This window comes from Scomber japonicus, chromosome 14, assembly GCF_027409825.1.
Source record: "Scomber japonicus isolate fScoJap1 chromosome 14, fScoJap1.pri, whole genome shotgun sequence".
Taxonomy (NCBI): domain Eukaryota; kingdom Metazoa; phylum Chordata; class Actinopteri; order Scombriformes; family Scombridae; genus Scomber; species Scomber japonicus.
The window spans coordinates 9740862-9885040 of NC_070591.1; the positions used below are offsets into that span (position 1 = coordinate 9740862).

Sequence of the window (144179 nt, forward strand, 5' to 3'; positions counted from 1 at the left end):
TATGAAGAGCTTTTTTTAATGGCTTAAATCACAAAATCTAAAAAGCCTCCTTAACCATGAGCTAATGTTATATGATTAAGATTTACTCTGGGATATCTGGCTTTCTGACATATGGTCTACTTAAAAATAATTTTCCTTGCAATAAATTTAAAATGGATTTGAAAGGCTGTGTATTTCTTTTATATTAAAATAAAAAAGCTAAGTTTAGTCAGACTCATGCTGCTAACACCTGTGCTAACAACTTTATTTAAAGAACAAGGATTTTGGTGCTTTCTTGTTTTGTAGTTGTAAGTGCACCCGAAGACCACATATACTCTATATGATGCATTTTATATGTAACTTCTGACTTGACTGTGGTATTTGTATTTCAGCCAGAGTAGTGAAGTCATCATCACCTGCCATGTCTTTGCCACACTTGGCTGGTTTTTGGCATCTGTATCGTGGGCTATAATAATCCAGGCCAGTGTAAAGCCGACTTTGACAGCGTCAGACTCAGCTGGGTCTTTTCTGACTGTACTTAAAGCCAAATAGGAATGGGCATGAAAAAATAGTAACCCAACCCTTCAAAGAAAGCTTAACTTTTGTAAAAGTTGGCAGAGAGGACATTTTCTCTGCTAATGTATTTATTTAGTTTTAATTTGGTTTTAGGTTCCACCCATAATTCAATCAATTCAATTCTGTTCATTGTCATCAAACAGAGCAGAGCAACACACAACACAATTAGCCCTGATAGTTTCAGTGGAGCTTTGTCTGTGTGTATGTGATGTATAATATCATGGCAGGGTTAGGCATCCATGATCATCATCAAGAAAGTACCACATATTAAATTTGATCGAGTAAAGCTGCTTTAATATTTTAATTAATGATGAAATGACAAATCCAGAGAGAATTATCACCCCTCACTGTAGTTTTCCTCAGCTCTGGTGATTTTTTTTCCACTTTCAGCATCTTTCAAACTTGGTTTTAAGAACCACAGCTTTACAGTTTTGGCTCACTCCTTTGACTTGGTTTGCCACAGCGTGCAATTGAAAAACCTCTGATAAACCCATTATACACTACCTGCCCAGCACCAAATGACCAGCTGCTGAACACAGTGCAGCATTTAGCAGCAGAATAATCAGACATTTTTTTTCAGTAGTTGGTGAAGACCAAACAAGAGAAGAAGAAAGGAGACTGAGTATTGAATGCTCTGAGTCCGTCAGACACAAATAAGAAGCTGTTAACGTGGGTCAGTGCTATTTACACCCTTTTTGTTGCCCTGAGTAGCCCAAAAAACTGATTTGAAAAGCACAGTAAGTACAAAATAAGATATGCTACATACTGAAGCACAAGTTATTACTACTACTTTTGAGTTTGACACACTTTTTGGGATGCATTTTTGGCTGTGTGTGTTTTGCTGATAAATTGATGCTAACTACAAAGATGCAAGGTTGTGTAAAAAGAGGCAGCAAAGCTAAACAGTGATAGGAAACGGTGGATAGGAGCTGTTAAAAACAAGGTAGATTTCATTTGTAGACTGTCAGTGTTCATCATTGACTTTACACCTTGGCTTCATCTTTGCTGATAGCCTCTGGTTCAAGTGAGTTATTGCTTAAAAGGTAGACAGCGGATAAGAATAACAATGTTTTGTGTGAGTATTAGAGGAGGTAGCAACTAAAAATAAACTATGATGGATGGCCAAAACTTGTAAAATGTAGCTTTTATAGTAGAAATTGTGGAATGCCAAGATGGTTGGTGATGTGTTTAAACCACTGAAACTACTTGAATAATTATAAAGTCACTTTAGACTGCTACACTTTAGCCACTGTAACCACAAGCTGATAATCATCATAAGTATTGGGATTTTACATGTTGGCAGATTTTCTTTGACAGACTAACTGCTGGTTTTTCTGACCATGATACGGCTCCTATTACTCTGTAAAAACAGCAGAGGGAGAATAACTGCTGATCAACATTTACTGTTACAGAAGACCTTATATTTCTGTGGTTGTACTTATCATACTGGTACTTTTAATTTGGCCAGCAATACTTCACAGGGCTCAATAGCAAAGTTTGATTTTAAATCTCTTGTAAATGTTTTACCACAAGAGGGGGCTAGGATAGTTGCAGTTGTCTATGATTTACTGTAACTTTCACACAGTTAAAAAAAACAATCTCCAGAGACATCCTGAACTTATTTTCTTTTCAGCCTGACTCAGTTTGGTGTGCAGTTTATTTTTCAATTTTGAAGTGTTTAATCAGTGCAGTTATTGTACTTTACTTTAGTGGTCTCATAGGAACTCTGATGTGAGTCAGATAAAAGTTTTCTTCTCCGCCCGAAGCTCCTCTCTAAACTGAGGCACTCGCCCACTTCAGAGAGCTGTTTTGATAGAGACATTCAGCCTGCTTTCAGTGGGAGTCATGTCACATTTGTGCTAACTTAGTCTCAGTATGGTCAGAAAGGAAGAGAAAAAATGGAGGATAGAGGGAGAGAGAGAGAGAGAGAGAGAGAGAGATGGCCAGAACACAAGAAAATGAAAGAGCTGTTCCTTATTCATCTGATTCTAATTTGGATGTAAATTGCAGGCTGATGTCACAGCGGAGCGGCATGTTGCTGGGTAATCACAGAGGAATCCAGGAGAATGAAGCCAGAAAAAAAAAAATACTGCAGGACAGGTGCACAACAGAGCCACTCAACAGAGCTGTCGTTTTATCTGCGCTGTCGAACTCGCACATGATGGAACATTGATGGCGGTGTATAGAGCCACACTCATACACCCTGTCATACAGCACAAGCCTTAAGTTCAATCTGAAGCTCGGGCACTGAGGCCAGAGCGGCTGTTACTGCCAACAGCTAACTCTCTTTTCTTTCTTCTCCTCGCTTTGCTTCTCTCTTGCACACACTCCCATACAAATGCACCCTCATTCTCATTCTACCCTTTCACTTGTTTCCTTTTCTCCTTGTACCTTCATTTTTTTTGTCTTTTACAATCCCTCTGCACTGCCACCCCTCCACCCACATAGGCCCACTTCTGGGCAGCGTGCCACAGTCCCGGCCTCGGCCATCACATCTGCTGATGATAAGTTTAATTTCATTCAATTGGTGTTCATTAATGAATAATGATCCGCAGACCGTTTATTTGCAGTGCCAAGGCAAAAATTTGACGTACAGTAATTATTTACCTCCTGTAAATCAATGCAATGTTGCTTTCCTGCTGACATACACACACACTAACTAACACACACACTCCTCCTCGGCCCTGTCCCTGACTGATGATGTCAGAGGTGGTTTGTGGGTTTTCGGGCTGGAGGCAGCGTATGGCTAAGTGACTGCGAGAGCCCTCAGTAATCCCTCTGTTCAGGATGGGGCCCGCTGGGGCCCAATGAAAGATGTAATAGGATCCCTCTGTATGCCTGCTTCCCCCTGCATGGTTAGAGATTAACACTAGTGTCATATTCGGCTCTGTCTACCAGAGCTGGACCTCTCTGTCACACTTTCTAACAAGTCTGAATGTTTCACACGCTCAAGACTAAATATCCACACAGATTAGTGCCATATTTACTTATGATTCATGATTAAAATTTCGGTGGACAAGACTTCTTTTCACACAGGAGCATGTTTTATGCAGTTGTCATATTCTGAATATGTATTTTGATTAACGTACAGGCTTGGGGCTTAAACTGTATTTGATGTACTGATTGATACAAGCAGGCAGCCAAAAACAGTCATAACCAAATCTTCCCTCCTGTGTCTTACTTATTTTCCAGGTCTGTCTTCCCTGCCAGAGAGCAAAGGGCCCACAGCATCATTTCCTTAAGGCTGATGATGTCTGTGGAAAAACAGAACAACAGGAGAAGAGAAGGAGCTAGTTGAAGGCAGCTGATGCTGTGTCAAACCCTGGAGAGAAATGACTTTCCCCAACGTCACATCACAAGGCTGAACACACAGGATGGATTAGCGTAACGTTCAAAGTGTCAGTCAGCCAGCGTTTGTGTGAAAGCTTGCAGTTCCATATTTTAGATGCCACTTGTTTTAGTGAATAAAGCACACACACACACATACACACACAGAGGCAGGCATGAAGAGAAATAAAAAATAAGGAGATTCAAGGCTGCCAACAGAGTCTGCCAGCAGCTCTGGAGCCACTAAAACAGCCAGCTTTGACCAGTTTCAGTGGCAGCAGTGACAGAGAACGAGCTGTGGCTTCTGAGTAGAAATGAAGTCTGCTGCAGTTTGGCAAACCCCTGGACCTTTACAATATGTGTTTGTGAATGTGTGCTTTCTTGCATGTGTGTGTGTGTGTAGAGTAGCCAGTGCTGGAGAGGCTTCAGAGAAAAGAGAAAGTGTGTGTGTCAGTGCATGGCCACAGTAGTCTGGCAAATCAAACTTGCCTACGTGCACATTGCAGCTCGGTGGTGGGAAAACTCCTCTAACACGTGTGCATGAACATACACATACAGGCACACACACACACATACAGGCACACACACACACACACACAGTCAGGAGTCAGCTGTCTACCCCTGCTTCTCAGCTCATTAAACCAAATCCCAGGGACTGGACTGAAGAATTTAAATGAGAATAACCCCCCCTCCTCTTTTGAAGTTCTGCCCCTTTCAGCTCACCGTAACTGTAGTTGCACTTCATGCCTCTAACAGGTACAACACACACACTTTGACATCCCCTTCGTGCCCCCTCATTTAGTCCCGTGTGTGGCCTCCACTCCACCTTTGGGCATTACACCGGCAGCTTGAGCCGACACTGGCGACACTGACGGCCCCTCGCGCCTGGGCTCTGACCTTGGGGAGGGGGAACGAAGTTTAAAACCCTGAAATTGTATACGTGTAAATCCGACAAAAATCCCCCACCCGCCCCAAAAAACTCCCACCCTGCCCACGTTTGTCTCTGTGTCTTGTAGCTCCAGGTCCCCACGGAAACTGGATAACAGCAGTGTTTAGAGGAGCTCGGGATTCATTTGGGATAACAGGGCTTGCCTGACGGACCGCGGCCTCTCAACAGTAACCAGAGAGAGAGAGAGAGAGAAAGAGAGAGAGAGAGCGCGGGGTGAAAGAGATTAGAGACTTTCAATGAGGACTTGAGGTAACTGTTTTGCAAAAGAGGCCGATCGTCTTATTTACCTCACTGCCTCTGCTGGGTAAAATCTGCTTGTGTGGAATTGATATCTTAACCTTCAGGTAACAGAAACCTGGTCACACCCCTTTTTTCTAAGTTTCATGAGAGTGGATGGAATATTCAGTACCTTAACTCTTTTCACTTATTTCACTTCACAGTTATACTGCTTTGTAAAGGAAATGAACCAAAAGTCTTTATCTTTGGATTTTTGTCAATGAAATGACTTCCCTGAAGTTTTCATTGCACTTCCTCATAGTTTCACAGCTGTAAAAGTAATCGAAGAAGACACAAGTGAGCAGTAGTCTCCAGCAGAAATGTAAAAATCATCTCTGTTAATGTGATTTTTGCATTTCTATGTCTTTCTATCTTACCTTGATGTAAATCACTATAGCCTTTTTCCTTAGTTTATGCAGAATTCTTTAACTTTTCTGATGCACATGGAAATACTGTAAAAATTCTCTGGATAAAGTTTGAGAAGAGTTTCATAAGAAGCCATAAGCAGCGAGTAAAGAATCTGCGTCTCTATTTGAATTTTTTCACTCTCGTCTTTGTTCAGCATGAACTTCATAAGACATCCCTTCCCCCCCTTCCTCACACGTGACCTCCGACCCAACCTTGATTCCCCCTTTTTCACTGTTTGCCAAAATTTTTTTGGAAGAGGCCATCCCTGGCTGTTTCTCTATGAAACTATCCTACCCCCCAAACCACCCCCCCCCCTCCACTCCTCCCCACCAGCCAGGCATCATCCAGCGGCCCTCGCTCTCTGTATCAGCTTTTTGTCAGGGATTTGCCTCCTCAATCCCACAAATCAACAGAGGATAGATGCCTATTGTGCCTAATCAAAGCACTTCCTCCTGGGGTAATCCCTCAATTTGAGCAGGAAGAAAAGCCCAGTGAAGGGGGGAATGTTCTGGATCAATCCTATGAAGGGCCCATATTATACACTCTCATTTAGATTTCACCAAAGAGACACAGCCAGCCAGCGTTCTTAACCCCCCAATCCTCCCCTCCAACCACCTCCAACTGCTCTCCTTTTCTGTTTGTGTTTATCTTTATTTTACTCCCTTTTCTCTCTTCATTAATCTGTTTTTCCTTTGGTGTTATTGTCAGCGAGTGTCCTGGCGTGCCGGCTTGTTAGCACGTGGCAGCTCTTTCAGCGCTCCTTGTTTACCGGAGCGATGTTGAAGATGATTGACTTGTTGCTGGCGAAAGCTTGTTCGTACAGTCGATGTAGGCTGACAGGAGCATCAACCTAGATGTTTCAGTTAGCCCGTACACAAAGGTGTAGCCTGTTTTCGTCTAAGAGGTGGAGATGTAAATACATTTGTCAGGTTAGCTTCACTGAGAACTTAGCGTATGTCATTTTGGTCATTCATGCTCAGATAAGTAGGAGATATTGTTGGGTTGCTTTCATTTTTGCTGCATGTTTACTCCCTTTTTCATCCTATGACAGAGAGATTGGAGATTATATAAAGGTTTTTTCCCCCCATATATTTATGAACTCAATTTAGAAAGTGATCTAAAATCCTTCTATCAATATTTAAAAACCTTAGATGATCCATCTCTCAAAAGCCCTGTTTTGTCAGCAGCAATCTCAAGATGACTCAAATGTTGAGATTGGCAGTTAACCCAGTCAGTAAGATCTGGCACCACCATTTGAAGCCCAGAAAGTAGGAAGCGTGCTGTAATATTTGCTGCAAGACGAGAAGGATGAGACATGCATGAAAAATGTTCACCAATGATTCTTTGATTTGTATTTGTAAAAGCTATACCTTAAAGTTTTTAGTCCTGGTCTTTGCTTCAGAAAACTAGCAGGACGGTCATTTTGGAAGTACACTGGAGCGTGCCTGTGAATTTTTCATTTTTAAATAAGCTGAAAGAGGCACAACACTCTCTTAAGTGGGAAATTCATTCAAAAATCCACAGTTTTTTTTCTACTGGAATAAAGTCTTTCATACTGTACCGTGTCGCTGGTTTGCAATGCTGCCAACACCTCTATAATAAGCACATAAAAATACAGCTATTTTTGCTCTCGGAGTAGGCGCTGGCTCCTTGTCCTGTTCTCAGCCTTTCTTAATAAGTTGCTATGTCTAGACACTAACAGATGTTTCTGTTGTGTCTGTTAGATCTTTAAGTAGTTGTTGTGTTTAGTCTTAATGGCAGCTGCTGTTGGTTCCTTCGCTGCTTTGGCCATGTCTGTCTCCAAAGAAAAGATCTTTGTATTCAGTCAGACTATCCAGGATAAATAAAGACACAGAAAAGTTACATCTATCTTTAATACTTAACTGTTCAACATTTATAACTTCTCTCCATTTCCTCGTCTTTGATGTTGAGGTGCTGTCACCATAGAATATCTCTTTTCTCCACCAATTCATTGATGCTGTGTAACCCTAACTGGGGTTTTTCTACATGGGCGTTGCATCAATAGATGTCATTGAGCAAAGCTGACAGAACATGACCTTTACCGGAGTTCTGAGGTTACTGTTCTCAAGCAGAGGAAGTCAAAATAGATGAGTGGATTAAGTGAGAGCCAGAGTCCCTGGAGACTCATTAGAATAGGACAGGAATAAAGGGAGAGAGAGAGAAAAGGACCGATCCCAGCTGGACTGACTTCCCCTCACATCTGACCTCATCACTAGGAAAGATCTCATAGACATCCATCTGGTCAGGTTCCCTCTGCAAAAGGCTTGAAGAAGCTGTCCTGAAGATGCATCAAAATAATCACTGTTAATTCAAGTGTAAAAACGGCACTGTGGCGTCTTGATTTTACACTTGATTCAGATTAGTTTTGAACAGTTGCACCATCTCTACGAGGGCATAACCAGTTCAGTTAGTGAAAGTTTTTAGCAAATGAGGTCATCATAGAGCCAAAGGTGACATCTTTAAATTGCTTTATTTTGTCCAACCAGTAGTCCCCCAAACATAAGCATAATTCATTTACACTTTTCTTCACAAAGAAGGGCCACACATCCTCATATTTGAGAAGCCAGGCATTTTTTCTTTATACACAACTTAAACAATCAATTGGTCACGATTAATATTATTAAACGGTAAATGATTATTAGCAGCTGACCAGCTCTAGTATTGGGGGTTTTGCACCAAAGCACATTGGCAGTGACTATTACCTGAAGCTCCCCATGAAGCAGCAGTATACCACATTATGTTACTCACTAATATAATGTATGTTAACAATGTGCCATAAATAAAATACAACATTTATTGATTTTTTGTTACAAACTAGACTAATAATGCATAAATATCAGGCATCTTTTTGTATATAATGTGCTATATGAAGTATAATATTTGTACACAGTTTTCAGTATCAGATTAGGTATAAGTGGGTTTAAAATGATAGTGATGAGTCTGCTAGGAGGGAAAAGTCAGTGTTTTCTTATTGAATAAGGAGTAATAGAGGAAAGTGCTGGAGTATTAGTTTTGAATTATATTCCTTATATTCCTATCATGTTTAGTGACATTTAGTCTGTTTTCTGTATGTTCACAGTATAAGGACAACACTTCTCACGGACTGAAAGCACATGTATGAGTCTGAAGTCATACTATGTCCATCCTCAGCATGCAGCATTGGTCCGGTGCAAGATGGCAGCCATGTGTGGCCCAGATTGTGATGATGTGATGGATGATGTGAGTAATTCTCATTAACTGGGAAATGGCACATTAACATTTATTACTTTAGAAAGAGGTATGATTACCTGCTTTTGCATTGGTTGAGCGCAGCCCCAGTGTGCAGGCACTTTAATTCCCAGATTACGCTATCCCCATATATATATATGCCTTGTGAAACAGAACACACGGCCGCTTTATTTTCCTGCTTGCTGGCACTTCCAGTAAATGCTGTAAATTTTTAGTCCAACTCCTCTTCTCAGTGCAACTTCCTCCATTTAGATGTGTGTTTTTTTTCCTATACCGGCAGCAGAATAAGTGCTGAGCCACCGTCTGCTTCCCTCTGTCTATGTCTAAACACTGTGCTTTCCTTCAGTGAGTATGGCTCTCTCTGCTCTCTGGGGCCCACAAGTGTCCCAATCCCTTCCTCTGGCCGCGGTTTCTAACCTAGATCAAATGTTAGGCTTTAAAAAGCTAAAGTTTGATGTGGATGAGCAACTGCCTAAGAAACACTTTAATCCGCAATGCTGTAATGTATTTAATTTCACACCCTCTGATGGTGTTGCCCCTTCTTAGGATTACCCAAGGGAAGAAGGAGGTGGGGGTGGGGGCACAAGGGCATGGCAGGAGAGGGAGGGGGGGCAGTCACTGAAGCCCTTCATAGGAAAGAACAAGACTTAAGAAAGACAGAGGGAGGGAGTGAGAGAGAGAGAGAGAGAGAGAGAGAGGTTCAGGCTGTACAAGGAAAGGTAAGGAATGAGAGTGGAAGCGATCATGGGATACAGAAAAGATGCAAGAAAGAGCCAACACAACGATATGCAGACGGAGAAAAAAGAGAATCAGGAAGAAAAGACGGAGAAGTGATAGAGAGAAGGGTGGGGGGGGGGGGGGGGGGTGAAAAAAAAGCATTTCTAAAACCGGGGGAAATCTCGCCACGGAGCTGGCTTCACAGAGAAAAAGAAGAATGCCACTTTACAATTTGGAATGCTTGTATTCAAATAGGAGGTCGGAGCTTTGGAGCCCGAAGAATGCAGCTATATCTGCATTGTCACACCCCCCCCCCACCCCCCCCTGCTTGGATAAGGGGAAAAGACACCCTAGCAAATCCCATTGTAGAGCTTGGGAGCTTCATAAAAGTTAAGGAGCGATGGATATAGTCTTGGCCCCCTTATGAGATGAGGATCTATCTGGCCTGGCTTCGGAAGCCCTAGACGCATACGCAGGGATATTGGAGGCAATAATTCCCCAGGACGGGAGCACACACAGGCTCCTTTATATCGCCCCCTAATATCCAATTTACGGGCTCAGGCCCTCCGCCAGAGCAGCCCCCGAGAACTTAGAATGCACAAACGCCAGCGTGAGATGGAATTAGGGCCAAGTTCTCTTTTCTTCTGTTTGCCAAAAGTTTGAGGCTTACAGAAATATGAAACTGTTTTTCTCCCCCCCCCCCTCCACCACCCCAACCCTCCTCCTTCCCTTTCCTCTCCTCTCCTCTCCTCTCCTTTCCTCTCCTCTTCTCTCCTTTCCTCTCCTCTCCTCCCCTCTCCTTTCCTCTCCTCCCCTCTCCTCCCCCTTCTGTCCGTTAACCCAATTCATCCATTAAATAGACAAGGAACTGAAAGCAATAAATAATTTGGGCCTGGGATGGAAAATGACTGGATATTGTGTGGTTTTGGTTAATATACAGCGAGGTCTCCAACACAGTGAGTAGGAAATGTTGTAAACAAGCATCACTGATTGGAAATAATACGCAATCGTTAAATATGTTTGGTTTCCTTTGAAATTTATCAGGCTGGGGTATTGTCGCCATGCCAAAGTCTGTAAATAAGGGCGGGTTTGATTATTTAAGGGAAAAATACAGAGGGGGTGAGGGGAGTCCATCATGCTTAGATGAGTGGGGATTTATTTAGGTTTTGGGTGAAAAAGTAAAAGTTAGAAAGTGTATACATGCTTAAGAGGCGTGATATTCCCCCTCTGCTGATCTCCTTATCCTCTCCTTAGCCTCCCTAAGCGGTACACACACACACACACACACTCACACACACACACACACACACACACACACACACACACACAAACACACACGCACAGACAGTGACTTTCCCTCCGCTATTGCTGGATGAATCTCCCATGAACCTTGCCAGCCTTGCCTGTGGATGTATTTACTCATAACAAGGGCTTAGGCCAATAAGAATATATGGTGATTTATACTGTGACCAGCAGGGGATTGTGTTGTGTTGCCCTGATGGTTTAAGTATTTTACACTTTGATAAACTCTCTGACACCTTCATGGATAAAATCCCCCATTTGTACCAGCCCCATCTCCGCCTGCTCACAACTCCACACAAAGCAACAACAAAACCAAACTGGGATTGGACATCGATGTTAACAGGGAGACACGGGGAAGTTCACAAACCGCTTACACAGATAAATATATAGAAAAATAATAATGCATTGGTTCAATCATGCCCCTAAACAATAAACAACAAAACTACTGTATGGCAGAGCAGCATAATGTGCTAGTAAAGTGTATGAATTGAAACTATTTTTAAATAATAGTTGGTCAACAGTAAAGAGCAAATATATGCAAATTCCAGCATCTTATAAGCATTTGCTGCTTTTCTCTGTTTTTATAGAGTTGTAAGTTGAATGCTATAATAGGTATAATATATTGGTTGTTTGACATAACAGTTAATTTGAAAAAATCATATTAGGCTCCGAAACTTTGATGGAGAAATTAAATTTTATTGAATGACATTTCAAAAGCAAAACAAGTAGTTAAGTTAGTTAATTGAAAAATAATTTACAGATTAAACACATTCATTTAGAAAAATAATTATCTAATAACTATTTATAAGTTAAACTGTGTGAGTAAAAAGTTTTATGGTAACTTTTTTTCTTTCAAATGCTGTCATTCATTTTGTAAGACAAATACTTAAACAAGCTGTTAATAATTCATTCTGTAACAAAATCTTTATATTTGATCACTGAGTTGAAAATAAGAAGTAACCTCAGACCACCTCTCAGTGCATTCATTCATCTCCATTGAAATCTGTCTCTGTCTTAATTTACCAGGTCACTCTGTCTAAAGTCTCCAAATGGCATCACCTTTGAGAGCCCAGTGCTGATATTATCCATCTACCTTCCCCGAAAGGTCAAGCAGAGTGTGCCCAAGTCATAAAAATCCCCCATCTCATTATTTGTGCATTTCTCTGGTCGGTGGCAGGGGTGCAGTGCGGTGGAAATGGAATGATATATCGGGGCTGGTCAATAGTCGATCTATAATGACTGTGTTGTTGGCTTTCACTTTAGAATAATTTATATCCTTGCTGATCAATAACTAATCTTGGGCATAGTCAGTGCTGAAATAAAGAGGAGAATGATGATGGCAGGGGGAGAGGCTCTCCTGGAATGTGTGAGAAACTGATGCCCCCCACCTCCCATTACACACACACACACACACACACACAGCAGCACGTACACACATCTTCTGTTTGCCCGGGTATTAAGTAAATCATCACTAAGCCTAAAAAGTTTAGACTGGATGGAAGTGTACTTTTTGAAGGGGAAATGATTGATTTTGTGTAATTGTATAATAGTTTGGATTTAATTAGTTTAATAAAAATGGGCACCCCATTATATTTGTGTGTGTGAATGTTAAAACATCTGCGCACACGTGCAAGTGCATGAGCATTTCTGCATGTTTACAAGCTTTAAGCTAATGTGTGTGTGTGTGTGTGTATGTGTGTGTGTGTGTGTGTATGTGTGCGTGCGTGTGTGTTGTTGGCCTGTGGAGCTGAGGGGGCTGAACCCTCTGCCCTCAGATTAGCCCCTGGTTGATAGGATTAGGCTCTAATGACTGGGACTTGGAAGACAAAGGGAGTTTCTGCAAAGAGGCTTAGATATGGAAGAATTAGCAGCAACCTTCCATTGCTCTTTCTTTCTCTCTTTTTTGCCTTTCTACTGCCTCGTTCACTCCTTCTCTCCCTCTCCTCCCTTCTTTATGACCTTTCCTCTCATTGTCTCTTGCATACACTTTGTCTCTGGATCTCTTGTAACCCTCTAATGCTTTCCTCCAAATCTCTCCCTCTGGTCATCTGACATATTTGTGCACTTATGCACCTGTCAAAGTGATGCTCAACATTTGTACGTACATGAATATACGTTCAAAAAAAATGTTGAATCAGGATATTCTGGTTGTAAAGGCAGACTTTGGCATCATATTTGAAGTTTAAAAATAATTTGATCCAGTAGGACATTGCTGTGCCTGGTAGCAGTCTAATTAATTTTTACTGGCCTTTTTTTTACTATACAAACCAGTTTTGTTGCTTTACACTGAGTCTGCATCTAAATGAATTTCTCTTTATTTGCTTTTACAGTAATGCCTGATTTAATGAGATGACAGAAGAGGTGATGTCCTTATAATATGTAGTTCTATAGCTTGACTCTCTAAAGGTTCCTCTGTACATAATGAGTAGTCAATTGCAAAACATTGTATATTTGAAAATATGTATATTTTTAAAAGGGTAGTCTGTTAGGAGATAGAGTTCTTCACATTTGCTTCAGAAAACTGCCACAAATTTGAGCGCTCACTGGGAGAATCAAACATCTTGAAACTCTTTGATATGATTCACAGTCATCAAATCACTGCCGACGCCATACAATACAGCGGTGAAGTGCCAATAGGTCAGGATTTTTCGATAGCCGGCCTTATTAGCCTCTATGCTAAATGGTCTGATGCGCCAAGGCCCTGCTCAGGTTCTAATTGCCTCGGTCTCAGATGCTCTTCTGGAGGGAGCGCCAGCCGAGACGCAACACAACAACGGCAAAAGAGAGGGATTTAGGAGATTTTCTGCCAGCTTACGTAAGAAGAGAGGAGAGCAGCTCCTTTTGGTTGGAGTTGAGAGGCTGCATGTGTTTATATGTGAGCAAAGATAAAACCATTGGTGGATGAAACCATTAGAAGAGTATTGCTCAATAAGCCCTGGTATTTTAATTTGGAGCAGAGCATGTGTGTGTTGTGTTTGGGGAGTCTTTGTGTATATGCTGTGTGTGAGTTGCAGTGCAAAGCCGTGTTAGTGATGTCTGTGAGGAGGAAAAACAGTGAGGGGAGAACAACGGAGGAGTCCAAAATAAAGGAGGGTGGGGTGGATGTCGAGATTTGTTTGGGAAGTCATGTATGGTGGTGTGAGTCCGAAGGCCGAGTGTTGGTTTACTGAGCCCCAGCTGGGCTCTAATCCGGCTGACTTTCATAAACCTGACTGGGCAGAGCAGGCAAAAGCACTGGCATTAGCACGAAGGAAGCACTGTGAAGTTGTCCTCAAGCCAATCTTCTGTCGGTCTTAATCCAGTCATTGAGCTGTTTATTTAGTTTCTTGCCAAAGTGCTGTTTTCTAATTTTGAAAAGAAGTCATTTCCTTTAGTTTGTCATGTCAATTTTACAAAATATACAGGAGACTGTCTGTATAAGTACACTTTTATCAGCCAAAGTGTGAGTCACCTACTATCATTTATAAACAACTCGAGGATCTTTCACTGTGTGCTCTTTGTAGTGGACTTTTCTGTCTCATTTTGTAAAAGTGTCTCAAATATTCCTGTAAAAGTAAAAAAAAACCCACACAATACTGAATTTGACTAATTCGTGGACTAATTTGGTCTTATGCATTAATTCTTCACTTTGGTTCTCGGTGAACAGTTCAAAGCCTGGATGTGGAGTTGGGATCTGTGACCCAGCCTCAGTGCACATGTCTGAGGCTGCCGCATGCACAAATCCTCAAAGCCAAATCAACTGCATTTACAGTGTAATAACGGTGACATCATGCAGTTTTCCTAACTATCCCCGGAGTTATGTTGAGTCCAATTTGCCCTAAAATGCTTACATACATGCACACAAGCGCACGCACACACACAAAAGTCACGTATGTGAACATGCACACACATTTCTCCCCTGCGTTGTACAGACGCAGCCTGTTGGCTTTTATCTTGCACTGGGCACTAGATGAGGACCATATGCAGCCACGGTGCAATTATAGTGTGGTGAATTGGTAGAACAACAAGAGGGCGTTTTAACGGAGCAGTAAATGCAGGTAAGGGCCTTTATTAAGCCAGATCAGGTTGCACTGATGTTGTCAGCCGGAGACTGGCTCTCAGACAGGCCAGGAGTATGTCTGCAGGTCCGTGGAGTGTGTTTGCATGCAGGGATATTTAATGTGTATTTCATCATGGACATACAGTTTAGCCATCAGAGTATCAGAGGGAACATTTACTTGTGAAACTTTGAGGAGCTTTAAGGTTCATGCGGTCTGACAATGTGACTTTCCTCAAAAGCATGTGTCACGCATGCACACAATTTACCTGTCTGAATGTCTGATGGAAATTACATGTGATCCATAATGGTTTTGGGCATGTGACCCCACTGCACTCTATTTCAGTGCCCGATAGGTGAAAGGTCAATCTCTAAAATGTTTATGCAATGTTGAGTCCCTCAGGAGACTTGATTGATCCACACTGCTCCTAAATCACCTGTAGATTTATATTTCCACGTTTAGGAACAATGAACTGTTACAGGCAAGCATTGAAAATATTTGGAAATAATTCTAGTGCTTACTTTAACTAGATTTGCATCATAGATGGACAGTAGTACTATTAATGTCTTAACCACAATACTCCATTACAGGTAAAAATCATGCATTCAAAAATATAAGTATTATCAGCGAAATATACTTCAAGAATCAGAAGTAAAATTATTATAGTATTATAATTCATAATCAACCCTTTCCAAGTCTTTTTTTATATTATACCCTTTGATTGCTGATTTTGATCCATAAACATAGAAGCAGCATTTTCATATTTTGAAATGTGAAATTTGAGCTACTTAATAAAGTTAAAAGTATAGAAATGCATCATATTCTTTTTTTAATCATATAAAATTGGACCCAGCAAATTAGTTGAAGTATAAAGTAGCATAAAATGGAAGTACCTGAAAATTGTACTTAAGTAGTGTACTTGAATAACACTGCAGATTGGTGGACATCACTACATGAAGTGAATCTGACTTATTTCTCATTTTTATTTCACTTGGTGTATGTGAGTAAAAGTACGAGTTGTCCTGACGCAGAAAACCCACTCACCTGATATTTCTACCAGTTTAAAGGATTATTTGTCATTACTGTTCTGTAGCTTCTGGTTTATACACTAATTCTTGCAAATTCAATTAGTCAGGGTTCTATGCTATGCGATTATGGCACTCTAGATGTACGTTATGTTCATTTGTAGGTTATTTTCCAGGATTTGGTGACAATAACAGGAACCAGGAATATAAACTCCTGCTGCAGTGGAAGTTCTGGTGGTTTGGTGGTGAGGAGCAAATTCAGGCAAAATGTAATCACTGCAAACATGTCAAGTCAGACTGATTAACTCTGTCATAGTTCCTAGTTGGAAACAGTGATTTTCCCTATTCGGAAAGCACAAGTGGTCAGCCGCAGCTGCTCTAGTTCTGTCTTTGTTGAATTTCTGAAAAATTTAGACTCTCTTTTCCAGTTCGGTTATGTTTATTCAAAAAATAGCAAATCTAAAATGAACTGATGTTATATAACTTTTCCTGACTTAAAACATCATATCACTGAAAGCTTTCATGGACAGAAAAAATATTTGGATTTGAATTCTTTTTTAGTTTTAATATTTTTTTAGAAAGTGATTTTTTTAAAGAGTGTATGATATGTTTTTTTAGCACATATTGTCACCTTGAATCTTAAAATTAATAAAATACTTATTTTTTTACATGTAGTACATACACTAAGTATCTGAGATGAGGAGATTCACTGATGAATAATAATAATAAACAAAAAAATAATTCATATGATAAAGATTGAAGGTACAGATCTGCAATCGAAGGTATCTTAATAACAATGTAATGACTTTTTATCTCCCACCAGAGCCCCACAGAGAGTATATTGCTCTTTGGAATAGAAATCTTCAAATTTACAGGTTCTGTCTGCATGTGGAAATTCAAGGACAAAGCAAAAAAAAAAGTGAGAGGAGAGAATAATTAATTGAACCAGGTGTGGTATAATGTGTGATAAACAAAGGAGGCAAGAAAGAGCGACAGAACAAAGGGTATAAAGATAGAAGTGTCAAACATTAACACGCGCCAAGTCGTCTGTTGTTGTCTTTTGATGGTTATGACACTTGCAATGCTGGATAATTAACAAAAGCTAAGTGGAATAAATTTCAACAAATCACGCTACCTTGATTCTTTGACAGTTTGTATGTGGGCTTAGAAGAACTTTTCACAGAAAACACGTTTGTGTGTCTTATTGTTTGAAAAGCCTTGGTGGATTTTTTTTTTGTTACACAGGAGCAGAATAATTGCTTCCATTTATTGCAGCAAAGTCACAGTTAGTGCAGAGCTAGAGCCAATCTGCTGTATTTCACCGCATCTCTGACATTTGTTGTTATGACAGGAATTTATGCTTTGAAAGCTTCTTTATTAGGATCCTGCAGCGACGTACAGTATACGAGGAATCTTAGACGAGATGATGTGACCACTGACCTCTTCATGAACTTCAGTAGAGATAACTTTGTTTAGGAGAGATGGCAGTAGGTTCACTAGCAACCACTGCAGTCAATCAGTATGTTTGGTAATCTGATTCACTGCTGCCAGGATGGATGGGCGCCCCGCTGCTGAACTGGTGTGCAAGTATCTGACCTGGTGTGTGTATATAATGCCAAATATTTGCTCTCAATCTCATTGCAACATCTTAGTAACTGATTTTTGAAGTTATTTTGAAGCCCACATCACAACTATCGCCAAACCTTGCTTTTTATTTTAAGCATATTGTCAAAGTGTTTCTCTCCAAAGAAAAAGAAAGCAAAGAGATGTTTAAGAGATCTGCAGATTATTCAGACTGCAGCGGTACATAATGCTGAACAGCACACATTGTAAAGTCATGTCACTGGTCATGTGTTTGACTCAGAATAGATTTTAAGAATCTGTTGTTGGTTTTCAAATCAGTAGCAGACTCGTGCCTGAATACACATCAAACGTTAGGTCTCGGACTTCTAATTATTCCCAGTTAAACCATCAGCTTCTCTGGTCCTCACTGCTGCACCAGTATATGAATATTATAATATGAAATGACACAAACATCTTTTTAGCTTAGCATTTACATACAGACTTAAAAAAATAAAAATTAGATGGTTCATTTGGTCTTTTTATTCTGAAAATCACTTATTTTAATTTTGTTTCTATACATTATGCACTACTTTTTATGTCTTATGTCTACTCAATTTTATCATTTATATTTATATTTATATTTATAGTATTTATTTTATATATGTTTTATCATTTATAAGCATTTATATTATGATCTTTTACAGATTGATTTAATAACTACACAAGAGGAATAAGAGGAATCAAAAAATTCCCATAAAAGTTGAATCTGAAACTGTTCACATTTGACTTTTATTATAAATCAATTCATTTATTAGTAATTCCTTTTTCACAACAGCAGCTGAAAACCTTTTAACTTTTATCACGTTGATCTACATACGAGTGCTACACAGTGGTTATGTGGTGTGTGAGCGTGTGCTGCAACTATACTTTTAACTGGTGAGCGACCATGTGTTTACTGCAGGCTGGGAGGTACAGATCAGCCACAAGCCAAACGCTGCTGGTGGTAAAGTTTTATATATTCTACCAGCTGCTTGGGCAAGAAGGCGGCCATCATCTTGGGGGGAAATAGTTTCACTCCAGCTAGAAAAGCTTGAGGAATATGTAAGTTATTGGAGGTTTTTTTTCCTCTGAAATTGAATATCTATAATTTGAATTAAAGACAAAACAACATGTATGAGTTGCTTTAAATCCTTGGATGTCTACATAAGAGTCTCTCATCTGTATTATTAATTTAGGTTTTTTTTTGTTTTTTGATATTTCTTCTAAAATCTGCAAATTACATGCAACCTGACAAAATCATCAAATCCAACCCTTGTCTTGACACTGACTTTGAAAACAGTGGCATACTGTATGTGAGGATGCAACAGCTGTGTTATTGAAATATTGATGTATGAACTTCAATAACCATCTCCTACACACAGACTGCATGTTACATTTTGGATTAAAGCTCTTCATATGGTTTCCTTATAGCTGGCGCTGGCTGTTTTCTCTACTGGGGTTTGCTGGTTTATTACCACTAGGCTATGCTGTGCTCCCAGACCACTCTCCACTCCAGCCTACTCACACCCATCCAGGAAAAGATGAGTCTTCACACCTCTTCTGCAGCCTTCCCTCACTCCTCCCTTCCTATCGCTGTGTTTTTTTTCCCCCTCCTGCTTTTATAACTCGACTCCAACACCCAGCTTTTTCCACTCGTTCTCTCCTCATCGTCATCCTTCATCTCTCTCTGCTTTGCTGCTCTCCCCTTTTCTCACTTTCTCTCCCTCCCTCCCTCCTATCCCTCCCTCTCTTTCTCTCTCCCTCTAAGGTGCTGATCAATTCACAGTCTCCATGGGAGGTGTGAGAACCCCCCCCCTCTCTCTCCTGCCCCAGCCCTCCCCTCCTCTCCCCATCCTCACCCATCCACCCAGTGCCACCACCACCACCACCCCCCCCCTCCACCCTGAACGATAAGACTGGCCGACTGACACGTGACACCCCTTACCTCCCTCACCCGAATCCTTCACCCCTGGATTTCTGGGGATAGACAAGAGTTATGATGATGATGATGATGATGACGATGATGATGATACTCTTCTCCTTCCCTCCTTCTGTCCTCCTCTTTTCCCTCTGTCCTCTCTTCCTCTCTCAGCAGAAGTGTCTGCGACGCCATTAGCACACCTGAAATAATAGCAGCGGTGACAAATGCTGCTGGAAGGGGAGGGCGAGAGACATTTAGACAGAGAGAGAGAGAGGGAGGGGAGGGAGGGAGGTGTGTGTGATGGAGTGATGAGCTCTCTATCTGTCTGTGGGATTAATTCAGACTCAGCAGCCTTTTAGAGTAAAAGTGGAGCTGCTGACCCGGTGGCCGGTGGCACAATGTGAAAATTGACTTGCAGCATTCAGCACGGCTATTATTACAGGCCTCTGCTGTGGTGTGTGTGTGTGTGTGTGTGTGTGTGTGTGTGTGTGTGTGCTTGAATCTATATGTTTATAGGTCCACGTGTGTGTGTATGTCTGTGTGTTGACTATGTGTGCATCTAATTTCACACAGTTCTCACCATATAGGAAAGCAGATGTTAATCATGTATGTATCTATAGGTGTGATGCAGTGATGTCAGTGTGACTGTCACATCAATGCAGCGTTCGTGTCTGTTCAGGGTCAGTTGTTTGCAGTTCTTCATCATGAGTCCACATGTTCACATAAATGCAACACCTACGTATCAAGTTTTCAGCGAGAAAGCAGAAACATTGTTAATTTTTCTTTAATTATTTATTATTTTAAACTGCAGAAGAGCTAAATCAAGCTTCATATGTCCTTTTTTTGGTTTAATATACAGATGCAAGTTATAGTTTTACACATAGTAACGTGAGAATGTGGTGTTCTTTAAATGATTGCTGAGTGTCAAACTTTTCCTGAAGGCGTCTAAGTGTTGGGTTCATGCATTTATTCGTAATTTCTTTATGATTGCAGATGTTGATCATCACGTGGAGCTCGACAAAAACCTCAAAAGGTAATTTCTAAAATGTTACTTGAGTCAATTTCACACTAAATACAGCAAGTAGAAATGGGCAGATTTAGTTGTGCTTAATGTAAAATCAACAGTTTTCAAACCAGTTTCAAATAGAAAAAAACACATAAATTGATATTTGCAATAAAAGGCAACACACCAAAAGACAAGTAGCTCCATTATATATTTTATTAGCATGTAAAATGATTTATATGAGCAAAGATCATGAGAAACAAAACAATTTCTTTATCAATTAAAATAGTATATTCTTCACTCCATGAAGTGCAGAATATTAAAAATTATTGACAGTGCTACAGAAGTACACAAAAAGTTTAACAGTGGATTTATATAGCACAAGTTTCACTCTTTTATTTCTAATTATCTACACAGGTCTCCTCCTCTGCCTCTCTGCATTACATGTAATTTCCAACAGCTCCGGTAGAAGGCGCACATGATTAAGCATTAATGTGTGTGAGAGGCAAGAGAGGAGCTCACATTAACATTTGGGCCAAACTGCAGGATCCAGCACAAGTAAAAACTCTAAAGGAGAAAAGATACTGTTGAAATGAAAAATTTCATGTTTTAAAATAAGTATTGTGATTATAAGAGCTTTGCCATGAAACCAAAATTGTGATTTTACACCATAAAACACAACCCAAAGTATTAACCAGGATGGTTTCGGAGCCATAATTATAGGCTACTTACCCCCGAGATATTAGTGTAGGAAGTGAATCAATATATTCATTTATTTAAATAAATCCACTTGCAGTAATTTGAGACAAACTTTAAATGAAAAAAGTATTTAAGCACTACATTTTGATAAATTAATAAGCACTTAATGATGGAGACTCATGTTTGCTCTTCTTCTGTGGCACTCCATTGCTACCTCTCACTAACTTTTAAAACAAATCTTCAAAGGAGGAGAAATATTTTACTTGTACAGTTTTCAAGCGCCTTTTTTTTCTGTCTGAATAATTCCAAACCCGGAGTTCACAGCGACTAACATGCAACCTAATGAATCGGGCTGGATATTCTGACAGGCGATAATATACTAGTAGTTTCATGTAATTAGATAAACTGTGAAAACTTTGCAGCAGGTCTGTCTGTGTGCTGCAGCAGTGACACAAAGCAGAGACTCGGTGGCCTTTTTTTGCAGATCCCAACACGTTTGGGCTCAGAGCTGCGGGGCTGCAAAAAGTTTGACCTCAGTTTGACTCCTCAGGCTGCCAGTTGCTCCTTGTTTCTTCAAACAGCTACAGACAAGCAGTAAGAGATACAGACGACCACAAAGAGCTCGGCCACTGATTCACATCTCTGACCTGGAGCTGTTTCTTTTTTAGTTTTTTTTTTTATGTTTTCACTCAAACTGCACATATTAAAATTCATATTCCAATTTGCATTATTTATTACAGCATGTCTGCGAACTAAAAATAACCCTGTATGGACTTGAAGTAATAATATGTAACACAGCAAGGGAATAAAAACAAAAAGCCCTCTACAATGAAATTCAACACAATGCGAGTGTTTTTTAAAACTATAACATTATAAGGCTGGAACTTCTTTTGTCTCCACACAGCACAAGTCACGGCGCACAGGCCCCGTCCAATAACGCTTTCATTAGTTTCGGCCGTCAAACATGCTGTCAATTTACATTCAGTCGTTTGAAAGTAATACCTGCTGATTTTATTGAAACGACTCAGAGCATTACCGTCATCGCAAAGCGGATTAAACAGAAATGACGGTATTTGCCCCCCCTTGCTCTCTTTCAGGATGCCAAAATGCGCTGACCCTCACGAAAGAGCAACTGCAGGAGAGAAAGTGGAGCTCCAGTTTGCTTTTATAGACGCTAATTGAAGTAACATAATTGCTTTATAATGCCATTGTAGTTATTTTTACAGTGGTCAGGCGCTGATGTGATCTCCTTTCATGTTAATTTACCCTTACTTCTTCTCAATGACCCACTACAATTTAGTATACCTTGTGGTGTAGGGAGCTGTTATCCTCTTTGAGTAACACTAAACCCACAAATTTAACCGAAAGTGGATTTACACAACAACTGCCTTTAATTAAAGACTTCTCTTCAACAGAATATCTCAGTGGCAATGATAATCTTTTTAAAATATTAGGCATTAAAAAAATAAAAAGGAAAACAATGAGAGCCTTTACTCACCCAACAAATTAATGAATTAAGAAACCCCCACGAGCACAAGTCAGCACACTTTCTTGTTTGATCCGGTATCTCTGTGCGTAAAAGTCCGTGCGTCCTGCGCGGCTTCGGGGCTTCTCTGCTTGTCCGCGAACTGGAGCCTCGTCGGCCGGACTGCAGGAGGCTTTGATCGTCATTTCATGCCTGCAAATTTGTCCCATCGGATCCCATCGCTCGGGTATTACCGCAGGAATCACCGCCGAATGTGTGAAGCCGCATTATTATGTTATGACACCGTTTCTGGCACCGGGGGCAGATGATCGATGACTGGACTCACAGCACAGGGGAGAAGGAAAAAAAAAAAAAAACTTCAAACAGGCTGTCACCGACCAGCAACACCTTATGAGCATAATCAGGAGATAATGTGGCTCTTTTACAAACTCGTCCTTCATGTGTGATGAGGGTGAGAAATACATAAAAACTCAGGTAAAGCTCTAGTCGATGCTTCCTATGTGAGAAAGAACGACACAAATAAAGAAAAATCAGTAAGAATTTTAGGAAATCCTTTGCGTATACGTCTTCTTTTAAAACTAATCATGTCCAGTAACTTATTACATTTTGACTTTATGTGCCATGAAATGTCTCATAAATCTTTTATGAAAATTTTCAGTTGGATAAACTTCTTTCTTAATTAAAAAACTTTGATAAAGTAAGTTAAAGAAGAATAATCCCCCCCCCCTCTTTTACATCTTGGTGAGGAATGAAATATAACGAGACCAGGTGTTAAATTCAAACTATTTAGTTAATTTACACCCACACTTTACTCAGTGATATCATTACTTTCCTAGAAATGACTCTTCAATTTAAGCTTCTTCTCCTTCAATTTAGGGTTCATCAATATTTGCTCAAACTTTTACAGCATTTCAAACCGTGAAACTCATGAACGGTTCATTACAGAGAGGGAAAAGTTTCATTAATAATCACTCTACACAGTGTAAGAGAAGACATGCTGGTACTATCTTCACTAAAGAGAAGGTGTGTTTGGTTTTCCAAAGTTTAGTCAAAGTGGAAGTGCATTTAAAACTGAGTAATTCAGAGATGTGTAAATTGGTGGTGAGAGAGAGATAGAGAGAGAGAGAGGGGGAGAGAGAGATAGGGAGAGAGAGGCAGGGAGAGATTTCTTGGTCAAATTTTCAATGTTTTGGTGGATTTACTGCCCACAGAAGATGACAGAAACGCAAAGTGTGTGTTTTTCTATTCCCGGACGGTGTTTTGTGTTGCGCCTCCTCGCAAATGTGGCCTAAAACCGATCAATCAGCTCCGGATCGATCATGTGGGGAGCCAATAGGGGGCTCCCATCCCTGAGCCTCTCTGCCATTGGACAGCCCGGGCTGACTGGAGCGACCCATTCAGCGCAGCTGTGGGGGAGAGGGACGGACGACATATGAACTGTTATTTAGACATAAAAAAAGATGCTTTGAAAAGCTGCTGTAACGTGTTCGTGGCTTATTTGCGTAATTCAGCTTTCAGACCACAACACAAGTGGAAATATAAGGAGTAATTACAACATTTATACACCAAAAACAAGCAATGCTCAATAATGAATATAAACAATGCTGCAAATTAACTTGGAGGAGGAAAAAAAAAGTTGGGTTTATTATTCTATTTATCAGCAGCAGACACTTTCTATGCATTTTACTGACTGAGCATTTCCATTCCTAAAGCTTACTTAAACTAATGCAAACATGGCATTAGAATAGATTAGATTAAAGAGTAATTGTATAGACGTTGACAGTGAGCCACAAGAGGCCCCAAATCCTACAAGATTGGACCATTTAGCTACAATTTACAGTGTGGATATCAAACAAGGCATGATGTTACAGTCTAACAGAAGCCTAGCTGATTATAAAACTAGTATAGTTACCTCATTGTACACCTCTAACTTGTGTTTTTTGACAATAAAAGTTAAATAAGTCACTATAAAGTAATATCCAGTCCAAATTGAATCTACATTTCAGACCATGTAGGCTCTTGATAACATACCTTACAACACCAGAGCTGAGGGCTGGTTGAATAAGTCTTAAAACTGTTTACAGGCAGAGAAGTGTATCCCGAAAAATCACGAAATTCAGAGTTTCAGTGTTTACAAATCAGTCCAGACTGCCGAATAAAGTCATTTTATGAGGATGAGACATGGAGCTGGAGTCATAGGTGGATATTCTGTTTATCCCTGTGTTGTTCCAGCTCGCAGTGCGGCTGGCTGGGCTCGCAGGGTCCTCCCACCCCCCCTCCTCTCCGCACGACTTGCTGCAGCCCGGTGCGTTGTGTAAGACGCGACCTGTTATGGCCACCACTACTTCCGGGTTTCAGCAGTCTGGTCCAGATCCTCCGCTCCTCCTCAGCTCAACACACACATCCATTGTACACAAACGGGCAGGCGGCTCACGCATACACACGCACTCACACACATACAGACACATACACACACACACACACATACACACACATATACACACACACACATATATATACGCACACACGCACAGCATCGATCGTGGCTCCTTTAAGAAAGCCTAAGCCAGAATTATCACCCCACCTCCTCTTGATCTCCACTAGACGCTTTTGCATAAGAAAATCAAGCCGGGAGCCGAGAGTGATCAAAGAAAACGAGAGGAGAGCTGCTTCATTTTTTAACTGTGATTGTGACCATTAACATTTAGGTGGTGCCGATCCCGTGGAGACGCGCGTCAGACCATCATTCATCCGGTACTTTTGACAAGCCCTCGCGTTTTGACTGACAGGCGGAGTGGCAAAAAGCCATGAGAGTCGCCAGTTTTGTTTGAGGGGCTATTTTATTTTCATCCTGGTTTTGGACAAGGACCCTGGTGCCGCTGCCCCGAGGATAGCCGAGGACCTATTCGCCGCGCCTGGGCTAAACTTGCGCAGAAAGCGGGGGCTGGCTTCACCGTTCCGTGGAAAAAAGAGGCATACGGGATTTTTGGCTGAATCGTCTTCCCATTTATTTGGATTTTCTTTCTTCATTTCGTCTCCACCCTGGCCTCAGAGGGGATTTATCTAAACTGAAAGGACGACCAGGGAGAGAGGAGGGTTATGGCGCAACGGGTACGTAGGGCAATCCCCCCTAAAAAGTTTCTCTAAGTCTACTGTGCTTGAATGCAATCCTGCACTGTAACGTGGCTTAATGACACACATACCCGCACGGACTCACACTCGCGGCGAAAGTTTCTATCGTCTTCCTGACACATGGAGACACAATTTCATGTTTGGCGTCTTTTGGCACGGTATTACGCACGGCCGCACTCGTTTGCTCCACAAACCGGCCCACTGAGGGACATTGGAAGCGTGATCATATCTCACATCGGCTATGTTTTTTAGATTAGTTATGACAGGGCAGTTACTGGAAGCGAAATGGGGGGAGGGCAGAGAGGCAAAACAAATCTCCACATTTCTCCCTCTTGACTGTTTCGTGAAGATTTCATATTGAGTGGAGGATTTGTGAAGAAACAGAAAAATCGCCAGTTCTGCTTCATCGCCCGCAAAATGTGCTAAAACCTGCGATATTAGCATAAAGCCAGTGAGGCAGTTTTTAGTAATGAGGTGATGACAAACGCTTTGATTCATACACTCCAGGACTGCTCCATAACAGCGGCTGGCATTTTCGCACGGATAGTAAACAGTGTTAAAAGCAGAGATGTTACGGAGCCACTGGACACATTTAGCTGCTTAGTTTGGCAGTGGAGCTGCACCACGCTGGGGTTTGCACCTCTTTGCCTTTAGGGTCGAAATGCTCGGCTTTAAGTGATAATGCTTTTTTACTCTTAACCCCCCCGACACTTGTTTGTCACTACCAGAGAGCAAGCCTCTATAATTCAAGCCTCTTGTTCATCAGTTAAAGAAGCAAACCTCAAATAAAGATTTTATTGGGGCTTTTTTCTGCAGAGCTGAATCCACATTTCTGCGTTTTAACAAAGCAGCAGTTTGTTTAATAAGTCTCAAACTAAAGTGTGAAGACGAGACTACATTATTTAACTCACAACTGACACGTGAAAAAAGTTTGAAAACCCAGCTCAGGTTTAACATCGTATAAAAAAACAACACACACATACACACACACACTCTCTCTCTCTCTCACACACACACACACATACACACAACACGCGTTGACTTGCATTTGTTGCGTGCACTAATGACAGTCTGCTTGATGGGTGATAACTTGCTGCACAATTATGAGCCTTTAAAAGAGAAAACACTGCAATTAACAAGTTAAAGACATTTGTTGTACACGGTGAAAACACAGGACACCAGGCTGATTCTGTTAAAAGCTTAATACTCCTTGCTTCATAATAACTCAGTAACAATAACCGAGCCTTGCTGCTGTAGTCTAACTTTTTAGTATTTTTGAATATAAAGTTCATAATTATTTCCCCTCTGATTTAATGCTGGGCTGTAAGGCTCTGTGAAGAAGTTGAGAACAAAACTAGTGTTCACTTGTGAATAATAAAGGCTGCAGCTTTCTGACTGTAAACAATATCCTGCTGAACAGGTCTCACAGATTTCACTCTTTAAATCCTGTTTACTTTAAAACCAGAAGAAATATTAAACCAGAGTGAAGGGAATTATTTCTCTTTTCTGCATGTTTTTCAAGTGAGTGTTTTTTTTTGTAAGTAAGCAGCAGCTCAATGCCCTGCAGAAACACTGAATCAAGAGAAATGTTGAAACATGTCGACTTGTTTAAAAAAAAGCAAGTGTACTGAAACTATTTCGTCCTCTTTTACTCGACCTTTTCTTTTCAAAAATAAAAATAAAAGCAAGGCTTTAGCTCTCACTTCTCCTGCTTTAAATAACTTCCTAAGATGTTCCACTTATTTTAAAAGCAAAGTTATAGCCAGAGTTTGAAATATTCTTGTGCATGTATATTAACGGTGGACCTGTGTGTCTGTTGTGTGCAGTACGAAGACTTGCCCCACTACGGGATGGACGGGGTGGGTATCCCGACCACCATGTACGGAGACCCGCACGGCGCCCGGTCCATGCAGGCGGTGCACCTCAACCACGGGCCCCAGCTGCACTCCCACCAGTACCCGCACACCGCCCACACCAACACCATGCCTCCCAGTATGGGCTCCTCCGTTAACGACGCTCTCAAGAGAGATAAAGACGCTATATACGGGTATGTCCGAGCCTCCGATCCGTGGGGAAAGTAACTCTGTGGCGGGCAGGCTTGCGTCCTGCCCCGGAGTGGTCGGCCGGGGTGGGTTAGTGGGTGCAAAGTCAGCCCCGTAACAGTAGAAACACCGACTCCATGTCCCGGATAACCGTGCGTCACGGTGAAGCGTTCCAGCTAAACACTGGAGCCCAAACTGCTGCGGAGGCGCTGGGACAGAGAGTGACTACATGTTTTTTTCTGTTCTTCTTTTAATTTTTTCATCATTTTGGGTTTCATTCTTTTTACAGACAGTCTTGTTTACCACGTGTTTGTACAGAGTAAACAGCTGAATGTATTTTAGAGCAGTCAAACGTCACTTACTGTAGCTTTTTCCCCCTACTCATGCTGAAAAATATATTTTCATTCTTAAGGATAATTATGAAACAAAGTCCACCCTAATTAGCACATTTAATATATATATTTTAAGACTTTAACTTATTTAATATCCTGCTAGGTTTCATCTTTTATTATGGGCTAAATAATTACCCTCTCCCTGTTCAAGAAAACCATTTTAATTAATTGTGCGCAATGTTCCAGGCTTCAGCAAATTAAACATATATAATGTTCAAAGGAAAGCCCATGTATGCATGTCATTTATTAATTTACAGGAGTTAATTAAAAAATCTAAACGTAATGTTTTCACGGTGGCTAAACATGACAGTAAGAGTTTCGCCATTTTACGCCAAACTGGCACAACTTTGGGAGACTTATTGTCCTCAGGCTGCACATATTTACTCTGATGACTTAAACATGAAATAATCATCATATGTGCGAGCATTTAGGCGCCGACCGCGTCAGATATATATTTTTTAATTTTGCCAAGCTCACAAACCCAGAACCAACCGGAGAACTGTGCAAGAAATTGTTTGACTGACTCCAAAGCTTTTATGCTATTAGGCGCGCCTAGATTTAATCACAGAAGTCTGCCCGCTGTTTGCAGCCTTTCTCCGAGCCTCTGCATAATATAATAGCAAGGGCTGCAGCAGCAGCAGTCCCCATGAGCGAGTTGCTGAAGAGTAGCATGGCTGGCTAAATCTAGCCTGGAGTAGTCTTGACCCCGGCGCTGTTCTCTCTGGTGACATTTGCTATTGTGTGTGTTCCCAGGCACCCCCTGTTCCCCTTGCTTGCACTGATTTTTGAGAAATGTGAATTAGCGACTTGCACCCCCAGAGAGCCCGGGGTGGCGGGAGGAGACGTCTGTTCATCGGAATCTTTCAATGAAGACATAGCAGTGTTTGCAAAACAGGTCAGGAAAGTTTGACTTTTTCTATCTGCATGCTCGGGCTGGTTGAGCTCTCACCTGCATGCACAAAGTGTGGAGCTCTTACTTTTGTGGGTTGAGTGAACTCTGCATGAGAGAAAATAAAAAATGGCATTCACAAATACAGCAAGTTATTTAAAGATATTTTAATTTCATATAGTTTGCTGTGCGACAAGTGGAAATTAATCCTGTATTATTTCATTACGTGCATTGTATATATTATTCATAACTTTATTTTATATTAATATATTTTATGACAATGTTCTTGCTTTTAGATTCGGGCAGAAAAACCTTTATTTTCATCGAATCCAGAATTGGATAATCTGGTAAGATACTTTATATTTTTTATGTGACAAATTAGAGTCTCTATTTTCTCTTTTGAATATACCAGCTGTTGTTTAATGTGTGTTCGCGGCTTGTACATCTGGGTCAGAGGGCCATGTGGTGCTGAAAAGTTAAAGCACGATTGGAGGTGATGTTCCTCTTTTTGGGCTGTTTGATATCACCATGGCCCCCGGTTGTATCTGCAGATGAAGGGCCGCTATTAGACAGCTGTCACAAACCTTTGAACTCCGCCTGGAAAGTTATTCTCTTCATGCTTTCCACTATGTACAGTTTGCTACTTTGAATGTGATATCAGAGTAACATTTTCCTCACGACTAGTTGGTGGCTAATAGATCTCTGACTCTGAGGCTTATTGCAGCGGCAGTCTGCACTCTATGCCTGTTCTCCATATTGCAATAACGTCCAAGTTTAATATCAGTTCCACATAAAATCCATTCATATGAATATTTTCCCCGTCTACAGTTACTTGTATTGAGAAAAACGTGCCTGTTTAATATCAAGAGATGTGAGCAGCTCATTTTTTATTGTTATTTTAATTTTTCAGATGATTCAAGCCATTCAAGTTTTACGATTTCATCTTCTGGAGCTGGAGAAGGTAATATTCTCTCACCATTTCTGTCCAGTGTGCCACTTCAGACCTATGGGCTGTATTTGCATAAATGTATTTTTGCTAGTCGGTTATAATTAGCGTCAAAATCAATCATGGGGCCATTTCTCTTCCGCGTTTAATCACGACGCAAGCTGTTACAACTGGAACGGATATCTCTGTGCCCAAATCTCCCCGCATGTTTTAATGAAGTTTAATGCTGGCAGAAATTGAACGCAAGGTGAAAACATAAAGGCGAACTTTGCGGGTTTCAGAAATGATTCTTTGTGGAGGGCAAAAGGCCCCAGGCAGCCATCTGTGGATAGAGGGAGTAGTGGGTGTAAAACTCTGATTTGTCTCCGTATCAGATGGGCTGCAGTAGCCAAACACAGTCAACTTTAACATCATGGTACCAACTTTAAAAAAATATAATCAAAGCTGTTAAAGTTTTAGTTGTTGAACTTATTTCTGTGCATGCACTGCTTTTTCTAGCAGTTCTTGCAGACTGTGACGCAAGTTGTAAGTAAAGATAGCTGTGCATTGAGCAGCTATTAAAAAAAATAAGTTAATTAACTCTAAGGTAGATTGCAGCTCTATATATTTCTCTGCACATCCAACATTTCTGTTTCCCAGGCGACTGGATGCCATATTGCCAGTGATAATGTAATAAGTAGACGAAATTAAACAGTTTACCTTAAATGTCAGTCAAGCGGGTCACCCTCCTCTAATGGCCACTACCCGGGGCACCGATGATGAATTTAACACGGGTGTTGAGTGCGTTGTAGCCCCTGAGCCCTCGTGTCACTGTCAATTTTCGACGATATCTCTATTTTGAGAGGAGAAAAAATAAAGTTACCATCAGAGTGCGGATGGAGCGCACTGTGCCATGCTGCACCCACGTCATGGCACCAGAACTGGGCACACCTTAGCTGGAAGGAGAGATCTTTATTGCACTTTTTGTATAATTTCACATTAACGATGAGGCAAACATTAAAGAACTTTTTTTTATTGTAAAGGCCAAAATAAATAAATAAATACAATTTAACAGTAGACATGTGATGAGTATTTAAGCCCTTTCAATAATTGATCACAGTGCCAAAATGAAATAGTGTCAGTGATCAGTCATCGTTTTATGTCAGCCCTTTTAAATATTAATTTATTTCAGACGCAACAACTGTGGCGTAATTTGTGCCAAATTGCGTAAAAAGTCCTCGGGACTTTTTTTGCATCTCAAAGGCAATCGTGTGTGTTTGTATGCGTTGGGGCGGTGTTGTGGTTGCACATGTCACTCTTGTGTGGTGATTTCCCTTTTTGGGCAAGTGTGTGACGCCTCTGCCTCCTCTCTCTGTAGGTACACGAGCTGTGTGATAATTTCTGTCACCGGTACATCAGCTGCTTGAAAGGCAAGATGCCCATCGACTTGGTCATAGACGACAGAGAGGGCGGGTCCAAATCAGACAGCGAGGAAATCACAAGATCTTCTGTGGCCCTTGATCAGGTACCTCTCTCTCTCTCTGTCTCTGTCTCTCTCTCTGTCACTCTCTCTCTCTCTCTCTCTCTCTCTCTCTCTCTCTCTCTCTCTCTCTCTCTCTCTCTCTCTCTCTCTCTCTCTCACTCACACCCTCCCTGTGTGTGTGTGTGTGTGTGTGTGTGTGTGTGTGTTCTCCCTGCTGGCTATTCAGCTATTCTGGGTCACTACTCCGCTGCGCTGTTATTTGCATATGATTAAGGCCGTTTTACATTCCATCCATCGGAATGAAAAATTTTCTGAATAATGTTGCTATTATTGGCCCATTAAGACTTGAACCCGGAACCGACCTGAGGAGATTAGCTCGAAAAAGCATCGCCATAAACTTGACCTGTTTCATGTCGATTTTAATTTAGAGCCTCTCTCCATTTTTTCCTCTCCTCTCTGTCTCTTTTTGAATCAAAAACGAAACGTTATCAGCTCCTCTCTGTTGTCTGTAGCCCAGGAGAGGGCTGCAGACTGTGGTTTAGGTGCCTTGGTTTCTCCACTGTGGAGTTCACGGTTCATTACGCGTCTTGTCAGTATTTTTCCTTAGACATGAGTGCACATTGCTTATCGAGACCCCTCCTCTCCTCCTCCTTTATTTCACTCAGAGTGCAGAGATTCAGCACCAATAAGAAGGGTTATTTTTTGAAAGCTATAGAGGCAGCGGGTATTAAAGGTAGATTAGGGAGTGTTTCCTTTTGTGCAGATATCACAGATAACCACAGCCTTCATTATGTGCTCCACTGACTGTTGGCACTCCGGGGACATTGTAGTGCGCGCACAGGCATGACCCTAATGGTCCATACACTGCCGTTAAATAATGATAACAGCAACGATGATTAGAATTATGCAAATCTGGATTTTCGGCCATTAATAGCACGATTCATTTGTGCAGGAGACAGGGTTGCAGGCTATGAGACCATGTTTCAAAAAGTTAAACTGTCGCACAGAGTTTTGTGGAATGGCTTGGAGGAGTAGCGGCTATAACCTATGGATAACGGCGAGGGCGGTGGGGGGGAATCAAGTGTCCAAATTAAAGGGATTAGTTGGATAGTCGGACATAAAAAGTAATGAAGCGATTAGGCTAAATAATTTAAATCCGCGGACTTCCATATGGTTGAGTGGCTGGTCTGAGTGGAGGGCTCTAGAGAGAGAGGGAGAGAGAGAGAGAGAGAGGGAGGGAGGGAGAGAGACGGCCACTGGCTTTTATGTTCTGGGCTGAATGGCAGGGCTGGGGCCCGACTGGGAAGACCCCCACCCCGCCGCGCATGCACTCCTCCATCCCCGGCCCTTATGTCTGATTATGGAAATGAGAAAGATCACCCGGAAGATAATACTTCATTTAATCCAGAAGCAGAATTAAATAACACAGACGCCACTTGTGCATTTAAGTGTCTCTTTGAACGGCTTGTTGTATTCTCCCGGGGATTCAGTTGTCAAAAGTTTTTTTTTCTTTTTTTTTTTTTAATAGATAGGTCAGTACATGGAATGACGCCTTATGGTATATGGAAATAGAGTGCGTTAAAACCCTTGGGTTTCTAGGTATATGAAGAAAATTATGTTGTGCTCCGGGGCACTGATGCAGATCTTTAATTGACTGTAAGATGAAGACATGGCCTATTTTAATCTAATGATGGTCTCTACATATAGCCAATTCAGGGCAAAACCACATAAGCTTATGTTTACGCTGACAGAATAATATAAATGACCTAAAGGCATAGCTTGCATTAAAACGCAAGGAAAACTTTTTGACAGATGTGTAATATTGAAGGATGGGCTGATGTTCCAGTAGGATAGCATGGAGACTGTCCACAGCAGCAGGCTGTGTGTAAATGGGCATATCCAAACAGGCAGAGGCAGAGGGTGCATGCCTCTCACTGCTGAATACTTATATTGTCAATCTAATGGCACTGCTCTTCATGACTTACTTGCGGCTGAATATATATTTTTTGAATTTTGTGGGCTATTTTTGTGAAACATCTTATCTGCAGTTGTTAGGCGGTGACATCCTTAACGAATTTGCGTTGTGTGTGCATTATCTCTTTCCATATGTATTTTTAATATATGCCCTCGGGCATAAAGTTGAAGTGGACTGGAAAAAAATGCTGAGAATTTGCACAAAAGAACAATGTTAACAAGATGGAGAAAGAAGGCTCATTTATTCATAAACCAATTTATTCCAGTGAGGCGACTGTAGCAGAGGAGAAAATAAAATGTCAGAGAAAAAAAAATACTTTGAATTTATTAAACTCAACAATCCAACAGCACTGACTTCTTGGCTGAATTATGCACCATTGCGTCATCACAGTAATATTCTGAATATTCTTTACATGTCTTTACATTGTTTCGTTAGGCGAGGCATTTTGTTGTCAGGCGAGTTTGGAGGGACGCTGAGCGCCCCTTTCAAAAGAAAGCAGAGCATAGCTGAGAGGTGAAAAAGTCAGAGAGGCTCTGCGCTGGCTTGTGAATGCAGCCCAGCCAGTTTGGGCTCAGCCTTCTGTGTTTGTGTGTGTATGTGTGTCTCTGTGAAGGTGTGTGTGAATGTGCACAAGCTGTGTGCATACAAGTGTATGCATATGTGTGTGTCTGTATGTGTTTGTGTGTACGCTGCTGTGTGCATGTGTGTGTTCAGACTGGCCTGATAAATGCAGCACCCCCCTCAGGTGCTATGTGAGTGGAGTGACTGGTTAGCACCAGTTGGACTTTCTTAACCCTTTCCCTGCCATTCCCTGGAGAGCTTCCCACCACGTTTTCTTCACTTGAGCAACACATTTTCAGTTTCCTTATACATCCTGCTTTCAGCTCAGCTGAATACACATAAAAGACAAAATACAATTATTTTATGCTGTGCTATTTTTGCACAGGCCTTTTATGTGGAAAGACTTGTGTCCATGCTTCATATGGCGGTGACTGTCTCAGTCCTCTTGTTGTTATGTCGCCTATTTGCCTTGCACACATGTTCACCCAGTCAAAAGAAGTGGGGAGGTATTTCCACGCTGCTGTACGTCATTTACACAGTTGCCTTTAATTGCACAGAGAGCATGGGGAGGGGCGCAGCAATTTGCTAATGAACTCCAAGGGCCCGGGCTCTCCTCTGTAGAGCAGAACACTACTAATAGTGCCGAGGACTCACTCCAAGTCTCAAGAGCTCCTCTACTTGATTGAGCCATGCAGGCTGAAGTGGGGCTGGAAATGATTGAAACTTCCCTTAAAAAAATATTCTCCGCCTGACTTTTTGTGGATGTGAGAGGGTCTTAAACGATTATGAATACTCAGCAGTTGATCTGTTGAGTTAATTTAGTGGAGAGGTGTTTTTACATCAGAGGGGCTTTGTGAAACTGACATTTTCAGAGTGTGATCTTTTCTTTTGCTGTTGAAATCATGTTAAAAGAATGTGAAATAGTCTACAATCTGAAATAACATCTATACGTTAGGGATCTGTTGCTGTTTTGCTTATGTCCCGCACAATCTTTCTTAAACAAACCCTGCTTGTGTGTGCTTAGTGTTGTGGTCACTGTGTAAGAATTTACTCTTGATAGTGCTATCGCGGTATCTTTTCCCAACAATTGGCACTGTTATGCCATACAAGTGCTGGTTTCCAGGTCAGTGAGACCCAGCAGTGTTAGTTTAGGTAACTCTGGCGGTCAAAGAGTGACCCCTGGCCCTCCCTCCTAACTCAATGGAAACCCTGAGCGCCGGGGTCAGCCACTATTTTCCTAATCAGTACACCGCTATCGCTAATCTATCCGCTTCTCGTTGAAGTATGGATCGAGTTACACTCGACTTACCAGGCGCACACACACACTCTCTCTCTTTTTTCATTCCCTCTCTCTCCTACAGTGGCACGCTGCTGTTCTTAATACAAACTTTTGAATCATCGTGGTGATTGTTGGTAATAGCGGCTTTTGTAGTTGAATAGAGGAGAGGTTTGACCCCCACTCACCCCCTCCCTTCTCTACACCTCCTCCTCCCTCCCTACCCCTGAACTCCCCTTTTTTTCCCTTTGGGGAGTGAATGCAAGGCGGCTGTTAAGGATTCAACAAGTGATACAAAGAGGCGACCACGTGACTTGTGTGTTTCTTAGCCTCTTCATTATTGTGGTGGAATAGCAAGTAGGGGTGATTCTGATTAAGCAAATCAAGGCCAGAGTAACTTCAAACAATAGGAACGCCAGGAGCTCCTTATAGCTTCATATATATTCCGACATCCAATTTGTTGTTTTTTACTAAGCTCTGAATTTTTGGTTGATTTTACTAGCTGTTTGTAAGTCATGCATTATTGCTGGAAACCAGTCCTTAGTGGAGCTGTACTCTGTCACGGATACTCTGTTGTGATAGCCACAAGATCCCAATTGCAAATAAAGTTCTTGGCTTGTGTCTCGTGTTACTTATGATGGGTGGCCATGTCTGTCCCCGAGGCCTGCTGTGGTTTCTTTGGCTAAGTAAACAATAACCTGGCTTAACACATGTGTACTTAGCTAATGGAAAGTTCCTCTCCCCCTTAACCCCCCGCGAGCCTCTGACAATGGCCACCGTCACAAACAGCCCGTCTCCAAGGGATCCACCGAGAACATCCCAGCGCAGCGGCTGCAAGTCAAGCTAGGCTAAGCTAATGAAGGAACTGCAGCAAACCATGTCATTAAGAAATTACGCCCTGCCTTTTCATTGACAACTGAAAAAAAAGGAAATATGCTTTGTTTGGGGTTAGATGGCGTGGAGGGGAGAGCACTTGAGTTAATGTTTTTGTTTGGATTTCAACTCACAGAGAGTAAACAAGCAGTCTGTAGCGAGAGCTGAAGTGAAGGAGGCCTCAGACAAAAAGAAAATCAGTTTGTCAGTTTCCACGAGTGTCATCTAAATGGACTTTGAAAGCTCTGGTAATTATCTCAAACATGTAATTATCTTTGGTTGTCTCTACGAGGTTAACCCACCGGTTTTAAAGAGCCGATTGAAGAGTACCTGACGGCTATTCAATGTAGCATACTTTACTTACTCAAGAGACCAAATCCAGTTTTCTCCTTCACCCCCTTCAGCAATTATAAGGTTGTTTCTTCTTTCTTTGTCTATTGTGAAGAGTTAGGGAGGAAGGGGAGTGCAGAACAGAATGAAAGGGGGGGGGGGGGTCTTTTGCTCCCTCACTCTTTTTTTTTGCACCACGCATACCATTATCAACCCTTCTTTTCATTTTGGAAGCACTAATATTGCAGCGAGGGGAGGAGAGGGGTGGAGAGAGCAGAAAAAGCAGAGGTAGTTGGGCAAGCACTTGCATGGCCGGTTATCAGAGAGGCAGATCCTGCTTTATCTAGTCACAGTGGAAAGCAAAGTAAACAAGAGTTTACAATAGCTGGCCTTTCAGCCCCTTTCACTAACAGCTTCCCCACCAGCATTCAGCTGAGTGGGAGAATGTGTCCGGAGTTATTGCAGGCCATCTCGCTGCTGCAACACATGGCATTCTCGCAGATTTCGACTTGAGGAAGCAGCGCTGTTGCAAAGGTCAAAAATGGTGTTAAAGAAAACAACCGCAGAGAACAGATGCACCAAAGCATTCTGGGGGATGGAGTAGCCTAACTGTCATCTTTGATTCAGATGTACCACCACTGAAGAGTGTATGTGTGGGGGGTTATTATGTCTGTGCCGTTAAGTATGCACATATGATTATTCCTGCACACTGGCTGGCACAGAGTGAAAAGTAAATATCCATATCATCACAAAAAGATATTTCAGAGTGGAGGAAAGAAGGGAGGGATGGGAGGGGGGGCAAAGCACAACAACCTTAACCATTTTCTTTATTATTGCAAATGAATTGGCAAGGCAACATTTCTTGCATGAGCGCTTGTATGATATGGGGCCTGGCACAGCGAGAAAGGGAAGCCCCCTTGCATCTTAGACGCGGCACAATGAGAATGCATTGGATTGGAATGCCTCACCGATCATAGCGGAATCAGAATTTCCAGCAAGGAAAATCTTTTCATGGCGAATTAGGGTGGTTGAGGGAAGAAAAATGGTAATGAAAAAAAAGAAAGAAGAAAAAAAAAAAGGTATGCATAGCTCACAAACAGGGTTCCCTTGGCTTGGCGCGGCAGATTTAAGAACTTTAGCTAAAGCTAGGCAGAATAGAATGTGGAAAATTGAATTTACTAAACAATTAAGCATTGAATTAATCTACATCCTGCACAGGAGAGAGCGAGAGAGACAGAGACAGAGAGAGAGAGAGACACCATGGCGGCTCATTAAGGGGACGTAGAATAAATCAAGTGTGTAGCTATGTGTGCAGAGGGACAGTTCTCTTTTTCTCTCCGTTTCCTCGAGCTTTCTGTTTATGCATCTATTCATCATGAGAATTAAAATGTCCCATATATTGAAGGTGGGCCTCTTTATTGTGTGCTGTTGTCTTGTTGGCACAGGGTGTGTGTGTGTTCTTTTTTTGTCACTGTGTGTCTTGTGGTCAAGATGTGTGCTTTTGTTAAATATGGACTATGAATATGGCGGTTCTGTGATGTGTTTGCATAAAAGGTAGATGAAAACTATTTGTGTGTGTGCAAGCTAACCGTCTTGAAAAACTGCTATAGTGTATTTGTGCATGGGTGTGTGTGCACATGCCGTATGACCTGTGTGTACTGGTGTGTGTGTGTGTGTGTGTGTGGGTTGTGTGATCTCAGCCGTGTGTGTATTAATTGCGTGTTAGATCAGTGCCGGGCCTGTTCCGTCCAAGGGCGGCCTGTGATTATAAATAAACTCCCCGTCCCTGCGGAGATGCCACCAGGCCCTGTCTCAGCCCCGCCCCCTTTCCCATGGGGCCTCAGCGGCCACCTCCCAGCAGGCAAAGCACTCTTTTGTTCAATTACAGCTAATGCATTAGTTTGCCATTTCCCCTTCCACTTTCTAATTATATTTTCAAGTGGAATTTGTTCCAGAATTATAACAAAAAGAAAATGAAAAAAGAAAAAACATATCCTTTTTGCAAGCAGAGGCTCTGGGGTTTTTTAATACTTGCCGTTCGGGGTCCCCGGGGTACTGAGCTATTCTTTTTCACATAGCTCTGTATAAACAAGTTCTGCTCATTTTTTAAAAACTGCACTTTTGGAGGAGCTGGCAAAAGCCAGCGTTAACTGTTTGCGTGCCGAGCATGTGGTCTGGATTACCTCACTTCTGATGTTCTCTGGAGTTACTCGGTCATGCACGGGTGTTTCATTTTTCACTGTTCCACGGTCAGCAAAAAAGAATTTGTAAGAGGTGGAAAAAAAGATCCTCTTGGTATCTTATCCCATTTAAAATCAACATTTATCTACCCAATCACCATCCCAGTCATGCCTTTGTGCAGTGACTTTCCTCTTTATTGCAAAGCCTCAAAGCCTAATTTGGAAAACAACGATTATATCGTCCATGTAAGCACTGGATTATAATTTCATAGCCCAGGAACATCAAACGAGCTCTAATAGACCCCAAATGTGTTGAATTTGCTGACTTGTATATTCTTTTCTGTTATTTTATTCCATCTACATTTTGTTTAAAACAAACCCTGTGTCATGAATTAATGCTTACTTTTTTTTCATAATGCTAAACTCAACTCCAAATCCTCCTCGGAAAGGCAGCGCTGCTAGTATCCCAATTGAAACCAGTTGTTCCCCAGTGTGTTTCTCTCCTTTCCCTCCTCTCTTCCTCCATGTGGGTTTCTATCACTCATTTCGTCACGTAGCCCTAAAAGCGTGATGCAAACACCACATTGCCCCTTGATATCTGCTTCATTTGATTTGACAGAGCAAAGATAGGCTCACGCGGGCGGCAGAGTAGGCTTGAGCAAGTGTTTGTGTGTGTGTGCGTGTGTGTGCGTGCGTGTGTGTGTGTCTTTTTTTTGTTGTTTTTTTGGTTTGCGTGTTTGTTTGTGATAGCTAGCTGCATGTGATAAGACATTAGATTCCATTTCCTTCTATTTGAAGTCTCTTTTCTCTCCTGTCCTCAGCGCTAATGTTGCTTTTCAGAGGCACAGAGAGATAAGAGGTAACATCTGGTTTAGTTTCAATAGCACGCAGCAGCTTTGTATGGGGCAGAGTGTGATGTGGGTGTGTGTTTGTTGAACAGTTTATGCATTGTGTATGCGTGCATAAACGTAAGCACCAAAAATATAGGTGTGTTAATATGTTTATATCTGTATGTTTGCATTTGACATCTGCTTATGTGTGTTTCTGAACACAATTTGTGTGTGTGTGTTTGTATGTGTGTGTCTCCTCTTTATTCTCCTGTCTCGACCATACGCTCCCTGCCATGCGGTGTACAGCTGACACTCATCTGGCCTCGGACTGTCCTTTACCCTTGTACAAACGCGCACACACACACATACACACATGCGCGCACACTTACTCACACCCTACTATATATAAATCCAGGTCTCACATCTCTCTTGTCTGGTCAGCTGCTTGTGTTTGAAGACATTTACCAGGAAGAAGTAAATAGTCTTTGCTGAGATGCTATGAAATGTTCTTGGACTTTTGGAGAAAATAATGGACTTCCACTCTGTGGTAATGCTGAAACTTTTTTCATTTGTCTAACGTCAGTTTTATTTCAGTTGGTCATTCATTACTCTTGTTTCATTTTTACTTGAGAAAAAACTCTGTGGGAAAACTTTTTACTTCATTTGGTTATGTCTCTGACTTCATTCTGTTATGAAATTTAAATCTACATTAGTGGGATTGCCTATCTATATTTTGTTTCAATTTTGGAAAAAACAGAGGATTTATACTTGAGCAGCAATACTTTGAGTTATTTACCTCTCTCTCCGTCTCTCTGGTCTGGTCTGTGTGGATGACATCACTCCCTGGCGCTTGCTGCGGCCTATCTTAAGTTGTAGCTGTTTTGTATTTTCATCTGCTAGTGGTTTGAGCCAAATGGAGGCAGCCGTGGATTGCATGCCTCAGAAAGCTGGGAACTAATACAACATGTTCGTTTGCTATTCGTCTGGGCCTTTCTCTTCATCGAGTCTCCTATAATCCTCATTCCATAAGATTGTTGCTGTGGCTCACAAACACTGTGTGACAGGGCTGAGAGATGCCAAATGACGAATTTAGTTGTGAGTTTGTGTGTGTGTGTGTGTGTGTGTGTATGTGTGTGTATGTATGCTTCGTTACACATAATGTACAATAAAAATCAACACAACTAAAGATGAAAGAAAACTAAAGTTGTCATTACATGAACTGACTGACCTGTCTGTCCTCTCTATTGCTATGACAGACGTCCTGGAACAGAGATCATGACGACACGGCATCCACACGCTCTGGAGGCACACCGGGACCGTCCAGCGGCGGACACACATCACACAGTGGCGACAACAGCAGTGAACAGGGTAAGTTTGTTTGTCCGCATCTTTTTTTCCTATTCATCAGGTGGAGGCGAAGGGGAGGACGGGGACAAGGTTAACATGTAGACCCAGGCGCTGAGGGTATTACATCAGACATATCAAGTACATGATAGAAAACTTTATTATGGAGGTTTGACAGGCATGTTTACACTGTGTGCAGAAGGAATGAGCTATTACAACAGCTTGCAGTTACTGTGTATAACCAACAGAGAGGTCAGAGGTCACGGTCAGTTAAAAAGGAGTGCGTCTGTACCTGGTAGGGACTCACTGTCTTGCTCAGGGTCACATTGGCAGAGTGGACATGGTGTGGTAGATGGCTCGTACCCAGGTCCTGTCATCAGAGGCCAGTTTCTGACATCCTGTGCCACCCTTTGACTTGTGTTTGTTTTAAATTACAGTCCATCAGCGTGCAGTTAGCTTTGCATCCAAGCATATTATGCTTGTGTGCATTTTCTCGTATTCATTTATTGATTTTGATCATATCAATATTTAGTTTGCAGGACTCCCTGCCAAGTAAGTCTCAAGATGGACTTTTCCGAGCATTCAGGAATATTCTGGAGTTTTTTTTCATTAGAAAACCTTGTCACAAGATGGTGATGGCAATTTTCATGTTTTAAGTATTGTTTGGAATCTTGCATGCTCCTCTTTGAGAAAATCCAGGCCCATAAAACCAGTTCAGATCCTTAGTGGATTAAAATACATAACAGCTAGGCTAAAAACAAGGCTGTTATTTGCAGAACATGAAAAGCCGACAGGTTGGAGAAGTTTTTCTGACATTAATGATTAGTTACATCTCTTATCAAGAAATGTCTTTGAAGCTTGCAACTCTAATTACAGGTTGACAGTATATGCAGTTGAACTTAAATTTCCTGGATATAAACCGTCACTAAATGTGCAAGATGTAACATGTGCACAGAATTTAGCGATAGTTTTTCATTTATATTGTGTTGAGCTTAAATTTTAAAGAGTCAAATTCATAGTCTATAACCCCTCATTGACCAGACAACACTGCTGATGCTAGACTTGCATGTACTCAAAGAATAGCTTTGTGTGTGTGTGTGTGTGTGTGTGTGGGAGCAGTGGGAGAATAGGTTGGTGGTGGGGGGGCGGCGGCGTTGCAAACAAACTGTAGGCAAAAAAGCAACTTCATATATTATTGAAGGCGATGTCAAGGCGAGCAGTTTGCAGGGTTGCCAGTGCCAGGAGGCAGAGCCTGGGTGGGAGCAGAGAGCGCCGCCATGCCTTCCACTCCAACGAACAGCCATTTATATAGTCAACACACACACTCTGTCTCTCTCTTTGTCTCTTTGTCTGTCTCACACACTGTCTCATCCTCTCTTTTTCTCTGTCTTTCACACACAAACACACACACTTACAAACTCTCTCTCTCTCTCACTCTCACATTGTGTTTGTCTTTCTTTCTCACTTAGTAATGCTCTCTCTAGCAAAGAGGCAGTGAGGAGCTGAGGGACTAAGAGGTGAGACATTAGTTTAGGGTAAAATAAAAGATAGACAGACGATATGGAAGAGGAATCCAGACTGATAAAAATAGAGTCAAATTACAGGGAAACAGGGGAAGACAAAGCAACATTGTGTGTGTTTGTGTGTGTACGCCTCTACCTTTGATGACTAATGGTCTTGGGCAGCCAGGCACGACCTGATTGGTCACTCTAATGAGCGTGCTCTGTGCCGAGTTTGGGCTCCTGCTTCTGTGACCTTTGCCCTCTATTGACCAAACTGACACTTCATTTTTCACATATTTCCAATTATAGGCCCACTCCTTATGTTGGCCCGCCTCCTCTCTCTCTCCCCCTCTCCTCCTTCTCTCTCTCTCCCTCTCCCTCTCTCTCTCTCTCTCTCTCTCTGCTATCATCTCTATCTCTCTATCTCCTTATATCTCACCCTTTCCCCTCCCGGGTTATGAAGGTTTCTGTTTGTTGTGGAAGTTCATTAGAGGGTAAAATGTGGGCTAGTGTGTGTTTTTGTGTGTATGAATGTGTACATTCTGCATGTGTCAGTTTTAAAGAATAAGGAGCTTTGATTTGTGTTACAGGAGAGTTTAGAGCGTGCATGTATGTGTCTGCAACTCATGAACCAGGTTTGCTAAATTAGGTAAATGTATTTATTATTTATTATCTATAAATGCATCAGGATTTACTGCACTTTTATTAATTCCCTGTTGCTATAGTTTCAAACTTTAATGAACTATTTTCAACAACGAATAAGCTTATATTTCTACTTATTCTATGGCCAAAGATAAAAGTGCTGTCTGTTATAGCAACATATTAATTAATGCCTGTGATTTTGGGGTGAGATTTTCTAATTAAGTGTCCACATACATTTGGCCATGTAGTGTATTAGTCTTAATGTAGGCTTTTGAATCAGGTAGCATTGAATGTTTTTTTCATGAATTTTGCAGATGCTTGTGTGTGTGTGTGTGATTGCTTTGTTTATGTGGTGTTGATGCAGGCGCACACATACACGCACATACACACACATACACACACATCAGGACGCAGTGACAACAGCAAATACCGGGGGACATCTTGGACTGGTTTCAGGTTTATATGGGTTAAGAGCTATCACTGCCACGTCATATCGGCTCTGGCAAATTGTGTGTCAGTCACTTGGTAATCCCAGTAAGCTGGTTATTTATCTGTTTGGCACTTTGCTCGCTCTCTCCCCGACAGCTTCACCCCACTGTCTCTCCTCCCTCTCTCTCTCGCTCTTTCATCTTTGCATCCTCCCTGTCTTCTCCTGTTTTCCCTTGTCTCCCACCTACTCTTGCATCTCTCTCTTTCATTTTGCTCTCAGTCGGTTTCTCTCTCCTTATGTATCCGTATGCTTTTCTCTCTCCTCCCCCCCTTTTTTCCCTTCCATACCTCCCACTCACTCTAAAACACTACCTTTGTTTATCCTCCTTTTCCCTTTCTCTCACCTCTCTTTGTTCCTTTTACTCTCTCCATCTTCCCCATCTTTCTCTCACTGTTCTTCCTCCTTCTTTTACCCTCTTTATGTCTTCATGTCATCTTTGTCTCTCTGCTACACTTACACTCTTTGCCACTTTATCTTTTTTTTTGTCTTCTCTCATCTTTTTTTTCTCAAATTTGACTTCTCTCCTTATTTCTCTCTATCTTCACTCCTCCTCTTTTTCCTTCCCCTCACTCTCTTTTCTTGTTTCCTCTCTAGCGATTTCTTCATGTTTCCTCTTGTATTTTCCCCCCACCACTTTCTCTCTTCTACCTTTCACAGATTGCTTTCTCACTGACCTTTCCCTCCCTGTCTCTCTCTTCCACTTTCCTCATTTTCCTCCCCTCTGCCCGTAGAGCTGCCCAGCTAATATCTATCTTTCTCGCCTTTACTCATTCTCCCTCTCATCCATCCTCTACCGCCTTTACTCCTTCTCCTCAGTCTATCAATCCACCCTCTTACTCTCTTTCTACACCTCCTCTTGCACTCAATCTTTCCTCTAATTCCTCCCTGCTTGCCTCACCATCATCCTGCTCCATGTTTGCCCCTCGTCTTCCCTCCCATCCTCCCCCTCCAGCAGAGCGAAACAGCTCAGAGGAAGGATGCTGGATGGTCGAGGGCCTTTAACTAGTGAACTCCAGTCTCCTCGCTCTCAGCCTTTTTTCTGAGGCTATTCCTGAGACAAACACATGCTCCGCTCTGCCCTCTTCTCGGAACGGTTCACTACCCACTGGTATAAAAATCCTCATGTCTACCCGGAAACATAGCACTCACACTCTCAAATCCAAGAGCTGCAGGAATTGCAAGGAGCTCTCCGCGTTACATAAGATCAGATGTATCCATGTAACTTTTAAAAATCAGATATGTAATGATAAACCTTAGACCTTTTATTCATCAGCAGATGTTTTGCAGTGCTTTGTTAGAGTCACAGTGACAATGTGAGCAATTTTAAAAAATGCTTTTTTAATTTTGCATGTGGTGACAATGCTCATGCTGAGTTCTTAGTTATGGGTGTTTATGCTTTGACCACAATGCCAATGGTATTTTTTAGCACTGAATTCCATTGGCAGTCAAAAAAAAAAATGGAGGGAGGATCACATTTGCTTCACACATGTCATTAAAATCGGTCCTGGGTGTCTCCTCTCTCCCTAAAGAGCAGACAAAGAAGAAAGCCTCTTATTTTTCTCCTCCCTTTCTCTGGGAGATCTTTGTAAACATCCAGCAAGCTTCGACAGGGAGAGTCGGAGAGCGGCCCTGTAGTTAATTAGTCCCACTCTATTAGCCCAGCTGTTTGCTAGCTAGTTCCTGCCAACAGGCCCCTTTGTTTAATACCCAGAAGCCCTCTGGAGAAACCTCATTGTAGCTGTTGTGCCTTGGATCATGCTTTTCTGTGAAGAGTAATGCTTGAAGGGCAGAGGGAAAGCTAACAGATCATATATGCCTACGATGGAAGGGTGTCCCTCGCGGACATGACCGGGCCGTCTCTTTTTCTCCCAGTATAAAGTACTCCTCTTTGCCTGTGTGAATTTGTAAGGACACCCCTTGGCTTCTCCGAGGGCCTGGCGTGCGAGGGAAACAGAATAACATTCAGGCAGTGAATCGGGCAGCTGCGTGTGAGTCGAGCAGAGGAGCGCAGCAGAGTGTTTGCTCTGTTTTTGAAAGCTACAGGGTTTCCCTCTCCGCTTGTCAGAAACATCCAGGGAGTGAGGCGATGACTGGCGATATTAGATATGTATCACCAATTACCCAGACCGTTTGTAAAGAGTACAGTGCGCTGCGCCAAGGCAAATAGCTCCCTGTAAGGCTACGTGTTATTGTCTGCATACATTTCTAGTGTCTGAGTAGCGGCTGGAGACTTCTGGTTGTTTGGTTGGATATCTAGCTCTAAGGCTTTTTATTTTTTTGGCTGGTGTAGCTGCAAGAATGCTTGACACTAAATTTGTGCTGATTTTTGCTGTTTGGTGGACGTACAATAACTGTGCATGTGTTTAAATCTAATATGTTAATTTCTCTTGTTGTCCTGAACTAACTCCTGCATTCCGCGGGATGATTAGAGTGGATCCTACTTTTGATGCGTTTGAATGAAAAGAACACCCGTGACAAACGGAAGAAAACAAATAAGCTCCAGAAGTCACTGTAAAGTATCACTTAAATGCAAAGATCTGTGGTAACTTAATGGCTGAAAAGGAAACCTTTGCTCCAACAGTTGTCAGTTTGAATTGCAGCTGGGATCATCTTGGTGGAGGATGTGGCACTTGGCTTCCCTCATCTTCAGGATGTGGCTCTAAAAGACATTTGGATAGTCAGCTTTCCTGGTTTTTATATGTACTTTAATATCATGTCTTGACACAGCATCATCCCATCCCATTTATTCTGAGTCACTGTATAAAACCTCCATCGGCTGTGAATTCCCATCGATCAGGCTGGAATATTCCTGATGTTGTGATCCATCCGTCCACCCTCTGACTTCTGTGCCCTCCAACAAGGTCAGGCCACAGAGGAGCTGTTGCTTTCTGGCTCCTCATTGGCCTGTCTCCAGGGCTGAGGCGGGCAAATCGGGACATGGACAGGGGTGCCAGGCAATCAGAAACCAGATTTGGCTTGTCCAATCACTTGGCTTCACGTGGCCCCCTCAAAGTCACCGATTAATTGGTCCGATTGTCCAGTAGACTGGAAGAGAGAACTGTGTGTGTCTCTCTGTATGTATCCCCCTCCCTGACCAGCTTTTCTCTCCCGGTAGCCTGTAGCTGCTCTTGGAAATTTAGCTGTGGAGGAGAATTAGATTAGATTTAATTAGCAGGTACCGAAAAGACATAAGAAAGAACATTGGTTGCATTGGCACATATACAATGGCAACTTTGAGAGTATGAATATGACAGCTTGCAGTTTAATTTCTTCACATGAGCATGTAACCAGACCCTAATATAAAGATTCAATAAAGACATTTTCAAAAGCATTAATTTATTTTATCTATTATAGAAGGACACAAAGATAGGACTTCAGAGAATCAGTACTTAGTTTTGGGTGCAGGTTGTCTAGACATTGTCTAGGCATTATTGAGGAAGATCCTCAGTCCGGTAATTGTCTTATTGGTGTCCAGCTTTCCTGGTAATCCCTTTAAACGTGAGACTCTGTGGTATAGATAAAAGGCGTGCGGCTCTCTTGATTAGTCTGCAGTCTGTATTACTGGAGGTGTGTATGTGTGTGTTTGTGTGTGTGTGTGTGTGTGTGTGTGTGTGTGTGTGTGTGTGTGTAAGTACAGTAGCTGGCAGATACAAACACAATTCTCTCCTTGATTTCCTCAGAGTGTGAACACGGGAAGAAAAAGAGAGAGAGTGGAAGCAGACAAAGTGAAAGAAAATGAGAAAGAAACAGAGCAAAATGAGCAGTAAAGGAGAGAATCTCAGAGTAAATGCTGTGAAAGCATTTTAGAGCTGTGTGTGTGTGTGGAGACGAGAACGAGAGAGAGAGAGCAGCTATCCCCGATGAGTGTGTTAAGTGCTGCTGAGTGTTGTTTGGGAGTCTATTTAGGTGTATGCACCAGGGTTAGCAGCAATATCTTCTCTGCCAGTTCAGAGGTGAAAGAGTAGCAGCCAGGCCAACTTAAACTTACTCTACGTCCCCTTGAGGGTTACAGTAAACTGTGTGCAAGCATGTATCCATGTGTTAAAGAAACTGTTTAATATCTGCAGGGTCACAGGATCATAAACCTACTGTAACTCTCTGTTCACATGCTGTTTATGAAAATCAATATCTAAAGACATAAAGGGTAATTACATCTCAAAACACCTTGAGAAAACACCCCACAACTACTCAGTGTTGCCGGTAGCAATGTTTATTCAGCCTTAACTGGATTTACTGCATCTCAAACATTATTATCTGTGGTTACCTGGGAAAAGACATGTTTGGCCTGTCAGTGTCCAATCACGACCTCCCTCTCCCAGATTCACTGAGATCTTTACGACCCTGCTCTATCACGGTGGGCGACGCGTCAACTAACTTGTAGTGACTCGCCTCTCAGAAAACGATAGCCCTCGATTACTTTTTATTGCCTCCTAGGCAATAACCAAACTCAGAGTGGCCTGAGTTTGCCCCTCTCAAAAAAGAGGAAATTGTATCAGGTTCTCACAGTGGGGGATCAGTTTGCTTTTAGGATTAAGGTTGGTGTCACCCAGCCGCTGGGGTCATGTGGAAGAAAAGAATCAAAAATATAAGTAAACAAAATGACTTCCTTCCCTCTTCAACCAACTCCTCTCCTCTCCTCTCCTCTCCTCTCCTCTCCTCTCCTCTCCTCTCCTCTCCTCTCCTCTCCTCTCCTCTCCTCTCCTCTCCTCTCCTCTCCTCTCCTCTCCTCTCCTGTCCTCTCCTGTCCTATCCTCTGCCTCCTTTCACGTGTGAAACCATCTTCTGCTTTGTCAATCAGGTTCACTAACTTGCGTTTTATTGGCTTGAGTGAATGTCTTTTCTGTGGGAAGGTAATAGTCATAAAACGGTTTGATAAGGTGTCAGAGGCTATTTGACTGTTTGACTTTGGGATTTATATACTCTGTGTGTTACTGAGAATGTTTACACATCATCATGTGAGCCTCATATTTGCACATGTCCATTTTCTCTCATACCCCTCTGTCTCTTTTCTCTCTGTATGGCTTCTAATCTTACTACGTGCTTGTTTTTCATTTTCTCTGATAATATGCAGAGGAATCGCTTGCACATTTTGAAGGTTTCTCCATCTTTCTCTGTTACTTTATATCACCCCTGCATTCATTCTGTCTGTCTCTCTCCATCTGTTGGTTACATGTGGGCATGTTTGCATGACCAAAGAAATGCAAAGTCTAGCCCAGACCATTACAATATGCCTTGTGTGCACAATTTACATGAAATACATATTCATTCATGACATGCATGCACATGAAATAGCTTCTCTCTCCCTCTTTTCCCTTATCTCTCATATGCTTTTACTCACCCTTCCTGCTTGCTTAGGATGTGTTCTGTTCAGTCAGTCTTTGAAATGAAAACATTGGTATCATTTATGTTACTTATTCCTCACCAAGTTGCCTTTTATCTTCCTTATTTTACTCATAAATTCACTTGGATCAGACCATGTTGTTGACTGCTGCTCCAAGAAAGGGTACAACAGCCATTCATTTTTTTAAAAAATGGTTCTACTTCATTTGCTCCAGTGAGGGAACACAAGCGGGAGGGAAATGTATCTTTAGCTCCCATGTTATAATTGTGGCACGCTAATGATGTAGACACATTCTCGCTGTTTGTTTACAGGAAGCAGTCTTCTTTAATTTGCGACTGGCGCGAATGCCAAATGCCTATATCTAATTACTGGTGTTTGCTAAAAGATACTATTTACACACACTTTTTGCCTTGTAGAGGTCTCTTGTGTTTCGTGGTGGGGAGATTATGACAAGAAAGTTAAATGTGTAAACGTGGATTTTTTTTTCCCCCCCGGATTTTTATCTGGAACTTTTTTTTTCCTGTGTGTCTGCAGGAAAAGAAAATTAGGAACAGGGTAGTTATTTTTCATGTGTGATTTGTACTTTTTCACATAAAGATGTTTTTATTCAGTCCCGTCAAGGTCCTTTTTGAAAAGTGTCAACCAAGGACTGAATTCAGGTTTATTTCGGTATGAAGCACCATAATTTGCATCGTCCTCGTGTAATCATCTCCCAAAAGAAGATGCCACTTTTGTCAAATTACTGGATATCTCCTGCTGGAATGCAATTTTTTAGCTGTGATTCGTAAATGTAAACAAGTAACAAGTTTAAATGTGGTAATGCACTTGTCATGCAAATGAATGGGATACAAAGTTTAAGCACTTGTGAAATTATTGATGTATGTGTGTGGAAGGACTTGCCAATGCAAAACTTGTCACAGTACAGACGTACACACATGCAAGCTCTCACAGACAGAAGATCGTTCCTTGAAGAGGAACTGAGCTCAGGATGCAGAAGACCCCTGATCAGATAGATGTTAACTTTTTAGGGAAGAACCTGATGCAGACTGGGCCAGTGGATGGCAGTAGTGTAGGGACAGATTAGCTTTTTCCACCTGTTTATGCATTTCACTTTTCAAATTTGACCTTAAACCACTTTATATAGAGTTATCAATTTTATATGAATATGAAAGAGACATAGTTTGGGCATTATATATGGTGGAAGAATGAGAGAGAGAGAGGGAGGGAGAGGGAGAGAGAGAGAAGGAATGGTGGAGGGAGGGGGAGCGCAAACAGAGTATTAGCACTTTGTTCAGTGGAGAAGCATTGTTTGGCCCCTTGGCACACACAAGAACACACACACAAACAAGCAACTCACTTAAACACACACACATGCACAGAGCACCAACGTTTATTTAAGCTTTTGATAAAGAGATTAGCCCCATCATCCTACGTTCTTAAGCTAGCCGAGGGGGTCCGTGTTCAGGAAATCCTGGCTTTCCTGACATACGGCCTTAAAGGGGAACCTGGCTCTAGCAATGCTTATGTGATATTGATACAGTTCCTAATGGTCAGATTAACAAGATTTGCTGTGAAAATGAAGGGCAGTTTTGCCAGAACGTGTTATTTCTACATGTGTTTGAAAGAAGGATATGAAAATGAGACGGGGAGAGTAGAAAAGTTAGCGAGACAGAGAAAAAGATGGAAACAGAAGGTGGAGGAGGCAGAGTAGTTGTGCCAGCTGGGCTGTTTTTTTTTTCTTTATTATTAGCCCTATCACAGTAGTTGGAGTCCAGCTTAAAGCTACAAACAGCAAAGTGCTAATTTTAGCCTCCAAAGAGGATAAGGATAAATAGCTTGCTGCCAGTTTGCCATATGGTCCCCTGCCGATTATATTGTGTCAGGAATATTTTCACCCAACCCCCACCTCAGCACACAAAACATATACATACAATCACACATTCATATCAGTTGTTGCAGCATTTATGAAGCTGGAAGAATGGCTTTATCTCAACATGTAGATATGACTGAAGAGTTCATTTTCGAAAGGTCTTAGAAGAAATACGATTTTCATGATTAAACATATTTAAGACAAATTCTGTACCCTCTAAATTTGCTTTACTAGCCTTAAAAGAGTCAATGAATTTGTTTTTTTTTGTTTGCTGTTAATCTCTTTTTGTGAGAATAGAAAGATATGTCATACTGAAACTATAATTTTCAGACAGGAAATTGTAGTTGTGGCGGTGGCAGCCTCAACCAGCGGTCTTTTTTATCCAGTATCGCTTCCAGCTGCAAGGTAACATTTGGCCTCTTCTGTAATCTCCTGCAACTTGGTTTATATTCTCACTTGTAAATGTGAGCCCCGTAGAAGAATAAAAATGAGACTCCCTCTCCATCAACACACATGCATATGTTCACATGTAAATGAAACACACGCTCACACACACAACACACACACACACGCACAAACGCACAGACACACACACTCACACTCACAGCCACTCTCCATTATTCTCTCACTCTCTCTCCCTCAAATTGAAATAATTCAATTTATGGACACAGTTCCAGACCTCCCTGGCTAAGACCATTATGCATGGAGCCCCCCCTTTTCTAACAAAAGAACGGGAGAATTTACCAGCCGGCTCTCCAAACGACACTCACACAAAGCCAATTTCATGCCAGGAAAACACCAGCAGAAGCGCCATTTCTGGTCAGAACCTGTATCCCTGTGGATTTTTTTAATCATTGAATATGGGTCGATGCCACTTTAATTTTTGTTAGGGCTCCCTTTTGCTTTTAACATTCAAACCTGGCTTCTACATATGTGCACTCATTTAAGTACAAATAACATTAGATCTTTTCTATTAGTAAGTGTAGTTTTTTTTCTTGTATGATGTAGTCATAGATTAGATTTGATCCCTACAATAATCAATGTGTCTATTTCCAACCGTTTTTGCTGTGAAGGTGAGCATAAACACATACCTGTTCAAATATTCTGTTTCAGTCTAGGCAGTAATTTCACTTAAAAGCATGAAGATGTGAAATACCATGTTTGAGGTGACTGGGTATGTTGTTAGTCTGGGTAACCTGGGATGCGGAAGGTTGGAGGGTTGATTTTATGTGTGTCAACTGGGCCAGAGCTTGACCCAGGGCTGACCCAGACCAAACATGCTGCCCCCTGAGGCCCCCTCCCCTTGGTCCTTTTGACATGGATACCTGCTTTAGGGATTTGAGTGAGAGATAAAGACCTCAAGCTTTTTTAAGAGTTTAGAGAGAGAGGGAGTGAGAGAGAGAGGAAAGAGGAGCTAGATAACAAATACCTGTAGGTAAACACAAGAGCAGCAGGGTGGGCTGGAGGGCAGCAAAGGCGTTTACTTTGTATGTTTGCAAAGCAACACAAGGCATGCCACTTGCGGTACACACACTCGTGGGCGCGCACATTTGGATGTAACCTGATCATCCCCTCTCGCTCCGAGCCAGTGAAATTCAAAGAGATGAGCAGGGACTGGGGGCTGAGATTCTCACTGCTGATAACCTTTGGAGTAAAGGCCTGAGTGGCAGTGTTAAACACACACACAAACACACACCATTGCATTTACGTATTGTACACACGAGCTCCCATGGGCAGTATCAGGTCTTTGTTCCACTGAGGTTCTATTTAGCAGCAGAGAGGTCATACTCTTACAGGAAGTCACCCTCAGAGAGGGCTGCCTCTTTTAGGAAGTGACTTGGTGGGACTGTGTGACGAGAGCGCCGGCAGCCATGGGGGGCATATCACTCCCATCCACATGGGCCCATGGTCCACAGGAAGTAGGCCTGCTGTAAACCCACTCACTTCCTCTTCCTCTGCCCCTGTCCTGAAAGCCTTATCTAGGCTGCGTATGGGGAGGCTGATAGGACTACAAATCCCCCACACCCCCACAACACCACATCCTGTGCCTATCAAGGACACACTGACAAGGAGCAGGAAGTGAAGATGCAGCATTATTTTGGAGGCAGAATCTACAATGTTCATTTAATAGCCTTTAAAGGGTATCTACTGTAATTCAAAAAATTGGCACAAACACTCGATCTCTGTTTACTCATTAAAAATGAGCCAAAACTTCAAAATATGAATGCAAAAACTCAACAACCTAAACTATTTAAAGAGGGCTGGTTGTCGCTCAGATAAGGACTTATCCTGTTTTTCTAACCACCCCTTCAATAAATTGAGCTTGTGGGTGCAGACCATATTATACTCCTTCATGATACTAAAACCTTCTGTTATTCAAAAAAACCTGGGAGCTAATGCGCTATTATTAGCTTGCAGGGTTGGCATGCCTCTATTATCTAACTACATACTGCAGTTTGGCTGGCGCTGATAGGTTAGCATGAGTGGGAAAATCCTTGTGTATTAGAAGTGTTTATCAGAAGCTGTGCCACTCAGATAGTTACCATGTAGAAAAATGCACACATGGGTGAGTGCTTTACACATTAGCACTGATGAATAAACTTCCTGGGAAACTTAAGTTTGGTTAATGGAACATGAAGAGATGATTATAGACAGAGTATTATATCATTTGTATTGAAATTACACATTTTTACTTGAAGCCCTCCTCCACTTCTTCTTCTTGTTCCTTTAATTGAATGTCTGAGCTTCATTGTGCAGAATGATATGAGTGCAGTTTAACACTAGAAATCTTTCACATTTATCTGCTGCAAGTGGGAAGCTCATTGAAAATCCATTTTTAAGGGATGGGCCTATGAGCACGATTTGTGACATCACAAATAGTTTGGAGCCTATCCTGATCCAGTATACAAGTTTGATGTGTAAACTTGACGCCTTCCACAAGTAAATCTAAGCCTCTAATCCTGAAAATATATTTTTAGCCCACAAAAAAAGTTAAAATAGGATGCTTAACTGCTGAGGTTCCCTGTCTTTGTCCCATGTCTACATTGAAGGACTTTGGAACGCCCTTCAGCACATCAGCTGACTTTTGGAAAGGACCGCCGTGCCATTGTGCTGTTAAGTGCTCTTAGCTTTTGTTATAGTCCTTGTCCTCTCTACCATCCCTTCCCCCTTCCCTTCTTCCATAGTCCATTTGACTCTCTCTCTCTATCTCTCACTGTCTCTCTCTCTCTCTCTCTCTCTCTCTCTCACTATATCTCTCTCTACGTTCACTGTGTGCTGGGTTTGACTCAAGCTCAGCTAGTCAAAGGTGTCAAAAGCCATCTGAGAGGCAGTGAAAGAGTGAGACTTAAGAGTGAGAAAGCAGCAAAAGAGGCACGATTTCAGGAATCTTACCGGTGTGTTCGTTGGTGTGTGTGTGTATGTGTGTGTGAGGACTTCCCTTCACTGAGGCGAAGAATCTGTGGGCCCCCCTCACAAGTGCTCCCATTTGAACCAGCTCTGGCCTTCTATCTTCAGGTTAGAAAAAAAGAAAACGGCAACACAAAGGCAAGAGGGCAAAAATCAATAGTTACACAGCAAAAGTGCTCAACATGAAAGGGTGAATTCATCGCCCTACACTTTCATTTTAGCTTGGACCGTCTGTCTCTTTCTCCCTCATTCTTTCTCTCTCGACTGATCTGGAAGTGGGAATAAAAGGCAGTCGGGGTGTGTGTGTGTCTGTGTGTGGAGGCATACTGCAGTTTAATGTCGTGTCGGTGCCCCGCGCTTGAGGCAGTTTCCAGCGTGTCAGGCAGCCTGTGGTGATGACCCTTTACGGGAAAATGGCACAGAGAGAGCAGTCACATTTACACTGACATTTTTGCCATCACCTATGGCTATGTCAACAAGCCTGATCCCTCCCCCCTCACAGCCAACAGTGGCTGGGCCTCCACCATACCACACAGCACACAGGAACACACTCACAAAGAGAAAACGACCATAACACATAACAACACGGGTCTGATATTCAATATTTTCTAAAAGGTTAAATGATTAATCAACTGGCTGCAATATTACATATTCGTTATCATTGTTTTACCTGCCTAGTCTGACTAAGCATTTACTCTGTAAAACGCCAATGGTAAGAAATACCCAGCTCAATTTCCTAGAGCCCAAGGTTTCTAACTCATGTATGTGTAGCTGTACACATGTGCACACATGTTCACATGACACTAATGGAAAAGCAAATGTCTGCTTACACTTAATAGAAATACTAGCAACAAAGCATGCAAACAACTGGAGCAAAAGTCTCATATCCCTCATAAACCATAAGCTTTGAGGAACACTTTTAATTAACTCATAAATATGCTCTGTTTTTTTTTCTTATGCTGTTGTTGGTTAAACACATTCCCCATCCCCGGCTTTCTGATCTCCTCCCCATCAGATCACCTCAAATGAAATAATTGCTCCAAACTTGGCTCGGATTCTGACAACAAGAAGTCTCCAGTGTACTTTAATTACAAATAACCCTTGTAAATGACTCACTAGTTACTGTCATTATTGAATCTGTCAGTGCTGATCTACAGAACTGTCATCATTCAAAGTAACCTGCTTTGTTACTGCATAGCACTCGTTATTTACTGTAATTACTTCAATAGAATTGTCTTTGATTACAGGAAGCAATTACTTAGGTCTCCCTTGATTGTTTACCTGGCAAGCCCCACTTTCTTTTCTCTTGTAGTAATGACAACTTTATCTGTCTACCTAATCTTTTTGTTCATTATGTTGTAGCTGTTCAATGTTTTACAAAGATTAATCTATGCTTGTGAGAGTGATATGATCCAAATGCGTTGGCGGAAGTTTTGAGCAAAGATCTGAAAATAGTGGAGCGTCTCTCTGGCAAAGGCAGGAAGGGAAGTCTAGACTAGCCATATTGTTTTGTCGACAGCGCATGTCATTATCCGCAGAATAGTCGAGGGGATTTCTCTCTGTCTCTCCTCCTCCTCGGGAATAAAAAGGGAGGCGAAACAGCATTGGTCACAGAGAGTGTTTTGTATTGAAGTGTGTATGTGTGTGTGTATGTGTATGTGTGTCTTTGTGTGTGTGTGTGTTGGTTTAGGATACTTTGGTAGTCATTATTGGAAAGTTGCCTCCTGGAAGATCCTAGGCAAAGGGTGCATAAGAGTGTGTTCAAGTTTGTGTCTATTTTTCACTGCTTTAAAGGGAGAGACTCTTTTGAAAATGTGCCCCTACTTGGGAATTGCGTTGCAAGGAATTCCTGCATGTTCAGAATATTTGGAGATGGGAGGGGCTTCCAGAGCCATGCAAAGGGAACCCCCCACTGCCTGCTACCCTCCTGCACACCCCTCCCCAAGTCTAGAGCTTATGAATGGCCTGAATACAATAAACGCCACTTTTTTCTTTTCTCCCTCCCTCTTGCGAGCCCTTCTTTACCCCTCTGAGGATTTCTGGGAATGTAATGTGTGTCTATGTGTGTGAGAGTGCGTGTGCTTGTGTGTTAGTGCCAGAGAGAAAGATTGAGAGGGAGAGCACTTAGTGAATATACACCAGCATGTGTGTGCTTTGTGTATCATGTTGTGTGTGTGTGTGTGTGTGTGTGTACGTGTGTGTGTATGAATTTCTCGCCTGCCAATATGAGATGTGTGTATCCCATGTGGAACAGGATAGCAGGCCCCTGAGGCCTGGGCCTTGCCTGGGCAGCCAACCCAGGGTCATGTGAGCTTTCTGGGGTGTGAAACTCTAGGAGTGGCCCATGAGAGATCAGCTCCAGGTCACTCGCACTCACAGTGAAAGATACACTCTCTCTCCTTCTTGCAACAAATAGCCCATAGACTAAATGCACTGTCATAAACTCAAAAGACCTGTCTCCACTCCCTCTCCCTCTCAGTCCATCCACGGCCTATAAAACCTTGCAAAAACATCTCACAGTATCCTCCAAAAACGTTTGGCCATCTGTGAACAATTCCTCACACAGGATCCCACTCATGACATCTGGCACAAAGCTAATATTCATAACCTTATTCCTCATCTCAGCAGTGCTTCAATGAAGAGAAGAAAAAAGATTAGAAAGCTAAATGTCATAATTCTCTGTTGTGCTAGAAGCAATATGCCTGACAAGATCACTGTTCGCAGATGACTGACTGGTGAATTCATAGCTGTTAATTTGTCAGGCAGCAGAAAAATGGCTGACACCTTAGAATGGCACGTGTGCCCGCGCAGAGGGGGCAGGTAGTACCAATCGTTGAGAGATGGCTCATAATCAGATCATAACAGATTAGCCTAGATACTGCTTGATAATGTCAGGGTATGCCTTGAGACAGAGAGATGTAGGGAAGTGATCAAGACACAGGAGAGGGAAATGAACAGACAGAAGAGAGGAAGCATCATTAATGTGCAGTAGTTAAAGAGGTAGATTGAAAACAATGAGGATAATCAACAGTGTTAACTCAGTTTTACCTATATCATTTGGTGCTGTTTGACTTACAAAGAGCAAAAACTTCAAACCTACAGTGAAGATAGATAACAATGCCTGTGCAAATATCCTCCATCCCTACCCCACACTCCAGCAGAGAGAGAGAGAGAGAGAGAGAGAGAGGAGAAAGAAAAGTAATGAAGTAGGAAGGAGAGCAGGGCAGGAATGAAACACGAAGTAGCGGAAAAGGCTTAAATAAAAGCCATCCGAGCTGAATGAGCATAGAAGTAAGTGTCTGTTTAGCTAATGCTAACGAAGCTAGTGGAAATGCATGGTTAAAGCTAACCTAGTTTTTACGTCATTATCTGTTTGTTCATGGTTTGTGTGTGTGTGTGTGTGTGTGTGTGTGTTTGTGTGTATTTGTGTATACAGTGTGAGAGGGGAATGATAAAATATTCCTTCCCCTGGTTGGCCCCAGGGCATTTCAACTGCCCCTGGCTCCTTCCAGTCACTGGCCTGCTCCCTAATTGCCACACACACACACACATACACATACACACACACATGCACACTCACACACACTGACACAAAATTCGGAGCTTCTGTGGCTAGAAACACATGCATAAAGAAAGACAGAGATAGACACACACATACAGACGAATGCACATCCATGCATGCATGCATTCTTCACACACGAGTTTGCACCCCCATGGTCCTGCATTGATTCCCCCCCTCCCAGCCCCTCCTCCAACTAGTTGCAAAGACATTGTCATGGCCGATCAGTGGGCCATGCCCAGAGTTGTGCCTGTGGCTTTTCCTCATGGGGAGACTGGAGCTTGCTAGCCTAGCTGTATGTATGAAGCCCAGGCTTACAGGCTGCTGATGCTGATGCTCTTAATGAGCCTGGCAGCCTGTGTATGGACAAGAGTGACTGACTGGTTCATTTGCTGCCTGGCTTACAAGCTGCTTGACTGGCTCTCTGACTGACTGAGTGAGCGAATGACTGATTGACTGATGAGTTAACCGAGTGACTGACAAGGTGACTTGCTGGCTGGCTTATAGACTGACTAGCTTAGTAGCTGACTACATACGGCATTGATTGATGACAGTCAATGACTGACGTGTCTATTATTTTTACAACCCAGTTTAGATTAAAGCACGCCTACTTCTGTGTGACAAAAGCCTCGATGGAACGATGGAAGCCTTGATGGCTACGTTCCCATGAAAACTGCATTCACGTGGGTCCTGCGAAATATGACAGCTACAGTAGCTCCAACGCGGTATGGAGCACTGAATTAGATTATTTTTTGAATAAAAACTAGCTAGCTAGTGTGCCATTTCCTAACTATGGAACACAGTCAGTTCAAAGGCCTTTAGTCATGTTAAGTTATTGCCATGACAGCATAATAAAGCGACATAATTCAGTGTCAGTCTTACCACTCAGGATGTACAGGTTCTCCACAGCAACCAAATAAAAAGCCAAACAAACAAAACATCACAAAACAACACACCAATAAAGACCATTGAATTGAATAGAGAGAGAAGAGAGCATGTGTCAGTTAGACGCAGAAGAGTGTGCGTCAGTGTCACTAGTGTGAAAATGTAGCCAGGCAAATCAAACTTGGTTGGGCCGCCACAGTTTAATACAATAATGGAAAACCCAGTGGTTGAGTCGTGTTGGTTGAAAATAAATATGCAAATCAGAACATATCCCATGTCTGGATTTATTCCTTCAGACCAGACACTTCCTGCAAAACTGTATTCTCAATTATTCAACCTGTTTTTTTTTCATCAGTTAAAGATAAGATACAATCTTAAGTGAAATAAGTTAGAATGAAATGACAAAAAATGACTGAAATGTTCAATATAAACTAATGGCTAAAAAAGACTAAAGTATCAACACTTTTCATTGACGAAAACAGTTACAGTTTTCTTTGACTAAGATAAGATCAAAATGGACTAAATATACTAAAAACTAACAAGGACATTTGACAACATGAACACTAGTGCCCCTCCCCCCCAGCTGTGCAATTTGATCCCATTTATTACCCAGATTAGACACCCCCAACAACCTGACTACTTTTTCTGCCTCCTTGTTGCTACATACAGTACTAAAGACAGAAAATAAGTTTTCCTAGAAACGTAATACTGGCTGAATTACATTTTCTCTCAACATAATGAGAAAATGTTGTTAATTAACATATTTGGCAAGTTGCAAAAATGTTGGTACTGAATGTGAATGTTCAGTGCCAACATAGTTCTTTTTTTCCCCACCAAAATATCTGATGTTGCACTACAGTATCTGCTCATGGTAACTACAGCAATATGACTTTTTATGCTTCTCTGAAAAATATCTTTAGAAAACATTGGTTAAGTACAGATTCAAAGGTCAAAATAGTAAAAAAAAAATCAGTCCTGCATTTATTTTTTTCAATAGATTAGCTCCAGTATGTGAGAATAGTTCTTTCCTCTCTTCTCCATCATTTTCTCCTCCTCCATCGCCTTCGTCAGTGGTTTCAGTTTCAACACCCTCTTCTTCTTTTATTCTCTCTCGCTTTTTTCTCTTTATCGACTATTTACCATTCATTTTCTTTCCCTGTTTTTACCCTCCCTCTCACTTACTCACAGGCTGAGGTAACACGGTTGACATTTCTCCAACATGGCTGCCAGACACAGCTTCAACACCTTTCCTGCTTCACCCTTCCTCAGTCTTTCTCTTTTCTCTCCTTCCACCTCCCACTCCTTCCTTACATGCTTGGGTTAAAAAAAAAGCAGAAATTAGCCCCAGACCTTGCAAAGGTGATTGGTATCAAATTGCAGTGAAAATGGAAATGCCAATAAAATTGACGGCCCTTCCCCAGCCCTCCTCCTTCCTTTTCCCCTTCTAGGTAAAGTAAGTACCTACAGGTCAGACGTAGGGAGAAGTATTGGGAAGGGAGAGGAAAGAAGGGAATATCGGGAGGGTTTAGGGTTTCCCTGTTTGACTTAGTGTTTTGAATATGGGTGACACAAATGGTCTGCCTACAATCTGTTCAATCAGGGTCATTATTGTCATTTTTTCAACAACCTGTACCCCCCCATTGAACATTTTGTAACAATGTAAAAATGTATTGAGAAGATCCTGCGTATGTTAGACAGGTATGTTCTTTTCACATGGTTTAATGGTATGAGGCATACAAATGTGGGAAGACATGTAACGTAGGCTGCTTCCTTCACATTATACATCATTTCCCATTGCTGTATGCATCATTTTGGTTTGTACGTAATTATTGATTAGCGGGAGGTCTTTGGAGTAATTTTGATAATCTGTAGGGTCATTATTAAGAGTTTTGAAAATTGTAGTTGCTGCTTACATTAACATTTCATTCACCATAAATCAATAGTTAAGATGTAGTACTGTGAATGTGGCTGATATAGTGCAGTATAATACTGTGGTAGATGGGGCAGCGGTCGCCTAAAGGTTAGATAGCAGGCTTGTGACTGAAAGATCATTGGTTCGATTACCAGACTGGAAAGAGCACTTGAAAAAGAGAGAATTGCTTTAAGTGATACTTTCTTGTTAAATAAAAGTTCAATAAAAAAAAAAATCTAACCCGTACAGTGGTATATTATAAAGTACCACATGATACAATGTTAAGAGGAAGCTTTAACGATCAAACTGGGTTCACTTTAGATGGGCTGTTGTGATAAAACAGTAGCAAAGGAGTACAGGCCACATACCCAGAATCATGCAGTTTCTCGTGATAGTTTTCTCTGAGTATACACACTTTTATTACTCATTCTGTTCTTTCTCTGCCCCCATTGTGTTTTCTCTCCCCTGTTTCCCCTTCTCTCCTTTCTCTTCTCTCCATGCTTCTCACGATTTCTCACCTCTTCCTGAGCCTTCCCGCTCACTCCCACTTTTCCCCCCATTTGCTCACTTGCATGCATACTCATTCACTCGCTCACTTGCTCACTCACTCGCTCACTCTCTCACTCTCTCACTCTCTCACTCAGTCACTCGCTCACACACTCACTCTGAGCTGGTACTCCAGCCGTTTGCTTCTGTTTTCCCAACTCGCATGGGACAAGCCCCTAGGTTTGTTATTGTAGGCTTTGCTGAACATGAGCCGGTCTTTACAACGGATTGAAAGCATTTGCTTCCAATGAAAATCTGGTCTTAGATTACAAGGCTTCAGCTCGGCTCACCCCTCTTTTCCACCAGGCAGAGAGACGTAGAGTGAAACAGAGAAAGAGAGAGACGGAGAGGGGTGGGTGTATTTTAGCCCTGAAACAGTGGGCAGAAAAAAATCTCACTTGTTAAGCTCAGGCTGCATTTGTCCCGAGCTAATGATGTAACTGAAGCTTGCAATGTGAGTGTGGTTTTAGACAGAGAGAGGTTTGTGAGCTGGGTGGAAGGGCTACATTATGTGTGTGTGTATGTGTGTGTGTTTGCATGAGTGTAATGCTGAAAGTTTGTTGATTAATCAATTAATAGATCAGTAAATCGACAACCATAATTGATTCATGGTTAAGCAGATGTAACCACGATTCCCTCTTCCTGCTCTCAGATTTGAGGATTTGGTGTTCTTTTCTCTGTTTCATGTCCTTGTTAATCGAATATCTTTGTACTGTTAGGAGGGAAAAAAAGGAATCTGACACCATCACCTCAGGCTCTTAAAAACTGATGCCTGATTTTCATTATTTTTTGTCAGTTTAAAGCCTAATTTGAATAATCTAAAAAAAAATCAACAGATTAATTGATAAATAAAATAATCCTTGGTTTCTCAAATAAAGGAGTGCATGTTTGAGTGTAGATTTAGAAAGTGTGAGACCATGTTTCAAGTATTATCCAGGGACTTAGACTAAACTGGCACAGGTCACTGACTTGCTTAAAGGCACTTCAACATGCCACGTGGCTATCGGCCGAATCCAACTTTTGAACTTTGGGAGATGAAAACCTACACACCCAACCCTGGCACCAGCTTTACATGCATATGTGCATTATTAATGTGCAGTGGGTGGCATTTGCATCTGTATCACACCATCTATGAAAAGCAAGCCCTTGTTTTATCCCTCCCCCAACCTCCATAGCATCACCTCTACTTCCACACGAGGTTCATTAAAAAGCCTTCAATATGTGTGCATATGTATCTCCTTCTGCCAGAACAGTCGGAGAGAGAGTGAGAGCTAGCCAAGAGTGTTGTTGCGTATGGATCGTTGAGAGCTTCTCTCTCCTAATGGTGTATATAATTCAGGTGCCCTCCAGGCATGCTTTCAGGAATTCTTTTGCCTGAGGTAATGGGGAGCAAAGGCCTGGGTTTTAGGCCCTTGATTATTCCATTGATGTGGCAGGCTGGAAAAAAGTCATCTCCAACCGGATTAGCGCCAACATCCCCATTAATTATCGATGAATCGGGGTCTTAGGGTTTAGCTAGGTGCTGGGTGTCGCCTTCTGCAAGCTAGCGGTGCGCAGGCCTGTTCGAATGCAGTTATCTACTCCCACCATAGTGAATAGACCTAGAAGCTTTAGAAGTGCTTTGTGTGTAATCAATAAATAACTGGATCCAATTCTGTGCACCGCTTTAGTGTTTTTATTTTTTTCTTCCTTACTTCTCCTCAATTCCACTCAAGAGAGGCGGCATGGGACAAAAGTCAGTTATCAGCCACAGAAATTTCTTGCAGTGAGGAGAGGAGTGAGGGTGCCACTTGTTTACCTCGCCTCATGTTTCTTTTATGATTATCGTCTTCATTGAGGGTGGCTCGCATTTTTGAATAATGATAATAACAATTAGGCTTTTCACAGCCACAGATGGGGAGAGCCTCTTTCTTTCCAGTGGAGCTGTATAGAATGCGTACAGTAATTGGGTAGTGTTGAATATGTGCTGTGTGTGTGTGTGTGTGTGTGTGTGTGTGTGTGTATGCGTGTGTGTGTATGAGTTCATGTTGTTGAGTCTGAAAGCAGAGAAAAGGCCAACGGAGTGCCTTCCTTTCACTTTTCCTCTCAGTGCACAAATACTCTAAGCTGTCTCAGTGTTCCCCTTAGGTGAGGTTAACTGGCCTTAATAGAGCCTTATCGAAGCCCTACAGGTTGCTGTAAGCAGCCATGACGCCATTGTTATGAAAAGCAGCTAGCTTTGTTAGCGCTGTTTGTGCCTCTGACTTCCTTTTTTCCACCTATTTTCCTTTTATTTTCTGCCTCCCCCCCTCCTCGCAACCTCCCCTTTTGTAGTGCCGTGTTACTCTTTCCACCTCAGGTAAAATGGCAGAATGCGCCGGGGCGACGCTTCAATAACTATTTTCCCCTCAGGATAATAAAGACTAAATCTCTCTGTCATTTTCAATTCTGCGCGGGCTTGGATGGGAGAGTGGGGAAATGCGACCTTACAAGTCCTTTGTGCTCCCCTTCTCCCTCTCTTTCTCGCAGAAAGATCCGAGCGCTTGCTGTGTTTTCAAGTGGCGGGTGGAGAAAAATGAAAGGCAGGGTTATTTATAAATGTATTAAAAATGAATGCATTTATGAGGTGCTGTTTTCCAGCCATTCTCTGCTTGCCATTGTTGTGTCTCTATACCCCTCCGTCTGTGCATACAAAGCCCTCCAGAATTCCTTCAAAATCGTATTTATTCCCTTTGAACGCAGAGGCACAGCGAATGCAGGAAGTAAACAAACTGTGTGTCTGATCTCTACTGTCTCTTCCTGTTTCCTTGTCATGTGACAGGTGATGGTCTGGACAACAGCGTGGCTTCACCGAGCACAGGGGATGACGATGACCCAGATAAAGAAAAGAAACGCAACAAGAAGAGAGGGATCTTCCCTAAGGTGGCCACCAACATCATGAGAGCATGGCTCTTCCAGCACCTAACAGTGAGTTGAATGAAACAGCATTTGTTCTCAATAGCTCTGAGTTTCACATCACGTGTGCAAAGTGAACCTCACTTCACAGCCACAGGCTTTCTCGCTCTTTCTCTGACTACTCTCACACACACATCTTCACACACATTTTCTATGTTTCTAACCCTGCTTCTGTCTCATTTGACACCCATACACTCGCGAACAAACGAACACTCATCCTCAGACACTGACACGCTCATTGACACTGACATGCACACCACCAGAGCCCCCCTCTTCTCTACAATGTATCCCGGTTCGTACGGCGAACACTTCAAAGACACAGGCCCGTGTAATCTGCCGGCAATCTCAGCAGCCTGTGCTCTCGCTCCTCATCTGCTGAAACTGAATAAGGTTGAAGCCAAGGAGAGACGCCCCTGGCCATAGCTGCTGCAGATACATAGATGAACCTTATTAAAAACAAATCTGTCATTATTTAACAGATGCCTGGGATGCTGAAAAGGCCTGTGGTTTTGCTTCATTTTCACCCGATTATAGCAGGGAATACCAATGCCGTTAGCACCAGCTGACAGGATCACATATTGTCTGAGGGGGAGAGGGAGAAAGTGGGAGGAAGATGCCAATGTGATTGCTAAATAGTCAATATAATGTTATGTTATTTAGCACAAGCTTCATTTGATTTCAAACATCATCTGTTAACCAGCCTCAGTTTTAGCATTACTTGACATAATGCCAACATCTCTTAATACTCATCAAAGGAAAGAAGGAGGATAACTGGAAGCGTGTATGTTTAATTAAATTAAGTATACTGTAGTTTATAGGACTAGGGTAGCAAACAAAGTTTCCTTTCATCAAAATGATTGAAAACAGTCAAAAGAGCAAACAGCAGGAAGAGGGGAGAAATATAAACTGGACAATGACAGAAGTTTAATTTAGAAAAGTAAAACTGGAGCTTAGATGGAGTTTATGTGTAAAGCAATCCAAAAAAGCTTCACACACACATCCTGTGTTTACTTTTGCACTGAGTTAGATTCCCGATTACAATTTGAATCTAGTCGTGTGTTAAGGAAATATGTTTCAAAACTAACTTCAACCATGCAGCCTTGCGTCACACAGATTCTGCCCATGTCAGGAGTTTGTGGAGAACACGATACAGTTTGGCTGAGTGGGTGTTGGTTTGGATTGCACAAGCCAACAGGGAGGATGCAGGGGAAAGTAATTTGGCTGTTGGATTATGGATATTTCATGGGCTCAACTTTTTTTATTTATTTATTGTAGTCTGTCTTTGATGTTGCGCATTGTACAGTGCCTTCCCCTGTTTTCAATGCTGTTAATGACAAATTGGAGGAACATTTCATTTTGTGCACAATGTAGTTTGGCATGTAAGCAGGAATATACGTATTTGTATACATAGTGTATATCTAAACACTCACATCTCACAAGCCCTCTTTTGTACTTTTGTTTCTCTTTGTGCGCTCCGCTTTCCATCTGACCCCCCCCCCCCCCCCCCCCAACACACACACACCTCCATCTCCCCATCTCCACACACACACACACATAGACCATCATCATCGCACATACACACTAACCTCTCCTCCAACTCCTTGACCTCATCCCATACACCTCCGAAACCTTCAGGGCCACAGAGGAAAGGTGTTTGAAACATACACACATCCTGTCTGTGCAAATACAGTTCAGCACACATATTCAGTGAAACACACACACACACACACACACACACACACACACACACACACACACACACACACACACACACACACACACAGAGCAAAACACCAACACACCTACTGTGTCATATTACACCATGAGTTGGGCTTATGGGAGGCTTCTGCACTGTTTGATCTTAAACAGTGGGAAGGATATAAGTGAGTGTTAAGGGAGCAAGGGAGTAGAGAAGAAGAAGAGGAGGAGAAGGCGAGGAGGTGAACAGGGGGATAAGGATGATCCATCAGCTTTTTTCTCCTCCTTAGCAAAAGAGAAAGAGGAACTAAAACATGCACCCATACAGACAGACAATGCCACATAGGCTATATTGCTCTATGGCAGAAAACGGTGAGATGCTGCTGTTTTTGTCAGTGCTTTTAAAACTCTGAAGTAACTGAAAGGTTGATGGAAAAATCACTTCCAATATGTTTATCCTCCTCAGTGAAGCCAAATAGAAATCAAACCCAGGCACAGAGGTGCAACATCGTCTTTGTTTATAGGAAATGTGGTCTTAATTTTGAGAAACACTGGCATTAACAATACCACCGGTGTCAGATAAATGCTCGCAGTTGTCTCATTTGTTTACCCTAATCATTCTTCAATGTCAGCATTAATTTAATCAGCATATGTCCGTATAAATGCCATACATACTGTAGCACCTACAATATGAAAACATTTACAGTATCTCTTACACTGGCAGTATGTTTCTCTGTCTCTGTTGGTACAAACATAAGCATGGGCAGCTGATCCAGGCTCATCCACAGCATCATCAGCTGGCCTGCCTTTGTTTCACAGAGGGATGCAGGATGTGAGTCTGGCCTCTTAGAGATAGACACAATGCCAATTAGACACACACAGATGCATGGATGCACACACGTATGTACACACATACTCATGGCAGAGGGTTGTGGCTCCACACAAACCTAAGAAACTGAGCAAGGATCCCATTATTTCTAAAGCATAATACATATTCAATAGTGTGACACTAATGCAGAGATAATTGGACAGAAAATAACAGAATACAGTAAAATAGAATAGAACGGATTCAAGGAGTAGTCTGGATACCCATCTTGGTGTATTTTCTGTTATTCGCCCTCACACTTGGACCCTCAGGGGAGTTCCCATTGTACCGAAGCGGAAGGGGAAGGTGGGTGGCAAACTGAGGCTGCGAGTGCACCACCAGGGTAGGTGGTAGGTTGCATTCATTTTTTTAGGGTTCTTTTGAAGACATTTCTGCATATCCATCAAGGATGCAAATTGCCAGCGTCTTGTTCGAGCAAGAAAAGGAAAAAGAATTAAAGCAGGGGATTTAAGTTTTGTTCTTAGCATGGACACCAACTGTGGAAAAACTTCGGACTATGAGCGCCACGGTCAAATCCACAGTGCCTAGAGTGTTGAAGAATATTCCAATGTGCTGAGAGAGTGACGATGTAAAAAGGAAGAATAATGGGTAAAGACATGAGTATTGGAAAGAAAGATTAAATTGAGCTTCTATCAGTTGTGTGATGGGTAGAGTGACAGATAGAGCAGTGATATTGAATTTGTGATGATGACAACAGTCACAGCTCGCTGAGTTCTCTCCAACACGCCCAATGAGCTCATATGTTGTCGACAGCACTTATGGGACAAGTTCATCGGAAGAATTTGGCTGCTCTGACTTGGAGCGACTACAAAACATTAGCGATTACCGCCTGTCACCGATGACCGAACCACGTAGCTCGCTGCCAGCTTGACATGCAGCTGCAAACTTGGTGGGAAACAAAATAAAGTAGGGGAGGAGGGGGGGGAGGGGGCTTTTCCACTTGTGTCCTCATCTCATTTTGATGTTTGTTTTCTGTTGACATCCTCAATTAAACACATGTTGAGACTACTAACAGTCTGTTTTACTGACTAACAAATCTGATGAGACACATCTGCCTTTCCACTCAATGAGCACACCTTTTAGATGAGCTTGTTATCAATGGGGATGTGTGTAAACCTGTAGATGGTGATCTGAAATGTGATAATGATTTCTAATTGGAAATAACCAAAACAGTATTTAGTTAAAAAAAAATCATTTAAGTTGTGGAGTCAGTTCAACGGGAATTGCATAACTGAGCTGCCTTTCTGCTTTGTGTTACAACCAAAGAGACGCGGCTTGAGATAAAGAAATCACTGGTATTCAGTCTCTGTTCCCGCTAACCCTCCTATTGTGCACTTGGAATACACCCATCCTCCTCCCCTTCTCACAAATGGTATTTTCTTGTTTAATTTAACAAGAAATGAGTAGTAAATGAAAGCTCAGGCCTCCAATCCCCAGCGCGCCCTGTGCTCTGCTCTGCACTCCCCTATGAAAAGGCAATTTGTGAAATTATGTGATAGAGTAATTAGATGGAATTCACCCCCGCCTCCCCACTACACACACCACCGTTATCCCTGTTTAGATTGTTGCCTTGCTAGGTTTGTGTGCGCGTGTGTGTAGAAAGGAAAGGAAAGGCAGGGTGGGGGGGGGGGTGGGTTTGGCATTCAGAGTGTTAGCATCGGTATATTAGCCTGGCAGACTGGGACACACTCTCATACACATTATCACTAACACTCGCTCATTCTGGCTCTCCTCCCCTCCTATTTGTACACAGACTCAGTGTAACGAGGGGCAGCCGTGATCGCAGCTCATAAAAGAAGCCAACCCGCAAACCCTCAATGAGCTGCTTTTCTTCCCCTCCTCCTTTCTCCCCTTAAAATGTGTAAAATGCACAGAGAGAGAGAGTATAAAAAATCCAACTGGAAGGCATAATCCCCCGTTAATACAATTAGAGTCTAATTTAACCGCTCATGTACGCAGATGTAGCCGAGCTGGGGGAGCGCTGTTCCCCCCCTTGGAAATGTTTTTTTTTTTTTTCTTCAACGCAGCAGTGTGCAGCAGGGGTTTTGAGCAGAAACAGGTGTGAAAAGCGATATAATTCATTTCTGCGCTGGCAAAGGAGGCCAGGAGCCTTGCTGTCGTGGGTCCTGGGTGGTGGAGGAATCCAGGCAGGGTGTGCAGGGTGGGCGGGGGGAGAGGGGAGGTGATAGATGGATGGTTGAATGGACAGATGGATGGATAATGCGCTGCTCAATAGAGGCAAGATATCCATTGTATCTTAGTGGTTTAGATTGGGATTGAACAGAGAACAACAAGGCAGAGTAGATTCAACTCTTGTCACACCAGGTTAGAATTGCTTTCTTTATGTAGGAAAAAGGTCTTTGTCAATTTTTTGTGATGTTTTTGTGTTGCTACAACCAAAAAGGCACCACTTCCAAGGAAAAACATAATAGGAATCATTTAAAGTGTACCTTTGATCATCATAAAGAAACTTACTATTGTATTTTATTGTTTTATAAAGAAAAAATGATAGGGAGTATTTATTAATATGAACAGTTGCCATTGTTACTGCTGGACAGTGTAAACAGAAAACTTATCAGTTTCTGAACTTCTCAGCGAGGATATCTGTAAAGCTTCATCTCAACAACAGAAGGGGAAGTAACAAAAAAAAAACCTTGAGGTCAGAGTTCAGCATTGCCTCAGATGCCATTAGTTTTCAGCTGTTTATTGCTGGAGCCTGGACATGTCAGCACCCTGGTCACCCGCGGCAACCCTGACCTGCAAGGATGTTATTGTACTGGTTCGTCCAGTTTTGCAGATGCAAAATTGTCCCCGTTTTTATTCTTAAAATAGTCTATGCTTATCTGAAAGCTACTTTTGGCCAGTTCTGCCTCTGTTACACAGTGAGGTTGAAAGGAAGGAAATGTTGAAGAGAGAGAGGAAGATGACATATGATAAAGCTACCATACTTGATTTGAATCCAGAACACAGAGACGTTACATGTATTTGTCTTCATGCGTATGACTACAGTTGTCCTGTGATTGTTGTTAGACTTGTTTGTCTTAGTTATCCGCTGCACAAATTAAGTTTCTCATGAAAAATAATTTCAATTGACCATCCAAGCCACCAGGACGCCTCGGTAATAGCTTTGAAAAGATATCAGGAAGCGAGCTTAAAAGGAGAACATCAGCTGACTTTTTATATGTGTTTTCATTCATTTATTCATAAACGACAACAAAGGCACGATGTCCATCTTGATACTGTAAAGTAATATAGTGGCCTATGTGGCCTGGTGTCTCCGATTAGGTCTTAATTCAATCTAAGTGGCAGTCAGAATCTTAGGCGCCACTGCATTAGGATTTCAAAGAGGTCCTAAGAGACGACAGACAGACGGACAGATCTGCCAAAGGCCTGGCGTGACACTGTGACGAGACAGAGCGGCAGAGGAAAACAAGAGACAAGTTATTCTTATTCTCAGCATTTTTACTCTGTTTCAGATACTTTATCTCTGGGAATGGAATTGGCTTTGGGCTCTGTGTTTCTGTGTGTGTGTGTGTTTGTGTGTGTGTAAGGCCTTCTGTTTGTGAAGATGTATGTGTGATTTCTTTACTGCATGTCTGTGGCTAATAGTGTGTGTGTGTATGTGTGTGTGTGTTGTGTATGTGTTTGTACGAGGGCATTTGGAAGCAATGACTTGTACGTACCAATCGCAGGAGTGGTTGGTGTCAAAGAGGAGGCAGCTGAGTCAACCTGCCTACCCCCACGACATGCGCACACTCACACACACACACATGCACACACACATACTGTGCTCCAACCCCCACATTACCCCACACCTTGTAATGAAAACATCATCAATTACCCCTCTTGACAGGCCCCAGAGACCAAAGGCAGACAGCTCTCTTTGGGGGCTTCTCTTTGTGGACTGACCCTCACAGACACACAGACATGCTACTCATACACTTGCAACCATACCACAAAGGGCATACGTGCATTGTGTGTGTGTGAGTATGTATTAAAAGCTGATTGGCTGATGACCCATCTTTTCCATCAGGGTAGATAGCGATCCATGGGAGTGGATAGTAGATAGTACGACCGGTCCATCTGGTGAGGGTGTAGGGGGCAGGAAGTGTGTCTGTATGTGTGAATGTATTTGTGTGTGTGTGTATGTGGGGTACTGGGGGTTTTGATGGAGGGGGGGTGGGGTTATGGTACGGCCGGGGCAGAGGGAAGCCATCAGTCCTGACATGGACCCCTGAAAGGCCATCTGTTTCATGATTGATGGATGAAATGATGGATGGACGAGTAGATGAAGTAAGGGATACAGTAGGCTGACGCATAGCAGATGAAGGCAATTTGGAGGAGATCTATCAGTTTGCAGAAATATCAAGGTGGAACTGGTATTTTTTGCTTTTTATGATATTGGATTAATTCTTCTTTGACTATTGTTTAGAAAATCAAACCACCTATTTACTTTTCTGATTTAGTTTCTTCACTTAAAATCAGTTTCCCAGAGATTTCCTTACCCTGGTACGGATGTGGTTTATGTATCCTACTTTATACCTGCCAGTCCACCTTAATGCATTTCAGAAGTTTGGGTTTTCATGGTGTTCAGTGACAGTTTCAGAGGTGTTTCCAACCCTGCCAAGACTTTGATTCTGGTAAAACATTGCATACTTGGAATTTTTTAAAATAGCTCTTGTATAAATATCAAATTTAAATAGTATTGGAGCATTTCCATCAAAACCTGTCTGTATGGAACTCCTATTGGTTGAATCTTGGTTACATGCTACATGGACATAATTCTTCTAATTTGTTTGAAATTTCAGTTGGTTGGGTTTTATCACATCACATGTCAATCATAGAAAAACCTTAATGGCACAGAAGAAGAATGTTCCTTGGCTTCAAAAATCTCAGAAAGATGATATGAACATTTTATACCAAAGAAGAAAGCAGTCGACCCAGACACCCCCAAGGTAATTTTGTGTGTGCTTAGTTGGTGATTGTTTTTTCTTGTCAGATTTTTGTCATGTGAGGAAAGTCACACTAATCTCATAGCAGGCAGTCCAGGTGGTCTTGTGCGAAATGATGTCTGTGGACACGCATGTTAGGCAGTATATTACCTTTATCCCTTTACATTTCTTTAAGCCTTTTAATTCAGCGTTTTTCTCCCATTCTCGCCTCTCTGCCTCTTGTATCGTTTTACTCCTCCATTTATAAGCCCTCAAGGGCAGTTAACTTTTAATTCATGTCACCTTTGAACTTTTTCAAAATGTCTGCTATAGATCTAGACGAAAAGCAAGCACATGTGCGTGTGTACGTGTGTGCGTGTGTGCGTGCGTGTGTGTGTGTGTGTGTGTTGTTCTGGCCTTAGTCAGGGGCGGGTCAGTGTGTTTCCTTGAGAACGTGAGAACTTTACAGACCCTCAAGGTCGGTCAGTAGCACTGGAGGGGATCACCAGTTGCAAGAGATCTAATATAGCTTTGTAGAACACACACACACACACACACACACACACACACACACACACACACACACACACACACACACACACACACACACACGGATCAGCTCATGTTCAAATTGTAGGCACTTCTTATTTGTTGTTTTTATAAATTACTCTATTTATTTTTACCAATTGTGAGAAAAGACAGACACAGAACCTCATTTTGGCTCAGCAGGCTAAAACCTCATGTTGTAAAATTAATTGTGTTTAAATCATTAAATATCAATGTGAGGAAATATTTAATGCCACCCTTTATTTCTCAATTACCTTCTCACTATCATAATCACCTCCCTCTTATTTTCTCTTTGTCATCCTTCTTCTTCTCATGTCCCCCTTCCCCCAACCCTCATATAATTTCATAGTTGGGAAACTATGAAACAGTTCAGTGTGTGGTTTCATTGTTGTACGTCAGAGTGATTGATGGCTTCATGCTGGAGCTGTGTTTCACACTAGTTCTATTTTTCATTATCGGCTGTATGTTATAGCCTAAGTGTGTATGTGTGCATGGATGAATGTGTGTGACTGCAGGGTGGACAAAGGCCCAATAACTCAGATATGTGAAATCCTTCTTGGTTTGGTACCCTCTAATCAGTTTACAATCATCTGCAAATCCGAAGAAGAGGCTCACTCTCATCCCGCAGACACACACAACCCACACCCCAGAACACGTAGATACATACACACACTTTTACATAGGCCCACAGCAGTGACGTTAGTGCCTGGGTGGGGTGTGGAGTTCCCCACCATCACTGTGGTATTTATTGGAGAGTGAGTGGCAAGTTGGAGTGTGGAAGAGTCAGGGAAAAATATTGTCACAAGTCTGTGGTTAGCTTGATGGAATGCTTCTATCCAACACTTCAAGATCAGCAATGTTAGCAGTTTAGCCACTCATCTCACTGTAAGCAAATATGTAACCTCCAAAATACTTCCCTTTTTCATTTAAAACCCCTCAAATGAAGATTTAGCAGTAAAAATGTTTTTACCATCTTTCAAGTAACAGAGTTTAGCATAGCTTCTCTGTGTAGCATGATTTTGTTCAGCCAGTGATATATTAACTCTGCTAAGTGTGAAATCACATTAGCGCTAGCTGTTAGCCATTATCCATTAGGCTGTGTTTGGTGATCCAGAGGATTGTGGGATCTTTTCTGGCTGGAGTCAGCAGCTCAATACCTTTTACTTATAACTGCAGCAGCCTGCCCTAGATACATTTGGTGTGTGAGTGTGTGTGTGTGCATCTGTGTGTGATTGCATATTCAGTTGTGATATTATTTGTATATGTCAGCTTCATGTCTCTTTTGTAAGTGCTAAGTGTGAGTGTGTGCATGCCTTTGTGGCTCAGTCCATGCGTGTGCTCGATGGATCCTGTGGCTTTGCCGTCGTGGTAATCAGTTTGCGCGTTGGCTGAACTAATTTATCAATTCAGTTCTTCCCACTTGTACTCTCTCCCATGCGTGAACCTTCTCTCTTTCCCCTACACTCTGGCTCAGACAAAATACTTCTTTCTGAAACACCATAAGGGTCTCCTATCTTTTATGCATGCCTTCTGCCACTGTGACTTCTCTGTCTATCCTTTCTTCCATGACTCCTTGTTACTAAATTTTTCTATAACATACAGCCATGTTGCCTAACATTTGAATGGACTTGAACCACAATATCATAGCAATATTGGTGTTCTTGTGCTGTTTCAAAGGATTGGAGAGAGAGATGTGATTTATAGATAAGATATCATGTGACATCTATTTATAACTCATTATTTTACATGTACTTGTGTAGTTTTCTGCATAAAACACTGGAAGGCTAATGATGCATAGAAAGTATGGTCATAGGCTGGTAGTGTGTTTACACTTGGGTTAGGGTTAGCCAGGTGACCCAAGTTGCCCCTGTGGACACGGGCGATCAGGTGTGTGGTTGTCTGCATGGCAATGTAAGGGCATCTGTGACACACACGCGCACACACACACACACACACACACACACACACACACACACACACACACACACACACACACACGTACGTAAGCATGTTTGTGTGTCAGGATGTGTGTTTGTGTGTGTGTCCAGTGGAGTGAGAGAAATCATAGCTAGTGAACCAGGTGGTGAATGCAGAAAGGCAATAACTCATGGTGGAGAAGTTGGGCAGAGCTGAGGGCTGGGAGAGGGGATGTGGTGGGAAATCCCACGTCAACGCACACACACTTTCATTTTTCTCATTTTTCACTGTCCTGTTTTTCCTTTTTCTTTCCCTTCTTTCAAATGTGTTTGTGTTCCTGATACCCTCACATCTTTCCGTTTCAATACTTTGTCTTTCAACACAACACATGTATTTTACATTACGTATTTTTTTTTTTTTAGCTTTCTTCTTTTTCCTCTCCTTCCAATCTTTCTGTGGCACGCTGTTGCAGTGTTAGTGATGGCGTGGGGGAAGTGAACAGGGCTGAGGGTGCTGCTCACTTGTTTGTTACGACAGATTAAGTCATTGATTTGTAAAAGCGGTGCACTGATGGAGAAGGCCCTCTGCTGCTGAAGATGAGGAGGGAACGAAAGCAGGAGAATAGATGGAAGCATTTGGCCGAGGAGAACCAGGCAACATTATTGAAAGTGATGTGAAAAGACGAGAGTTAACAGTTAAGAGAGGAATTAAGTGGTGGTGGAAGAAAGCAGGGGAGAAAAGGACGCAGCGAGAGATAGTTTAGCCAAATGCTAAATATAGCACAGAGGGATGGAGGGGGTGCGTGAGAAAGATAGGGAGATAGAAAAACCGGATGAAGGAGGGAGGGGCGTAGGTGCACTTTGAATGACAAAGATGTCAGAAAACAGACAGAGGAAGGAGGTAAAGTGAAGTAGCTTCATCTTTCAATAGCATGGCCTGCGTCCTCCTTCCCTCTTATACTTGCCGCTCCAAAGAGCATAAGGGAGCAATTGTGAAATACCTTTACCTAGTTTCAGCATTCCCTCAACCCAGGTTCTTTTTACCCCCCTAGGGGCCAACGGTGAGTTTCTAATTAAAACGTCGGGGGGCAAAAGGGTAATTATGATAATAACATAATAATATCGCTGGGGTTATTAGAATGTTCTGTGGTCCCCAAATTGCTTCCTCAGAGAGATCAGATTTCAGTGGCATTACGTAAAGTCGAATTTCCTTGAAAGTCAGGTGAAATGAAATGGATTCCCTCTTGGTCGTGGTGCAATCTGAGAATATGATTCCCTCTTGTATGTCATGAACATTGAGTCTAAAATAAGCCCTCACTTACTTACAAGTTCAATTTAGTCCAAGAGTTTTGTGTGGTTAGGTTAGTCTACCTGTTTGTTTATTAGTTTTTGTTTTGTTTCTTTGAACTCTCCCGTAGCAGCACTTTGTTCGCTGCGGCCCTATGTAACGAGCTCTGTGTATTGTAGATGTGTGTGTAACAAGAGAACATTTGTTTTTAAGCTTAGAGATCATTGCTAGCTCCAAGCACTGTAGCTTGGAGCTAACATGCTGGTGCTCTGAGGGGCCTCCCGCTGTTCTCTCTCAGATTTCTGTGATACCTGACTGGGATGAGGCTGTGTGGATCCCTCCTACTCCCCATATATACACCCCCTCCATCCCAGGCAGCCCTAAGGCTCCCCACCTCCAGCTGTGGCTGCCGTTCACTGCGCCGCTTGGTGCAAGTACCGATTGCTTTGGAGTGCCTCCCCTCGCTCAAATAGGCGGTAATTACGGGCTTAAAGAGGTTTAGTGGTCCAGCAAACTACATAATCACCCCCTGAATTAGCCCCAGCTCATCAGCCTCAGTCCAACGAGCAGCGCTTACCACTAGCACTAGCTAGCATACTGCACCCCCTCTTTATTGCACAGAGGGAAGCACAGCAGCAGGTGTTGTGCAACATCCGGCCCCCTTAATAAATTTAGCCTCCCCTGAGCTGGAATAGGGAGGACTAATGAAGCACGCCCTCGCTCTTAGTGAAAGCAAGCGGAGAGTACAGACACCACACATTCAGCAGACAACATCAAATGCTTTCCTTCAGTATCAACAGACCTCACCCTTTACATTCTGTTAAACACAACAATGCAGTACTTTGTTAAGACTTGAGACTTGATATTCATGTGCATACACGCCATAAGCCTCAGTATACACATAGGCTAGAGACCCACCCAACTGTAAAGCACACGGATGGTTGTCCACACCCTCGAACTGCTACAGTAGTGGCTGTTGCCCGACATTACGTTACCTGCCGTAATAGTTTTTAAAAAAGCGAATGATGCTAATCATCAATTATCATAGTGGAGAAGCTGGTAATGCTGTAGCCTACATTGTCTAATCCAGTTTGTACGAGAGCTTTAATGACATACTTTTCACCCTTTTCCTCACCAGCTAACTAGATTTATCTCATTCCCATAGGCAAGAGCACTGTGAGATTTCCCTAAATCAACAAAAGCTGTTTTTCGAGAAGGAAAATGCTCATTAATGAATGAAAAGCCTAAGAACATCTGTTTTTTTTCTCCATTTTCTTTATCTCCAGAAGAGATGGAGAGATTTGATGACAACATTTTTTTTGAAAGGGGGTGTCTTTGTCTTTTCTGGTGTGTACATCGAAAAAAGAAAAAAGTGATGGTGAATTATTCATGGTATAAGATTTGAGATGGTTTAGCGTAGTCCAATGCCATAAAAATGGTTGTTTCTGATATTTTTGCGCTTTACATCACTGAGACAGGAGGCGTGTATTGTGCTCAGACTTTGCAGAGGGCACTCTGAAACTCTCATCCTGTAGTTGGTTCATATGAGTCTCTCAAAAGATCTGTTTTTGCTCTGTTTTGTTATTTTGCATTGGAGCAGCCTGAATCAGAGGAAATTAGGTTAGGGGTGCTTTGTTTTTTTCTGTTGTTGTTTTGTTCACTCTCACTCCCTTTTCTTTTTTCTTTAATCCCCCCTTTCTCCCAGAGCCAGGTTTGTTGCTGGGTCCCTGCTCCCTAATGAAGTCAAAGGGATGTCAGTCGATGCCACCTACACAGAAAGGAATTTGAAATGGCGTAGCTCTCACAGCGCAGCGTGAACACACACACACACACACACACACACACACACACAAACACACAGAGGATGAAACTTCCACTGAATGAGCAAGAAATTTTTGAAATTGGAAGCTTGTTGTATGAAATACAGCAGGCTTACAGTTTGGAAGGCTTGTTTTAAAGTCTGCACATGCTCAGGGTTCTGGGCATTTGTTGTTAGCATAACAATGTGCTTGCCTCCCCAAATATTTAAGGTAATCTCATACACGTCTGGCAGGAGCAAAGCTACACTTCCAGTAAACTGTGTGTTCATGAGTGTGTGTGTCAATGTGTGTGTAAGACAGTTTGGTATGATGCCCTTCTGGCCAAAAAGGCCCCCGGATTAGCCGTCAGGCATTCCTGATGGGCAGCTCGGTTTCCACAGAGATTTGACCTGGGAACAGTGAGGGGAAGAGACCTGGCCAAACTAAGGTTTTTTACCTCAACTGCCATGCCCCCGTCAACAACCATGAATGTTGGTGTTTGCTATAGCCAGCAAAGTGTTTCAGGAAGTAGGAGTTTACAGTGTTAAGACAGTTAAGTCTCTGTTTTAAGTGAGCCGAATAAAAAGGATTAACCCAAAATATCTTATCACGGGAAGTATCCTAAATAAAGTTGTTGTACATAAACAAATTGTTTACTGGGACTCATTGCATTTTCTGGCATCCGTTGCCTTTTGGCAAATCCTAACCATCTGCCAGTAAAGTAAGCTAACTCAAAATACCATTGACCCATGTCTGTTATCCACAGATTGTGTGGTGTCATGGCCTCTTTTTGAGCAACATCACATGACTGTGACAACATATGATTTTCCTCTCTCTTATTCCTCTCTCCATCCTGTTTCATGGTTGCTGTTTTATAAAGGTAATGTGGCGTGTCAAGCCTTTTTTAATGGGATGCACACAGGCCTGGGAAGTGCGGCTTTAAATAGAAATATATGCACGATAACACCATAACACTAATGGCTAAGGAACGGGATGGAGTAGACTGTGGCTGTACTGAATTGGTTACCAAGGGTAGAGAGTCACACACATAAAGATGGAGATGTAATAGTAAAATGCAAGGCTTTCATTTAAAATGCAGTATATATGATTTGAAATATTTAAACACAGTTATTTGAAATTTATCAATTCATTTTACTGAAATGCGAGTAGGGGAGTTGTCAAATTTTGCAAAACTGAAGTGTGTAAAGGTTTCTGAATTTTAATATTAAGGTTTTTTTTCCATCTTTAAATCAAAAGTAAATTAAAAGTAAAACATTTTGAGTGGTGAGGAGGAGAAACAGCTGGAGAGAAAGAGAGAGAAAGGGAAAGAGAGCTGTTTTTTGCTGAGGAGGCAAGATGAAGAGAAGGGAGAGAAGCAGGAACATAAAAGACATTTCTGAAATAGCCCTCCCCTCGTGGTGAACTGGAGCATCCCCGGCAAAAGAGTGACTCAGGCTCCTGTTTCTTTCTCGCTTGTTTCTTTTCCATCCTCCTTTTATCACTACCAGGAGACTAAGTTGAAGCTTTATGCAGTGTAACAGTTTGAAAAATAAGAATTAGGGAGCTAATACCCTTAGGAAATTCATTCTTTCTATGTCTATAAAAGTTTTAGTGAGTTATGTTCCTTCAAATGAGATTAAGATTTTGGTAGGACAGTTTGTCCCATAAAGGTCAAAGGTTCAATTTGCACAATAGCCACGTGTCTTGTCAAAGTGACCTTGAGTGTGGCACCAAGCAAATAGCTGCTCCCATATTGTAATCCGCTCTAGTTTCAGGTTTCTCATGAACAGAAATGCAGAGAATCAGAATCTCTTAACTCAAAATTTAAAGATTTTAAGTTACTTTCTTCATATTTAGTCACACAAAGAGAGCATATTTTACAGAACTGTATCATCATCCAATCCTAATAAAACTTTTGTTCCAAGCTAATTTTTAGTTGTTTTATTGGGCAATAAAAATTAACATATGCAACCTATAAACTCATTACTGTTGTTTTTGTTCCATCTTTAATGCACAATTAACAATTGTAATGGTTGAAGTTTTTTCCTACCCCTCTGCCTAGAATAGTTTTCTCCTGGGTTAGGCATGGGACAGAGGGAGTAAAGAGGGGTCTTGCAGAATATTTATGCTCTTATCTCTTTGTTAAACCCCTGGGGCTCCAGATATCCATTTCCATGTCTCCTCCCCTGCCTCCTTCTTCCTTCTCCCTCTCTTTTCCCTCTTCTCTCCCTCTATCTATCCCTCTCTTGTTCTTGTCTGAGGGGTCAGAGAGGAAGACAGTCAGACAGGGAGGGGATGTTACTGATGCTCTGTTACTCACCCACTCACACACACACGCACGCACACACACATGCACGCACACACACGCACACACACACATACACAGAGATCCATGCACGGCTGAACTTACTCGAAGCCCCAACAAGCTCAGTGGCTCAAATGAGAACAAACACACACGCATACACTCACAGTCTAAATGTCCGTGCACAGATGAACTTGCTAACAACATGAATACATGCGAAGAAAAGATCAGACAAATGGTCAAACATAGCACAACAGACATTCACACGCACACCCACGCATGCACGCTCATACATACACACACACGCACTTGGATTGATAAGACACACAGAAGAGAGAGAAGCAAAACCACACACCCCTCCTGGCACCCACATGCTCAGCAGAGAGCAGCGAGCAGGGTGGAAATTCTCATGAAAGGAGTTGTATATTTGGAGAAGACATATCATTAAGATAGGCGGAGGGAAGAGGGAAGGGAGGGAAGGATGCGCAGAAACTTTCCATCTGCTCTTTTAAAGAACATGTTATTGCTTTTCTCACTAAAGGCCTTTCTCTCTCTCTCTCTCTGTCTCTCTGTCTCTCTCTCAACCCGCTGAATCACAGCCAAAGGCCGTTAAGACACCAAGAATCACTCACAGACAATATTAAAACTGGGCGACTTGTTGCTGAGCAAGAAGCTAAATCACAGTGTTTTGACAGATAGGAGCTAATTTGGCGGTTTAGAAAAAAGGAGGACAAAAACAGTTTTAATGTACTGGCTTTCTGGTAATCTCTTCCTGGTAACTCTTCCATTATGTGTGTGTCATTTTCTATGTGAAAACTCCAGCGTATGTAGCACTTTTAAAGTTATAATCGGTGTAGTATGCTGTGGTTGGAAGATGTTTTCAGATCCATTGCTTAAACTAAAGGAGCAGAGAGTCCTGCAGTCACAATTTCACTTGAGTAAAATAAATATTATCAGCAAAGTACTGCTAAAAATGTACCAGGGTAAAAGTACATGTTATCAACATCAGAATGGACCCTGTCAGTGTTATATTATTAAATATTAGACTGTTACTGATGTGATTTATGCTTAAGCAGCAGTTTCATGTTGGAGCTGGAACTAATTTTAACAAATTTATACACTATTGGGCCATTCAATCTGTGACATAATCATGTTATAAGTACAAGAACCTCAAAGTGTAAATATACTCAGTTACCTTCCACTGGCAGGATGTGTGTCGCAGAGAGTACACTCATGCCAACACGCACATTTTTTCCCTAGCTCTACTGTCTGAGATTGAGATTGCGTGTGTGTCTGTCTGTGTGTGACTAGTTGTGTATATCTTTCTGTCTGCGTGTGTGTGCTGGGAAGCTAGAAGGAGGGAGGCATTAAAACAGGGTGTATTTGTGCTGTATTGTGGCCCCTGGCATGGCCGCAGCCCCCCGATATCACGAGGCAGACACTCCTGCTTCCACAGATCTACGACACGTAGAATGGACACATTTGTCTTTTCATCTTCAATCATCTTTGTTTGTTGAGAAGAAAGACTTTAAAGACATGTTACTCACATGATTAGCTTTAATATGTCAGCAGTGTGTGTGCATGTGTCTGTGGATTTGTTGTCTATATGCAAACTGCAATATCAAGACATCAAATGACACAAGTTTCTAAAGACTAATGCTTTCTTGCTTTCAACACAGACACTACACACAAGGGCAGTCGAGTGGCTCTGCCAGATTTCCAGTTATTTTAATTCTGATATTATCTGATCAGTCTACAGTATGGAAGATACTTGTGCATGCGCGCGCACACACACACACACACACACACACACACATACACATAAAGGCACATAAAAATGGAGTGGACACAAATTTGGCCGAAGGCGACAATGCAATTATAACTCAGCGCATGAAATTAGCCTCCTTGTGTTCCCATTCCCCACAACCAATCACATGGACAAGGAAAGGCTGGGAAAAAATCAGTCTCCTCTCTTTCTCTCAGCTGGGTTGTCCCAGCCTTAAACACAATCATGTTCATTATGCACTGAAAAAACTGTAATGAAAAAATGAAAATGCTGGCGCCGCACTGATTTTGCACGTCTGATTGACTATTAAGTGTGTGTGTTCTTGTTAGACATACAGTATATATTATACAGTAGTCACATGTAAAGCCACTATTGTTCACTATAACATGAGATACATGTAGCTGAAAACACACATTTAGCCACACACTTATTTTGTTGTGGATTTGCAAGTTTTATGTAATAAAAACAAAGATGAATGTGAATTTAAATGAATGTTTTACATTTCTGCATATGGCAGATGCCATACCACTGAAATTGTTCTCTTTTTGTATTTAAAGAAAGTAAAAGTTACCTAAAATATTTTTCTTATTGACACATTGTTTGACATATTGTTTGAAATGATACACAATGTATATAGCGAATTTTCTGACAGTGTAAATTTTTAATTTCACTGTAATGTTACATAAATTACTGGTTAGTACATGATTTTTTTCTTTTGCAGAATTGATTATATAGCAATATTTTATGATATTTATGTGTCAGTTCTTCCTTTCCTAAATATATACATACCATTTTGGAATATACACATTTCTCCAGTTTGTGCTCTCCCCTCAGCAATCTATTCTCTCCCCCGCTCCCCTTATCCTCCCTCTTCTCCTCCTTTTTTATGGCCTGCCTATGGTGTTCAGCACAGTCCATGTCTTGTCTCCGTCATGAACAGGACATTGTCCTCCACGAACAAGGCTCTGTGCAACTGTGATACCCCCCTCTCTAATATAAATCAACACAGTCCCCGAGTTCACATTTATCCAATTTATTCATTCTATATATTTAAACAGGTGGCTCGACTTTAACTGTTCTCAGCTGGCTTCTCGAGGAGGGAGTAGTTTTATTTAAAGACTGGGACTTGAAGTCAGTTAGGGTTGACTTTACAGCAATTGAACTGATGTTTATCATGCATTTATGTGTCTTATTTATGAGTCTTCAAATAAACATAAGATAATAGTAAAATAAGTTATCTTGCAAAACATCTAGTTTATACAAATTCCTCGAAGTGGCAGCCTCTAATATCAAGATTATTATATTATAATTTGAATTAGCTCTGTGTGAAAATGTATTTACACTGAAGGAATTTAATATAAATATTCTCCTGCTGATATGTAAGATTAAAAGAATCAAAATTAGATTAAATGACTTGAGGAGGGTGGTTATGTGTAACTTTATAGAAAATCATAGTCCTTTGTTAAACTGGTAGTGAAAAGGATGAAACATTGAAGGTTTAAGCTTTCCTACTATCACTGCAGTTTGATAGCAGAAATGATTCCAGCAAAGTGGCAAACTTAACACAGTCGTGTTATTGTATCAACTGTTATGGATAAAAGCAACCAGCAGCAATAAAGACAGGAGATTTTACATTGTGTTGTCTGTATTCCATCAGGTCAACGTTACATATTCCCCGTTCTCTGATTACATATGCAGCAGGGTGAAAGGGGGGCCGCCGACGTGAATATATTTGTGTAAGAGGCTGCCTAATTACCAGAGCTGGTTCTCCACTTCACTTAACTTTCTAATTGGCTTGCCTTTTTGGCTGCCATTAATTACAAGATTTCATATTCCATTAATGATCGAGGGAGAGAGGCACGTTAGCGTGCACATACTCACACACAGTACTTACAGTATACATCCAGACATACACACACATACTGACACCTACGCACCAGTGAGCATGAGCACACATCTCATCCTCTACCTCTCATTACGCAGTATGGTTCTGCCTGTGTTTCTGGGTATGTGTAAACTGTGCAAATCAAACCCCTTTTTTTCAAGTGAGGGGCTTGAAACAAGAAACAAGAAGTTTCTTGAAACAAGGAGCTTCATTAAACAATTTATGGTCAGTCTTTTTTCTTACATGTTGTCTTTCTCTTCTGCAGCATCCCTACCCATCAGAAGAACAGAAGAAACAGCTGGCGCAAGACACAGGCCTCACCATCCTACAAGTGAACAACTGGTAAGTCATTTCAGAGTTTACATGCAGTCGATTTCAGGGGTTTGTTCCCCCAGGCTATCCCACTTCTTAATGATTGGAATTAATGCCTGCACTCCACCCCTTTTTTTCACACACACACACCACTTACCGAATCATCCTCACCTAGATCAATCCATCTAAAGAGATATGGCCTGGAGTGATTTTCCAAACCAACAGCCTAACCAGCCCAAACATGAGCATCCATGTTAATTAAGAGTCAAACTATCATCTGAAAACATCCAATAAAATCATCCAACATGCACAAGTTATACAAGAATGATTACTGGAAAAGTGGTAGCTCTGAGACTAATTACAGGGTTTATACTTTGACTGACTTATTTTGGGGTTTGTGGCTTTTTCTACCATTATCTTTCACTGTGATTAACATTTGTTTTAATCAGCTGGTGAACATCTCATTTAACATTTATTCTCTCTTGATAAAACTTTAACATTTTTTCCCAGTTTATGCAGCATAATATCATTGCAGTCAGCTTAACGTTTTCAGAGACAGTTTAACATGCACTGTAGTTATTTCTACAGATGACAATGACAGATTTGTATTCAAAAAGATATGAAAATCTCTAAACTTAAATTAGCAGCTACTTATTATCCTCAGATCAGTATGCTATTAAAATAATTGATTGGGTGTTCAATGACTATATGTGATTTTATACATTACTATTTAGTATTTCTTCATAACACATTTAACATTATAAGTTTCCTTGTTAGGGAGGAGTTTGGTTCAGAAGTGCAATGCCTGCTTGCTAACCTGCCTTTGCAAATTAATTCCCTGTAAGTGCCAACTAGCCTGTTAATTGGACACAAGCATGACTTGCCGGGGCCATAAAATAAGGTTGCTAACTAGCCGTTTTAACCTTAGGTTGCACTGTAAAAGGTAGAAAGGGGCCCTATGTCCTTGTGCGGCTAGTCTTATCAGAGAGATGGCTATCAGCACATGCTTAGTGTTATTAGCCATGTCTAATTAAAGGGGCTGGAGTCTGGGCAACTGAGGCAGGGCCCAGGCAGAGGGTGTTTGATCTGAGCGGCCCTTAAAATAATCCTTGAAAGTATCAGTCAGTTGCTAGGTACGAGCATGAAAGTGGAGACTGCAGAGAGGCAAAGAGCAGCAGAAGCGAGAGAGAGAGACAGAGTCGAAGAGCCAAACGGAGTGAAAAATAGATGAAGAGAAAGAGAGAAAGATAAGGAGAGAGGGAGAGAGAAAGAGATGAGACATGATAAATCCCCATTACCAGCAGTCTAATGATGTTAACATTATTCCCAGCCATTGTTCAATCTGAGACCTTAGAGACAGACGTTAGATTAGGGTATGGTGTATCAGTCTATGGAGAATTCATTTTATACTGGGCCAAAAACAACACACGCACATGTACATACACACACACATACGCACACACACACACACTGAGCCTCCTGACCAGAGGGAATCCTGTAGAGGTTATCAAATCACGTGACCCCCCCTGAAATCCATTGGGGATCAATTCTTACAGCTGAGATAAAGGCAAGCTGTGTGTGTGTGCGTGTGCGTGTATATGTGTGTGTGTATGTGTGTGAGCGAGAGTCAGACAGAGAGTCACATGAACAGTAGCTTGGTCACTTAAGGCTGACTGTGTGCTCTCATTTTGTTTGTTATTTTTATTGGTAGGGGGATAGCAACACACCCTGAAGGTGTGTGTGTGTGTGTGTGTGTGTGTGTGTGTGTGTGTGTGTATTTGTGCAAGACCAACACACACTGTGTAAATCGTGGGAGGTTAATCTTGGTTTGTGGAAGATGTGTGTGTGTATGTGTGTGTGTAAGAGAGGGGAACCGGGGGTGGTTAATCTAAGGGGTATTAGCTGTTAAACCCTGCATGCTGGGATCCCACTGCCCCCTCACATTTTGTTGTATTCAAGTGTGTGTGTACATGAGTGTGTTTGTGTGTGTGTGTGTGTGTGCGCATGCATGCTTGTCCACAGGCGTATTTCCATGCACGGTTCTTTGAGCGAGCGAACAGTACATTGTAGCATGGAACGCTGATCGAGTGGGAAAACAATATAGTGAAGAGACACAGGGTGACAGAGGGATAAAGACAAAGAAATGGAGAGAAAGAAAGAATGAAGAGAAGTAGAAGAAGAGAGGTAGAGATAGGAGAGAGATAAAGAATGGATCACAGAGAAGAAAGGAAAAGAAAAAGAGACAATCACAGAGAAATAGAAAGAGAGAGAGAGAGGTTACGTTAGGGGAACTGCCATTTCACAGGCATGTTGTTGTGCTGGTTGGGAAGCCCTGTCATTGGGTGTCTCCATAGCAACCCCTGGTGATGTTACCTCCTGACCCACTGATTTGGTGAAGTCAATTTCCCTAGCTGTGATTCTGTTTGTCAGTGCTGTTGAAGAACACACACTCGCGCACACACAAACACAAATGCGTGCATGTCTAAATTATTCGAGTCGCACACAAACATACCGTACATGCACATAGACACATTTTATCAAGCGTTCACTTGCACCAAATCAGGTCTACAACTGTGAAATCAAACCAAAGAAGACTTCAGAAGGCATAAAACACTTAGTGGGAGTGTGTTTCACGGTCATACGCAGGCGATCGGCGGTGGATTCATGTTGAATGGCCGTAGATGAACTGCTGGGTCATCCATGTATGTTGACCCAACAGATGATGAAAGACATAGACAACTGACAAATACAATACACACTTCAATCCTCACATGTCACATATTTCCATGCAGAACATTATGAACACACACTGTCCTTTCCTTTCTGTTTTATTCTGTACACACATCTTTTTATACACGTGTTCAATGTGCTTTTCTTCACATAATACTCATACACCCACATACTGCCTGTCTCCCTCTCTCCCTCTCTCTCTCTCTCTATCACACACTCTTTCTCTCTCTCTCACACGCACTCACACACACCATAGACATGTTAACACACATGTTGTTGTGTATTATTGATGAGCAAGCACGCGGTAGGGCTCAGCAGATTAAATAAAAATGCTAAAGGCCGGCAAGGGGCGCAGATCACTCATGAATTATTGGCAGAAATACGCAGCACCAGGGAATCTCAATTTGAATGGAGAAAGTAAGTGTGTGTGTGTGTGTGTGTGTGTGTGTGTGTGTGTGTGTGTGTGTGCGCGCGCGTGTGTATGTGTTGTATTGCATGTGGCACATTTACAAAGCAAAATCATATATATGAAGTTTGCACACATACTGCATACACCCAAATGCAAATACAACACATCCCTATATAGTAGCCTAAACAGTATACAGTGTACACACACATAATGCAAAGTCACACTTCCTAGACAAGAGGACAAGAGGCACCCATACAGCAGGCACACACAGATAAGTCACCACATGACACACACACACACACACACACTTACGCAGACACTTTTTTATGCTCAGGCAATTGAACATTCAACAATGGTTTTTAATGATAGGCCCACAATAGAGTTTTTTCACAGTGCACATTTTGACTGGTCATAGCAGGAAAAGCACAGGTGGAGCTGATAACTTTAATGATGGACCAGGTCAATTCAGGTGTAAAAAGGAAGTTGAACCATCATGCTCTACACCACAGTCATGAACTTATTAAAACTAAATGGGATTCAGCCCCTCTTAATGTGATTAATTACATGTGTGCTTTTCCTGCTTCAACATGTCAAAATATATCTGCTGTTAAAAAGATGTATTATGCCTACTGTACATGCCAAAAATATCTTGATAGATTCATGTCCGTTAATAGCATTGTGATACAAATGTAAAATGTCAAATCCAAAGTAATAAATTAAAAACACAGAGAAAAGACAACAAAGTTTTATTGATCACATTCTGAAGACATCAAGTGGTCGAGAGACGTGTGGGATTTAACTGTTAACACTTCATTATGGTTTGCTGTCAAAAAATAACAAAAACACAATTTATGTTGTGAATAAAGCCAACTGTAAGGAAAACCAAACCACCAATACTGTATATATGCAAATGAGAAACACATGAAACTCTGAGCCTCAGAAAGGGGCAGAATTTGTCTTTATTTTTGCAAAATCAGTGAAATCTCAGAACATTTCAATTTAATTTCATTCCACTGGGATAATTTCACACATTGGCCATTAAAGAAGTGGTGTCTGATGTCAAACGTGTCAAAAATCTCTGAAATGAGATCGATCTTACTGGTGTTTGTAGATGAGACACAAAACCATAACTGAAAAGCCCACATTGTGGATAAATAGGTCAGTAAAGAAAGAAAAGGTCATTAGATCACTCTGTTCCCGATTTAGCTCTATCAATGCTCAAACTGTCCTTGAGCAATACAACCCTCTACCTGCTCATGCACTGTAAACCATTCTGAATAAGAGCAGAAGCTCAAACCTCAAAGCTCAAAGCTCAAAGCTGAAAGCGTAACATATAAAATGTCTTTGTTTCTCTCCCTACTTTCTCCTTCTCTGGTTATAGTCAGTACCTCTGCTAAGTTCTCCTAACACTCCGGTGATGTAAAAATCGATGGCGAGGTCATCAGGTTTCCCTTGTTGGCTGCCCCTCCCCTTCCTGCCTGCAATTTAATAATGCCCCTTTAAAGGCAGTGTTTAAGCCCTGCCGAGCGATTGTTTTGTCAATAAGACCTCCTTTTACGAACGTCTTAAAAGCATAGACAGGGAGAAAGCGAGGGAGAGAGAAAGAGAGAGAGGTAGTATTTAAGAGGGAAGAGTGGACAGAGGTGGAGGCTACTTAGGAGAAAGCAGCGTGGCACGTACATACATATTGCTTATCGGGTTTCTGAAAGGACTGGCAGAGGGAGAGCAGAGCAGAGGAGAGGAGAGGAAGGGGTAAGGGAGAAGAGGACAGAGAGCAAGTGAGAGGGGGAAGAAAGAGGGAATGGCAAGCGGGTGAGAGAAAAAGCAACATGACTCAGGAGAAGAATATACTGACTGTTGGTTTTGTTCTGAGTTAATTGCAATTGTGTGTAGACAGTTTGATTAATTTGCACATGCAGTAAAGATGTTAATGAAGCAAAGTGACGTTAAGATAAGTCTGATTTATTCATACTTTACTTAAATTTTGATTGTTGAAAGAGGTTTGAAATCAACTCTCTGATCAGACTAACTTATTTGAAAGAGAAAACAAAAGTAAACTGTAAAGTAATTCCCCAGACTGTCCTTACAGACCAAAATCCTGTTTTAGCTTTGACCATACTTGCCACAGTCGTGCATGCACAGTTTCTCTGCACAACGAGGAATCATTACCAACATTTTCTGTGCACACGCTTCTGGTTTTACCGCCAGTTAAAGCAATTTTCAGATAATCAGGTTAAACTAGTGGCTTGTTTACAACTTATCTGATTTACTGATTGGGTCCGACAAAGCTGTGAGATGTTGAATACAATGCTATTAACAATAGAAACAATAGAAATGACGGCTAAATCTATGAGAATGAGAAAGAAGTTGTAATAATCTGGATGTATTCTTCAATTATATGAGAGAAAGACAAACAGGTTGAGTAAGATGAGTTACATGGTTCAGTATGTTGACAGGCAGGAGAAACAGAGAGAGAGAGATGCTGGAACTTGTTCACAGAAAGACTTCTGAGGTGTGTGTGTGTGTGTGTAAGTGTGTGTTTTGGAATTAGCAGGCCCAGTTTCAGACCGTGCCCTAAAGCTTGGTTCATACACTGCAGCTCTGTCAAGTTGCTTCAGCCTGAAACTCCCTGACATTACAGCAAATACCACACACACACACACACACACAGAGAAATAGAAACACGCATTCACACACACACATACACAAACACATGAACTCACACTTCACACTAGTTACGACCTCAACCTCAGATTTCAACACTGAGTTAAAATGTGAGAATCATTTCAAAAACAATATTTTCTTCTCCCGGTTTGAAGTGTGTTGCTACCAATCGCCTTTTACAGGAATCTTTAGCTTGTGCAGACACGACCCTGTCTTTACTGTATTATGTCAACAGAAATACGTGTGTGTGCATGTGTGTGCTTATACACATATAGGTGTCCATGTGCAAAGACACTGAACTGAACACCACCACTCCTCCCCCCTTCCTCCCTCTCACTCTCTCTGTTTCTCTTACATCACAGCACGCCGCCCCAGGCCAAACCTGCATTTCTCTTCACTCGCGCCTCTCTCTCTCTCTCTAACTCTCTCTCTCTCTCTCTCTCTCTCTCTCTCTCTCTCTCTCTCTCTCTCTCTCTCTCTCTCTCTCTCTAACTCTCTCTCTCTCTCTCTCTCTCTCTCACACTCTCTCTGTCTTTTTTTATTCCCTCTTCTTTTTGCCCCACTCCTCTCCCTTGCTTTTCAACCTCCTTTTGTAGTAGGAGATGAGGGGGGGTCCAAAACATGAAAGGCGGCAGAACGTGAATACGAGGGTCTGTGTTGAAGCACACATGGCCGCTGTCGCCCTCTCCGCCATCAGTCAGTTGTTGTTCTCACACTGATGTTTTCTTGTGAGGTGAATCAGCAGGGATGTGGAACAAGTGATCTGTGCCAAAATTAAATATCTAGGAAAAATAGGACACCTACTCCTACAATTAAGAGGCAGACAACTGACACTTATAACATGCAATTAACATGAGTGATGGTTCTATGTAAAGGATTTTGTAGATGATGCACATCTTATACATCTTACAAAATTGATCAAATGATTGGTTACTTTATACTTTATAGCTGTTTTAAGATATGTTTTTCCCCTTTTAAATCTTAAACCCATATCTCTCTGTATACTGATATTTTATCTTGACTAATATTTTAATATAAGCTTGTAAATCTATGGGGGGGTGGGGGGGATTCACTTCTGAATATAGGTATTGGTCTTTTCCATTTTTTCCGCTTCTTGGCTTTGGCTGTCTCTAAGTGTCGACTGCCTAAAACTGCCTTCGCTAGTTTCTGGACAGTCTGAGGGAACCCCATAGCGATGGCTGCTGTGAGCCAGCGGGGGGAAGTGACACGCACAGAGACAGGATATGACACGGGCAGTATGGGGGGATTTAGGTCAACCACTGTGTGTTTGCAACAGTCCGCACTGCAAGCCCTGTCAGCAATACTGCCTCTGTGTGACACTGTGGTCATCTGTGTGTGTGTGATTTTTGCTTTACTTTTTGGTGGGTGCGTTCATGTTTTTTTTTTGTGAACATGGTGGACAGAAACACACTGTATGTATTTACATGCAAATACATATCCAAAAAACCCCAAAAAATAAACCAAAAAAACCCTAACCAGACACAGTGAATCCACACACACACACACACACACACACACACACACACACACACACACACACACACACACACAAGTTGAACACTGCTGACAGATTTTCTATACGTGCACACAGAGTCACTCGCTCATACACACAGTTACACAGACCCATACATACATTTCCATCCAAACCCAAAGGCTAAAGGACACAGGCTCTGTCCAATGTTGTGTTTGTGGAGTGGGCAGCACAGGACAGCCATGTTGTTACTGGGTAAAGTCAGGCTTCAAGCCATACCCTCTCTCTGGCATTGATGGATGAGTGGCAAACAGAGTCCAAGACTCTCTGAATGTGTGTGAAGGGAAGCAGGAACAAAGATAAAGAGAGTAACAGTGGTCACATGTGACAGCTACACACTCCCTCTGATGTCTTATTCTCTCTCTTTATTTCTTTTTTTTATTCATCTCCGTCTCTTGTATTCTCAACTCATTTTTTTCTCTGTTTCTCACCCCCCACCCCCCACCCCCCCCCCTTTCCCGCCTCCCTCTCCCCCACCCTCTGTTTATATTTTGCCTTTTGGCAAGTGCTATTTAGAAGTCAGTGAATTTTACAAAGACAGCCTAGTCAGAGCCAATGAGTTCATGTATGTTTTTCAAATGGCCATCATTTCATTTCTGTAACTAGGAGAGGCACCTGGTTGTCATGGACACATAAAACACATACACACTGAGCTCCTGTGCACTCCCTTGCTCTAGTTTGTGTGTGTGTGTGTGTGTGTGTGTGTGTGTGTGTGTGTGTGTGTGTGTGTGTGTGTGTGTGTGTGTGTGTGTGTGTGTGTGTGTGTGTGTGTGTACGTGTGTACGTTTGTGTGTGTGTGTGTGCGTTTGTGTGTGCGTGGTTACCCAGCCTGTCACTCCACTCTGTAAAACCAGCTTTAGTGGTAGATTCATGGCTCTCTTAATGGACACTGGGCTCTTGCGTAGTGGAGCAACAGGGAGTTTGTGTGTGTGTGTGTTTTTTATGTGTGTGCAGTAATGGGGATTAAGTGACCCCATGGCTGCTCTCAGTCTAAAGCTCCTTTTAAATTTCACACTGTTTTCTTATGTTTCCCTCCATATGAGGCACTGGATCCAACTAATCCACCTCATGTTATTGGGAGCTGGATCAGCAGCCCTGCATGTACTCAGTGTGGATGTGTGTCAGTGGGTGTGTCGGTGCATAGCTATGCATGCATTTGGAGATGTTTCAGGAGCCTTATGCTTGCCAGTAAAGACTTATATGTATTGCTGACTCAAAACACAGGCCTCCTGTCTAATAACAACCTAGCTGCTGCCAAACAGCACTCAGACTTGGTCATGTGACTCTTCCATGACCTCACTTCAACCTCGTTTGTCAAATGTATATATATGTGTGTGTATGCGTGTGTGTGTGTGTGTTGAATATTGTTCTTATGTGTCTCTGTGTGTGTGTGTGGACATCTATGGGTGTATACAGTCCATTGTCACAGTGCCACAGCTGACCTTCAGGCAATATGTAGGGTGCCACACCTTCTCCACCACAATGCACATAGCCTTTTTCTGTAGGAAAGGTTTGTATCATGGTACTGAACAGGGCGTGTTTGAGGGAAGGACTGTAACTGACCGAAAACATGTGCTCATTTGCACTGGTTTGAATAATCTGAGCAGTTTTAGCGAAAACAGCAAGAGCGATGCTACACATTGACAAGTGTGCGCATGTTGCTGGAGGTTAACTGTGTGCATGCATGTAAGTGTTTTTACGTGTTGTAAGTTGCACAGACAAATTAAGGACAATGCAGCCTCTTTGCACAACATTAGGTACGCCTTAGTTGCGCCCTTTTTGCACAATCTGCAGCTCAAAGCTTAAAATCCCTAAAAATCAGTGGTTTCCAACAAGGACCAAAGTGAGGGTGTCACAAGATGATGAAAGCAATAAGAAAGAAAAAAACATGTACCTCTTTCCCATAATGAAGTGTTTTCTGTCTTTTTTCTAATTTTCACATATTTTGTTAATCACTCCATACTTTTGGTGCTTTCTTTTCTTTGGGCCTCCAAAAATCCTTTTAAGAAACGCCCTAAATCATTCTTTAGTTTAACTTGTTTACAACTCATTCTGAGATAACTGTAAGGCAAGATTGCAAGGCAGATTCATTGGGAAGAACAGTGCTTGTTAAGTTGTTGTTGAATGTTTGAATAGTTTCTGAACTGTTTCTGCAACATTGTCTAAAATATAAATCATGCAAACACTGTTTAAAACTTAAACTGAAGATTCAATATAATGTAAGCCAAATGGAAAACTAGTGGCGCTCAGCATTTTGTTTCCTTCAGTTAAAATGTGAAATATGTGTTTGCATTTGCTTTGTGGTCAGTTTGAGTGACTGCCCCATCTCTCAACTATTTATGGATTTGTGTGCGTCTGTTGCAAATGGAGTCCTGCAAGCAGCTGCGTTAGTTTATTTAAACTAATCTGAAGCATCTAATCCAAGCATCTGACCTGGGAGCAACACCAAGGAGGAGAATAAAAAGAGAGCAGGAGGAATGTGGGGAAAGCAGAAGGAGGTGATTTATGAGTTAACTCGTCAACTCAGAAGAACAAGGGGAGAAACTCATAACCATAATTCCCTCAAACACCCACATACAGTGCACTGGCATATATACATATATATATATATATATACACACGCACACACACACACACACACATATATATATATATATTTTTTTTTATACACACACACACACTCATATATATATATATATTTATACACACATATATGCAGGTACATGTGCACTAATGCATCACCACCCCCTCCTGCACATAAGAGAATATGTGAGCTCTATAATAAAATAACTAATTACTTAAGACAATGGAGATTTCCTGGGACACAGGATGGGGATAATAAAGTTCGGCAGGGATACAAGGTGTGACATAAGAAGAGAGATAGTAGGAACAGTTTGTGTGTTAGCTCTGTGATTGCTTATCTTGAGATTTATGGCTGGTAACTTGTATTTGTGTGGGTGCAAGTGCGAACCAAGTGCTTTTGTGTTGTTTTAGTTTTTTTTCAGTTTTATAGAAATTGGATTTGTTAAAAAGTTCTACAAAAAAACGAAGGGAATACATTGTGATAAAATAACAGAACAGTTTTGCATGAACGTGTGTGTGTGTGTGTGTGTGTGTGTGTGTGTGTGTGTGTGTGTGTGTGTGTGTGTGTGTGTGTGTGTGTGTGTGTGTGTGTGTGTGTGTGTGTGTGTGTGTGTGTGTGTGTGTGTGTGTGTGTGTGTGTGTGTGTGTGTTCACCAGTGAGAAGGAAGGATATATGGGCTAGGCGTTAATTGTGGTTGAGCAGCAGACAATCGATGCTAGCCGCGCAGTGACAACCTGATGATAAGCTGCATGATTCTACCCGTCAGAGCTCACTTTCTTTTTAGTGCTTTTAAATCACATTGATTGGCAGCCAGGAAGAGTGTGTGGTTACACAGTTATTTTAAGCGGCTCTTAGATTTGAATATGCATGTAAACCTCTGTTGGCGTGTGTGCTGAAGTACACCGCCGGGTCCTGATGTGTGTGTGTGTGTGTGTGTGTGTGTGTGTGTGTGTGATGCTGGAATATCCAGCTGTGTATAAATGGAAGGTGTGCGCAGGACCGTTCATGTGTGTGCCTGTTCTCTCAGATTACTAATGTAATATTGGTAGTAGTGAGCGTAGAGGACGTGTGTGTGTATGTATGTGTACATTTGTGTGTTTCAGTGTGTCTCATATTACTAATATGATATTGGTCGTAGGCTCAGGAGATGTGAGTGTGTGACTATGTGTGGCACAGAAATTGAGAACTCCACATGAATTTAAATCAACGAGCTCGGAGAGTAACCTTTTGTATATCCAATCTGCATCTTTCCACTGCTAGTTATTAAATTATCCCCTAATTGGTCACGCAACAAAGGCAGCTGATGAAAAAGACAATTTCTTGCTTTTAATTGGGCATTTCACGTGTGCTTCGTGTACACCTGTGTGCGGTTGCCTCAGCTCCGTGTGTCTGTGTATGTGTGTGTGAATCTCGGGTGTAATGAGAATAGGACATTAGCAAGGGCTTGGCAGACGCCGTCGCAATCAGTTCCACTCTTTCCAGAGAAGGAGGGAGAGGGGCGGGAGGATTAATCCAGACATTAGCAATCTCTAAGGGAGAAATAGATTGGAGGCAAATCAACAAAGAATAAAATTCACCCAGTCCCCTTATATGACTTTTAAGAGTCGTCAATTCTGTCATAACATATGGCGGACATGTTTTTTGGTCCGCTGTACTATGGGTGTGCGCATATGTCAAGCACGTGTGCCCCTGCTGGGAATCAAACTTGTACCCTCGGTAGTGTTTGTTTCATATTGGACTCTCTGACCTACACAAAGCAAAAATTTTATTTCAAGTCACTTTTCTTCCTCCCTCTTGTCTCTCAGTGCTTTTGCCCAACTTTAGGCGTACCACCAGTGGTGTGTCACGCCAAAATAGCCCAGCTATTGTTGCACTGAGTGGAGCTCAATAGTGCAGCTCATTGTGTTGTGATGGGAGGCAGGGGAATGAACAGGCCATAAACACTGGCCCTATAGCACCCAGGGGTCGTGCAAAGGTGAAGCCTTACTCCCCCTAATAGAGGAGCTCTGCTTTTCTCTTCTCTCCCTTTCTGCCTTTCCTTTCTCTCTCTCCATCACTCTTTATCCTTCTCTTACTCTCCTCCTTTTCTTATTTCCTCTTCCTCAATTCCCCTCCTTTTTCCCTCTCCCTCTCCCTCACCCCTACCTCTCCCTCTCTCACAGTCTTTCTCACTGTCAGCTTATTAACGGTCACAGCAAGAGTGTCTGGTTTGCAGACCAGAGCCCCTTGCCTTTTTTTTCCCCCCACTCTCTCACTCCTCCTTCCCTCCCATTCTCCCGCTCTCCATCGCTCTGTTCCCCTGGCTGCTATTATGAGAGGCATTTTATCCTTTGTTCCAGCCCCCATGGTGCATCTGGCCTCAGATATGGGGACGACAGGGACAGGAAACTGGCGAGAGTTTTTGCGAGGAGGAGGGGGTCAGTGGGTTAGAGTGTGGGTTCGTTGCGGGGAGGTGGAACGCCAGTTTCCACCATACAGGGAAGGAATGATAAGGAGAGAGCAGACAGGAGAAGGAAACAGATACAGAACGGGACAGAGAGGGAGGTACGAGAGGCTGAATCACAGGCAAAAAGCAGCTATTACTATCAGCAGCAACAGTTTAGTTAGTTGAGTGTAGTTTTTTTCTTTGTAGGAGTAGAACTAGTTGTAACAGTAGCAGTGATAATAGGATTATTACTTCATTGGTACACAGTCTTTTAAGTCCTTAGACTAAATATGCTCTGGTGCCATATTTCTCAAGGTCACATCAAGTTACAAGTCCATTACATTCCTCCCTGAGCGCCATTGTGACAGGAACAAATGCCTGACTTTCTAAGAAGTGCACACCTATTGCCAAAACAGCCTCCATTGTTGCATCAGTATATTTTTGAGAGAGGACAAAGGTTCAAAGTTTAGCAGGACAGAAATAAAGACGAGGGAAAGAGAAGCGAGAGAGAGGAAGAACAGTTGTAAGGAGACATTAATGATAGAGATGAAGGGAAGGAGGTGAAGAGAAGCAGAGGTCAACTGTTAGCCAGCGCTGGCCTGGAGTTGACCTCCTGTAAAGGGCCTGGAGAGAAGAGGAGAGGAGTTAAAGGAATGCTCAGGCCTCCTCAACACTCCTTGCCCTCTCTGCCTCGCTCCTCCTCTCATATCTCCCCCAGCAAAACAGGGTAGCGAGGGAGGAAGGGAGGGAGGGGGGTGTTGGTGATAAAAATCCAGACGTTCCCTCATTTGATGGTGCTCTGCCATGTCAGTGCATTCTTGCATTCCTCCCTTGCTCTTTCTGTTTCTCTCTCCCCCCAAATTCCAATTCAACATACTTTAATGTAACAAATGGAGAACAAAATTGCGAAAACCTCAAGCTCAAAGGCTGACGAGATTCCCGTCGCTCACTTTCTTCCTTTTTTCTGAGATGGTTTCACCTAACAGAGGGCTCTACTTGTACGCCTGTCAAAAATGTACCATGTTTCTAAAGCGGCTTACAAGATATAACAGAGCATTTATACAAAAACAATCCAGAGAAGCAATTAAGCTCCAAAGCCATCTTCTTACTCTTGCAGTCTCTCTGCCACTTTCTGTTTCATCATTTCCTTGCAGCTGTGTCTTTAGAAGGTGAATCAGGATAGATACGAGGAGCCCCATTAAGCAGTTAGGGAAGGAATATTACAGATATATAAAACAAGAAAGCCCCATTCACTAATTGGGGGTCAAACAGATGCACAGGCAAGTGTCCTTTTGTTTTTCACCTCTCACCCTCCTCTGTTCCTCCTTTCCTGCTTTCCTGAATCCGTTATATGCTTCTTTTCCCAGCTTCAAACATGCAGCAGGCCTATTGTTTCCTTAAAGTTTAGCTAATGCTGCCCTTTTAGAGATGAAATAGAAGTGTCCGGTGGGGCAACAGCAGGAACACATAAATCAAGTCAGAAGCCCCAAGAGCCTTCTCTCCTTGGGGTCATTACAGGTCAAAGGGTCACTTCACAAGGGGTTAGGCTGAGCAAGGCCAGAGCTCTGCTTGTGTGAGTGTGTGCAAGAGCGTGAATGTGTGTGAATGAATGTAGTAGAGGGAGAAAGACTGTGTGTGCAATTGAGAATGTGTGATTTAAATATGGGTAAATGTGTGTGTGTGTGTGTGTGTGTGCGTGTGTGTGTTTGTGCACAATAAATGGTCCCACCGTGTGCTTTTATTTGAGGTCATGGGGTAAAGGGGTTGGTCCAAGGCTATATTTACCAAATCCTGCTCCTGTGAAAACACACACACACACACACACAGTGGCACTAAAAAAAGCTCCTGCTGTCACAGAGTAACACATGGTCACCTGTCTTAACAGAGTATCACCCAAAACAATGACTCTCACCAGTGGCAACATGACATGTCTCTGTCAGCAACACTTCCCACACAAGCACGCTCAAAGCCAAGTGTGTTAAACAGTCAGCAAACTCGACTCGTCGTGAGGTGGAACGTCTCCAACAAAGTGAGATGGGTCGACATGTTTCAAACAGGCAGAGAGAAAATCCCGTTTAAGCCTCGCCCCACAAAGACCCCAGTGTTCAGTGACTGTGTATACACTGAGGCAGTGCAAGTTTGTACAAGTCATGGAGTTCTGCGTTTTGAAAGACAACCGCCTCAGTTGTTAAGGTTGTTAAGATGTGACTTTCGCCGTGGTTCCTCTGGGGGTTTACCAGGGCTCAGGGTTGCTTAGGGAAGAATAATTTCACCATATCACTGTTATGGTTTGCAAAGAGAAAGAAGCAGGTTTGGAAATGTGTTTGTTTTCTTGCTGTGTGACAAGCTTTTCAAGGTCTTAGTCAGCAATTTTTGCTTAATCTTGTTTTGAGAAATTCACTGACTGTTTCTGTGTCTTTGTCCCTTCTGCTTCCTCCTCTTTCTCCTTCTCCTCCTCCTCCTCCTCCTCCTCGTCTCTCCCTCCATCCATCCTCTTCTCCTTCAGGTTCATTAACGCGAGGAGGAGAATAGTCCAGCCCATGATCGACCAGTCAAACCGTGCAGGCAAGTCTCCTATAGTTACTGTATTCAAGTCACGCAGGCGAAAGCCATCCTCGCTCCATGCACCCGGAGGCCCCTCAGCTGGTAAATACAGGCCTGATCCCCCATCCTGGAATGTCCAAAACCTCCAGGGGCTTTCCCCTTTACTGTCGTGACTGACCACTAAAATTAAAGACCAAAACGTTACAACATTAACAGCAACCATTAATCAGCTTTGATGTACTACTTGGGGTGAGAAACTATTTATTAATTTCAAGATATAATAATTTGGCTGATGAGTGGATTTAGTTTTTCTAGCTTGTAAACAAAACTAGCTGTGTTCTCAGTAAAGTTTGCTCTTAACCACCCCCCACCCCCCACCCCCCACCCTTTGCCAAAAAGGGAAAAAAACACTCAACCCTTCCTCCCTCCCTCAAACCAAAACATAAAGAGAACTACACCCGTTTCTTTTTTTGGGTGACCGTTGTTTGGCTTTTTGGCTCCAGACCTGTTTTTACCCGCCCCCCCTTTCCTCACTCTTTTAAACTCCCCCCCAACTCGTCCCCATTTGCGGCTGTTTCAGGGAGTGAGGGGAGTGAGTGAGCGGTCCCCCTGGTGCATGGCTTGGTTTGGACTGCCGTAAACTTTATTACCTGTAATAGGGGTCAGAGGTCAGGGTGGCATTAGGGGCGCAGTAAAGTTCAAAGGCATTCAGTAGGGCTGAGTTCTTGCTTTTGCTTGACTGACCCCCAAACAGCCTAAATCAGAGGTAAGTGGATTTCTATGAGAGCAGAACAATGGAGGCGAGCAAAAAATAGGAACCCTATCAGGTTTCACTTATCGTCGCTGCTCAGTTATAGGCAGTATTTATTAGATCAAGCATTTAGGTAGGAGCAGATTCTGAGGCCATTTAGCATGAATGACTTATTGTTGACAAAAAAGAAAACTGATCAGACCTTTAACCTGGAGTTGATTTTGTTCTTTTGATCATGTGTACAATAAGACATTGATAAGAGCAGCATTTATGTTAAAATTCATAAACACTGAGTTTGGTTTGACAGATAAATATTTCAAGACCTTGCTGTTACGGTTTTTTAAGTTAATATATGTCTAAAATTTCAGGCTCAAAATGCCATCTGTTTTTTTTTTTTTTGGGTGATAAAAATCTTTATCATAAATGTCTCCCCCTTTAAACCTCACTGACCTGCTGAAGCACCAGTCATTACAAACTCATACTGTGCAGTACAGTTTCAAACAATACCAATTTATTAGGTTGAATTTTGGGGAATCATGTATGAAATGATGCAGAGAACAACAAGAATGTTTCCATTTGATTGATTGTTGCCCCCCCCCCTCTCAAAAAAAGCCCAGGATTAACATTTTTCACTCAGTGTAAACATCAAATGACTTCAATGAAGAGCAGAAAACATACAGTGTACATTCAGTGTATGATACTGTCAAACAATTTGGAATTAGATGATTTTAAAAACCTTTAAACTTGAAAGTGGGGGTGGGGTGGGGGTGGGGGTGTGGTGGGGACGGGGTGGGGGCAACTGTATGTTAAGGGGTTAAATAGAAATAGTTTTATCCAAACAAGGACTGCAGTCATGCTAACATGTTATATTGGTTTACTATCAGTCATTCTGTAAAAAACAGTTGTCACCCTGTCCAGATGGTTCAAATCTCATTTTAAAACAAAAGTCCATGTGTGTCTTACAGTAAGTTTACCATAGTGTGCGTAGAACTCTCTCAGGCCGATCCCTATTTAAGATTTTAGACGCATTAAAGTCTACCAGCGTCTTACAGTGCAGATCTGGCTGGAGAGACACGGAGCCGGATGACGTTAAAAGACAACGGCGGCTCCCTGTGCGTGCACCGGCCAACAGATGATCCCGCTTCGGCCACTGAGCCTTAATTAAAAGCACTAATTGACCACTCCATCCCCTCCCTCCAATCCCTCTATCCCTCCCTCCCTCTGTCTCCTCCTCTATCCACAGTAAGTCAAGGAGCTCCCTACAATCCAGATGGCCAGCCGATGGGGGGCTTCGTCATGGACGGCCAGCAGCACATGGGAATCAGACCACCTGGTAGGGCTTTTTCTGCGTGTCTGTCCCTTTCTTTCCTCCCTCACTCTTCCCGTCTTTCTCCTTTCTTTCCTTGCTGTCGTTTGCTCATGTTCATGCCCATGCCCCTGCCCCTGCCCCTCCTCCTCCTTCTCAGTCTTGCTTCTGCTTTCACTTTCCTCATATATTTTTCCCTCCCATCTTCTCTGAGTCATGTATTTTATCATTCTTATTTTCTCTCTAACACTATCTCTGAGTGTTAGTGTGTTTCACCGAATCTGTCCGTTTCTGGTTTACTCTACCGGCATGCTCCTAGTCTTTCCTCACGCACAAGCACTTATTGGAGGGTATATGATAGTTGCGTGGTGGTTTAAGTGTAAGCCGTGCAGTATGTGCACCCTCAAACACAGCGATCAAGACACACATACTGTACATAAACACTGCTACCTTCCTCCCTCCCTCAGCACACAAACCAGAACAGGTGTGGTTAATCACATTACACAACCATCTCCTTCCTTGGCTCCCACTCCCTCGCTCTCAGTCCCTCTCTCTCACGCCATCAGGTCTAATCCCAGAGTTTGTCCTTAAGCTCCTCTCCTCCTCCTCTATCCCCTGTTTTCTGGGATTCTCTCAAGTCTCTAACCCTATCTCACCCTCCACTCAAAGTCAGCAGGTTTGGATAAACTGCCAGGCTACTTAACCCCCCTTCCCCGTTCCTCACCACACCTCGCTCTGCCAGATTTAAGCCAGCATGCTCCTTTGCTATGTTGTCAGTCAAGTTAGTTTTTACAGAGAAACCATCTCTGGTATTTAACTCACTGTTTTCTTTTTCACTTAACAAACATTTTCCACTTGGTTGCAATAACTCAATAAAGGCATAAGAAATTGTTGTCTATTTAAATCTGCCGTGACATCAATAACGGTATATATATATATATATATATATATTGCACAGACATGTTACATCTTTATGGTTCTGCATTTCAATTTTGTCCCTCTGTGTTTCTCAGGACCAATGGGTGGAATGGGCATGAACATGGGCATGGAAGGTCAGTGGCACTACATGTAGCCCCGCCCCAGTACAGCCAATCGCAACACAAAGGGGGATGTAAGTACACACACTGGCACACGCTGACTAACACTTACAGATCTATTTCCATATCAACAGGAATATATCTACATTTTGAATGAGGGTCTCTGACTCAGGTGTACAGTACTAATATTATTCATAAGTACATTTACAGCAGATCAGAAGTTGCAACTCTGCTTTTAGGCTACAAATGAATAAGTGTCGGTTTAAAAATTAGATCTTTTGACATTTTGTACAAAATAACATTTTTAAAGTTATGGGAGTTTTAGATTGCGTAAGTCTTTGTTTGGCAAGCAGTTATTCTCCAAACGGATATACATGGGAATATTTCATTTGTAATTTCTTTCTCTGAGTTTAAATGGGGATTTTTTTTTTTTTTTTTATGAACAGTCTCTTTTTCTTCCCAGGCTGATTTTTCTCTGTTACTCTCTCTCCAACTCTCCCACCCTCAGTCTGGTGATAACAGCCTTTGATCACAACCTTGTAACTCTTTGTGTATGTAGTGTGTGTTTGTGTGTGTGTGTGTGTGTGTGTGTGTGTGTGTGAGTGTGTATTTCTTTCTCTCTCACATATCCAATAGCTACAGGACTAAACATCCTTCATATCAGGGAAGAGAGAAAACAAGGTTTACACTATAAAAAACAAGGGAAAGAGGAAGAAAGATGTAAGGGAAAGGGAGCATATGTATGTGGAGTGTATTTATACTCTCACACACAAGAGTATACACATATTTTCTGATAGCAATTGATGATCATAATTCACGATAGCTATATCTTTTAAGTGTGTGTGTGTGTGTGTGTGTGTGTGTGTGTGTGGGGGCCAAGCAGAAAGAAGGCGAATGGGGCAACGGGGGGAGATATGAGGAGAAGGATGATGAGAAGGAAAGACGAGGGGATGGGTTGGGACAGGGTGGGTGGTGGGATGGGGGACTAGGAGGGGCTGGGGGGGGGGGGCAGGCAGGTATGGCGTTGCCATGGCAACAGACTGATTGGCAAAAAATATAAGCAGTCGTCGGTGGTGCAAGGAGAAGGAGAGAGAGAGAAGTGAGTGCCCCTTAAGTGTCATAAATCTGCCGGGTTGCTGTTGATGCATGAGCCACATTAATACACACACTAACCAGCTAGAGAAGTCACCCCCCAACCCCCCACCCACTCTCTCTGTCTGTCTAATGCTGGCTCTGTCTCACTCCCTCTTTGTGGTTTTTCTCACTCTGTCAATTTCCCTCTTCTATTTTTTTCACACAACACCTTTTTTCTGTTTTCTTTAAATCTCTTATTCTCTGCCTCTTTCACTCTCTCTCTCTCTCTTTCTCTCTCTCACCTCCTCTCCCCCTCTCTCTTGCCCCAGGGCCAAATAGACTCCCACATAATTCTGGACGTATACAGGCTTGATGTTGTCACAGTACAGAGTGTATATAAAAGTGGCTACGGGTCTGTGTTTTTACACCATATGTGTGTGCACCTGTGCGGGTTTGTGTGTGTGTACCTGTGTGGGTGCGTGTATACCATATATAAGAATTCACATGTGAAATACACGTATATGCCTGTGTGTGTGTGTGGGTGTGCACACATGCACAAACGTGCACGTCTGTGTAACTGTGCATGTATGTGTATGTAAGTGCATGTGTGTGTATGGTAATAGGATTACTCCTGGCACAGGGAGGGGACACAAACTAGTGCAAAATGGAGGAGGTAGCCAGCAGGGTATGGAGCTTAGCTGGGCCTAATTGACTAGATCCAAATTAAATATGCCATCACCAGAGGTGTGACCAATGGATTTGACTTATTCAGTTTACAAAAATAGAGACCATTAACCCTCCACAGAATGTGCGTGCGTGTGCGTGCGTGCCACTATGAAAATATTCCACCCTTGTTTCTGTCACAAATGTCCACGACCAAAACAAAGACAGAAATTCTCACATGGAGTGGCATCTATCAGGTTTGAAATGCAGGGAGACATGGTAATAGAAACACTGTGCTTTCAGAATGAGACGTGTGTGTGTCTGTGTTTATGTGTGCAAGCGTGTAAACATTAGGGCTGGTTCGCCGTGTCCAAGCAGCCTCTTTCCAGCAGCTGCTAGCCTTCCCAGCAGACCTTGCTTTAAACAGCCTCAATTTGCCTGCTGAATCTCGTAATTGGGCCACCAGAGGAATCCTCTGCGAGACGGGCAAAGCACAGAGAAGACAAGTAGACAGCAGAAGAAAAAAGACAGGGAGAGAGCGGGGTAGACAGAAAGAGGGAGGGGCGGGTGAAGAGATGGTGAGCGAGAGTAGAGTAAACGACGAGAGGGAGGTGTAGAAGGAGGGAAAGACGGAAGGAAGTAAGGAAGGAGGAGGAGGGAGAGATGAGTATAGAAGCTGGGAGAGAGATAGTGACAGAAATATGTCTACTCTTCTCATTACTAGTCATTTCTTTACAGCTTCATCAGCTAGCGGTTGCTAGCTTGTCTCCGTCAAATATTGCTACTTTCCTTTCTAGGTCAATTAAATGTAAGTGATGTGTTATATTCTTTCATGACCAATTAAATTAATAGGTTATTATGGGAAGGAGGGGGAAATGGTTATCTTATTTGATTAAGAGAGCACAGGTTCATTATATTTTATAAGCAATTTTCATTAGCAGAGTTGAGGTTTTGTTACCGCGGGGCTAAATTGAGCGGTTATTGTGCTGGGGAGTACTGAGCCTTGATACAGAAGGTGTGCCTAGCAGTCACACTGCAACATTAGTTAAAACTAAAGCCAATTAGTCCTGCTTAGTGAAGAGCGTTATGCTTTCCACCCAATGATGATTACAGAGCTTATATCCCCTTGCGAAACAATACACCTGTCAGCATAGATGAAGCCCAGCAAGTGAAGCAGAAGTGAGCAGAGCCTTTGATAGCGACGAGAATGACTCTCGTATGACCCTTACCCCCTTTCCCTTCTTCCTCTCCCCTGCTTTCCCTTTTCCATGAAATTAGCCAGGGGTGGCCCCTGAAAACTGTAATTTTCAGTTTCAGGACAATAGTTATCACAGGGTGGAAGAATTAATTATGGCACAGAGCGTATGGAATTTTTTCTGGCCCTCCCTGCTCAGAGCTCTTCCCAAAATGTCGGGCAGAACGCTTGAGTGAACGCTGCCTGTAACCCCTTTGCTGCCAGGCTCGGCTGGAGACCCTTTGTCCCAGGATTCATTGCTCCAATCATTAAGCACAAATTTGTTAACCTTCTGCTGAGGGGTCAAGATGCCCCCCCTCACCCCTCACCACCACCAAGCAACCTCCCACTGTCACCCCCCACCCTCAACTTCTCTTTCTGGTGGATGAACTTTTACTATTAACGAACACTGGAAAAAACAGGTCCCGATGGGGATTTTGTGCCCCCTCGTATTGTCCATGTGAATGTGTGTCCCTGTTGATTTGGCCCCTCTGGAATCCCCCTTGGAGTCTAAGAAAGGAGGCCTACAGCTCAATGTATTGATTGGCTTATTAAGTGAAAAACCTTATTAGCAATGTGTGCTCTTTCAAGCATGCATAGCGTTTATTAGAACCTTGACATGGATTTATTCTAGTTATCAGGACGCTCTTGTTAACCAGGGGTACTTATGCAACAACTACAAACAACTTAAGTAGCAATCTAACAGATTCTAGACATTTTTGGCTCTAAAATCTGCAGTGATGTGATGTTAAGGCACTGCACTTAAATCTCTTCAAATAGTGGCTTTGGTTTCAGGCTTCTCCTGAAGTTTTTATTCTGTAGGTTTCTTGTGTGTTCAGCTACAGTGGCTACCATTACACATGCTAATGCTTCACTACAGAAGACATCAAAGTTTTTAGAAACTTGAAAAACAAATTTAATTGGGTAGAAATTAAATGGATCATTACTCTTAAAGCAAAAACATGCTCTGCACTGGTCTTGTTGTGAGGCAACAGATTACATCTCACAACACAAAGATCATTTGTTTGATGCCATTAGGTCAAAGTTTGATGCCATTAAGAAGCTAATTGCAACCACAATAGCTCTCACAATAGCTCACTCCTCTCTTGCACAAGTTGCACCTATTCTCCTCAGCAATCCAGGTGAAAACTGATGGATGAGGGGGATAACAAATTGACGGCCCTCGCGTTCACTCCTCTATTGTCCTCCTCCTGCTGCACCTTGTTGTCCTTTTCCCTGCCTGCCTTTGTGTTGTCCATAGTGGCCCTCTTTTGTGTGTGTGGCGAACACGTGGATGGGCCCTGAGCACTCTCAGGTGACGGGCGGCTGTTAGCTTCACCTCTCCTCTTTGGTTTCGACAACAATGGCCGTGGTTCCTCAGCGGTGACTTTCCACCCGCAGAGATGGATGGCGGCTATTGTTGGTTTTAAAGAGAGGAGTGTAGGGAGAGAAGAGGGTGAAGATGGATTTTTTTTACCTCATATTTCATTGTATGGGAAGGCTTGAAGGCATGGAGCAGGTTGAATCAGTTTAAGGAGTTTTGGTTGTTATTTGAAATAAGGTAGTTGCAATATAATTCTGTGTTTCAAGCCTAATTCATCAGTATTAACATGAACTGTGTGTCCCGCTAACCTGAAATAGTTTTCCTTAAGGAGTCTTTTTTTATAGCTGCACTGTAAACAATGAAAAGATCAATCAAAGGTTAATTTTGAGTTTCCTTGTAGACTAGTTAAACAGATTATCCAGGAAATGTTAAGCACTGGACCTTGGTATCACTTAAAGTCGATCATGTGTGTTTGGTCTCTAAGTCCGCTCCTACTGTTAAAGTAGTATTACTGAGGGTGTAGGATTAACTCACTAAACCTGCTCTGTTTGACACATCCGCACAGTCTTAGTGAAGGGCAGGCTCGGGTCTGTATTCTGACCCAGATTAGCACAATGTTGGGTTTTCAGTAGTTGCCACATACTGTACAATTCTACTCCTCCAGTGTCTTATCAGCATGTTCATGTCTTATCGGCCTGAAAATGTAACAGGAGAGTCTGCTTTCAGAAGTCTAGTGTGATCTATTGTCCTATTTAATGAATGATTAATGACATCTAACTCATTCAACAGTTTTCTTTTGCTGTTAAACGCTCTCTGCCTCAGTGCTGGAGACAATATGCCAATTTAAAAGGGAGCTTAGCTGTGTTTCCATGACTTTGCAAATTCAGTGGAGATGTTAACATGTTAAACTATATATGTTGACCATATTTACTTATTACTGCTGTCAGGTGAAACCTTGTATTGTCCACAATATCAGCACATCAGTATGTGACTTTGAGTGGGGTTGAACCAGTAAGGGACGGTGTAATCGTAAAAACAGCAGTGAAATACACTAGACACACTGAAAGAATCATATCGCTGATCATCATTTTTATACTAGAGTTAAATCAAAATGTAAAGTCTTCCATTTGCCTGCACAAAATTGACAAATGATTAACGATTTTCATCCTCTCTCTTCTCAGAACTGCAGGGCATACCAGGGGATCACCTGTCACACAGAGGCCTACGGATCACGGGAATAGGATTCCCTGACTTCCTGACAACAGTAACAGCAACCTCTCTGTCCACATCCAAGACCCAACAACATTTTAAACAGCTGATAATCCTCGTCTATGTATCCAGCGACGGTGAAGCACAGAAGATCAAACCACACTCAACCCAGATGACCCCCTGTCCTGACAGACCCCTGCTTCTTCTCTGGTGGGCACTAGACTTCGTCCCTTCGCCGCTGCCCACCAGGTTCACATGGATTCCTCCATTAATACTGATTGCGATTGCGAGCATTAATGACATGCGAGAGACACACTGGGTCCTTTGCCTGTACCTTTGGCGAATGCGGCACCTGGTGATATATTCTAGACTCTTTGGCAAACAAAAGAGACTTCCTGTGAAGAGTACTCCACTCTTTGGGACGATGGAATTGGACCAAGGAGAAGCCAATGTCTGTATCTGACAGGACACTAACAAAACAAAAGAGGTGCCCTAAAAAAATATAGTGGATTGAAACATGGAAGGCGGGAAAGCAAGAGAAAAGAAATTAAAAGTATAACTATATCAACCCCTAGTTTGGGAAACGAGTGGAGAAAGAAAATATACTGTATACTGTTGTAAAACTACGCTGGACTCTCACAAGAACTGGGAATTTAAGTATTGTAAATGCTATTGTATTGTTCTGCATATTATGTTGTTTCTAATAGATTTTTTAAAAAAAGGATGTGAACTTTTTTCTCTTTTTTTCTGGTTTCTTTCCACACTATGTGTGTGCAGTCTCTCCATAAAATTTGACCTCCTGCCCCCCCCTTCCCTCCAATGAATCACGATGCATTTTTAAAAGAAAAAAAAAGTGAATAAACGGACAATTCGATGAGTCTGTCATTTCTCGCAAGCCTTTATTTGGATGGGAAGAGAGAGTGTGATGGTGATTCAGATGTCCTGTTTTTTTTACATACACACGGCCTACATCCACTTACATGCAGGGTGCAGCTAACTTGTATTACTGTTGCTGTGTCTAAACCTTGTAACTCCAATTTTGGTGCTTTTTTTAATGATTTCATATCAGTTGATTATATGTTCCTCTACTGGTAGAAAGTTTTTATTGGAATAGAAAATGATCTGACCTTTTAGAGTCATGAAGCTCTTATAACTCATTGGATTAACTCCAAACACATGACAAGCTAAACAGTTTCTAAGAAGCTAACATTTTGGATATACAAGGTTTTTTAATCCTATTTCCATTGTTCAGTTTTTTCATTTTATCCATTTTATACTCTGTTCACATGAAGGCAAACACACGATGGAAAACATGACTTAAACCACGACAGGCTAACAAACATGATGTGGGGTTTCAGTTAATGCTCACAAATGATCTAAAAAACATTAGCGGGTGGGAAACTACAAGTGTCTTCCCCACAAACATGTTTCCTGTTTTTCTCCATGTGTGTCGATGGCGTAGGACTGCTGAAAGTCTCTTTCAGTGTCCTATTGATGTGTTTTATGTCACAAGGCTGAGCACTCGCATGGCCAATGGATTCTCTTCCCATCAGTGTTTGATGCGGCCTGATAACAGGGAGAGGCAGAGGTTATGGGAAAACACCATTTATACCACAGTCCATTCATTTTTGATTTAACCAGATGATGTAATGCTGATCAACAGACAGGAGAGAATGTAAAAGTCACTCTGTACATGTGTGTGTTTGTGTGTGTGTGATGCAGTATGCATGTAAGGGGGAACGTGTGTGCATATGTGCTTGTGTGGGTTATCAATGCATCCATTATCCATTGCTTCAAACATGTATTACGCACATCTTTAAGATTCCTTTGAAGACAAGTCATGTTTCTTATGCTTTGAAGGGTATATATGTACATCTGTGTTGTAAATAAATACTTTTTGTTCAAATAACAGAACTCACAACAGTCTCACATTATCTTCCTATATGCAGATATGAAACTGAGACATTATTATAACATTTTAACAAAAAGAAATAACCCCACATGTGATGTTCTAAAATAAATTAGGCACGGAGGTGTTTACATGTCAACAAATGCCCATTGAAGAAAGCAGAAGTCCATTTATACTTAAAGGAACATGCTCTTAAGTCTACCTTCCTCCCACTGCTGTGGATAATGTGCAGCTAATGCATGCGTTATGCTGTAATTTTCTCACACATGGAGAGGAGAGGCGAGGAAAGAGGGGTTCGGCAAGAAAGCGAATTATCCTTCATTTAGCATTAAAATTCATTTAGGTAAAATTGCTACAAACATGTAAATGGGAAGATTAGTTCTCCCTCACGCCTTGTTGCCCGCAGTCAAAGGGCTCCGCTTGAAGCTCAGCACTCTGTAGCCGATGTTGTCTCCGGGATACACTTCACTTCAGGAGGCAGAGACTGAGCCGACTGCGGAGAAGAGCCCAGCGAGTTTTGTCTAATTGATACATTTCGGAGCGCAGCCCTGAATCCAAAGTCAGCGTCTTGTTTTTTCAAACAAGCGAACAAGAGAGAGACTGTTTTATCCATAACAATATGCGCGTATAAATCAATACTGTCCCCCTACTCCCTCTATATCTCTCCTCCGTGCAACTATTGTGTTTTTACTGCCTTTGCCGTAGTGAATGCTATTTACACTAAAGAATAAGGAAAAATACGCGCTCTTAAAAAACCCAGGCGACGTTTTAATTGCTTCGCCTCTCCACCATGGCTGGAAAATCCGAGGCTGTGAAATGTGAATTCCTGAGCCTGTGGCCGCTGGGAGCTGTGGAGACAGAGGAGAAAGCCCATGCTTGACTGCCCTCTTTAGGGAGGCCTGGAAACTGTCCGGGGCAGGGACGTTTGGAGATGGCGCACAGCACACACTATCCTTTTACGCACGGACGTAAAACGCAAAAAAACGCGTTTGGATGTTTGATAAAAGTAAAAAAGCTAAGATGATACAGACAGTGTGTGGCTACAATAAATAAGTGCACTGCTAATATTAATGCAAAAGGAGAAAGTATCTTTGCATCTCACTTATATTCCTTTATATGACCTTATATTTAATATGAAAACAGATTTTTGTTTGTGTAATTATCAAACTAAATATGCCATTAGAGTGAAATAATTGTTGTTTTCACTGCATTTCCATTGCAGGAATTTGTCCCATTTGTTACATAAAATTTAAATTAGGCTATTGAAATAACTTGATTTGATTTATCTGACTTCAATGGCATTTTCATTTTTAATATATATTAATATTTGATTAAATAATAATTGATTAGAACTTTTTATTATTATTGTAAGTACCACTTCTATTGTATTTATCAGATGTAAACATTTTTACATGACTGTGATTATGCATATTTACAGACATTTCTGTCACAGTTGACCTACATTTCAAAGTGGCGGGATGTGAATGTCTTTTGACTTTTTCTCGCGGTTTACCTCTGATGTTCGACACTAATGTTTGACTTGTGCTAATTTCAAATGCTGAAAGTCAAAACGTAATTTGAAGTTAATGATGATGGTACGACTACACTCTCAGTGTGTCTCTCTCTCTCTCTCTCTCCACACACACACTCACAAACTCACACTGACCGCGGAGTGAACTGTCAAAGTAATGAATGGAGCAGAAATGTGTTCCAGAGCAGTGGAGGTGCCCGGACAGGCCTGTCTTCCTCCCACAACAACGCAGATATTTATGCGCCTTTATGGTTGAAACAGGGAAGTTGGACGTGTAACCGTGTGCCTCATGTTCTCTGCTACACTACAAGCCACGACAAATCTCAACGGCAATAATTTGTGTAGGCTTATTAATTCAAATCACCGGGTTGTCACTGGTTGCTGAACGCCGGGGCCTGTTAATACACACTGAAAGCAACAATTTGTCTTCCATGAATCTGGAGCTTGAATTATATTTAATGCACAATTTTCTTCAATTTAAACGCACACGCACATCATTTGTGTGTCACTTTTCCCACTTTTTAGCCACTTGATGTTGGTTATATTTTAGACTAAAAAATAATGTTTGAAATATTTGAGTTTATTAGCTTTTTAAAAAAATTGAACCCAATAAAAATCACAGCTTAGGCCTTAATTTCTTATGACTAAACCTGAGTGGCCACAAATCGAAGCTCTATAAATTATCTTATTCTCCTACAGAGAGCCAGGAGTTAAATGTTGGACATAAAATTTGCAGATTATTTAGATTAAGTAAACCAGCCCCTGTTATGTTCAGGCTTCATAACCACAGGGTCAAACTCGAGAGAGAAATATATGAGGATTGGACATGAGCGCGCAATAAGACAATACTCAATCAATCATTGCCCCATAGTTTCCAAATCGAAAATCATTAGACAGGAAATGCACATATGGCCGAGATGACATGTTAATATCAGAGGTACTTTGTGGGATCAATACATATACGAGCACAAATTAAACTGTAGCCTGCAAACACCTCGCAGGACAAACTTTCCACCCCTCCTCACACAAAAAAACTCCATCTTCAAAGGTCGCGCGGCAGCTGGTTTTGAAACAAAAGGAGGAAAAAAGGGAGGGAGAGAAAAACAAAAATCTGTTGGTGGGGAGAGAGAGAGAGAGAGAGAGAGAGAGAAAGAGAAAAGAGGAGGACTGTTAAGCGGGGGCCATTTTGGATGTCATCTGTCTCCTTGGCGACGGGGCCCCGGCCCTCAAAAGCCCCTTGGGCGCACGGATTGTTTGAGAGGAGCCCGCTATTTTCTGCAGCATCATTTATCACTGTCACCACATAATGATTCCCCTCGCAGCTCCTTATTGATGTTTGTAATTGCATTATCTCATAAGGGGGGATGATCAATGGAGCCGAGAGGAGCATCGAGGGGTCAGGAGATGCCGGATTGCTGTTTGTCCATTTAATGCAACCAGGCTCTCATTATCTGCAGCCTCTCTGCGTTCAGGCTAAGTAACGTTTGGTCTGCTCTCCTCTGAGGTTTCACAGAGAGGAGAGGAAGAAAAGGAGGAGGAGGAGGGGAAAAGCTCGTTTCATTTGTTTAACCCCAAGCCACTGCAGATAAAAAAAATAGAGATGCAAAGAGGAGAGTGAAAGTAACGTGATTAAGTGTTGTGTTATTAGTTCCATTAAGTCTGAAAAACGAGATTCTGAATTAAAGCACACAGCTTTAAGCTCTTGGGCATCCGTCTTGTAGTGGTCATATAACTTGCAATGATTAAACGTATCTATAACAACGTGCCTTCGTGGTTTAAGCGGTCAGAATGACCTTATACACATATGAAGAGGAAGAAACATCAAGCGAATATGGCGAGAAATGATTTTAAACTATACGATTCAGGTATATTTTTGTTCGCTCCATTGACAGAAATAGAGAGATATTGAGGATTGAGATTGTTAAATTCCAAACTCAGAGATGTGGAGCATCGGGGTCAGGCGATGCTGTTTGCAGAAGTTCGTGTTGGGGAGATGAAGTCATGAGATCCAGTTTCAGAGGCCGACTGAGGCCCCCGCGCCAAACAAAATGCGATACTCTCCCTCTCAAAAAGACCATACGGAACACCGACGTAATTACTTTGACATGAGTAACTTTAAGCGACCCCCACCATCACGCACAAACGTAGAAAACCTTTTATCACAAGCATTTCTGTCACATTTAATATAGGTAAAGGCCACGGTGGCCACTTTTTGAATGGATAGATAAATTCAATATTAACATCGAAAACTGATTTTTTAAATCTTTTAAATAAGCTCCGTTTATTAAATGTACCGACACGTGCTCAGAAAGAAATGGTACATAATATGCAAAAATAAATAAATAAATGAATAAACAAATAAATAACTAATAAAACTAATCTGGAGGATATCAAAAGGTTTCGAATTTAACGAGTCCTTTGCTACTTTGGAATATTTCAAAGGCTTCTTTACGGCATTAAAGCTGTTCTTTGATACAAAAAAAGCATTTTATGACGCTGTGCAAACTTTCTTATTTAGTTTCTGTGGGAGAGGCGACGGCTGCGGCTGCTGGATGACGTTCTGCAATATTGCAGTAAATGCGCTACGCGTCATGGCGCACAAGGGGGGCCTGTCAGCAGGTATGAGTGTGGATATGTGGGCCAGGAACCGGAGACATGCGTGCTAGTGTGTGCCAGACACAGACAGTGACAGAGAGCTCGGCTCAGAGAGATCATACAGGTAAACAACCCGGTGAATGGTTTGTGGAGAGTTAGGCACAGCTCCTTCAGAGCACTGATCTTTAGCTCGGGATATTTTGTGGGCGCGTGGTGTGTTTCTCCACTCTCCAGTTCATGACCAGAGACATCCGGTGCTTTGGGATAACATGTTTCTGGCCTCGGTGTTTCCCTGCTAGCTGCTCCCGCTGCAGGGAGGGAGACGCCACTGGCAGAGCACCTTCCCAAAGCAGAGAAGCAAACCGCGGCTGGTTCATAACCAGAGATGTTTCTGTCAGCACCTTCCTGAATATCCACCTCTCTCCACCTCTCTCTCTCTCTCTCTCTCTCTCTCTCTCTCTCTCTCTCACACACACACACACACACACACACACACACACGTTCTCTCTCTCTCTCTCTCTCTCTCTCTCTCTCTCTCTCTCTCCGGAAGGTCACCTTGGCACTGCTAGGCAGGGCAGGAGAGCTAGAGGAGGGGGGGTCGACTCCTCAGCTCACCTGGTGAGGCCGGATCCAATAATAGCGACCTCCCCCTCCTTCCAAACACACACCGCAGCCTATATTTCCCCCCTTCCCCACCTGCTAGTGGATACAATAATAACGATAGCTTTGGCACAGAGTACAATAACGTTGCAGCTCCTCCTCTGTTTTCTTATTAAGTCTTACGTATATCTTACAACGAACACTTATTTACAACCATCCTCCCCACCTTCTTAAACAATAAAATCACTCAATTCACAATTTCTCTCACAGCCTTGATCCACCCGAGCTTGAACAGTGACTCAGCTGTTAAGGCTCCCAGAAGAAGAGCTATAGACGCTGTAAAACCTCCAGCCATTAGATATGAGACTGGGGTGACAGCAGAATGGCGCCATTGTTTGTGGTTATGCGCACAAAGGATCAAATCTATTGGGCATTGAGATGTGTTTGTTTTCCCTTTTTTTTGGGAAGTTAAAGAAATTATTCAGTCGAGTAAAGTCTCGATTTTGGACATTTGGATTTTCTTGTTATTATTATTATTATTGTTGTCATTATTATTATTATAAGTATAACTGCATGGATGAGTTTGAATTCTACTGTCTCCGGGCTTGACTCAAAGTGCCGCATTCACTTTCTACACAGTCGAGCCATTGAAGCGGCTGCAGGGACTGACTGCTTGGCCTCCAAAAGTAAACAGCGAGGAAGCAAGTTGAGACGGGACAGAGGGGCTGAATTCCAGCCACAGCACAATACTGATAAAGTACTGGCCTCGAGCCACGTCTTTCATTAGTTTATTTATATGTTGAGGCTACTTCACCATTCATCATACAATCCAATCTACCGCGCTAATCTCAAAATGTGTTTTAGGTGGTGGTGCTGATGATGGGGAGGGGTTTTCTTTTTAGAAACTTATAGGGTTGTAAAGAAAAAAAGAGGAAGCTTTATTATTAATAAAAAAGGATGGTGAAGTTATGGTAGATGGTAATAATTGTTTGTAAATGTAACATTTATAATAAACAAGTGCATGTGAGGCTGTCACATGAGATTATTTCACAGAAATATTTGACATTTCTGAAATGTTTTTACCTCAGTCAGAGCTGGCAAAGATCTCTCACCACATGCATATTTGTCACAATTCCAAAACAGGCACAAGAGGTGTTTTTCATTAAAAAATAATCCCTCATCTTTATATTGGAGTCATATTTAGCAGACAAAACAGTATTTTCATCTGGAATTCAGTGGAAACAAAGCCACAAGAGTAACATCATTTGTGAAAAATCTCTCCTCCACACTCTCACTGTAGTAATTGATAGAAGGGAGGCTGTGAATGTGCTATCCATCTCGCATATTCATCAGCTCACAACAGTGATGGGTAAAGAAAAATGTCAGCTCCACGCGCGCTGTCACCCTGTCAGCCGGTTTCCACCCTCCAACCATGACAATTTGCGTCTTTATCACGCATCTCTGCTGTTGCTTTGTCTCTGCTTCTCTGGGCCTGCTAGAAATGTAGCCTCAAATGTATGTCTCTGTGTGTGTGTGTGTGTGTGTGTGTGTGTGTGTGTGTGCGTGTGTGTGAGCACAGGGGCGACTGTAACAATGAAAGCAGCTTTGACCTTGTCATTTAAGCCTCACCTTAGTTAAGTTTAATTTGTGGAGGTGGAAGAAGTAATAGGACTTAGCCTACTACTATCTTCAGTTAAAACATGCAATATTCTCCAGCTGGCTATTCTCTGTCTCTCCCCTGTGATTCAACTTTCTTTACACTTTTCTCTAATTAAGTGAAAGATTGATTACTGTGAGAGTTTCAGTGGCAAGTTCAGACTCTTGTGCTTGAGTTTACAGACTTAAGTTTCACCCTAGGTACGGTTTCTTCTTTGTTACAGTTTCTTATAGTTCTTTTTTTAGTCAGTCATCGCCTCTTAAACATAAATATCCTCTCCTGTACAGTTTCATTTGTGGTTTAGTCAAATTAATCCCTGTGCACTCAGCTCTCTTTTCTACCACATAATCCTATTCAAACCTAGTCTTGCCTGTTCAGTCTTGCATGTTGATCTCTGTAGACCAAAGAATTGATAATGTTCAGTATAACACAGAAGTTATTATTGGTGTCAGATTTGTTTATTCCTACTGTATGTATGCATTTTGTTTTAATCTTTAATGTGGCTTTTGGTCATAATTACTCTCTTATTATTCCATTAGCAGTACTGCAGTATTTATAAGGTCTAATCACTTCCCGATTTATTTAAAAGGTAAGCTACAATTTAAAGGTGACACTTAAAACACACAGTGGTTATTCTCGTGGTTTAATTAACACATTGAATGCATTTCCTTCCTCATAAAACATTTTGTAGTTTAAATTGTAAAGCTGCAGGAATGTGTAGTACTTATGTTTATGCTCGATACAAACAGAGAGGGATCCGCTCATTAAAACAGTACCCCATAGCACCACTAGTGTTTAAAAACTCCACAGGGTACCTTTAAATACATTGTGCCCAAAATTATACTTCCCAAAATAATCAGAGCACAGTTTTACTTTACTGATAGATACACATTTCCATGAATATGTGTGTATTTATAGTATCTTTCAAATTATTTTGGAAAAAGAGACTTATAATGTTGTTGAGTGTAGTTTACTTGAAGTCTCTGAAAGTAAATACTATACATGCTTTATACAATTTGGAATAAATGTTATGATAATATGTTAATTGATAATAAAGTGTTACACATGCAACATAAAAAGTATTGGCACAAGTGGTAAGGCATGCCCAGAGACTTTAACTGTCCACATGGTCTGAAGTGCTAGATCTTTTTCTGTCTTCACCAACATTATAGACATGTTTTCAATATAAAAAGTGGATAAATGTCACATCTGCAGAGCTCCAAGATAAGCGCACTCACTCAAAGAGAGATGGCATGTTTAAAACTTTTCTCCAAGTCAATTTTTCTCTGTCTCCTCTCTAAACCCGGGGATCTCATCGCACAATTTACTAAGCAAATCTCAGACAGGAGAGAGGGAAGAGGTGGGGGGGAGTGGGGGGGGGGGGGACTGAATGTGCGTGTCCCTGCAGGCCGACACTGTGCAGTGTTATGCTCGGCGCGGCACAATTTATGGACCATGGACAGTTTATAAGAAGCAATGTAGTCTATCAGAGAGGCAGACGAATTGAGGACAGGGGGGATCGTTTCCATGCAGGAAGCTGTGTTTTGGAATAATATACGCCGTGATAAAGATGTTTCCCCTGTGACGTAAAACAGCAGGGAGCACCAACGGCCACTTACTATTCCAACCAAATATGAAGGAGAGTCTTTGAGCTGCCATGCTGTTTTTTTTCCTCTTGAGAGTCTTGTGTGAAATGTTGAGATGTGGAGACTGTGGTTCTTTTGGCCATTTTATCCCTCAGCTTAGTTTCCAAAAGTAATTTTCAGTGGCATTTGAGCCTGGATGTTAAGGATTATTATTAAAAAGAGTATGACATCAAGAAAATTTATCATGCAGTAGTCGTTGTGGTGGGAACGTTTGTCTAATGCCAATATAGCCACAAAAAAGTCAACAAAAACCAATAATGGTGCTACTATTCAATACAACTGCTACCAGATCTGCTACATGTCTGCTATTTGTATTATAGAGACTTTACTCCTAACAAAAATGACAAAATCAGTTACTTCAGCCCCAGAATGATATATGATTACGTTCAAATCACAAAGCCATCTAGCAGCTGTAGTAATTACTATGGGAGCAAAGGAGGAAGTCATGTGACATTATCATATAGCAACAAAGTGTACACAGGGAGGAGGTTGGATTGGATGGATGGCTTCTGACTGTAACTGGAAAGCACTGTTTGTTTCCTGTTTATAACTGTGAGACAACAATGTTTCTTTTAAAACCATGACCACAATCCTCCTCCAACGTTAACCACCCTAACCTTAACCATGTGGTTATCATAACCATGACAACAAAGTACTTATTATAACCCAAACCATGATCTTTTCTAAAACCTAACCATGTAGTTTTTGTACCCTAACTTAAACAGACCTTAACCATAGTGTTGTCGCATCATAAATCTGAAAACTTAATGATTTCGTCTTGCCAAAAAGTGCCAAGAAGAAAGTTTGGAAGAAGTCACTCTCCATTGTTAAAAAAGAACAATAGGTATCACCTCATGTATTGGTCCCTTAGATCATTTTTGTTATTTTTTTTTTTTAATTTTTACAATAAATAGGGGTGTCAGATTAGAAGACACTTAACATATGTGCATGAAGCAACACCATCTTTGGAGGAGTAGATATTGTAATACTTGTAACATTTACTACAATATAGTATCATTCAATTTGCCACATTTATATATAAATTGCAAAAATAATCTTATACTCAAAGTGTGCAATTCTGACAATGCGAAATAGTTTGTTTCAACTTGTTTTCACTGTAAATTAACTTTTTAGAAAGTTTCATTCTCCTATTTTCAAGTATAGTGTCTGATGTTCAAGATAAAGACACTTATTACAGACAATACTTGAAGCAAGTTTAAGACCTCTACTGGAAACAGCTAAACAAAACTTGTATGGCACAATTAGAGTTTTTGTTTTAGTCAGAGATCACTTGCTAAAATGTTGATTATTATTTGTAGTTTTCTACTGTTTATAGTCGAAAGAACAAGCCACGCCTAGGCATAACTTCTCAAATGTAGAAAACAGTAAAAGGAAAACAGTTATTACAGTTTATAATAGGTCATATAAAGTTTATTATATCTCCAATGACTTGTGAGTTGCAATCAAAATAAAAGTTCTTTCATTCCAATAAAATCTAGCATGAAACTTTATATGTTCCTCCTGAAAAACGATCCACTTTTATTATGTCACCACGTGATGTTTATGACTGTCAAGTGACTCCTCAACCACTGACGGTTCCAGCACGGCCCTTGATGAGATGTGACTCGCCCCAAAATGACAATATTTGTTACGAAAGCAGAGAAAGAGCAAGAGCAAAAAAAAAAAAAATGACAGAAGCTTAGAAATGATGGAAGGACACGACCGGCTTCGCTCACAAGCATGACATCTGTCGAGGCGTTAGTGTCATGAAGACGGCTTGTTATGCAAATGGGCAATAGAGCCCCAAGAGACACTGACAGGCCAAACCCGTGAGCTAGCTTGACATCAATGAAGATGTCACTCGTCTGGTTTGGGCAGCGCGTCGTTGCACATACACTCCTCCGTTCACCTGTCATGTGGCTTTTAAATAAACCAGTGCTGTTGTCAGTGAGAGAGAAAAATCGAACGTGAGGCCATTTTTCATCAGCTGGGTTTATGTTGTTTAATGTAGCTTAGGGGAAAGATTGAACTAGAAAGTGGGTGACATAAGAGCACTGAAACATAACTCCTAAACATGTAAGAGTTTCAACGACGTGCCTCTGTCAATGCAGCCTGCCGGTGGTTTTAGGGGTTGTTTATGTGTATGTGAGAAATCCTTCGTAGCAGAGATATCAAACACATTCATCTGATAAGAGGTTTCAGAGAAAAACCCACAAGCCCCAGGAAACACACACACACACACACACACACACACACACACACACACACACGCTCTCAAATAAGCCCGACTACACACATGTATGAACAGACACGCACACCCTCAAACACACACATCACGCAGGTCTGCAGGTTGCACATGAAAAGCTTTTAGCAGTGCAGAAGTAGCTGAGGACATGGCTATTGTTAAGCTTCATGATGGATGAAGTGGAGGTATGTTAGTGTTAGCTGACTAAAACAGAGCGCAATTTGTTAAACTCAGGATAAGCTGGGTCATCACCTCCAAAAGGAATGCCCATGAACAAAATACCATTTTGAGGTAAATAAGAAGCACTTGTGTGTGAAGGTGATCTGAGGTTTAAGTATTTCCAGCTATGATACCAACTACTTTAAAAAAAATGGCACCCATGCTTGTAAATGGACTACTGGCATGAACATTACAGGTTTGCAGTGTTGTGAGGAGTCGATTTATTTGCTTAGAAAATAATTAATAGTAATAGGAAATAATATTGCATGATAATATTTGCTAAATTAAGCAGGGTTTTTTTAATGAGGCTTTTCAATTAATGTTGCTACAATCATTTTTTAAAGCAAATGAATGGTTAATATGTCACTTAGATTGGTTTGGTTTGGTCTTCCATGGGAATATAAGCACTGGGACATCATAATTAACAAACTTAAAGCAACATGATAGAAAGATTTTAGTGTATGTACATGTTTAGGAGCACATAGAGCATAGAAATATAAAAGTATAATATGATTACGAAATGTTTCTTAAACTGAATACATTCATGGCTTTTGCTGAATTTATGCAGAATATACTAAAAAAAAAGAAATAAACAAAATAGGCTTAATTCTTACGAGTTTGTGGATAAAATGCCTCTTTCCTGAAAATCAAACCAAAGGAAAGCTGACACAAGTGAAAGTGTGGTGCATTTGCTGTGTGTTTTTTCACTGCTGCATTCTTATTAAAATACAACATTCAGCCTTTGCAGCTAAACAAACACATAACAGATTTCCATGTTAGTAAAGGTCGACATTTTGTTCCTGCACTGAGCAAAATAGCAGCTATCAGGATCATCTTGACGCTGCCAGTGCTGTTGTAATCAAAGTTGACTTTTGTCAAGCTGTAGAAATCCCAACACACAAGACTTTGTAAACATGGCACATTACATTAAACTCTACGTTGTATATTCTAAATATATACTGACAAATCATAACATCATCTCATACTTGCCCTGGCTGGATGATTCATTAAGTATGAGTTTACTTCTTAAACATTGCTATTGTTACTTGAAGGTAAAGATTGTATAATTATCTTGTGGGTTACAGATTACTGAGAAAGTCATCTGGAGGCGGTGCATGTGACTAAATATAGACAACTACTGGGAACCTTGCTTATCTTGTATGCATGTAGATTGGCATCACATTGTTAGATTAATGGTAGAGGTAAATTATTGGAGTGGTACCCTACAGTACAGTAAACTGTCTTATTATTAGCCTAAATTACAGAGAAGCACAATTTGAAGTTTAAACAAGTTAATTCCATGTAATCCTTGCTTCATATTAGCTTGTGTGACAGCTCATCACATTATTATATGCTATTGTTTGCTGACTACCACATAAATATAAAAGTAAAAATACCAACATCTATTGTTTTCTACATTAGCCTATGCATCATCAGTGTTGGATTTGTGTCAACTTGCCAGAAAAGTATTAAGCAATGTGATGCTTTGCATAACATGGACAATGTGTGTTGTACTTAAGAGTGCTGATACTTGCTCTTAACTCATGATAGATACATTGCATATCTTGCATTCCAGGAAATTAACACTATATCAACAAGAGGAAATAAGTGGTTGAGGCAGCATGCCAGGACCTGAAGTGAAGTCTGCTGTAAGTTTTGAAGGGAAGCAACAAAAGTTTGCTGCCTCTGCTGTTTTTTCTTAACATTAACATTAATAGTAAGCTCTATGAGTGCCAGCATGTTTAATTATGTTTACACTGTGCAAATTCAGACATGCTCATGGAAGATAAGCCAGTATCAGATGGGAATGGGACCTGATCTGCCCCCTCATGGTTGTATTTTTTAATTCTGCAGGTAGACACAAACCACTAAGTGTCATCATTATTCTCAATAATCGATTGATCATTTGGACGATTATGACACCTGACAAAACAGCACCCATTGTTTACTATGAAAAACAATGCATGATGTTGTGATGTGTCTTATACTTGTCTTAAACTTGTCACAATTTCAGAACAAATGCTGCTCTGAACAACGCTAATGATTTCGTAGCCACCACACGTGTCGATAAAATGCAAATACATCATGAGCCTTACATTACCCTCGATACTTTCCTTTCTTCTATCATTATCTATCTACCGAAGCATCTCGATAAAGCAGGTGCAATTTTTTTATGCATCCTTTTGTCCCCTCTCAGTGTTCTTCTCTGCCCTCATCTTCCTCTGTGACCCTGAGTGCGAGGGGCAGCGGTCGACCTTGGCTTCTCTCCGTTATGGCAGCGAGCCCGTTAACAGCGGCTGTGAGTTGTGGCCTTGCGTTAAACTGTGCTCCAGCCACAGTCAATGTTTATGTCTACCAATCAAACGCAATGTGTTTATGTTATATGGCATTATGGACAAGGAGGCTCTCTAAAACACACAGGCTGGAGGAGTGCGGTCCAAGACGAGTGGGTTTATGGTCCATTGAGCATCGAAGAAAAATGAAGCGTCACTTGGAGACGAAAGGTTGAACAGAAAAGCTGGTTTGATGTTGTGTTTGGGTTTGACAATGTAGCGGGGAATAAGAAGTGAAAAAGGCCAAAGTAAAGGAAATTTAGGCCATTTGTAAAATATTGTCTAATCAATCTTAGAGTAGATTTGTCAGTAAAACACTTTAAGTCTAATTTGTTTAGAGTGCTTAATAGGTACACTCTACATATATAGCTCAGGTCTCTGGTGCTGATACTGTATCATGTAAATGTATGGCAACAGAGTCCAAATCCAAAGTCTAGGCTGCACAACGTCAATCATCATAACAGATGGAAACCATAGGGTCAAATTGAGGGGGTGCCTCTGAAGCCTGCACACTAAAATGCCAGAGTGTACACTTCTAATTAAGCTGTACTTTCATTTAATCTTTGCTTTAGAACTATTACCAAAAAAAAGTGAAATTATCTGAAAAATCAAGAAGTGCCCCTCACAGTTGACTTTTGGTTAAAAAATAGCCTTAATGGAGTAAAACTTAAACTTAATTTAATTTAGCCATCTGTAATATTTGATGAGTTGAATTAATACGTGGTGGTGAGTTTGGCTGTGGATGGGTTGATAAAACAATGTACTGTATATTGAGGGCTGGAGTGACTGTATAATGATAAGGCTGTTGTGGTTAATGTACTGAAGTTTAACAGCAAATCAAATATTATGATCAACAGAGGCAAGATTAAATAACCATCAAATGCTCTATTTCAGCATGGAAGTAAAATCACCTTTACAAAGCTTCTAAATTTCTCCCTTTTATGACTTTTGTGATGATTAAAATCTAACATTGTATTTAACAGCAGTTAGGGGACAGTAGCTCTGGCTTTTATTCAATTAGAACCTTTGCGTGTATTTGTGTATTTACACAGATTAGTAGAAATGATTAGACATCTCCTCCCTGTCCAAGCTTAAACATGGCTGCCTTTGTGAGTTGTGAGGACTCCATTTTTTCCCCCTCTCAGAACCACATGTGGACGCAAAGTAAACATACACTTAATCCTCCTGGATGCACAGGCTCACATCAATTTGTTCCTGCAGGGGAGGTACCCCAGGAGAGGATTTTCTAAACTCTCACTCATCTTTCTGCCTCTTGGCCAAAATTTCCCTTGTCTTTTTTTATGGTCTCTGTCTGGACATCTGGACTCGCTCCTCTCCTTCAGAACTACCATCAAGGTGTCCTTGAGCAAAACACTTAACACCCCAAATTGGTGCTGAGTGGTAAGAAGAAGACTGTAGTTATAATGGGCAGCTTTCCATGAGTCAACATCAGACTATTCTGGAAACATCACATTTGTCACATTGCTGCTGTAATTTAAACCGTCTTTCCTTTAGAATAGCCTAGTGAACTGCCTTGTGATCATCTCAGAGATTGTTGTCTTTGTATTTTGGCGAGTTCCATGGTGATAAGAGTTCATGGAGGGTTTTGCACCCCTCCCTGTATGGAAGTTCATTAATGACAAAACAGTTGAGGGAGAGTTGAGAATGAAACAAGTTCAAGCTGTCACTGAACTGTGTGTCAAAATAAGAGCGCTTGTGCTTACTTTAAATACAAGTAGAGTTTTGCACTCGAACCTTGTTCCAGATCAGCTCTCACCATCCTCCTCCAGCTGTTTTGTCAGATTCTCGCCACTTGAGATAATGAGAGGGCACTTACCAACTAATTTAGGAAAACATCTGGCTGCTTGGGTCATATCTTTTTTTCACAGTTAAAGCCTGCAGATAAATGCCAAAAATGGATGACACTAGAGGCTTGGTTGAGGAGCTAGCCTGGTGTTACTTAGAAGAATGGATTTCTTCCAGGTTAAATCCATCGGAATTTTCTTCTGTTAGAGCAGGAATGCAAATGGGACACAAGCCGTGAAAACCAACAGTGAGCAACTTTGAAAATGATTGTGCTATTCTGTGACCACTCTGGTCCTTTTTGACTAAACAGTCCCAGAAACCAAGGAACCTCAAGAACTTAACTCCCAAACTAAATCAGGAACTAGAAGTCCCTTTTAGAGATTCCAGTTTTGGTTTCTGCTGCTGTGGAAATGAGGTAAATCTGACTGATAAGAGAAATAAACAGCTTTTTAAAAAAATGCATGGTGTCTATATATTGAATGTGGTAGACGTAGAATATAATTAATAAAGTAATACTTTTTTTTAATTTCTCGCTTTTTTTGATTGTTGCTGGCTCTCTTGTTTGCTCAGTCACTCTCTTTATCTAAAACTTTCTTGCAGTGGTTGGAACTTTATTTTCAATGATTCATTAGAACATTTTCCCCCTCGCAAGCTTTCTAGGCTTGCTTACAAAGTGAACAAATGCTCAAGCAGCTACAACGCCTGCATTTTACCCATTAGTGGTCCTCAGCTGCAAAATCTCTCACTACTTCCTGGGCCATCAGAACGAACTACCCCTGAAGCAGGGACATTTTGTGAGGCTAAGTCCCAGGGAAATTTAGAGTCTGGTTGATCTTGTCGAAATACAGGAAAAGTTCCTTAGTTCCTAGAAAGTTTCTTGGAGAAACTTCCTGTTGTAGAAAAATCTGTTCATCAGTTTCAGTAGGTAATGCTCTTCACTTTCTATCTTGCTCAGATTAACTGCACAGTCCTTCTTTTGTTTATCCCAAATAATGTGCTATTGCAGAAATCTAAAATGCCTCACTTCCTGTTTGCCAGAGATGTTTTTTTCCCAGAAAAGAACTACCAAGCATCTGGTGGTTGGAACAGCAGATGTAGAAATGCACATGAACTATTTGGCTGAATCACTGTTGTTTTCTATCAGCTGGTTGTAGAAAGTAGCAAAAGGGACAAACAATATAAAGGATGAGGGGACTTTTTTTTTTTTTTTTTGCCTGACTCTTCGTTCTCTCATCATTCCTTGTCTCCACCATCTGTAGAGTGGAAGCTATAAAACAAAACCAATGACTTTTCCATTGCTCCCTTCAAAACATCTCCCATTCATCAAACACATTTTGAAACATCTGTTTCAGACAAAAAACCCAAAGTTCATCATTCAATATATCTAAAAGATAGAGAATCAATGGCATTGAGGTTCTATGATTTTGCCAATCACAGACATTTATTATCCTTTAAGAAAGTACCATTACTTTGTTTTCATTTGCTATCAATCTTTTTGTGATATGTGTTACCTTTATCAAATAGTGAATATCACATTTTGGAACATGACTCTATTTGTTCTCCTTTCTTCCTTCGCCACAATCTTGCCTCTGTCCTTCATCCAAATGCTTCTGTCTCAACCCAAAGCAAAATGGATCAATTTTCCTGCTTTTCTCCTTTTCTCCTCCACCACCTCCCCCCACCCCATCCAAATATTCCCCCATTCAGAGTTGTATGCCACAGTAATAAATCCTTAGAAGGTGGTTTCAGACAGTGTGCCGTAACTCATGTCACCACTGGAGCTAAATCTGAGCTCAGCGGACAGCGTGATGCAAACAAGCTGGAGATATACGCAGGGGGATTTATTGTGGCGTATTTCATCTGAGGCAATGCTGGGCCTGTTCTGATGTCTGTTTTGCACTTGTGAACTGCGATGTCTTGCAGAGAGGCACATGTAGACAGTGCTGTTTACTGTCAGTGCAATGATAAACAGTACGAACAAGGTATAGAGTGAGAAAATCCCTTCAATTTATAGTGTTCTCTTATTTCATTGCCTGGAATATTATCACTATATCATCTCAATATACACCCTCTTTCATAGGAATATAATTTCAGCGCTAACTGAAACTCTTTTTTCTACTTTTTTTAAAAATCAACCCGAATAAATACTTCATATGTTAAATGTGTGAGATACCACTTGTGTCAATGGTAGATAAAAAATAACAGTTCAAGGTACAATGCATCATATGTTAAATGAAACAACTGAGCCATTAAACATGAGAAAGATTAAAAGACAATCACACACTGAATCTTGCTCAGAGCATTCTTCATATTTGAGGACTCTCGTGGGCCTAAATGCTTGAATAAATCTCATTAGGAGCCACAGTTGTAGCATCTTTCCATGGTAAACCACTTGAGAGACAGCTGTCTTTGGGATATTATTAATTATTTTGTTAGGCAACATTACTCTGTGTTTAGAGTGAGAAATCTGTAATACAACATTGACTGGCAGAACACTGTGTACTCAGAGCTTTGAATTATATTATATGAGGACAATAAATACCCTTTTCATTAAATATAAGCTTTATTTTGACTGTATTCTTTTCTCAGATGGCCCTCTTTTCAAGTTAAATGAGCCTTAGTTCATGCCATTTGGTCACATATGTTGATGACTTTTATTACATCTGTTGCATGAAAGATGAATCAACTCATGGAGTTTTATGCGGTAACTGGTCACCGAAGCACATGTTAGTAATGTTGAGGAGACGGAGAGAGATAAAGTGATCAGGCTAAGTGTGCAGATGCACATGGAAAACAGTTATAAAGAAAACTCTAAGAAGATAAAACAGCAACCAACATGTGGGATGCTTAAGTCTTCCACTTGCACCCGCTGGGTTTGTTGCTGTTTAAACATGCATGCTGATCGCCATATTTTGATAGCGGACAAATATAAACATTCGTGTAAGATTTTCTTCCCTTTTGTCACGGTGATGCTCATGTGTGCCTTTATTTATTTTCCTGTCTCTTTGTTGTCTGTGTGGCATAAAATCATTAGCATTGACACATTTGTAATACTAACAGGTGAGAGACATTGAAGCGTTGATAGTACTTATCTATACCCTGAAAGGATGCAGGTGGAACATGTGGATGTCTGGAACGATATGTAGAGAAATGGTTCACCTTTTCCCCTATTTATGCCTTTTACTTTTCTTCCCTTCTTCTTTGGAAGACTGAAGAAAAAAAAACTCCAACAGTGAACCCGAGGGGTGAGGCAGAGGACACGATGTCTTGTAAAACATATGCACTTAATATTAGGGCCATAAAACTTGTAAAATTAAAAGCTATTTTGGAAAATAGAAAGAGAAATATTTATGCGTCTGGCTCTGGATAGAGGTCGTTTTATCTTGGGGCAGCGAGGGTCCGCCGAGGCACAGGTAACGACTGTCAACAGGCGAGGGAAGGGGGTGAAACACTGGGGCTGCATGCTCTCTGTGTCCAACCAGATGTCCACATGTGTGACTGGGTTTCCCCTTTTCTGTCGGCCAGAGTGGCCAATGTCGGGGTTTCAAAAGAGCAAGAGAAAGGGAACCGGCGTCTGCTCCTAATTACGAAAAAGAGAAGAGAAAAACAAGAAAGAATCTTTGAGCTTTAGACTTTTGCTTACATTTAGACTTGAGTCACAGCTACGCAGGGGTAGCTACTGACACACAAAGCAGCCTTCTTGACGACAAGGGGGGAAAATGAGAGGTGAAAAAATACAAAAACAATGTCTACCAAGTCGGGTTGATTGAAAAGCTGCAAAAAGCAATTATGATTGTGAGAATGTGCAGACCCCTCGTCTTTAGCAGCCAGCAAACATCGTAAATCGTGTGGCGGTCTCTGTTTACATTGTGTTGACCTCTCTATGCCCTCTGGTCCTGGCTGGTCTCTCCATGCCCTCAGCACTGTTGACATACATACATATGGAGGCTAGTTCATATATACATCAACTGTATATATGAGTTTTTCAGATTTCCAGTACTTTTTGTGATGTCCCCATTTGATTTGACTTTACACCATTTTAAGTCTCTATTCAGGTTTTTAATTATCTTTGCAATGTTGAAATTTTATCCCCTCACTTATGTTTTTGTAATCAAGTAAACACATGTCATACCTTTAACCTAAAGTATTCTCCCAGGCTTTGCTGAAGTGCTTTTGATCAGTGTGGTGGATCTGTGCACTGAAATTTCATAGTGATCTAACCAGGATTACTCAGTGTGTGTCCTATGTAAGGGTAATATTCTTTATACTCCTAAACTACATGTTTTCAGTGAGGATGGCTCACACAACACTCAACACGTCTCATTGGCGTGCATTTAAGAACACTACTCATATTCTTGTTTTGGTCCTTGCTGGTGCAGGTTGAATCCTGGATCAGAATTAGAAAAATGAACCTTCTAGATGTGACAGACTTTGGCTTGTGGACCACATTGTATTTGTTTTTAGTGTCCTCCACCTAGCGCTCATGAGCTGGAATAGGTGGGGTGTGGTAGCTATGGTGTGACCAATGGCAGATCTGCTTTGTCCTTCCCTAAGTCCCTAGGTTTACAATACAATTCTAACCTCAGTGTGTTTGAACTAAAGTGCTTGTTGAATCATTGAAGTCTCCGAAGCACCCTCCGACATATAAATGTAGGGGGGCTGAGTTCAACAATTTTTGTAACTCTCTGAAACTAACAATCCTGCAAGCACACCAAGGTCATGCAGTGATTGACCAGCTGTGCTGAGGTGGGGAAATATGCAGTATTTGAACTTTTCTTTTAAGCTTCCTTTTTTTCAGTCTTCACATACCTACTTTTATAACCTTTTATGTGAACAAATGATGGCAACACCATGAATGCATTAAAGGCAAGACTTTGTCCTCATATGAATGATTATGGTGTCCTGCCCCTCTTTCTGCCCCGCCTTTGATTGTGGCCCTCTGGAATAGGTATACATACTTTTATCTTTAGTCAAAGCTGGACATTTTGTATTAAGAACAAGTCTACAATAAAGCACATGGAGTCCAGTTCCACATGTGCTTGTGTGTAGGGTTACATAGGAAATAGTAGAACTGGCAGTTTTGATGCTCATACTACACTATAAATGTGTTTTGACATTGCCTGCCTTCTTGCATTGCATTCATATTTAAGGAAACAGGTGCACACTACACTTGTCAGCTATGAGCATCTTAGCTCACAAGCTACTTATTGTACTGAGGGGCGAACAGCTGCCAATGATGCTGAACATTTACAAACAAATTGCACAAAATTGCAAGTGAATATGGGTTAAGCATGCCGAGTTTAAATTTCACTTGACACTCACATTTTGAATGCCACTGATGTTCAAGACCTGCACCAACAAAGTGCTGTTAACAGCAAAGTCATCATTCTGAGTGTTTTAGAGCAGTTATAGCCCTGTACAAATTTTGAGGAATCATTCCAAACAGCTTTATGAACACAACCTTATTGAGTAAATAAAACGCTCTGCCAGCTATGGAAACTGGAGTTTTGAAGAGTTGGAGGCGCATGTGAGCAGCAGTCATAAAGCCGATTCATGTGAAAGACACTCATTACCACCATTCACTCAAGAAATAAATAACAAAGACATTTAGAACCATAGAAAGAAAGCAGCTGTTTTAAGAAAATATTTTAAGGACAATAACATTCAGCCTGTTAAGCATGTCTAGGATTCTAGAGAAGGATATAAATCTTTTAAATGATCAGAATAGCAGAGAGTTTGGTAACACTTCACCCATTTAGAATTTATAAGCAGCATATAAACAGTTAATAACTGGTTTATAACACACTATAGTATAGCTGTAAGCTGATTTAAGTGTCTATTAACATATTTGTCTCCAACTATAACTCTTCCTATGACCAGCAATAGAGGCTAGTGTATAAAAAGGTAATAAATGACAATAACGAATAACACAGCTGTAATAATATAAAATATATCATCATAAGAGAAGTTATAATAGTTATCAATTAATGTACATAAACACTTAAAATGTCTTCATAGTTATATCTGCTTATAACTACATTATAGTGTGTTATAAACATTTTAAATATTATTATTGCCTTCATTTAAACCTTAAACTCGAAAAATCATTGAGGGCTGGCCATCATTTACAGCGAAGTCAAGTGACAGTTGAAAATAACTTGAAAAGGTAAAAAATGATCAAAGATATAAAAGAAAAGAAAACAATCAATTAAAACAAGTATAGAAATACAGTTGATATTACATACAAGCTAGAAAAAACAAATGATTTAAAACAGGTACGGACAGAAGCTGAATGGTTTGTGATCATGGACTTAAACTGACCAAGGGTTACCCAAGTATTAATTTTTAGGGTGCTTTGTAAAGAGTTCCAGGTGGTCGGAGCATAGAAACTAAAAGCAGATCTTCCAAACTCAGTACAAACTCGAGGGACTTGCAGTGAAAGCCAGTCATTAGATCAAGTTTGATGTGGTCCAGAGGACCAAGCATAGATGTGATATAAGACGGCAGCTTCCCAATAAGAGCCTTGTAGATAAACAAATACATATGCCTATCACGTATCTTAGACAAAGAAGACCACCCAACGTTTTGATACAGGATACAATGATGAGTGCTATAAACATCACAAATAATGACCTGAGGGCAGAGTAAACAGCATCAAAGGGTTTAAGAATAGTGGCGGAAGCATGCCTATGAATTACATCACCATAATCCATAACAGACAGAAAAACAGCTTGTACAATATTTTTCCTACAAAGCATAGGAAAGTAATTTGTTGACAATTGTCTTTGTGATAATCTCAATCTGAATTTGTCTTGTATCTAAATATCAAGGTTGTTTTTTCCGCGATGCAATAATATACCATTGTACAGTGGAAGTATAAAGATATGTTTTTGCTACTGTTTCTTCTTTCCATAGATAATGACAATTGTAGAATTGCAAAAGAATGTTGTAGGTTCTCCACAGTTTGCTGAGCAGAGTGGATGATACATTATTGTATCATCTGAATATAAATGTGCATTAAAGTTAGTCAAACATAATGAAATACTATTATAATATAATATAAACTGTAAAATGAACTGGACCTAGAAATGAACCCTGTGGAACACCATTTGTTATCGGTAAAACTGGGAACAAATATTTCTAAAGTTAACTGACTGCTGCTGATCCAAGATGCAACTCAGGTACCACACATACTGTAAGCACTTGAACTATAACCAACATAACTAAAATATGTAAAAGCAAGTATGATCAACCATGTCAAATCTGCCTTTAGAGTCTACTAAACACATCTCACAATGATCATGTAGGCTACTATGGAATCATCAAACTTGACATGAGTAGATAGGGAGGCAGCAGAATTACTTTATTAGATTTTACTAACTTCCATTGTTTGCAGGGTATCAAGAAAAGCTGGAGACCAAGTTCACATAATAATCAGAAATAGCCTATCTCAAAAGGGATTTGAATTTATTTTTAACTTTTCTAAATGAAAGCCAGTTGGATACCTCTTTAATGTGTCTAGCAAGGGACCAAGCTTTGATACTTCACATGAATAAGGTTGATAGTTCAGGGGAGAACCATGGACTAGATCTATTTTTCACTCTAATCTTTTTAAAAGATGCATAGTTATTTATGACCGAAAGGAACATTTTTGTGAAGAGAATAAATCTAAAACTAAATCAACGTCAGGGATTCCAGATGTAAAATGAATGTCACTATCATAGAGGTCATTTTCTTACATTTCTCTTAACTGTAATTCATGATAAAGTTCTCCAAGTTTGTGTTTCTAATACATCCACTAAGACAATGATCACTAATCCTTAAATTGAACACCCCTTGCAATGATTTTGTCACTCCTGATAGAAAAACTTAAATCAATTAGAGTAGATTTAAAAGGATTCTTCAGATCAGACGTGGTGGGTTCGTTGATCAACTGAGATAAATTGAGGGTAGAAGAAACGTCCTCTATGTAAATAATAAGAAGCAACAGTCAACCAATCAATGTTAAAATCTGCCAAAACTATTTTTTTCAAGTTGGTATACTGATAGAGTAACTCTGCCAAATAATCAATAGACCTAGCATCAGTGAAGGAGGTCTATAAATCCCAATTACAACAGTGGAATTGTTAGACCCACTATTTATCTTTACAACAAAACTGAAAACATTTGGGCATGGTAACAGCATACATCGACATAAATGGCCACCCCACTGCCCTTTCCAATTCTGTCAATCCTAAAAAGATTATAATCATGTAAGGCCACCTTAAAATTACTAATGTGATTCTCAAGCCATGTGTTTGAAAGAGAGTAGACTTGTAATATTCACAGTCACCCAACGGAAGAATCTCGTGTTGACCATGAGACATCCCCCATCGTGGATGGCGAGGTTGCTAGGATGATTAACAGCAACTGTCACCGCATCTGCAGCGATAGTAGGCCCCTCATTGCCTATGGGAGAGGGTAGTAGGGCAGATGCAGGCAGAGAAGACAAAGGGGCCGTTCAGATGTTGCGTTTAAAAATGCATGGCAAACGCCAGCTGTGCCGCTTTCTTCAAGGAGCTTGATAGGTTGCACTACCGATGCACCTGCCGTTACTAAGCAACCAAAAACCACTTGCATCTTTTTGGTTTTTAATGGTGGGTGACAACCAGCGTTGGCAGACCTTTCAACCAGATGTTGTGACGTCCTTGGACAGAAAGGGCAAAACAAGTCTTGTGGAGTTGATTGGTTAATTCTTGTCACATGACCTGTGGTGGGCTTGCTGCATCTGAAAAAAATTCAGATTTTTTAATCTCGATGCAGTGCGGAAAAAACAGTTATGCTGCAATGAATGCTGGTCGTGACAGTGTCGCTTTCTGTTTTGAGTGTGCTTGTTGCATGTCTCTATTGAAAGTAATGAATTTGCATGACAACTGAACAGAGAGGAGAGAAGAGCAATGTTGAGGTGTTGTGCTGGCCTTAGGGGCAGAGTACTCTATCTGAGGATAGTTGGTTTTAGGTGGGGGATGAAGGACTGAAGACAGGACATTTCCTCACTGATGATGTGATCTGATTGATCTTCAAACAAAGTTTCTATTGATCGCAACTCAGTTTGGATATGGATGAGCTCAGTGGCTGACATCATTATGCTGACCATCATGTTTTTCGTTGGAGTTGATTAAACAACACATACTGTAAGCAGATTACTTTCTCTCTCTCTCTCTCTCTGATCACCAAGCACAAACAGTCCCTAGCCGCCAGACAAACCTTACTAGGCTAACACACTAACTGCAGGTAATCAGAGACTAAGATCAGGCAAGCTCACCATTTGGTCTGGTTAAAACAAGTCCACAATGCAGGATAAACAAAAAAAACCTAAACAAAGATAGAACACATAGATAGAACACTTTTTCCCCCTCTGGCTGTGAGAGTAATTACAAAAACACTGTCAACATGTTCTTACGTCATAGATCCAACCACAGCCTTCTCCTTAGCTACTCTAAAAATGATGGATTAATTGTTTTGAACATTACACAACCCCCCCAAATGACTCGTTTTACTATCAGAATTCCAATAACTTTAGAAGTCTAGAAGAGCTGCACAATTAAATGATTTTATCCGCATTCAAGTTAGCAGAGAGCTGGAAGTTAGTTAGTTGCTCAGGCTGGTGGATGGGCAGAGCAAATGAAGTGTCCATTCATCCAGTCTGTGTGGAAATGTTGCTTCTGACACCACATTTAAAAACTCTTTATACTTTGAAATACAGAGAGATTTACCTGATGGTGATATACTTAATCAACATTGTGAGAACTCGTTTGGCAACAGCTTGAATGTAACGGATGTTCACTTATATGAAAAAGTTCCACACGGAAGGTTAAGCATCTCTTTGAAGCTGTTAGTACATTTTAACCACAATATTTCTTTTACCTGAGCTGGAATATTTGAACAATGTCAGGTATGTGTGCACTCCCTGTTCAAAGCTTCACTAAGCAGTTCTACTTTTGTCTTAAGCAGATCTTCAAATTTATCCCTTTGATGTAAACCACTGAAGATGTGGAGCAAAGGTCTAATTTATATCTGGTTACTGAATGGGACTGTGGTATAATTGTGGTGTAGACTTCGCAACAATTTGCAGCTGTGTGTAAGTGAATGTGCTGCTGTACACATGCATGTAGGCTTGCATACTTGTGCGTGTCTGTGTAGGTGCATACATACTGCACGGTTGTTTCTGCACTTGGACGCAACTCTGAAAGACCATTATGTTTTGAAATAATAAAACACACACTCTCACACACACACACACACACACATAGCTTTTCTCTGTGAATCTCAGACACACACACACACACACACAGACATGCTCTTAACATACACCTCTGCACACCTCAGCACGGCCAAAATGCACTAAAAATTTACGACCTTAACATTCCTGCAGGGTCAAGCAATTTATCAAATCCTGCACATTCTGGTTTCAATTACACAGACGATTGTGGAGAGCGGTTATTTTAGCAGGTTCATTTGGCCCAGTAGGGAAGGTCGAGTCTTTTTGCTTAACACCCCATCCCCTCAACGCAACTGGGCATTACTTTCAGGACAGATGCGTTCGCTCGTCTCTGGATGCTACAGATGGCAAGAGAGAGAAATTGTCAGGCTGCTAGAAGTGAGCAGATGAACCGCGGGTGTCATCATACAACTGTCTCTCTCAATTTCTGTCCTCCTCTTGTCTTTTGGCTTTGTCCTCCTTCCAAATCTTTTTCAGTGGTGAAGTCAGTCTATCATCCTGCTTGTTCCTTCCTTCAAGCTCCCTCATTTGTCTGAAGCTTTACAATGATGAAGAGTCTTCTGGGTTTTTTTTAAACTCTCTCTTTATCCCTCTATGTAGGTTTCTCTTTCTGCCTCTTTCGATCCTTTTCCTCCCCCACAACACTGTTCTCTATCTGACTTTCTTGATCTCTTCGTCCCTTTCTCTGCCTCACACCCTCTCCCTTTCGTCTTTCTCCTCTTTCTCTCTCTGTGGTAGAGTGGTGATAAATCCCTATTTTATTGCTGGAGAATTCCTCTCTCCCTGCAGGGCTGACAGCTCCCCACGTTCTAAGACACTGCTAGGACCAAACCCAATCCTCCCTCCCTCCATCACTCCATCTCTGCCTCCATCTGGCCCTGATTACTGAGAGAGTGGAAGGGTGGCAGGGCGGGGTGAGGTGGGGTGGGGCGGGGGAGACATTGGAGGGAGGCAACACACCATTACACCCTAGGAGAGGATAGGGAGAGAGGAAGGAGGGATGGAGGGAGTGGATGATGCACAACATGTTGGTATGGAGGAGGAGAAGGGGGGGAGACAGAGGAGGAGGAAGAACACTACAGGGGAAAATGGAGACAGGAGGAAGACAAGAGAGGTCATGGTGTATTTAAGTGTATTTATTACATATAGTACAAGAGCTATAATATGGAGACGACACAAGGAATAACTGCAAGGGTAAAAGAAAATGTACAGAAAGGTATTTAAAGTGATAAAAAAGTAAATACTGTCACATTCTTACTGTGGTAGTAAAGCAAAGACCAAAATTAGCTCATTGAATCGTTACTTCAAGCTAGACAAGACAAATGTTTCCTGTGGCGTGAGCAAGAGAGATGATAGTGACCAAAAGAAGGAGACTGACAGAAGAGGAAGAGAAAAATACAGACATAGAGAAAAATGGAACAACAGGTGACAGCTATAAGCAACGAGGCACGAGGGGTGAGGGTTAAATACATGTCAAAGCAAAGCAGAGCCAACACCATCACTGTGTATAGTGTGTAATCTCTAGTATGTTGCAAACAGCCAACAGAAATGCATTTTGGGGGATTTTCTTGCATGAATCAAACTGCATTCAGAGCTGTAAATCAGTCAGTCTGCAGAATAAGAATTTCTGAATGTCTTTGTTTGAAACACAGATAAAATTGTGTTATATATATATATTTTTTTAAATGCTATGTGAGTCAACCTTTCCTGTTGAGTAATCTGTGTCAGATTAAATTAAGTTAGGCTGGGCTTGTTGAGTTGCATATTTCAAGTTCCTTGATATAGAACAGCACATAATGAAACAGCAGCTGAGTCCTACAAATGTAATTGAAAAGTGATAATGGCCATCATTTGGGTGAAAAGTGGGTAGATAGAGAGGAGATTTTGGAAGTGTGTGTGTGTGTGTGTGTGTGTGTGTGTGTGTGTGTGTGTGTGTGTGTGTGTGTGTGTGTCCTGGCAGGCCCGACTCACTGCAGCAGGTGCCAGAGGAGTGTGTAATAAACACAACTGCTTTGGACAAGCTGGCCTCTCACATCAAATAATGTGTTTTGGCGATGTCCACCTCAGCTGTTCATATGCGCAACACTCAGTGCACACTCAGCAGTGAAGCCTCGCAGGAAAACACAACCAATTAATATTACAGTTTCTCACACAGAGAGGCAGAGCTTCACCTGGAAATAAAGTGAAATTCTGATCAATTTCTGGCTCTATTAGTTCTGTATTATACCTGTAAACCAGTATGTCAACCCTGGTGAGTGAAAACTTTCATTTCAAAATGAGATTTCCACCTTCTGATAATCTCATAAAATTATACAAAATGTAGAAAAATTAATTGAGTATCATATGCGCTCCTTAAATTTATAATTACATTTTGAAGCAGAAGTTAATAAAGAATAGTGACAAAAATCTCTTAACTACACATTTTTCTAAATGCAGTATCTTAATCTTGCACCTGTTCTTGTTCAACCATTACTTACAGAATATTAATATTCATAACTCTAAAAATCAAGAGATTGTTTTAAAATATTAAGCCATCAATATTGTTTGTCGTAGCACAAATATGCATTTTTTAGCCTTTTGTGTTGTTATCCTGCAAGAAATCTCACCATACAATGAAGAAAATCCACAAGACACTGTTGACTAAGCTTTAAGCTTCATGTTAGATTATGAATCACCCCCCTCCTCATAGGCTCTCCAGCCACCTCCACCAAAATAATCAGTATAATTTCTATTCATTATTACACCTCCATTTATCTGCGAGACGAGACGTGGGGAGGACGGGGTATAACTCTGAGGAATAACAATACCATTAAAAAGCCTGTGCGGCAAATATCAATCATTGTTGCAGTTAATGTCCCTCCAGCCTATTCAGATGGCCTCTCTCTTTTCCTAATGTCCACCCATCTGTGTGTGTGTGTGTGTGTGTGTGTGTGTGAGAGTGTGTAAGTGTGCAAGTGTGTGTGGTTGTTATATTCAAAGCCCTTTAATCAACAATCGCTGCATCTGGGCCAGATAATGAATGGCATTGTTTATAACCTCACTCCTGTATCGGGTGATAAATGCATATGCGCCTAATGCTATCATTTGAATAAGAAATGAGATTGTGCTTTATTTTAATATCGAGGAGACATTGTGTTAATAAAAATTCCTTGGTAAAGTTGTGATGATGATGATGATGATGTTAAATTTTGTCAACCAGCCAAAGGATTAAGCTGTGGCAATAAAACGGAAGATACAAAATGAAGTTATGAAGCAATTGTTTGTGATGCATGGCCTGTGACAATAAGATATAAACAGGAGTGTTTAAAAGCGAAGAGAACTGCATTCAAGTGGAACATTGATTTATTGAGGCGCACATTTAGAAAAACAAACAAAATGCTTGAGCGTTGCTTAAAATATAAAACAGGTTTCTCTAAATCCACTTAAAAGAATGCCTCCGTCACACAAGCACTGATGTATGTGTAAAAGCTCTTGTCGTGTTTATTTTCCATTCTGACACATTTAGTAAAACTGTCTCGCATGTAACACAGGATCCTCTGTGTGCTTAGTTGTAAAGGAGTGGAGGGAAAGCAAGTCAAGCTCAAACATCATCAAAATTATGCAGGAGGTGTTATGAAAATAATATCACACTCGGTCTAGATGAAATATTGTATGTGTTGATTGCTAAATGGACTACAAAAGTTCAGTGTCACTCACTTTGACCACATATGAATGACTGAAAATCTGTATTTTCTTTTTCAAAACAGCAAGCTTTACTATGATTACCTTCTGGACTACATAATAAATGTATATTCCAGTAGCGTTGAAGCAGTAGCCAAAAGATGATATATTATCTTTATAATTCTTAATAAAAGAAGACACTGAAAACACTCAAAATGTGTTAATATTCACAGTGTGTGTGAGGTGTTTGACAGAATACTACATACTGTTTAATTATTTAAACTCCACTGTGAAGGCCAGAGATGTATCACAGTGTGGACAGTGCTTATATACAGCATCTGAAAAATAAAGTCTGATTTGTGCATTTTCACTATTTTTTTTACATTGCACAGAAAATCCCTTAAACCTACATAACAGATCTTATGTCATATTTAAAAAAAAAAGAAGAAAAAAAACATCCAAGAAAAACAACAGTGCAGACAATTTCCTGGCACTATTTCCTCAGTGACATTATCCCACTGGAATAGCAGTGGCGCAGTGTTACAACCCTGCATGTTGCCACAGTGGAATACAGATAGAGAACAGCTCGGCGTTCGCTACCCGGGGACTTTAGCTGTCCAAATCTTTGACAGTTTCTTAACAGCTCCTGGCCCTTAAACTGTGAAAGATTCCAGCGACAGATAGGGAACCCTCACTATACCCACCCCACACCCCCACACTCTCCCACCCCTCCAAACAACCCTCCACCCCCCGTCCATATCAGGCAGAATCATTGATAAAGACAACCTTTCAGGGATGACACTGATAGCTGCTCCAAAACCATTCGAAAAGTGATTTGCCTGCCATTTTAGCTGCTGCTGCCCTCTTTATGATGCACACGTGTCTGGGAAGACAAGGAGGTTGCTTATACAGGAGGAATTAGTTGGGACCTCAAAGGGCCACAAATAGGAATTCAATTTTTCCTCAATTTATGTAAATGAAAGATTAAATGCAATCAATCTATACAGTATTAAAATTATAAAATTAATTTGTTTGAGTGGATCCTTTTTTTTAATTCCACTCTATTTCAGTCTCATGTCACTTTTGGACTAAAGTGACAATCTCATGACAATCTGCACTTTACTAAATTCTTCATTCAATATTTACATCATTTGACTTATTTGTCAAATGATGTAAATGTTGGCAACTTCTTCATGTTGGTGAATTTTTAGAGGGAGGATCTTTCAAATTAGAAATACATTATCATATAAGTGACCTTATCATTAAGCTTAATTTATGAGGACACTGGAGATACAAAAATACACACTATGACATTTTGAAATAACTACTAAAAAGTGCCTGATATTAACACTCCCAAATACTAAATACAGAAAGGTTTAAACTGATGGTCAATTGCTTAATTAAAGCAGGAGCAGTCGGTACATTTTAGGTTATAATAGAAGTCTGTTTGTTCAAAGAAGAAAACAATTTCCTTGCATAATGGTTAAAATCTGGTTTTGGAGAAACTGGGCCTGGACAGACATTTTTGAAAGCTGAGATATTTCTTTTCTTAGGTGCAAAATGTTTCATGATGTCTTCAATTTACTGCATTTGAAGCGCCAAACTCAGATATTCAGACATAAGATGGAGACACTGCCACTACTCCTCTGTCGCCTTCTGCTCCTGCATCCCTTCACCCCTCCTCTCGCCTCCATCCCCATCTTCGGTCCAAATGAATGACGCCAGCTGGGGTCGGCTGGCTGATGCTGGGCCCTGCTAGGTGGCATTGACAGCTGAATTATCCCACAGGCCGCAGCGGCTGATTATCAGCGGAGAAGTCATCAGGGCGTCCAAGCCTTCCCACCTACCCCCAATCCCCAATCTCTCTACCCCCCTTGTCCTCTTCTCCGTCCCCCTGTCACCCCTTGTCAAGAGAGGGACGCCTTCTCCCGGCTCGCCGCCCGGATCCTCTTGACAGGTAATCTCAACAATAACAATTACCGCCATTACTGGTGTCATAAACAAGTGGCCGACCCCAAGCCAGGGCAATAACAAAGGCTTTATAATTCACCATGCAAGGCCATATAAATACATGCCAACAGGTAACAAGTAATCTAGCTGAGAGGATGAGGGCTGGTGCTCCCAGGCACTGGACCAGATCAGTGTGTGTGTGTGCTTGCGTTTTCTACAAGGAGCTGTGTGGGTGAAGGGTGAGGATTGAAGACGAGGCTTACACACTCACATTTGAATATAATCACATGAGGAAAAGGATGATTTTAGTGTTTGAATATATTTGATTGGGTCTAAGTCACATTTGCTTGATGTATAAATGCAGCCACATGCAGTGAAGCAGTTTGTGAGGCCATCGATGACACAATTTTATCTGAGAACGTCATTGATTTTGAGCATGTTATTGATTTAGCAATAGAGGCAATACTTCACTGTAAATATTTGATTATCAGAAAGAAGGAGACACTTGAACGCATCAAATAAATGTCTTCCGGTCTTGATTATTGAAAAGGAACAAAAATCCTAATGTAGAATAAATTCACTTTCATTATAATTTATAATTCAAAACACAAATTTTGATGTAAAAAAGAAGTGATGTGAATTTAAACAAAACATCTATTTGTTGCAATATTTAACAGAATCACATATTTAACAATAAACCAACCTTATAGATATGATATGTATAAGTGTGTATACATATTTATACATTTTTAATATGTGTGAATACCTACTTGATTTAATAATATTTTTTAGGTTTATGTTTATTATAACATTTTATCTGAAATAAATCTGCCCAAACGCTTTGTGCCTTGCAGTTGAAGTTTGGGCCAGATTGCTTCCTCTGCTCAGCAAAGCAAACAAGGCGTTGTGGCCCGGAGCGCTAAAATAATTTGAGACTCCCTAATGAGGAGAGCTGAGCAGCAATTAACACGTGTCAAAGTCGACATCATCAGGTGCCAGTCTCATTTTCTTCCCAAGACTCAATGGATTTTTTTTTTTTTTTTTTTTTTGTTCCTCCTCCCGTTTCCTCTTGTTTATTCTCACCCGAAGGCGACGGTGAAAAAAGAGGTTTTCCATTTCTGATGCAGTTAAACTGCGGCGCGCTTAACGGTCACTAGTTAACGCCACCAAGATTGCCTCGCCGACGTTTCCTCTCATCCTTTATTCGTTTTTCTGTCTTTCTTTCCTGGTTTTTTTTTCTTCTTTATTTTTTTGCAGCGGCAGTCAGATCACACACAGGCCGGTTAGCGGTGCGTAATTCCTGCAGGAGCGATGCTGCGAGCAGAGGAGAGGAGAGCAGGAGCCGCCTCATGTTGACTCCGCACGTTGTTAAAAAAAAAAAAAAAATCCCGATCATTAAATGTTAAATTTAATCATTTTTATTTCACAATAGCAACAAGTGAACTAAATAATTTTTTTTATTAAATAGGTGAAACAGGAAGAGACTAGTTTTTATTTTATTACCCTGGTCATGAGCATAATTTTGTTCAAACGTTGTAATTATAATCAGCAGTTATATTTACTGAAATAAAATATAATAATTATAAACTAAATTTGCAGATGAAAAAAGGAATGAACTTTAAATAGTGACTTTAGTGCAAATGCATTTTGATTTAAAAAACACAGGTTGACTGCACAGTTAATTGCTGTATATAATTTAACAAACATCACAAAGGTTCGTAAAAATGTGACGAATTTATATGACTTAAAAAGTTTTAGAAAATTAAATATGCACAAGATATAACAAGCAACTTATTAAAATAAACATAGGTGACATTTAGGATCAAACGTACAAATAACTTCAAATCACAACTGTCTTTCATAATTGTTGATAAGCATATTTTATTGCAGAATTAAAACAGGTCATTTCAGTTACATCCTGGTCTATTACATACACCACTCTGATGATTAAATAGCCATGTTGTGAGTTTAAATTACCAAATGAAGTGTCAAAAGAAATGAATGTCAAAATACTCTAATAACAGAAATGACTTCCATAAGCACAATTAGAGGGCACAACTTGACTTCTCTGCTGAGCTCAATTTTATTTATTTATTTTATTTCTACTGTTATAATTTGTGACAATTAAAAGTCTGGAAAGTCTGGATGTAAAACACAGATGTGTTTCATCTCCAGCTAATTTACTCCACAAATGTCTGTGTGCTTACAAAGATGAATAAGAAAGAGAGAGAGAGAAAACACATCTACCTAGCAACAGCATCTGACAAAACACATCAACAGCACTATGTAGCAACACTACAACCTCATCTCTCAGCTTATGTGTTAACCAGTTTGCATCTTTCTCTGTGCTCGTAGAGGCAGGCTAAAAAAGAAAAAAGAAAGAGGAAGAAAAGGAGGAGGAGGTGTTTTGTTGCCATTCTTCTGACCTGAGCCGCTCATCTTCCTCAATGCTCAGCAGGACCTCGGCCGGGCGCTCGCCTCGCCTACCCAGGGTCCTTTTGGTGTGTGCATATCATTTGCATACATTTCTTGTCGGCTGACGAGGCCTCACTCTCATTAAAGCCTCGTCTCACATATTCCCTCCCAGAATCCTGCTGGTCCACGCTGCCATGAATCCGTACCTGTGGCCGCTGATGGAGGCATGCTGGTGCTCAAAAGGCAACCAGACGAGAGGGTGAGGGGATGGGAGAGAGGAAAGACGGGGGAGAGACAGAGATCTGTTTCTGTGCAGTGAAAACAACAGAGAAAGCAAAGGAGAGTAAGAAAAAAATGAAGTCGAGAGAGAGAGAGAGAGAGAGAGAGAGAGAGAGAGAGGATAAATGACTCCTCTGTGTGCTCTCTCGCTCCCTCTCTCTCCCTCCTGCTCTTTCTCACTCTCTCTCTCTTTCTGACTCTTGAACCAGGCTCCATTTTGTGTTAAGCAGCTCCCTCTCATGACAGATCTCTGGTGGGGTCAGGTGTCAAAGTTGAGGATAGGGTCAGCTGTAACACAACATGCAAGAGAAGTCTAAAATCTCTCTCTGTCTCTCTATCTTTCTATCTCTATTACTTCCTCTCCCTCAACCAAAACACGCTCTATGTGCACAAGGGCCACAAACTATTACGTATTTAAAGGATAAGGCTATCGTGTCGTGTATTTGTGTAATTGTTGACAAAAAAAACCCCCAACAATCTGCAATATATAGCAATCAGACAGTTAAGTGGTGTGGCCGTCTTGCTTCAGGTAGAAACTGATGAACAATCCAGTTTGATTAATAGGTCTGTCAGTTAGACGGCTTATCAGATGAAAAATAGTTTCAGATCAGATTTTACAAGTGTGGAAAGTTATTGCACGGACTACAATCAGTTTTAATCTCCGTCTGAATGATTGGAAGATAAAACAGTAGAAATATAATGTTTACGTTCCACAGTAATCTACCAAGAATATGCATTTACACACATCTGATTGGCCTATTGCGGTTTGCTGTCAAGTAATGTCACACTGCATTGTGGAAAAAAGCTGAGCTGGTTGGTTCAACATTTTTGCTTGATGACCCTTGACGGAGCACTTTGCAATAGTACATCCATTGTGCCAATTCATTTATCTCATTGAGATGAATGAGAGGATTGAGTTTTTTTTTTTCATGTTATGCTATATAGGTCTGAACAGTTTTTCTTTGAATCAGTTCTGACTTCCCTCCCTTCCCTATATCTAGCCTCAAGTCCATTTGCTCCAAAGCTGGTCCAAACATAAGACACCTCCCCACCCTCCCCCCCACCCTCCTTTCCAGAAACTGTTTATAGAGAAATAAAAACAAAACAAACAAGAAAAAAAAAATCATAAATCCTACATTCGTGCAGCCTGTCTATTAGTCACACACTCTCCCATTACTCTTTTAGAAGCCGTCAAAGTTATTTTCTTCTGCATTTTTCAGACTGACTCCTCATCATCTATGACAGCAGTAATTCTTAGTTGCATGACAAATGATTCGGACCCCGGTCTGTTTCTGCAGCAAAGACACTGAGAAACGCTTTGGACACGTTTTCACCTGTTCTGAATTTCCCCCCGCGTTACAAAAACACGTTACACATGCCTTCAGAAACTCCTGCAGGTTAAAATGAACACTTATGTGTACATTTGAGGGAAAACACTCATAGCCTAGCAACAATAAGGCTACAAACAACCCATAATGCAACACTCTGTAAGAGCTGGAGTTATAGTAGTATGATCTCCATATAAAAATGATGAACAAAAAAATAGGTTGTATCTTGGGCCCTATAGGCAATTCTTGTTACTATAGGATCAATTTATTGTTTGCTTTAGTATTTGCATGTGCTTTGTTGAGAATAAGAAAATATAGAACATGGCCAGACTTATCTATTAAAAGTTAGGTATGCAGCTATGAAGCAGAGGAGGTGAGAGAAGCACCGATGAATTTAACGACATACTCTATGTACTCTATGCAGTTCCCTTACAGACGCGTAGAATCACAGTCACACGTAAAATGAATGAACACATATAGAAACACACGGACAAAACCACATCACTCAAACCTCCATACCACTGAACACAAGTGGAGGGCAAAAAACAGAGAGGGAGTGAGGGAGGGAAAAAATGATGAAGTCGGACTTGAACATCAAACAATAAACAGTCCATTAAGTCTGTGGGTAGGAGGGTTTGGGGGGTGGAGGGGGGTGGAGGGGGGTGGGGGTGGGTGAGAAGGCAGATATTGGGGAGGAGGGGGGGGGGCAGAGGAATGATGGGAGTTTATTTAAAGCATGGTGACCCCGTGGCCGAAGGCTGCCTCAGTGCAGGGATGAATAAAACTTTAATGGCTCATAAAACACAGCGACCCCTTCTCCGAGCCCAGCTTCACAGCGTTTATTCCTGGGTCGGCCAATCACATTGCTCCAATCTCCAAACACAGGGAGGGATAGAGAGAGAGAAACAGAGAGGAGAAATAGGAGAAGAGTACAAGTAATAATTAAACATTTTGGGAAATATTACTAGCTTTCTTTTTGAGAGTGAGATGAG

At 41.4% G+C, this 144179-nt stretch overlaps 1 protein-coding gene across 1 annotated transcript; it reads left to right on the forward strand.

Annotated features, from left to right (window-relative positions):
• The first annotated feature begins 24928 nt into the window (after positions 1-24928).
• Positions 24929-108660, forward strand: LOC128372679 (homeobox protein Meis1). Its single transcript, XM_053332804.1, has 13 exons — positions 24929-25667; positions 27515-27735; positions 28876-29017; positions 29308-29358; positions 29922-29972; positions 31315-31461; positions 40701-40812; positions 63744-63889; positions 83201-83277; positions 98118-98180; positions 100154-100239; positions 101226-101323; positions 106726-108660. The coding sequence occupies exons 1-12, from the start codon at positions 25656-25658 to the stop codon at positions 101282-101284; spliced, it is 1167 nt and encodes a 388-aa protein (XP_053188779.1). The 5' UTR covers positions 24929-25655; the 3' UTR covers positions 101285-101323; positions 106726-108660.
• The last annotated feature ends 35519 nt before the right edge of the window (positions 108661-144179 follow it).

What these genes read in the sequence shown, in the direction of transcription:
- LOC128372679 (XM_053332804.1), top strand. An exon ending in ATCCAGAATTGGATAATCTG is followed by an intron (nt 29,359 to 29,921) that starts GTAAGATACTTT and finishes TTAATTTTTCAG; the next exon opens with ATGATTCAAGCCATTCAAGT. An exon ending in CGACAACAGCAGTGAACAGG is followed by an intron (nt 40,813 to 63,743) that starts GTAAGTTTGTTT and finishes GTCATGTGACAG; the next exon opens with GTGATGGTCTGGACAACAGC.